This window comes from Sinohyriopsis cumingii, chromosome 8 (genome assembly GCF_028554795.1).
Source record: "Sinohyriopsis cumingii isolate HCF-2022 chromosome 8, ASM2855479v2, whole genome shotgun sequence".
NCBI lineage: Eukaryota > Metazoa > Mollusca > Bivalvia > Unionida > Unionidae > Sinohyriopsis > Sinohyriopsis cumingii.
In genome coordinates this window covers 41,865,821-42,004,561 of record NC_142968.1, presented here as the reverse complement: position 1 = coordinate 42,004,561, position 138,741 = coordinate 41,865,821, and the positions used below count along the sequence as shown (strand labels likewise).

The following is a 138,741-nucleotide window of genomic DNA, read 5'->3' as shown; positions in this document are numbered from 1 at the left end:
CAGACGATTCCTTTGTAAGATGACTTAAAAACCTCGTTTGTATCTCACATTGAACAGGATTAGTTAGATAATTTTAAATTTGTCACGGAGAACAATGTCTTAAGTAAATAGAAAACCCTATTCAGTGATAATACTTTTGATGTTGAGATCATTGTTCAAACACTCAATCCATGAAACAGTGTTTCCTTGATATCAGCAGTGACATTTGTGACGTAAGCAGTTTCTGATAAAAATGACGCCATTCATTATGTGAGGTGATTCATTTCAACGTCTGTTTGTAGTATGGGGACCCTTAGTAAGTCTTCTTATGAACTATTTATCACTGCAAATCAATTGAAAAGTTTGCTTTTCCGATAAAATTTGGAAGTCTACTGAATAATCTGACCGTCTACTAATATTTATACTGCTCTAAATGCAAAAAGTCAAAGTGTTTATATTTGTCTTTCGTATGCAAGAAAGACATCTGAAACTGAGTACGTAACAATACTTATTACGCATGCGTTTTCATTACTCAATGCAACTTTTAAATCTTTTAAAAAAATTTGTCTAGGAATGAGTAATCCTAAATGGTGTTGTCTGCCATGTTAGTATTACCCTAATGGTTCTTTGTATCATACTTTATGTCCTTTATATTAAAGGAATCTGCCTACATGGATCGTAATGAGTCGCAACAATTTTTTTCTTTGAGGTAATCTATACAACGATCAGTCGCAATATTTTGTTGGTAAATAAATTTATAAAATTTCAATCAGCTATTGTAGAAATATGATGATTAATTAAACTCAGTAACAAATTACTTGCCTGCGGTCAGAATGATGGTTATAGGGTCAGATGAAACGTGTTCTAACATGATCTTTCACATTAATATCAATGTATGTAGGGTTGTGTTTTTCACATTGTTGTGACTAACTCTGAGTGAAAGAAACGCTTATAAAACATTTCTTTAGATATGTAGATTTTAAGACGAAACTGCGTTACACGTACGAACTGCATTCGTGGATAATGATTTTAAAGTACTTGAAGACTTCAAAAGACACTTAGTATGAGTTCGCATTTCTTCCCATTGAATGCAGTGGAAGCAGCATCCGGGTAGTGATAACAAGTATTTGCTGCTGACTTCTTCCAGGTCAGTTTCGCAACAAATATTAATATTGTGTGGTCCCGTGTCAAGAAAACTGGTAGCATTCCAATATACAAACGTTAATACATTTAAGGAAGAAAGTAAATTAGTATGTATTCTATTATGTGATTCAGTTTCTTTGCAATGTAAACCCAACCCACTCTCTCGCATTGTGAACTATCACAATTTGTAAAGGACGCCACGTCAAGGTCCTGAAAGTGTACTAAATGTCTAGAGCTTCTAAAATGTTGGCCATCAATGGCGTGAACAATACACCAGTGGTTACTAATGGTTACCTGATAATCTACCGGTTACCAATGACAACCTGAAAAGATTTATCTGTGGATAAATGAAAGAAAATCTACGTGTACACCATGGCCAGTACTGATACACAACGACTTGAAAATCTCTGTGTACACCGGTACAGATATACAACGACTTGAAAATCTCTGTGTACATCAGTACTTAGATACAACGACATTGTTATATTTATAATTTCGTACCTGGGATAGGTTTCTATCATCTTCTATTTTATCTTCATCATTTGTACTTTGAAAGGACCTTTTATAATTTTTAAGAAAAGAGTATACAAATAACTTTTTTTTGGCGCTAAATAGCCTTACAGTGCTGATGCGCCGTTAAAAAATCAATCAATCAATCAATCATTGTACTTTGAAATTTTAATTTTCTAAAAGACGTGAAGCCTATAAAGGATAATATCTATTAATAATATATACTTGTTCTTTATCTCAGAAACAGCAAAGCGGTGCGTAATGAAGGAAGAACAGATGTCAACGAAGATTAATAGAAAAAAATGTCGGTGTTTGTACCACGGCAAGGAACTCCTAGTCTCGGAGTTGCATTATTTGACTTCAACACGTGGCAGAGACTTGTGGAAAGACAAATAATGTAACCCCGCTACTGGGATTTCCATGTCACCGACAGATTATTTATCTCACCCAGTTTTGTACCAATTAAAGTAAAATAACCCTGCATTTCTCAATGTAGTCGGCAGATTCAACACACAGTGTTAATCAGGTACTGTTATAGCCTTCCACTTGTTATAAATGTCATGGGATATTGGAAATTTTATGAAAATCTGCACAATTATCTATGTAGAATCTAGACATATTTGCCGCTCTTAGAAAAGAAGAAAAAAAGGAAAATATTTATGAGTGTTACGTGTTGGAAGTATAGCACCATGAGCGTTTCGAGTAACGTGCTATTGGCTTTTTTAAACACAGTGCATTAATACGAATATAGTGAGGGCAGTGAGTTGAGTAATTGGCCCTAAAAGCATAAGTTCCACGTATGAGAAAATAGAAACATTTTATATGATTACAATATTGGGGGCGCTTACCAGTTATTATGTATTTTTGAGATAGTGACGTATGTAAGGTAAATATTTTTGCATTTGAAACATGCACAGTGGAGAGAATGTTGGCATACCTCTATGCTACTTTGATGTAATGTGGCTGACATTTGTTTGGATATTGTACTTATGGAAATTGTAAATGCTCTAAGCACACTGGTAACTAAAATGACTGCTCCCTTTTAGTAACAAAATCAGCCTGATTTTTTCGAAAGTACACTATCTTTAGCCCCTATTAAAATAAAGAAAATGAAGTTTGCCAAACTAGACAATACCAGCTTCTGAAAGTGCAATGGATTAATTACCATATATATAAAATGTAAAAAGTTATCGGCTCTTTCTTTATTATTTACAATTAACCTCTGAAGTCCTGGAAGTGAAAATGACCAAGTGGAGCTAGCAGTTTTTTGAAAGATGCACATCTGGAGTAAGGCCAAGCTGTATACCCTATAACCCATATTACAACCACCAATCATACACCAAAATAAAGGGAATTAAAGGTTCTTTGAACAATACCTAAGACATACAAGGTCTTTTTTAAATAGCCATTATAGCCAGTGAGGATACATGGAGAAATTCCTTTTCTTTAAAATTCTAACTCATGCACCATTATCACATTTACTCGATTTATGTCATATGAAAAAAAACAATAGTTAATATCTTTAATACAGATAACATTTAACTTTCATCAGTTCTAATTCGGAATTTAAAAAAATATATAGGAAGCAATGGTACGATACAGTACAATACTGGGTGCGCAGCTCTAACGAAATGTTTAATGACCATGAGGAGATTTCTAATTCATGACTTTCTCGGAAATTTATATTTTCTTTCTTGAATATATAGCAAGTGTTGCTATTACTAGTACGATGATGCGCTCGTTACAGGCAACTCTTCTTGTAGAATAACGTGTGGGTTGATGCATGAACTACCCAGACTGGTAAGTAGGTTTCATTTGCAGTTAAAATGTTTGATTCAGCTGGGGCGGATTGGTTGTTTTTTTTTACAAAGCTTGAAGAATGCAGGTCTGACATAACACATTTCTGGTTGTTGACGGCTTTGCGGCAACTCTTGAAAGAGTTTGGACATTTGTAGCCACTGATGTGTATTGCCTGTGTGTCCGAAGCTCGACTTCGTGTCTGCGTGTGTGTGTCCAAATATTGTGTGTTATCAAAGTTGTTTCGACAATAAGTTGCTTTATGAGTGAAGTTGTTCTTTTTTATATTTGTTGTTGTTGTTTGATTTCATAACAACTCTGTCAGCCACAACAGAAGGCAGCAAGGGTTTCTTTTTTAAATTAGTTCCTAGCGCGTGGACACATCGCCAGAGACAACCCGGGCTGAGACAACCATACTGAAATAAGAAAAGTAATGTTTGCAAATCAGGTAGAATAACCTGTCGCATGGGTGAGAAACTTACATCCAACTGAGACTTTTAATGACAAGACAGTTTTACCATGAACTATTTTTTGCTTCTTGTTTACTGTCTGTGAGTCAGATGGGGGAGATGCTCCCAAAGTAAAGAGTAGCAAAGGAATTGCGAGCCAGGATATATGTAAATGTGGAAGAGAGGGTGATGGTCCTTGGATCTTGCTGGATTAAAGTCGAAACGCCTCCTTCTGTTAAAATAGTAAATTTTATCGGAGAAAATATGGAAGTTTTTCACTGTAAGCCATACCACCTCCTTGTTGAAATCGAACCTTTGTATAAATTGTTTTGATCCGCCCATGCTTTATTCCAAGCTAATTGTTAGTTGTAATATGAACCCATACTTGTGATGCGATTTTTCAAATAAGCCGTACCAAGCAATGACTGATAAGAAGTGATGGACAGGTATCCAGTCCGGCTCCCCAGACCAAGACGGTTTTGCACTACCCAGAAATGGAGCTGGGTTTTAAGATGAAAAGAAATGCGATCGCGCTTAGTTCCCCCTTCTTTCTGGATGTCGATTTTAAGAGACAGAATAAAAAGCTTTTAGTTGACAAATGGGAGGTGAGAGTGGGTGGGGAAACGAGACTAAATCTCTCTACCCGTCCATTCCGCCTGATAAGTTAAAAGCTATATTGGTGTTCGTGCCATAACGCTCCTAAGAAAACAAAAGTTTTGCTTTGTGATGCTGGTCTAGGGCCGAGTATCCTCCTGGTTTGTAGCAAGCATCCATTTACACTTCGGACAAACGGCAAGAAAAGAGATTAATGTTACATGCTATTATTCTATAGCTCGTACAGGTCGATGTTGAATTTATATTTTGTTACAGTAATCTTTTGTATTCTATAGCTCGTACAGTCCGATGAAGAATTTATCTTTTGTTACTGTTATCTTACTTTATGCTATAGATTGTACAGTCCGATGAAGAATTTATCTTTTGCTACTGTTATCTTACTTTATGCTATAGATTGTACAGTCCGATGCAGAATTTATCTTTTGTTACTGTTATCTTACTTTATGCTATAGATTGTACAGTCCGATGAAGAATTTATCTTTTGCTACTGTTATTTTACTTTATTCTATAGATTGTAAAGGTCAACGAAGAATATATCTTTTTCTTTTTCGAAATGACTGAATGGATTTAATTTTGAACGATACACGGCGAGGTACAAAGCAGCAGTTCCCAGCGCAAATTTGTACAGAAATATATTTTAAAAAATGAATATTTGTCCCATTGCTCTGAACATAATATATAAAAAAGAAACTTTTTTCTCGTAAGAATCAAGTTGAAGGCAGAAATTATTCCAAGTTGATGCACATACCTGCATGTAGGATATTTTTAAAAGGAAGATAATGCCAATAAATTTAGGACTAGAATTGCGAAACTATTGCCTTCTTATATCAAGTCTATTAGGGTTGAAAAACAATTATGGATAACTTCTAGATCTTTTAGCGACCGACCAAATGTAATGGGGGAGGGGGACCGCAGGGATTTTAAAAAGTCACCAGCTCTCTAGTAGCTTCTTGAAACAAATTCTTTATTAGATTTTTTTACAATTAAAGGATTTCATTATACCAATTATATCAGTCGAGAAAAAAATATTTTTAGGTAAAAAAAGAAAAAATATTATGATTTTTTTTTAAAAATCCCATCCACCCACGCAAAAATATTTATTACAAATGTGTCACATTCCGATATAGTTTGAAAATTGCGGCTAAATCAAGACCTTGAGTGGGCGGAATCAAAATGTATCTCTCCCAGTATGACGTATGATAAATCTTTATGAATCAAAGTTGTTGACATTCAGCGTAGACGTAAAAGGGGAAACGTTCTGAGGCCGGTGTAATTTTTACGGTAAATGGATCAATATGGTTTACCTATCGCCGGGATCTTTGCTTAGTCATTATTTTCACCTATATATCGTGCAGTTTATAGCCAAAAATTACTTGTCATTCGGATTTTCTTTTCCCTAACCGTTATATATCGAAGGCGGGGTAGGTGGTAGGTGTGGCATACTAAATGTCTATGTTGTGCCGCACAATCTATTGCTAAGTACTTGTAACAGATGCATGTAAGGTAATATTTTTCAAACGAGTATGTTGGTGTGGTCAATTGTATCATCTCGCAAAAGGCAGGCATGTTATACTGGACTTTAGTAAGATCTAAGCTTTACTGTAGTAGCTCGATTGTGTACGGATAACTTGAGAATCATACCGGCTGATGTTGGACCCGCTAAATAATCAGGAACGTACCTGTGAGTTCAATGAAAACAAGCCATCATATCGTAGTCAAGCGTTCCTGTAAATTCAATGACACCAAGGCCTCTTATCGTAGTCATACTTTCCTGTAAATTCAATAAAACCATGGCCTTGTCACATAGTCATGCATTCCAGTAAATTCGATGAAATCATGCCCTCATATCGTAGTCATACGTCCCTGTAAATTCAATAAATCAAGGCATCATATCGTAGTCATACGTCCCTGTAAATTCAGTAGACCAAGGCCTAATATCGTAGTCATACGTCCCTGTAAATTCAGTAAACCAAAACCTTATATCGTAGTCATACGTCACTGTAAATTCAATAAATCAAGGCCTCATATCATAGTCATACGACCCTGTAAATTATGTAAACCAAGGCTTCGTATCGTAGTCATACGACCCTGTAAATTCAATAAATAAAGGCCTTTTATCGTAGTCATACGTCCCTGTAAATTTAATAAATCAAGGTCTCATATCATAATCATACGACCCTGTACAGTCAGTAAACCAATGCCTCGTATCGTAGTCATACGTCCCTGTAAATTCAGTAAACCAAAACCTTATATCGTAGTCATACGTCACTGTAAATTCAATAAATCAAGGCCTCATATCATAGTCATACGACCCTGTAAATTATGTAAATCAAGGCCTCATATCATAGTCATACGACCCTATAAATTATGTAAACCAAGGCTTCGTATCGTAGTCATACGTCCCTGTAAATTCAATAAATCAAGGTCTCATATCATAATCATACGATCCTGTACAGTCAGTAAACCAATGCCTCGTATCGTAATCATACGTCACTGTAAATTCAATATAACTTCATATCGTAGTGATACTATGTTGTTTTGTTTGTTTGTTTTTCATTTCAAATAATTCTGACTGAACATTTTAACCGGATTTTAATGATATTACATTTTTGCCTATCTTTTATCATTATCTTTCATCTTGTTTCTTTTTTTAAAAGAATTTGCACATCTTTAGCTTTTTATTGTATTAGTAGATGTGTACTTTTTATTTGGAAGAATCGGTAATCCTAAGAGTTTTAACAAATTGTACCTTCACATGCAGTGAAGGATTGATTTTGTAAAGTTAATATTATTTTAATTTTCATGTTCAAAAAGTTTATAACAATTCCTTTCGGATACCTGTATTGTATTTGTGTTTTTCTCTTTTCATTAAAATAGACTCAGTCAGTGAAAACATTACGAGTTCTGCTGAGAAAAACAAAAAAATAAAATAAAAAGATAACACGAACATTTTAGGAATATTTTTGAATACCCAACTTTATTGATATCCTGTTGACTTCGTTGGATGAAGATCACTTTCCGTAACTACGGATATAAGTTGCAAAATATGCGTGGTTACCGCTTACAATGAGGAAAATCATGATAAAATCAAGAAAAATTCAAATGTGTTGTCACACCTTTAGAGTGCTGATGTGGCTCGTTGGTTAAGGCAATATATTCGTGTCCGGAATGGTGCTGGTTCGATTTCTACCTACCACCATTGGATCAGCTGGATAGGCTCTCATGATGTGATATTGGTTAAGGAACTTTAACATAGGTAGCCTGTACATGATATAACCTTCAAAGTGTTTTTGTGCACCGCTAAAAAGAAACCAATCCACACGACATCATTGTGGTTGTTATATCGAAAGACATGCTGTCGCTTCATTGTCATTTAACAATCATCATCGTCGTCATCGTCGTCAGCGTCGTCGTCATCATCGTCGTCGTCGTCACCACCACCACCACCATCATCATCATCATCATCATCATCATCATCATCAGTCCCGTTGTCTGGTAGACCGTTGGGGCACCGCACAAGACCGAACAATCAACTTCCTCCATTCCTCTCGATTTTCCATCTTTCTCAGTAAATCGCTCAATGTCAAGCCTGTCTACTCTCGAATCTTATCTTCCCGCCTCTTTATTTGCCTTCCTTTCTTTCTTCTCCTTTGTACAGTACAGTGTATGATTTTCTTGGCAAGTCCTGATGATCGTGATACATGCCCATACCGCTGCAGTTTACGTTTTTTCCCACTGTGATGAGGAGGCTATCGTGGGGCCCAATGGCTTGTCTTATCCTTTTCCTTATTTTTTCATTGGTGACATGGTCTTTGTATGTAACGCCGAGGATCTTTTGGAAACATCTCTTTTATGTGCCCAGTATCCTTTTTTCTAAGTCATCTGTTATGGTCCATGATTCTCAGGCGTAGAGAAATATGGGGATCACCACTGAGTGCATCAGCCTGACCTTTGAACTGAGAGCAATGTTTCTGTCATTCCAGATTGGCTTCAGTTTTGTCAGCGTTGCTGTTGTCTGTACAATCCTGGAGAGTACTTCAGGCTTCGATCCTTCATCTGTTACAGTTGCCCCCAAATACTTGAAGCTGTGGACTGTTTCTAGCTTCGTACCTTGGACACTGATGTCAGTACTGAAGCCCTTGGTGTTGTTGGTCATCATTTTGGTCTTTTCTGCACTGATTTCCATGCCGTAGGCTGCAGAGATGTTGTCGAGGATCCATACTAAGCTAGCTAATTCTTGCTCATTTCCTGCAAGTCCATCAATGTCGTCGGCAAAACGTAAGTTGGTAATTGTTCTGCCTCCAATGCTGACCGTCCCTTTATGCTTTGCAAGCGCGTCTGCCATGATTCTCTCCAGAAAGATGTTGAATAGTGTGGTAGAGAGCAGACAGCCTTGTCTGACTCCGACTGTCGTTCTGAACCAGTGCCCTATGCTGCCGTTGAAGTATACTGCACTGGTGACTTTGTCATAGAGGTGCTCTATTATTGTGATGAGGTTGGCATTGATGTTGTACAGTCTCGTGGTCGCCCACAAGGCTGCATGAGTTACCCTGTCAAATGCCTTCTTGAAATCCACAAACACGTGGTAAAGCTCTTGCTGGTGCTGGACGTACTTCTCGCCCAATATCCTGAGGTTGAAAATCTACTCTGGTGTGCTGCGCCCTGCTCTGCTCCTCGGCAATGATCTTTTCAGCCTGTGACTTTAGTCTGTTCAGAAGTATCGTTAACATGATTGTGTTTGGACGGCTTATAAGACTGATTGTACGGTGGTTTTGACACTGCTGCAAGTTGCCTTTCTTGGGGAGGGTGATAATCAGTTATTGGGTCCACGGCGATTGCCATACTTTTGTTTGACAGATCTTGCTGCAGTTATTTGTGAGGGCGCTAATCGTTGCTTCTCCCCCAGCTTTGAATAGTTCTGCTGCTCTCCACTCCTGCTGACTTCCTCTTTTTCAGAGATCTCACTGTGGCTTCTACTTCTTCACGTAGGATAGGGTGGTTGTCGTTGTTAGTTGCTGGAAGGACGTTCAGTACCTCTGAATATATTGTGGCTCGGTGCTTTTAAAGTTCTGCTCAGTACTCTGTCCATCTTTCCAGAATATACTTTTCTTCTGTGAGGCAGATTCCGGCTTTGTCCTCTAAGGAGGTAACCCGCCGTTGTTTTGTGCCTGTTAGAACTTGAACCAGTTGGTATGCTTTCCTACTGTTTCCTTTTCAAATTTCCCTCAATGTCTTTGGACTACTCTTCTATCCACTTCTCTTTTGCTTTTTCATGCTTTCTTGATTTCCCGGTATTGTATTGCTCTGTCCCTTCTGTCTCGTTCTTTTTCTTCTTCAGTCCCCTCCTCTTGTCACACAGGTTCAGGGCCTCAGCTGTGATCCAGGGCTACTTGACTAAACGATGTCTAAAAAGGATCTCGCTGGCTGTTTCTGTCGTTGCTGTATTGAAAGTGGTGATCAACTTGTCCATGTCGGTATTGTCATCATATCGAGAATGGTGAGCGGTGCAAATTTCTCACCAATCATTGCCAGGAAGACTTTTGCTACTTCGGCATCCTTCAATTTCTCAAGATCAAATTTTATTCTTGTGTGTCTCTCTTTTCTTTACCTTCTTTAGATTTAGCCTGAAGGTCATCATCACCAGATTATGGTCACTTCCTATATCCGCTCCGGGAAACTTCTAGTCTTGGCGATGTTTACACTTGACTGTACGCGCCTCTACACCATGATGTAGTCAATCTGAATGTGATGGTCTCCGCTTGGTCTGTGCCATGTACATCTTCCGGATACTTTATGTTGGCCGAAGGTGTTTGACAGCATAAGGTCGTTGTAACTAACAAGTTCCATGAGCCTCGGTCCTCTCTCGTTCGTATTTGCATTGCAGCAGAGCCCACATGTTCCTTTCCAGTTCACACAAGCGTCCTCTCCTAGCTTGGCATTCCAATCGCCTTGCACAACCAGAATGTCTTTCTTCGGTGTTTTATCCACATCTTCTTGTAGCTGGTCGTAGAAGTCTTCCATATCCGCGGCATCATAGTCTGATGTTGGGGCGTATGCTTGTATTATGGTGATGTTGAATGAAATTGCCCTGAGGCGGATGGTGATGAGCCGGTTGGAGACTGGCCGACATCCCATGACAGTGCTCACGCTGTCCTTGTGCACAAGGAACCCAACTCCCTGCTCATGTTTTCTCCCCACAGCCATTGAAGTACGGTTTGCGTCCTTCCAAAGTAACCACTTCGGTGGCCTAGTTATTAGAGAGTCCGCCTCGGATGCGGGAGGTTGTGGGTTCGATCCCGGTCGAGTCATACCAAAGACTTACAAAACTGGTACTAACAGCTGCATCGCTCGGCTAGACCTCACTATAAACTTTCACACTGCAGACATCGTAGCGATATGACTGAAAAATGGTTAAAGCTACGTTAAAAATCTAGATCACACACACACACACACACACACACACACCTCTTCCAAAGTAGTTGTTTCTCCAATGTTCTTCCATCCTATCTCACAGCGTCCTAGGATGTTCCAGCGGAATATGTTCATTTCATATGTAAGCTCCTCAAGCGTTCCTGTTACTCTCAGTGTTCTCACATTCCAGGTGCCAATGTTGTTCCTGACATGAATCTTGCTGTTCTGAGCACCAGTCGTACACTTTCCACCTCCGCCCTGGTGCACGACGGAACGCGCGGCCCTTGTTGAACCGGGCAACGACCGAGTCGGTAAGGGACGGGTAATGGTTGTCATTTTTCGTGTGGTGTGTCTAGGGCAGCTGCCGCCTGGCGGAGCCCAACCCTCTCCAGGCCTGACCACAGCCGATATCCTCCAAGTTGGTGGCTCGGCTTGGTCACGAACAAAGCCGATGAGCTGTTTGACAACCTTTCCGCTTGGCCGTTGACTTTGTCTCGGAAGTTCTTCCGCCCAGTGATGCGGTGTTTACACCACACTATTTATCCATAGCTGACAGACTCGCGGAGGGTGGGAGCGTCTACCTTCCCATGCAAGTCTGAATGACTTGATCATTGCCCATTAACAACAATAACGGGGAACAACTCGTCTAAATCTGTATCATAATTTATTATTGGCATCAGTTATGTCCCTTATATATTGGGGCAGAGCATTCTATCAATTTATCTATACACCCTCTCTCTCTCTCTCTCTCTCTCTCTCTCTCACACACACACACACACACACACACACACACACACACACACACACACACACACATTTATGTATCTGTTGTTCAGATTCGTTAATTTATTCAAAAGTGATTGCACATTAGTAGTCGCCCATCAAACTCAAGTAGGGTTGTGTGTCGCAGATGCGCTCTGCTATTGATTTTAAAATGTGTCCGTACACAAGACAGGTCCTAAGGCGGGCCTTGCCAAACTAAACCAGAAAAAAGCATACTTCTCCAACGCATACCAATCAATTTATTTTTGGAGTTCAGAATTGAATTTAGGCAAATAAACTTCAAGCTCGGCCAAATCTAAATATTGTTGTGCATCTCTGATGCAAGCTAATAAATTACTGATAACTCAGTCTAGTAAAAGAATGTAATGCTAAGAAGTGCCATTTAGTCAAATTCACACCAAGCGAGTGGAGCCCACCCAATGGACGCTACTGCAGTGCGTATTTGATAAAGACCAATATATTATTCATACAGACAGACAGATAGACAGATCGATCGATAGATAGATAGATAGATGTTGTTGTTGTTGTTCTAGGGTTTAACGCCATTTTTCAGCACAAGATAGGCTATACATGGTGGCTAGTATAAATGGTGGAGGAAGAACCCTGGAAAACTCAGGGAAGAACCACCGTCCCACGAGAAGCTACTGGCAGGCTTTCCCACGTACCCACGCTAGCCGAGCCTTGACTCGAACCCTTGCAGACAGAGGTGAGATGGCAGTGATCCGGAACGTTGAGCGCTTTAGACCACTCGGCCACTCGGTGTCCCCGATAGATAGATAGATACGTAACTGAGATGTAACCAAACATTGAGATCAATCACAAAGCAGACAAAACCTGCTACAAGTGATTTTAATCTACCCTTGATTTATCAATTCAATCAAAAACGGCATACCAATAATACGGTACTATACATGTTGTTCATCAGTTTCCTACTCCACTGATGAAACATCTGTATTAACTACTTGGAGTACAGTCTTCTGACGATGCTACAAAATGACTATTTGACGAAACAGTTTAAAATACCAAATTGTTTAATATGAGCAATATCGAAAAATTATCATAATCAAAAGGAATATGAAATATTTCACTCAGAGGATGTTTATTGTTTTAGCTAAAGCGAAACACACACACACACACACACACACACACACACACACACACACACATGCATACATACATACATACATACATACATACATACATACATACATACATACATACATACATACATACTATATAAAGCCAAAAAAGTACATACTAATACTGTGGCTGTAGAGAACATGCATTTTTTATTGTTAAACTGATTACGTTATATTTCATTATGCATAAAAATACTTTTCATATTAAATTCATGTCGACCATGTTCACTGAGATCAATGATATCATTCAGTTTGTCACACATGCATAAACTTACTAACTTATATTTACAATGAAAGATACATTTTTCTTTTAAATCTCTAACGCAGTTGAATATACTAAAACAAAACAACAAAAAAGAAACACCACAACAAGATGAAATGAAATTCATCTTCCATATCTAGAGATATCTAGAGTATCTTTCATCCCGCATATTTCACAGAGCTTATCACTTTCTGTCTATTCGGTCGAAACAACCTGGTTTTATTCTGAACTTCTGTGCAGACACGCGTCAGTTAGTCAAATAAAGTGGTAAAGTGTTTATTTTATAACCATCAGTATAGCTTTAATATAATAACCCGTTTAATTTGCTTATAAAAAATAAAAGTTTTTGATTTCCACAGAAATTATCTCTCGGTTTCTGTACAAAACAATAAAGTATTGCATGCTTGAAAACTATTTTTTTAATTATTTTAAATTCACTAATCTCTGATTCAAACCAAAGTACGGATATACCATTCGTTTAGGATTTAATGTCCAGTATTTCATACTCATATTGAAATAATGAAATATTGGAAGGTTGTTTTTTCGGGGGTGGGTGGGTTGTTTGGTTGGAGGTTTTTTTTTTTGGTGGGTGGTGTGTTTTGTCTTTTTTGGTACTTTTTTAAAATAGAATATACCCATGGGAGGTTAAAATATGATACTGGTCTTGAAAGATCGTAATACATCTACATATGTAGAAAGCTCCGTGGCCTAAGTGGTCACAGCGTCCGCCTAGGATGCAGGAGGTCGCGTGTTAGATCCCCGGTCAAGTTATACTAAAGACATAAAAATGGTACTAGCAGCTGCCTCGCTTGGCGCTCAACGTTAAGAGGTTAGTGGTAGGACTGGTCGGGCTGGTGTCAGGATATTGTTACTGGGTGGGTCATTAGGCTATATATATGCGGCTTGATACCCCAGTCACAGAGGCTCGTATCGTTGCTTACAGTTTAACTGTCAGTCATACATTAGTGTAAAAATAATACAAGGTTAGAGACACTTCTCTCCTTTCTCGCGCGAACAATTTTAATATTAAGAATCTACGCGGATATTTGAAGTTATATGCATAATAAATTTGGTACCGATATTTAGCTCAATTACAACGCGCTGAAGGAAATTCTGCCTTCTCATTGGCCAACTGGAAATAAGTTATGTGTAAACGCAGTATGTCATTTTCTTTTAACTAATGAGAGGACAGTATTCCATTCAGCGGGATTTCACTTGAATATTAAGGAGACGCGATTATGATCATGTCGAGCAGGTGCGTGGGAAAATGGTCTGACGTTCCTTAAAGATATGATAGTAAGGCAAACTTTGGATAGATATGCAAAGTTGAATGCCTGAGCTAAACATCGGTACCAAATTTATTACGCTGTGCGAAATGTATCTTAAAATAGCATAGTAGATTCTTAAATAGGTCGCGCGAGAAAGGAGAGAAGTGTCATCCCTAGTATTATCTGATACGATATGTATGACTGATAGTTAAATTGGAAGTAATGATACGCGCCCCTGTGACCCCAGTGCTAGTAGACATCACTATTAACTCAGACATCTTAGCAATACAATATACACCAGCATATTCGGGCTATACTGAAGTATCATTTGAAGCGTACCTGCAACGTTTCTGTGGATCCTACTAAACCAACATATATGTGATACGTGGTTCATTATAGAACTAGTGTAGACATCAAAAAGATGCAAACTGTTTCGGGTGTAAAATTACAAGTTTTTGTTTTGAAAAGTAAAACTTGCATAACTTAAAGTCTTTTCTTTCGCAAAGTAGCATTCTGCTTCAGTGAATGTAACAATGAAGTGAAAGGTAAGTGCTAAATATATGTAACAAACAACATTAAAGAACTTCTAATTCGGTATTAACACAGTACCATCTTTTATCCGTGAATTGTTTCCTACCTTTTCTAAAGGTACTAGTTTCGTTCTTAAGATATTAACTTAAGGCAATTCACTAAATGTTTCTTCTTTAGATTTCATAACATCCTCGGGATGTCTTTTCTTACGCTCATATGTAATAGTCTAATTAAAAGAATGACGAGAGAGAGAGAGAGAGAGAGAGAGAGAGAGAGAGAGAGAGAGAGAGAGAGAGAGAGAGAGAGAGAGAGAGAGAGAGTTGTTGTTGTTATTGTTGTTGTTGTAGGGTTTAACGCCATTTTTCAGCACACGACTGGCTATACATGGCGGCCAGTATTAATGGTGGAGGAAGAACCCGAGAAAACCCCGGAAAGAACCATCGACCCGTGAGAAGCTACTGGCAAGCTTTCTCACATACCCACATTGGCTGAATCTGAGACTCGAACCCACGCAGACAGAGGTGAGATTTCAGTGATCCGTAACGGAGAGCGCGTTAGATCACTCGGCCACTCGGGGCCCCCGAGAGAGAGAGAGAGAGAGAGAGAGAGAGAGAGAGAGGGAGAGGGTTGGATGGGCGTGCGGGTTGAGGTGGATATTTGCACATAATCTCCAGATAAATTAAAAATTAGGTCCTATTATTTATCCGATCTGGAAATGATGTCAAAATACATTGTAAACCTAATAATGGTTTGGTTGTTGTTACAATAGCAATATACAATTTTATGTTATTATTTTTTTTTTTACAATGTAAATGATCAGGGTCACTCAATCGATCGATCAATAGGTCGATCGGTATTTCAGTGACTGATTGGATTTTCAGGTCATGTAGCATGTGGCACACACAGGTCCAATAATAAAAAAGTAATCAACTTGTACAATTATGCCCGATTATTGAATTCGAATCCTTCCATTAATGGGCTAAAACTTGCGTAAAACAGCATTGACGGCTGGCCATAAAGCAACGGAATTGAATCTTGTTCCCACAGGCCAAGAAGTGTGCTGACTTAAATTTGCACATTATGGTAAATAACACCGCATTAAAACATACCAGTTTAACACATCCAGAGCATTAAAGGGATAGATAATTATCAAATCAATTCATTATATACGTATAGCTGCCGTTATTTCTTTGGTTTCTTTGTCAATTCAAAAATATGGTATAAATTTACCTTGAGGATATAAGGAATTTATTATTTTCCGCGCGGAAGAACATAAATGACGTGCGTAATATAACCAGTCTCGTGTGTGACTTATTAATTCTTGTGCGGGTGTTATTACTTCCTATTCGGGAACTGAACAATTTTTCGTCAAACGCTTCAAGTGAGCTACCTTTGATAAACACTTTTTTTTCTCATCTCTGTTATCATCAGTATTACACAGACATTTAAGTTACATCTGCCATCATATCTTTGGTGAAAACTATTGCTGGAGTTCAGAACTCTATCATGTATCAAATAGTTCGGGTTCTTTCCCATTTTAGTGTAAAATGGACACCGAACGTGGCAGTAGATCTGATGCGTTTGGCTATAATATCTATTTAGTGTACTTGAGACATTCTTGTATTAATTGTGTTCATTAATGTTTACAATAGCTAATTAACCTCATGATACAGGAGAGAACATAGAAAAAACATAAAACAATCAGAACAGAACACAAATATAATAGAACACAAACAGAACAGAACACAATATGTATGAAGCATTAAATTGAAGAAAAAAATTAACATAAATATTTATTTTAATTATTGAGAAAGAAATAATAATTAAATTTACATACAATTTACAGACCAAATTGTATTTGATTATATTAGTCTTATAATGCAATGTTATCATAATTACTTATACACAATTTATTATTTTCATCTTTTTCTGTTGCGCAAAGTATTATGACTTTCACAATGCAATTAAAATTTCCTTTTGAATTTGCAGACATAATGGCTCTATGTTTTTCTATTTTCGGCCCTGAATACTTATATAGTGGTAAGTTTTATTATTAGATTCATGAGAAATCGACAAACAAGTTAAATATGATATTAATTTTTGACAGTTCTTATATTACACACATTACATAGTCCCTTGTTCCTTGGTACTCCCTCAAAACGACACATTTCTGTATTCAAGTCATGTGACATTGATCTAAATCTAATTAGTGCGACTTCAAACCGTGCTTCATTTATCACATCCAAGTAATCTTCGAATGATAAATATTTTTTGTACAAGGAATTATACTCTAGCTTGTTTGATGACGTCACAGAGGATACCCATTATTCCTTCTACTGGTCTAAAACATATATCACTTATTTCACTGACTGAAATCACAATATCAATTTGACTGTTCCATACATAAGTAAATTATGGATCATCTAAGAAAGATTTAACATGAAATGCCGAATTTTTTTCCACTATAAGAATCGCCGTTATCAGCGTTGCTTCTAAATATATTATAAGTTCCAAAAATCAAACTATCTCCATTTATTAATAATTCCTGTCCAAAATTTTAAAGGGCGTATTTGTTACCTCATTTACCACATTTGGTGATCTCTTTATTTCACCACAGAGAATATCCTGATTGGCAGATTTTGTTCACCCTTAATATCTTCAGCAGAAATTTTTATGAATTGTTTCAACTTTTTTTCCTGAATGGAAACCACAATTATTTGTTCCATAATTATGCACAGGTCCAACGACTGCATCAGAAGATTGTATTGTTTCCCTACAGGTAGAACAGTGCAGTATATTCAAACAATTTATGTTAATTAGAAACAGCTAAAATTCCTATAATATGTATTTTTGCCATGAACAATCTTTTAACAAATGTAAACCCGGGCACTAAAATGAGTTATTTTTCCAATAATTCACTTTATTAATAAATTAATGCATTTGTCTATTTCCTACTTTCAAAACCATTTTTTTATTTTTATATTGTTGATTTTAAGGTTCCAAGAACGGGTATATAATTCAAATTATTTTGTATGGTTTGTAACGACTGGCTCAATTTTGCAAACTTTACTGCATTATTTGCATATACATTTAATAATAAAAACAGAGATAAATGACATTTATTGAAAACATAATCTACATTTACATTATGTTATATATGAAAATAGCAACATTTTTAAAAAATAAAATGTAAACAAGATTGGTGAAAGCGGCTCTCATTGTTTCAAGCCATGAGTAAAAACAAAAATGAAGACAACTAGTATTGCATCTTACACATGATTTTACGGAATTATAAATGGCATGTAAAGCCTTTGAGAAAAACGAACGAACCAGTTACTGACCAAATTATGCCGTAACATTTTTGTGGTCTACTTTTTAAATGATGAATGCACGATATATTTTCCCCACCTTGAAAATAATTCATTGCAAGACAAATTTGCAATCTACGGTATACTTTTTCTGGAAAGCATATTGGCTTTCAAATATTTGTTCATGCTTGAGAGCTTATTTTCATAATCCTTTTCACCCATTCTATGTATAATATCCGTTATCCAATCCATACCAACAAATGTCCTTAATATCTTTCGAGACTGGCTCATCATCTCGTAAAGTGTCAATTAGTTATGGAAGCCATAAATGGTTTTATGAGAATGTATTGAATCCAGTCGACAAAAGCACAGATATAGTCCTGGATAAAATTACAACTGGTTCAAGCCCTTGCTATCTCCCTTCTCTTCTATTACTCGCTATGACTTACGTAATGTTAACAATTTCCGATTTGTACATGCTAGAACAAGTCTATATTACAACTCGTTTCTTCCTTCGACTATTTGATAATGGAATACATTACCTATTGAAACTCGTCAAATAGACTCCATCAAAAACTTAAAAAGAACCTTAAATACTCGCGCCACTTATGTTCATAGAAACTTGTATTGGGGTAGATGGAAATTTCTAATTTTTTATGCCCGACTTAGAACGAATTGAAGTTCACTTGATCACACCTAAAACGGTTTCAGACCCTCACTCCATATGGCAGTTTGACTTTAAATACCCTCTTGTGAAGAGATGCAATGCTTCCGTATGAAGAAAACATTCGTATTTTAGATGCCGTTCATAAATGTATTGAAAAGTCAAAAAGATTTACCTAAGCACACGTGTCCCTATCGCGCAAGCAATTCCATGGAACATGAACAGATGCAAACAACAATTCCCCCTTTTTTCCAAATGATTCACCATTGCTTCCACAACGACTCGATCTAGAAGGAAGTACTGTTCACTTTTAAAATTGCTTTCTTGTTTCTTTTCTTATCTTCTTTCTTTCTTACTTTCTTTCTTTCTTACTTTCTTTCTTTCTTTCTTTATTTATTTATTTATTTATTTATTTATTTATTTATTTATTTATTTATTTATTTTGTCCATCCCCTTTGTTTAAACCTTCAACTGTCTACACAGTGTTTGACACATTTTAAAAGACAATTTCTCATTTAACTTCTTTCTTTCTTTATGCTCGTTTTTCACTTACTTCCTCGTTATTCACCCTCCCGCTTTATATACCTTGGCTAAATGATAATGTTTAATCAAGAGACTCTTCACCTTACCTATAATTTTTTTTTTTAAAATTCATCATTAAAACTTAATATCTCCAGCCAAATCTTCATATTCGCATATATTAAAATTTATATATTGCAAAATTATAGGAACATTATAACCCATTGGTTTTCGTTTTAATCATTTACCTTCTGTATTGTACCTCTTATAATATACAATTACAAATGTATGAAATTAAATATGTCCAAATTAAACTAAATGTTTTTTAAGTGCTCAAAAGGTCATTTACGCACAACTCACTAGATGACTTTTCTTTTTTTAGTCTCTTGGATTATATTTAGCCATATTGATTAATTTATCAAACCATGCCTCACTTTTCCTCTTGTTTTCATGAGTGTGTGTGGATACTTTTCCTCTTATTTGCATGAGAGTGTGTGGATACTTTTCCTCTTATTTTCATGAGAGTGTGTGGATACTTTTCCTCTTGTTTTCATGAGAGTGTGTGGATACTTTTCCTCTTGTTTTCATGAGAGTTTGTGGATACTTTTCTCCTTATTTTCACGAGAGTGTGTGGATACTTTCTTTCCAAACTCAAAATAATTAAAAATAATATTAGAAAAACTGTCACCAATTTCGTACTTTCCTGCATGGCTATGCATGAAGTGTGGTGACGCACCACTTCATATCTCTTAGACAAACATTATACAGTTAGGTGGCAGGGGACATTTTCGCAAATTGGCCCCTGTCCATTTTTTAAAGTTAAGGCTATGGTGTGAAATTTTAATCTATTATTGTGTAATCATTAAAGATATGAATATATTTGTGAATTTGGTCTTTCCGGCTTGTGTTGTTGTGTTGTTCTTGGAAATGATGTAGTCACTACACAGTATGTAGCCAGTAAAATACCAGTAGTCGGTTAGGAAGCAGAGCTAGCCACTTATAGTAGTAGACATGTTGGTTAAAGGCAAGTAGAATATCTCAAAAACAGCCTGGATGACAACTATTATGAATCGTATCAAGTTATTAAGTATACAATGTTTTTCAAAATTATCACCCAGAGAAAGGCCTTGTATTTACACTGTGAGCTTCGCGTATTCTTAAAAATGGCCTTCTGACATGAAACATGCATGTATAAATTTGGGGTTGGGGCGAATCAACTTTTAAATTATGAATTCCCATTGACGCATCAGGTGAAGTGAATGATAGTCTTATGTTTAGCTTTATTATACCTATCGAAATTATAAACCTCTTTGACCTCACTCATTTTGATTATTTTATTTTTTGTGTGAATTGTTTTATTAGGCGTGTGCATGCAACATCAGATTTGTGCATTAAAACTGTCCATTGCACCCTTAAGTCCTTTTTATCGTCATCCCAGATTAGTGTGTCCTTGAATTTATTATCTCTGATTATTATACTGATATATTACCGCCCCGTGTTTTTACCGATTTTATATTTAAATAAAGAAGTGCACGATGGGAAACCTTAAGCCTATATGACAAGAGGCTCGTTACTCGTTTGGTTCAGTGATTGGGGCCATTGGTGAAATAATACTCATCCTTCTCAAAACTCATGGGTGTTGAAAAGGCCTGATGTGCCCTCCAGCATTTTGAAAGCGGTGACCTTTTGTCTTAGGATGCGCCCATGATGATGCTCCAATTAAGAAGATCTTGAACTTTGAAAAATCTGCCGTTTATCTCAGATGTTGAACTTTGTACTTTAAGATTGTTACTTTTAACTTTATCTTGAGGGGGTCGTACTTTTTTCCTTGGCGTGGGGATATATTCAAACTTACATGGCACGTTTCAATGTGCTGATGTTGATGCTTGTACGTTAGCACCACTTGGTGACAAAATGCAGGTATAAAATTGGAGTTGGTGTGCACAAACTTCTTTTGCATTTTGTCTCCAAGTGGTGCTAACGTGCAAACACAAGCCCTTTAAACCCGATGTATATATGTTCTTATACATACTTATTTTTGTTGAACAGGTGACGTAGATGTGTATGCACAGGTGTTCAAGACTATTTAAGGTGCCTTATCCTAGTCAAAGTCAATAACTTATCATTTTAAAATTACCGACGTCCTTTAATTTAGAGTACCCCTGCAGATTGGTAAACAAATCGTGCTGCGGTTTACGTAGTACCGCCAGCCTTGAAGTTAAAAAATTTTTAAAGTTATTTCCGTTCTCAAACATTGAAAACAGCTGCTAGGAAGAAGTATACCATCATGCCAATATAGCAGTGCGAACATAACCGTGCATATATAACCGTGCCTAAATAACCATGCCTATATAATCGTGCCTAAAAAACCGTGCCAATATAGCCGTGCGAACATAACCGTGCATATATAACCGTGCCTAAAAAACCGTGCCAATATAGCCGTGCCTAAATAACCGTGCCTATATAGCCGTGCCTAAATAACCGTGCCTATATAGCCGTGCCTAAATAACCGTGCCTATATAGCCGTGTCTAAATAACCGTGCCTATATAGCCGAAAACTAAGTGATTTGAAGATTTTATTTTTCTGATTCTTCATTACTTCATTACAATTTATCTTTCAGCATATTCAAATTATATTATTATTATTATTATTATTAGTAGTAGTAGTAGTAGTAGTAGTAGTAGTATTTGTGTATTTTACAAATTAGAGTAAGAGTATTTTTAAAGCTATCACCCGATCATTTGTGGTACAAGTTTCAGTTTTTAATGCACAAATTTATTGCCGCATCCATCTACCTAATATAAAAGAGAATATAAACAAATACAATAAACAAGTGAGGTTAAAAAGGTCCATATTTTTGACAAGTCATGGACAGTTCGTAGCAATAGGAAGTTTGTGCCCACCAACACCAATTTCATACCAGCATTTTTCCGTCCGAAGGTCATGTTGTCACCGAGTGGTACTAAAGTGCAAACATAAGCCCTTTCCCTATGGAACAATTCTGATAAACATAGTGTACTAAACAGTTTGATACAATTTAAAATAGTTGTCATATTCTAATTGCCTTGAATCCCCATGTATATTGCTATTAGTGGCTAGCTTCTTTTCTTAGCCGACTATTGGTATTTCATGGGCTACACACTTCGAAGTAGTTATGGAAGCCGTACCTGTCTCAGATCAATTTCAAGAACAACACAAGCCCGGAACATATAATTAACAAATATATCCATATTTATAATTATTAAACTGTAATATCTCACAATTCACACCATAGCTTTAACTTAAGAAATATGACAGGGGCCAATCTACGAAACTATTAAATGCCCACTTAAATTGAAGGTTACTTTTTCGTATCATTTGCGCCAGTTCGAAAGCATGTGCTGATCCATTGGGTAGCTATTTTTATATTGACCTTTGCATGACCTTTTCTGTAACTGAATAAAACAGTGCGATCGTACAAATCTGTCAACAGTATCTGACACAAATTTACATGGCTGACTCTGTTGTAGTTATTTCGTATCGTTATTAACAGCTGACCCCGTGATCCCTGTTTTTGGGGGTTTTTTTTTCTCCTTTAAATATCTTTTTACAGGCCAACATATGTAAATTACCTTTATCAATTTAACATTTCAAATGTAATGTAGGATTCAATGTGATTGGATAATCGAATAGTTTGAAAACCTAAGTATTGACTGCTTTCTAAAACAGAAATATCGTGCTATGGCCTTTATGGCAAAGGTTCTTTTGATAGATTAAAAAAGTATCGTGCAAACATTTATGTAATGTGGTTTTACGGCACATCAGCACAGTCCTGGTTATATAATAGCTTCGAGAATGAGTTGTTAGAACCGATCTATGATCAACATTAATCATATGAAGATATTTTTACGTCATTTCGCACACTTTAAAATACTGCTGCGTGTCCCATGGAATTGTCAGTCGCAATTTTATCTTACGAGAACTCCAATAATCGAATTTGTCCTACAATAATAGTACATATCTGAAATGGTCTGTCCGGGATGTAATAAACATGTTGGGTTGCGATGGTTCGAATTCCTTCCTAACAAAATAGTAAAGACAAAAATTTTGGAACACAACTTTTAATTACTTTAATAAATTATTGAAAACATCAAAAAACGAATGATTGGTCGTTAATTGTTTCAGAGCAATCCTCAATTATTGTGTAATCGGGAAACCACGCAATTTACGCTTAATAAATAGAAAAGATTTAAAAAAATGTTATCGCTTAAATCTGTTAGTTCAGAATAATAGTGAGTATGTTATCCAATAAGACACAAGATAACAAGATAACAGTTCTAACATACTACCAACATTCTTTCAAAGATATACGCAATAGAAGATTAAGAGAAAGAGGAAAGTTAAAATAAGTTAAAAAGTTAAACCGCATTCAGTGGCAATAGAGGTCGATACAATCGACATGAACATGCCACACTAAAGTAGGCAAAAGCAAGGTAGGCAGCCTGTACGTACTTCATATTTCAGGTAGTAAGTACCTAATACCATCATACTATCATGTCACCGCATTAATGGGCTTAACGTTGAATGACATCATTCTCCAACACGGGATTTTGATGCCACGACGCTTGTTTTCATTCCTCATAATGTAATACTTCAGGTCGCTATATGGAATTTTAAATTCAGAAACTGGTGACTCTCGGGGTAGCTCTGGCTGCTTCATCTGCTTTATCCTTAATACAAATGTAGTTATGCAACAAACGGTACATTTTCCGGATTTTATGAGAGGAAAAAAAAACATATTTCCGAAGGACTTTTTGATTTGAATGATTGGTCAGATCAAAGATTTTGCAATGTTTTGAATGTGAAAAGAGAATGTGAAAATAGTAACATTTGTTTGTGTAGGGTTCATGATAAAGTTGAAAGATACATATATAATTGTAATATCTGAAGAAACAATGAAGGTTGTATCAGGTCACCGGATCGTGATGGTCACCAGTGTGTTGTGTGGTGTTGCAACGGCAGTCTCCAACCTGTCTCCACCTTTCTGAAAGTCTATATATGTATGTAAATACTTTATTGGCTACATCAATCCGAGGGAATAGGAGCTTAGTACCTTTCCTAAGGATCCCAAAGTTCTCTACCCGACAGATTCAACTGTCCACTACAGGCTAGATAATTCTCTCATTATTCAAACTACAAGCATGGCAAGCTTTAGAGAAACTAGGATATGTCTATATTTCTAATAATCGGATACTTTGCTGAAAGTACCATACGATTATTACATATTTTAGAATGATATCATTTCCTGAGGAGGAGTTTGCAATATTTTAAAAGCTCTGTTATGCTAGACTGTCGGTATGTCTGTTTTCTTCATGCCTTATTTACATGCAAAGAATCTCACAAAACTTAGTAAAACACATTTCTACGTTGTGATGGGTGTGCTGGGGAAAATAATGTTTGACTTCGCACGTAGGCGATTCAAGAAAAGAGTGAAAAGGGTACATGTCCAAATTCATTCACAGTAGTGAGAAGTACCTGTTGATTACAGGTGAACATCATTTGCTTTTTCTTCTAAGACACTTCGTATTGTTTCCGAAATGAACATTTATCATAAATGTCATTTAAAGAATATGTATCCTAAATGGGATTGCATAATTTGATATTTTTATTCTCCAATATATTCACTGCATGCACCCATCTCGAACGCAAGTTGTCATGTTGTCATATAAGAAAGAAAGAAAGAAAGAAAGAAAGAAAGAAAGAAAGAAAGAAAGAAAGAAGAAGGCCGAAGCCTGTTGTGTTGCATATTCGGTGCGTGGTCAAGTAATAATTATAATTTCTTTGCTAAATACATATATACGTATATTCTCCATAACATTCCATTGAACAATATAAACATTAAGGATTATGATCACATATCTATGAATTGTACGTATGAAAATACCTTTATTTAGCATTAATGAATATAAATATAGACTGAGAGAAAAGGCGCTTTCCCCGTGCTTTCGTCAGATAACCAATAGGGTGCGGGTTTGAAGCTTGTCATCGGATCAGCCCGGGTCGGCTGCTCTGGTATGTCCCATTTGGTTTGGAATGATATAACCTACATGTGGCTCTGTGTTCCTAAAACCCGAAAGCCAGAGCAAACTACGAGACCAAATTAATGCATCTATATCGCTGTTCAGAACATTCATTCAAAGGAAAGCTAAATGAATGTTAATAGACAATTCTCGTCGATTTTACATTCCGTATCTATATATTATAGTAAGTAATGTAAACAAGTGCTTCCCAAAGAAATTAGTTAATGCCTACTGACAGAAGAAGACAAAAAGAACAGAAAGGTTGAATTACAAAACTATTATGCTAATTTGCAACTGAATATCATAATCCACGAGTCGTGAAAAGTCGTGAAAAGGGCGCGGTAAAATTCATTATGCAGGCACATTAGTCGGAATTTGAATTAGTATGAATTTTATACTAGCTTCGTTGTAAATGTAATTAGATCGGGTGTAAATCAAACTTGATCCAATATATCAACAAGGAATGTATTATTCCTCTTCAATTCGCATTCAGCTGCCACCAAATATGTCCAAACACGTTAAATTTAAATAAATTAATTACAAAAATCTATGATTGTACAGTTACCAGTATTTCCATATATTTTGCATATTACTTCAACCTAGATCCAGATGAAATTGCTTTCGTACATGTAATTATGTCTATCTATCTGTCTGTCTGTCTGTCTATCTATCTATCTATCTATCTATCGGTCTGGGCCCCGAGTGACCGAGTGATAGATAGCGCTCGCCGTTATGGATCACTGCCGTGTCACCTCTATCTGCATGTGTACGAGGCCCAGACTCGGCCAATTTGGGTATGTGAAAAAGCTTGCCTGTAGCTTCTCGTGGGTCGGTGGTTCTTTCCGGGGTTTTCCCGGGTTCTTCGTCCACCATTTATGGTGTTAAACCGTATCATAACAACAAATATCTATCTATTCACTAACTCATTCACCCAACCAACCATCCATGCAGCCGTCTATTCATACAGTTATGTATCTATGTATCTATAATTTCTTCCATTCTTTCATTTATTCTTTCTTCTTTTCTTCATAAAATTCACATGTCATGCAAGTTATATATTAAAAAAAGAAGAGAAACGTTATTTTATCTCAAAGATTTTAACTAGACTATTTCTTTGTTATGGTGCGACCGGATTTCAAAATGACATTGTTTATTTTGTTAAATATCTATTCATATTTATAACCTGAGTATCGATTACATTGATTACTTCATTATGAATACATTGACTTTTGATATCGACCTGGCATGACATAAAGTAAACTCGCGTTTGTTTTATTTTTGACCAAGAATCAATATCTTTATTATTTACATTTGCTTTAAACATCCAAATTTACTTCAAATGACATGAAAGGCTCTTTAAAAATCAATTTGTCGTACGCTGGTACAGGCTTTTATCCAACTATTGACTGCGTAAATACACAATTATGAATACAAATAACTCGATATGTCTTCCTATACGTATTATACAAGATGCTAAAATTGTATGTATGTATGTATGTATGTATGTATGTATGTATGTATGTATGTATGTATGTATGTAAACAAAAAAATTTAAAAAAAAATAAAAATAAAAACAACTGAATGTTTGATTTGCTGTGTCAAATATCAGTTTGCCAAACAAGTTTTTATACGGGTTTCACATGGACTGTGTTTCAGTTTGCATGCCAGTATAGTTATACTATTGTATGTTATCTATGAAGATGCAGGTTTCATAAAGCGGGATAACGTCTGATGAGTATGCAACGGTTTTCTTTAATAGCGTTCGAAAATGTATTCTTGACTATAGTCTATATGACCCATATTGGTTTTATCTTATGATTACAAGCTTAGTAGTTCAGAAACAAAGGACTAATGTGGTAGGGATCAGGGCTGAGTTGGAGCATTGCCTTCAGGAAGTATACCTTGCAGTTAGATAATTAAAAGTATGTCTTCGAAAAGCTTAAAATGCGGGAGGTTCTGGATGCTTTGTCACCTGCGTCTCCACCTGGGTTCCGTTCCATATACCCCTCTCCTACTTGTCTAGCCGCCCACTTCCATACACACACATTAATTTTTAGATCCACAACAGAGACTGATACAGCAACATATTCACTCCCTTATTGATAAACATATCATATTGCGGGGATAGTATTTTGAGAATAACGATTGGAAACTGAATATTTGTTTATAATTAACAATTGACTATTGAAATGTTATCCTAATATTGCAATGCAAAACCAGTTAAATTATCGTAGTAGTTAAGTGTATGCGCAAACAAATTCAGATACGATCCGATAAAGTTTAGCCAGGATCGCTGCAGAAAAAGCTATTTCTTACAGAATAATACTTAAAAGAATTATTAAATAACAACTTCGCACCTGTCACGTCATGTTTTCGAAGTCACGTTTCGGTTTATCCTGTGTATAACACCTCCCCTTCTCTCCAGCAAAGTTCCGCATCTGCTTTTCACATCTGGGTCATAGTTTGGAAATTAGTGAGATTCAAATGTATATCAGCAGACCTCTGTTCTCCAAGAATTGAATGCTGTCGCTGTAAATAAAATTAAATAAAATGATTCCAGACATCTATGAAATTATTAGTTGACACTAAATTTTAAAACCTCCTAATAAGATTTGTCACTGATCTCTCTCTCTCTCTCTCTCTCTCTCTCTCTCTCTCTCTCTCTCTTTGTATGTAACCAAGTTAAGTTATTTAAAAAATCTGAGATCCAAACAGTAGTAACTTCAGCGACAAAAATTAAATATTAAATCTGTCAAATGAAAAACCTAAATTCAGACTTTTAGAGATGTAACCAACGTCTACGGGTAGCAAGATTTGTATGATAAGGCGCCGTCCATTTAGTAGGTAAGCACGGAGGGGGAAGGGGTTATTAACCCAAATGCATACGCTTGCGTATTGGGGGTCTACTGATAATGTACGTAAGCATAGGAAACGGGGGTGGGGGGACCTGGATAATAATTTGTCTAATACGTAACCTGTTCGGTTCAGTCGGCGTTTGAATTTTAGCGGACACTAGACAAACCTTTTCAAGTAACGTAGCTTATTTCTTTGATGCAGCCAGACATTCAATGTCGGTGGACTATCTGTTTTATTATACATGTTAATATTATTAATCCTTGGTCGTTTCTGCATGGATTAAATTTAGACCGTTCTATAGAATTTGAGGGGTGGGGGGGGGCGTCAAGCGTGCGTACGCAGGTGGGGGGTGTACAAAAGTTCTCATGTGTACAGGGAGGGTGAGGGAGTCAAGCTTTGCCAGATTTGTTGCGCACGTACTAAATGGGTGGTCCCTAACGCATATAAAAGATTTTGTGTTGCCGTGCATTTCAAGCTGTTCCATGAATAATGATGATTATTTAAGAAATGACTTTGCCCATGGCGAGAGAGAGAGAGAGAGAGAGAGAGAGAGAGAGAGAGAGAGAGAGAGAGTTATGGGCTCTCTTGAAAGAGTGTGCCACTCATAACGGTGTAAATACAGCTACATCTTGGGTAATCTTTGGCTTGCGAGAGATACGGGACCGAGCTGTAAAGACAGAATCTGTTTGAGTTTCTGGCGAGCAAACTTTATTGAAATACCCAACATATAAAATTACATTCCAATATCAAACTGCATAAGCTTAAATTGCGGATATAAGAGATACATATATAACTACGATATTCTTTCACTTACCAACATCATACATTGTATAATATCTGCCGTTTAGAATATAATACAGATAATTAAATATCAAAGAAATTCACGATAGCAAAAGAATCTAAAGTCAATATTTCAGACTAATACCGAAATTGAAATATATTTTACTGAATTTATTCTAAAATGTCAACATATTTAACTCTATTATTTAAAGAGTATTTTATTTCTAAATTAACTATTACTGAGTATGAAGTTGGTAGCGAACGTTGCTTTTTACTATAATCAATAATATAATTACAAGTAAATATAAGTTCTTCAAACAATTAAACCCTCCAATACATTATACTAAAGAATAGTAAAGAAATATTAAAATGATCTAATGTTTAAACGTGCTGATGTTAGATTAACATCTTAGCACTAAAAACTTTTATAACACTAAAAATCCTTATACTATATGAAAAATTGTACATAGACCATAATATTACCTGTAAAGACAGAAGCTGTTTGAGTTTCTGGCGAGCAAACTGGCGTGTGCCCGTGGGTGGAGGCTTTATATATTAGTTTCTTAGGACTAAGCCAAATATGGGCATGAACCTAGTTCTTTGCGTTGGCCAGAATCTCAAAGTGAGGCTTCGTAGTCTCTTACAGATTATCGTCTGGGTCTATGTATATTATTACGTAGTTACTTATGCAAGATCAGCGCATTTGCCCTCTTGAAAAATCTTTGGAATCTGTCTAACTCGTCTATTTACGCAACCTAACGAATGTACCTTTTGCTGACCTGAGATACAGGGCAATGTATGTATAAGACGGTTCGTATTTGATCATAAGGGGGCAATCATTGTGAAATAGTATATAATTATAATACCGAAATAAACGGATTTAATTTAAATATATTTTAATAGAAAATTACTTTCAATATAATTTAATCAACACTTACTTTTAATACAATTTAGAGAAAATTTCAATCTTGTTACATGTGCTAAAAAATTATGTCCTAATAATAGTAACAAATATATCGATATGTTTTATCACCTTTAGAGGGAAATATAAATGCGATAAAAGTATTTAGCTGAAAATTTTATAATAGTTTATGAACTATCAGCTAAGCTCTAAAATTCTGAATTAAGTGTATCAGAGAAAATTTAATCACGCTAAAATTATTGTGTTTAACATTTTAATTGGTTCCGGCAGGGCCGGCTTTAAGCCGATTGGACAGATTTAGCCCAATCGGGCCTTGCGCTCAACGGCCCTGCGCGTCAGTCATTTTTTTTTAAAAAAATATATCTATCGAGAGAAAGTAATTTTAAAGCGATGGAAAAATATGTTACGTTCAATATCACATCAAACTTGTTTAGAAGTTTATTTACAAATACCGTGCTCACTAGCGGGAGTGGGGCCGGGCGTAAATCTAGGGAGCTCCGCCAAAATGAACCAAATCAGTCCCCGCGTTTACTAAAGCCGTTCCTAGTCAGTAGATATATAATCTTGCCGAGCATTAAGTTACTGGTAGGTAGATTATACTTAAATTGCCCGACTCAGTCAACAGACATATGCACGTGTGTGGCTGATTTCTTTTCCATTTGTTATTTACGATGTTTGTGAACTCAAACAATGGAAGACATCAGAGTGAAACAGTTATTGTTCAAAACCCATTTTATAAACCCTGTCATATTAAAAATATTAGGACTGACAATGAATTAATAATATTGTTTCCATGACAAATGGAAAAGCAATGACAAAATATATGCTGAATCACGGTAACCAGTAGGAACTAGAAAAGGTGTCATTTTAGCGTAAGCAGTCTTTTCAGATTCTATTTAATAGATTGAAAAATTAAACTGGTTTGACCATGAATTTTCATGCGTTGGAGATTTGTTGAGGCGGACTTTTCAGACGTATTGAATATTGACAGTTCGATCGGGTTTAGATACCATTATCGAAGAATGATTAAATTACTTATCAATATCCAATTCTTTGACAGCTGATAACTCATTGTCAATATAGACCTTCCATTAAAAATTTTCTCACTTCACATTTGATCTCGGATACAACTATTCTGCATAAGAATGAACTTGCATAAACGCATTGACGTTTCCAAACAAAATTAATGTGATACTGCTGTTTACATTAGTGGATACGTCACATTTTTAGATAACGGACCCAGCGCAGGTGAAGAGTCTTTACGATTAAAGAGCTATATGTGACTGCAATTTAATAATGTTTAGATAATGGCCGCAACAAAATGGCGTGATAGAAAATAAAAAAGAGCTCCTTGATTCAATTTTATCAAAGCATCGAACCGAGAAATATAGTTTTGCTATTCATTCATTTGGCATAGTTCTAACCCATTCAGTCTCATCTGAACATAGACAGAAGTGAGAATCGCGGTATGAGAAGGAGAAACGTGCTTTTGTCGTTAAGAAGTTTTCAGATTAAAAAAATTAAGTAAAACCTCCTGTTTATACAAGTACGGATAAATTCGGTGTTTCAAATCAAAAGGACTGGCTTGGTTGACAGCAAAATTTGTTTTAACGAAACATATCTGAATTAAAATTAATTAATATGGAGGATGTTCAAAAGTCACAGGAGTCCGTGCCAGAACAAAGTCCTTTTACAGCAAGGTAAGACATTATTACATGGTATTCTATAAAACCGGATTAAGATGATGTTTTTCATTCTACGTAGGTATTTTACAGTTAGCATCATCGAATATATATATATATATATATATATATATATATATATATATATATATATATATATATATATATATATATATATATATATATATATATATATATATATATATACGTTTACAACAACGTATCTGATTCTATGTCTGCCTTTAAAAAAAAACAAAAATAACTTTCCATGTTTGTTTGTTTGTTGTCATTGTGTTCCCTTTTGCTAATTAAATATAGTTTCTCCTACGGGCTACACTTATAATACTGGAAGTTATTTGACTGCATATTTTAAAAAATATATTGAATTGGTTTGCAATTGGAATCCTTTTGTCTAGTCACTATGACCTCTGCTGAGATGTCCAGAGCCCAGTCCCTTTAAACGAAAAGGAAAGTTGGAGTGTTTGAGCCCATGTTTCTATGACAGTGGTCCACGTTCTCTCTCTCTCTCTCTCTCTCTCTCTCTCTCTCTCTCTCTCTCTCTCTGAATGAAGAAGTGTTACACTGTTTCTTAATTTATTTATTTTTATTTTAAAAATGCAGATCATAACTTGGTACAAGAAATAAAAGTCATGGAATGAATGACATCTGAATCTGCATATGCCACTGTATATATTTTGTTAAGTTTTTATTTCTTTTTATTTTTGCATTCGTATATTTAGTTTATGGCACAATACCTACCTTTATTCTTTTTCGCTCTCCTGTATAAAACTTTGCTTAAAACAACTTAATTGAAATTCCATATCAATGCTCTTTTATATTTCTTTGTAGGATTATTGTACGACAGCATGTGCCAAAGAGGTTGGAAAATGTAAAAAACTAAATTTAGAAATCCATTGATTTTTTCACTATATGCAATCTAATTGACCATGCAAATGAGAATCGTCTGAGTATCAAGTTTCAAAATCTCATTAATTTTAAATGGAAAGTATACAATGTCTTCAAATATTTAGAAATATGTAAAGGAAACTGAAAGATAAAAATAGTATGACTTGAAAGAAGTTACAATTTTATCTCCCGTCGGAAATTGGAGTGATTTTTGTATAAAAATTACTTTCCGAAAACATTTAATAAAGATTGTATTGCAATAGTTTCCTTTCCCTGGCTATTTACATTTACAAAATTATAGCCGATGGTATATTTTCCATTATCTATTGTTGTGCATGCAACACCCATCAATTAACATACGCATACGTCCACACACAAACACACCCACATACTGGTTGTCAGGTGGACACAGAAAAGTATAATGCTCTCAGATAATATCACAAGCAATGTTAGCGTGTCTTCAACTCACATGTCAAAAGTGGATTTTTTTTTTCTTGTCAAGTGTGCATTACATTTAATGTAACGAATTCTTTGTCTTTGAGATATATGCATCAGACATCAATTCAACTGTGTATATGTCATTGCAATACCTGTATTATCTTTCCTCAATAACGCAACCGAATCTATATGTTTACTAAAATGTCATATCCGGTATTTAACCAATCAGAAACCACATTGTACCTTTGCTTCTAATTCGAGTAGAAGATTTACTCCGTATTTACCATTTTAATCCCTCTGTGTATGTGTGTGTATGTGTGTGTGTGTGTTGTTTGTTTGTTGTTTGTTTTGCTAGCTGATAAATTCCTATACAACATTGTTTTCTAGGACTACTCACAAACAGCACATTTACATGTATATCCCAGACATTCCAAGATTAATGACGAAAAAGTATAAGATAGGCTTTTAACTGTAGCGTGAACTGAATCTCAACACCAACTCAAGGAGGGTGATTATATGGTAAGTTCTTGTTAAAAAAAAAGAGTAAATGACAGTGAAGGTTGGATATGTGTGTGTGTGCGTGTATGTGTGTGTTTATCTGTCTTTGGAGTGGAGGAGGGTGTTGAAAAGTAACATTTTCACAGATGATGCATAACCGGCTCCAGTGTCGACGGTAATATGGACTCTTTCTTGTAACCTGAACTTTATCTATACCAGGCATGGGGAACTTTCTCCAGAGCACGGGGCAGATAAGTGATAGATAAGTGATTTTTAAAGCCACACTCTATGATGTAGATTGTAAATTAACGGAATAAAACTTTGTCACGGGCCGATCTGGCCCGGATTTTGCCCATCCCTGATCTATACTGATTATTGGAGTGTGACCATATTAGATTTGTTGGGTCGGGGGGAATGATAAATGGCAATGAAGGCATCTAATGTTGACATCAGCTAGGTAGCCTACGTGTGTTTGGCAGATATGGGTGTGAAAATATATCTCAAGTTTTTTTTTTCTTAATGAAATAATATTCATTACTAGTTTCACTTTTTATCACTATGTCCATGCTATAAAAACACATGAGATCTATCATTCCAGAGTTTTCTTTCACAGCAAAAAGTTTATTTTGATACCGGTGGGATGGTTCTGCACATAACGTAAATCTTATATCGGTGTTATTTTTACTTCAAGACATACATTCAAAAGTTTAAAAAATATATAGCGTAAGTAAAATTGCTTTCTTTTTACTTCAGAAAAACCAAAATGAATTCCAGTTTTACTTAAAGAAAATGTGACTCAATACATTTCCCAGTTTATTCAAAATATAACATATCAAAATTTCACCTTGTTACTGGATTGGATGTTGTATTGAAACAATATCGTCCGATTTCTTTAAGTTCTTTATTCTCACGATGTTCTGTATATGCTTCGTCTTCTAGTCAGTGATAGATCCACTGCCTTCAATATCGTCACTATTGATGTGGAAGGAAGCGGAGATACGACACGGGGTTTGGTGACCTTTGATAAACTCTTTTAAAATTAGTGTCAGTGTTAATTAAGTTCCTGTCGTAATGTCATAATTAAAATTAAGATTCTTGACATTTTGTGACCAAAAGAAAAGTATTGAGTGATTTTAATTCTCTTTTACATAAACTCTGTGTTGTTTATTCTGCTGTCGAAACATATTTCCTTAAAACGAAGAAACCCTGATTTAGCATTGTAACTTCACACAGAAATAATAACTGCACCTATTTCGTCTGCTGCGACAGAAATTGTAAAAAGTTATCTCCCTTTATAGTCAAGAGTATATGTAGCGTTATTATTAAATATTAAGGCAACCATTTGTCCAGTCGATGGCATTGCTCGATGTTTTAAGTATATAATAAAGCGCTTAGTCCCGCTGACCGTTGAATACATGCCGTTCCTGGAGCGTAGGTATATAGCATTCATAAGCTTTATCACAAACCTTTCAAACATGTAGGAACACATAATATTTCAGTATGGTGTTCAGCAATGAGGCACTCCTGGGGCAGTTTGGGTAAGTTCTCTTGAATGTCTAATGCAGGCAACGGAGCATGCGTTACACGAATCATTACAGAAATATATGATAGACGGTATGTGGTATATAATACAGTAAGAATGACATACTATGACTTAAGAAAGATAATGGCATTAAAAGAAAACGGTCTCTCGAGTATTTAAACCTATCAAGGAAAATGTCGTCAGAGTACTTCACTCGGGGACAAGAATTAATTAGTCTAAGACTTTAACAGTGCGTCCACCACAAATTGACATATTAGTATGACCATGCAATTAAAAAAGCGATTTTAAGGGGAAAAGAACATATTTTTATATATAAATAACCCACATGATGTGGATATGGGTAGGGGAGAGGGCATGATATAACGCCAATTGCCAATACCCGAGACAGAACTCCGATGACCTAACGTAATATGCTATAAGAATATAGAATTTATTTTTGTCTTTAGTCTGTGTGCGGTTTAAAGCCATTTTTAAGCAAGTGATAGACTATACATATTTGGTGGAACCCGAGAAGAACCACCAAACCACGGGAAGCTGCTAACAAGTTTTCATTCATACCCACGTTGTTTAAGACAAGACTCGAAACCATATGGACAAAGGTGAGTTGCGGGTGATTTTTAGAGGCGACCACCTTAGACCGCATATGTATGTATGTATGTATGTATGTATGTATGTATGTATGTATGTATGTATATGTGTGTGTGTGTCTGTGTGTCTGTGTGCGCGCGCGTGCAGAGAGAATTAGTGATAAAGGTTTATTTTCTTTAAGCTGCTGAAGGACACGATTTCATACGAGTTAGGGCTAGTGTTACCTTCTTGACTAGGGCCCAGAGTGGCCGAGTGGTCTAAAGCCCTAACCGTTCCGGATCACTGCCATCTCACCTCTGTCTGCGTGGGTTCGAGTCCAAAGCTCGGCTAGCTTGGATACGTGGGAAAGCCTGCCAGTAGCTTCTCGTGGGTCAGTGGTTCTTCCCTGGGTTTTCCAGGGTTCTTCCTCCGCCAGTTATACTGGCCGCCATGTATAGCCTATCTTGTGCTGAAAAATGGCGTTAAACCCCAGAACAACAACAACAACCTTCTTGTCTAGTGTTTACCCTAACTTATAACTATATTGCCAGAAAAATATAAAACCCCCCCCCCCCCAAGAAAGTATTTATGACCATAATTATTCCAATAATATATGACATATGTCCCACTTTTTCGGGAATTTCATGACACTAATTTGAGGAGCACGATGGTAGAAACCACTTTATCCTGACGGGATCGCACCTCCACAACACCCTGCATTTAAGACATTTGTTCATCTGTATAATTGGTTTAATTGCAGTGTATTACGGTGCATCAGCACGTGATGGTTATAACGTGCCTAAAGACTAATTCAAGTTATAGATCGTGCCGAGGCAAGTTGAGCGCCTTGCTCAGGGACACGTCATGGCAGCCGATTCCTGTTGATCAGATGACAGGATTCGTACCCGACTCCAACATGCTAACCATAGACCTCTCTGTGTGTGTATATGTGTGTGCGTGCGTGTGCGTGCGCGTGCGCGTGCGTGTGTGTGTGGAGAGAGAGAGAGAGTTATGTTTGCCACAAGCAAGTGTTTTTCACAACCTTATTCTGCAAAGTGATATACCGAAAATTATGCAGGATATTTACTTTTATCTTGCTCTTATTACAGTAAATGGTTCTGCTTACTTGCATATGTATGGTCATACAAGTGCAATGTCACAGGGACAAAGTATTTTCACCTCAGTCGAATGAATTATCGCCTCCCAATACCTTGATGTTTAAAAATAATATGCATTGTTGATTTGAGGGGCCGATAGTGTATTGACCATATGCAGGGACAAAATATACGTTGATCTCTGTAAAATATTATTGTTGGGAGTAATCAGTGAGAACAAGCTATAACATAGAACAATTAAGTTTCCTCCTGAATATATAGATTAGACAGTATTATACGAAAAAATTTCAGCATTGATCCTTTCGCATCAATATATTTGCTCATAATTTCATTAAACTTAACATTTTCGCGATCAGTGTATGGGAAATACGTCGTAGTGGATTAAATTTCGTCTTTTATACTTGCCTCCCGCTGTGTACCCCAAGTTCCGTAAATAAAGTCAGTTATAATAGCATCAGTGTCAAGGCACTGCCAAGGTTTCGGACCAAGTTGAATGACATATTGCCAACCGTAAAAGAAACAACACTGATTTTTAATATCCTCCTCTATTTTCATTAATCGGTTGAGTGGGAGAGATTCCGCATGACCAACTTTAAAATGCCTTTCGTTATTACCGTTGGGACCGTGCCGATGATTTCATTCACAACAAACTGGTTGTTGGATTGTATACCCCTATCAACTAACACAGTAACAATTGTTTGTTAACATGCCTTTACATTAACCAAACTGTCATCAATGTGACCGAACAGGATACCAGGTCTTTATCGCCAGGTTTTGTGAGTTTCACGTGGACAAATACAGACAATTGTTCAGGTATGTAGATTAATATTACTGAAATTTAGCGGTAATATTTCATACGTTTATCTTGTGTGCTCTCTCTCTCTCTCTCTCTCTCTCTCTCATCAATACATTCATAAAAGACACAGAAAAAAAAAAAAAAACACACACACACTATCGAGATTCTGCAACCCAAAACTATAAGTGGAAGGAGGATACAGAAACGTTTTACAGAAGATACACAGTCATTAATACACAGGGATCACCGATGCCGATTTGACAGTTAGACCTTTATATTCCAGTTCATCTTAGCTTCCTCTTTTATACTAATACTTTTTGTCATTCTTAGGCAAGTATGGTATCTACCCCTACCCCCATTTAATATGATCATTACTCTGCCTCTCCCATCTTATATATATATATATATATATATATATATATATATATATATATATATATATATATATATATATATATATATATATATATATGAACGTGTGTGTGTATGTGTGTGTGTGTGTTCAGTCTGTACATCTAGATTTGTATGCGTTTCACTACTCATTGTGCTATATTTGCTATATTCCACTGTTTCTGCTCATATTGACCATAACTGTTATAGTATCAATTATTAATTTTCATGCCTAATCATTGTATCTATGTACATATCTACCTGTCTCTTTTTTATGTATGCTTCCAGTTTTCCCATCCGAATGTTAATACCACCTGCTCATTAGATAAGATGAATTTGACAAGGGATTAAGTTATCTTTTCATTTAGTATGTCTTAATATACATTCATATCTTTGTGTCGTTGTCAATCGTTTTAACTTCCCTTATCTGCCAAGCAATATCTATCTTTCTATCTGTATATTTATCTATCTACCGGTGGATGTGTAGGTAAATCAATTCCTTTGTAAGACCTTCGGCCCTTCTCTATCTTTTCGACTATTCTTATCTGTTCGTGATATTACGACCGTCTGTGCCATCTTTCGATATTTATATGCTCTCTCTCTCTCTCTCTCTCTCTCTCTCTCGTGGGTTTGCTATATGGTTTTATGTTCAACCATATTTTTAGATGGCTCATGGTACTGTGGATTTTCTATTGGTCTTCATTTACGCTTACCTTTACAGCTCTTCTTTCCATTATTGTATATCTATTAACGGACACCTTTTATTTCCCTTTTTTAACGTTTGTTTCATAGTTTACAATATACGTCTATCTGGTTAGTCCTCTCCAAGTTCCCCTGGTCATTTCATTAGGCTTCTATGACACTCACTGTCTATTTATATTTTTGTCTGTCTTATTTCGTACTCTCTCTCTCTCTCTCTCTCTCTCTCTCTCTCTCTCTCTCTCTCAGAGATCACTAGCCCTTGCACTGTCATTTCTTGTGTTCAGATTGTTTTCGCCTTTCATAACTTGTTTTGTCTTTAATTTTCATTGTAATTTGGGGATCATAATGCACAAATCCAATGAAGCTGACTCGTATCGACCGTCCTTCGCCAGCTTGAGGCCTCCAAACATTCCCGAACCACGATAAACTGTTTTAAATATTTGCATTTTCTGAATGACACTACCGTATATACTGACAATTAAAGATAATAGAGAAAATCTATGTACACAAGTTTTGTTTGAGAAACTTATTTACTTGCCGGCTTGAGGACAGGTTTTAAATTGGATAAACTTGCTATCGTTACCTTATTTATGTGACGGCAAGGAGTAAACACTGAAGGGGGAGGGTCATTAGACAATACAATGCTTTTGAATACAGCCAAAGACGGCTTATACCGCAAAAGCAAATAGACCGCCATTTCGTCGCAGGGTTCATTTTTATTGTTTTTGTTTTTTTCTGGTTGCTTGTTTCGTCTACCATATTGCTGTAACATAGTTTGATTTTGTCTACTCAGATATCAAAATTGGAAATTTATTTCCTTAACTATGCCCCAGATCTGCCCCTCTGATTGAAATAGAACCACCACTGACCGTTCGATTCTGATATATGTCGTTATGTGTTACAGAAGAGACAATCATCAACTGCAGGTTTGAACATTGTTTGAATATATCGACTCCTAGCAGACTGGAATTTCAATACCGTATTTGATTGGTTAGGAACAGACCTGATTCCTAAACATAAGAAATAACAGCATCCTTGATTGGTTGATGAAGTATCTAGTCCATAACGAACATAAGCAACAATACATTTAATTGGCTGAGAAGTGATCTGCTTCTAAACAAAAAATAAGTACTGACGGCTTCTGTTGAATGTGATAATTTTGAGGACTTGAGTGGTAATACAATCGTTGCAGTCAATATTTTACTGAGGATGTTAAAAGAGGCAATAACATGGACACAGTTTAAGTTGGTCTCTTGACTGTCACTTTTTGTCTCTACTACATCAACGAGCACCCATTGTAAAGGAGGCTTTGAACACCACGCGCTCATTCATGTACAAATGATGTGTTATTGCCTTACAAAACAAAAAACAAAAAGAAAAAACTTCAAACTGAGCAACTGCCTTGCTCAAGAGCATACATGTTTAAAAGTACTTAATTATCTGATATGTTAAACACCTCTGAGACCATTCGTAGACCTAATGACCAGTTTGAAGCGAAGCAAAAAACACCCCAAAAAAATATAATGTTACAAAACTCAAGAGAGAGAGAGAGAGAGAGAAAGAGAGAGAGAGAGAGAGAGGCAGACAGAGACAGGGACAGAAAGCACATCAAACTTAAGTTAAAATTTGTCATACATATTTATGAGTCTCATTACAAGTTCTATTACCTATTGAGTAGATAACACTTCAGAGATCCTCGATTTAATTTACCGTCCCCTCTAACCTACCGTACATATCGATTTTCTGACAGACGCAAAAGACATTGGAACAATTATCTATTCTAAGGTGATGAATTTAGCTCACTAATTCGTAAACTTAGCATATTTTCACACATTTTCTGATATTGTCAATTAGAAGTGTTTTAGCATTATTGTTATCGATTAGAGAATCGGTAAATGTGATTGGTTTTTATAAATGTAAGCAATAATATCTCTTGTCCACTAAGACTCCCTGTAATTGTGATAGCCAGGGTAGGATCTGGATGACGAGTCACGTGATTATGTTACATAATACGTGAAATTAGGACACGCGTTGTTTTCCTTATTTATAAAGCTATTTCAATACATGAATGAAGCATAAAATTAAGCTAGAATTCAATATATATGATCAGTATTCTCTCTAAGAATTGTAAATCAATTAAGGACAAACACGAATCCTAATCAAACCTTAGCGTGATTAGAACAACGGTTGCACTTCAAAAAATGATTTAACACTTGTGATATAGTAGGTTTCAAAAATTCTGATTGTTATCGTTTCATAGTTTAGTGATTGTTAGTGTCTAATGATTAATATTCTTGCAAGTTATTATAACAACATGGCAGTATTATTACGAAAATTTTGTATTAATAATAAGTTAAAATATTTAATGAACAGTTGCATGAACAATCTATTTTTATACGCTTTTTGTTAATCTCCAAAGGTTCTCAAACCATGTTGTTAATTGATGTCACAGGTGAATAATTTAAATTGTACATCTATATGTTCATGGGGACAGTTCAAAACAAACGTAAATGTTCTGGATTTAGAACATATTTGGTGAAGTGTTGTAAAGTATTTTTAAAAATTAGCGTGATTAAATATTTTTACTTATTTGTAATTTTGATAACGTGATATAAGTATTAACAATAAAACTAATTACATTATACAATGTATGATGTGCTCATTTTAAGTCATGTTGCTTTTATGTATCACCATGGTTACACGACCTCGTGTTAGTATTGATGTTTCAAGGCACATGCTGATGTTCGTTCGTACCAAGGCGATTTGAGTAAAAGTAGTTTACCCAATGACACACCACGGTAAGATTCGAACCAGCACCCTTCCTGTCGCTAGTTCAGCACGCTAACCTTTGAGCCGCAAATTCTCGTCGACAAACGACCTAATGGAATAAAAACTGAATAAATCAAAATTCTAATCCAAGCCGTGTTTCTGATTGGTTTAATGTATGTAACGGGGTGCTGGTAAATTTATTTCAATTCTGTATATGTATGGTTTTAACAATTTTCCTGACTCGGTCGTTAGGGCTTGCTAAATGTTTCACCCGTATTTCTTTTCCACCATTCTTTCGCTCGCTATCTCTTAAAATCCGGCTGCACTTCCGTTAGTGCATATTGGGTAACCAAGTGAGATTGGAGAAGGCAAAGCAATAAAATATGCTCTTGTATAGATAACGTAAACACACACTTGTCCTCGGTGTTTTTTGTCCATTATTTGAAAGAGACCGTTTAGCGTTTCTTCAGATTGTGGTATTTTATTTCTTAGCTTATAAATTATCCGAAACCATTTTATGAAAGAGATTTTGGACCTCTACTTTACTTCGTGTGGATGTTTATATGAACTGCTTTCATGATGTCACAGCTTGTTCACAGGCAAATCACTGCCGTTAAAGTTAGAGTTAGATGAAATATTGCATTCTTTTGTCGCATGCTTGGTATAAAATCAGACAAATACGATGAAAGTTTTCGGTGGACAGACATAAAGAGGTCTGAGAAGGTTAATAAGAAAGAGGACGAATATGTTTTTTGTTTATATGTTTCCTTTTTGTCTGGGTTTCTTTTTAAAACAGCTTTTTCTATTTAGGATATATGCAAACTGTTCGCTGTCTAATGTTTCCCGCTTTAGAAAAACTATATTAGCTAGCCACTTGCACGTATAATGGTATATAAAGTTTATTATAGCGAGCTTCTAAACTCTTATACTCGTGATCCAAAGGTCACAGGTTCGATACCCGTTCAGGCCAGTCCTGTTGGGCTGCCTAAGTGTCTCCTTAGCTCCCATTTCTTTGGCATCATATAGCCAAATAAAGTGTCAAAAGTGCAACTAAAAATCATCTACCCAACCAACCAACCATCCAGCAACAATACCGTACAAACTTTATTGTCAGTAAACCGCTAGACTATCTCTTTTTGTGACATCGACTTTCCCAACCAATGTGTGTTATATTTTTATTATCGCCCGACTCATGATTTAAATCTGACCATATCTGCATGGAACCTAACCACCTAAATAGGAATTCATAAAGTGTAGGAGACGGTTCAACGGGTGCGTTTATGTAGAGGTAATGTAGTCTGTTGTACGGTTACTGCGTATTTTTACTCTGCCGTTGAAAGAGCATGGATATGGATGTCACTTCCATACAACTGGATTAATATTAAGTGAATATAAATAATTCCTCGCGTTGAGGCAAGGATTTAGCTAGATCCTCAGCACTCTGGGCTCACTTGGGGATCACCAGCAGATAAAATATATGAGAGAATTACACGATCAATACATTTTATAAGGAGGCGAGGTGGCCCGTGTCAGGGTTAATCTAACACCTACCTGGATATAGCGCCAGATGTGAATGTTAGGTGTGCAGAGTGTCATTTGTATGTGAAAGTATTCTGAGAGGGGGAGGGAAGGAGGGAGAAGGAGGTTCGTCATTACAAAGAAAAAGAGTTTATCTTTATAGATCGCTCTGTACTGTAAATTTAAGTGAACCTAAAGGAATGCACTAGGAATCCGTTAATAGTGCTTAAGGAGTACGCTCATTTTACGCCATATAGTACATATTGCACAAGGTAATGTACTACAGTGAACAAAGCAGTGTACTACAGTGAACAAAGGAGTGCACTACAGTAAACAAAGCAGTTCACTACATTGAACAAAGCAGTGCACTACATTGAACAAAGCAGTGTACTATAGTGAACAAAGCAGTGCACTACATTCAACAAAGCAGTTCACTATAGGGAATAATGTAGTGCACTACATTGGACAAAGTAATCCATGTACAACATGTTCTATACTAGAGAACTTGTGATGAGTATGACGATCAGGATAATGCTGCTGGTTACTTTACAGGAAACCGTTCAACTCCTTACTCCATAACAGTCACACACACACACACACACACACACACACACACACATTGCAAAACAAGAGGTCGCGCGTTCACAACTTATGGCGTCATCCCAATTTTAAAAAAATACTTTTTGTACTTTTAGGTTCAAACTTTCTTTTTAAACTTCTTTTTATGTTTGTTTTCTTCAAACTTTCTTGTGTCACTCCCGTTCCAGGACGAACATTCAGGTTACTTTTACTTGAGGTCGCGAGTTCGAAACTCACAACGGCATCCCACATTTTGTTAATTTTTTTTTTTATGTTCAAACTTTCTTTTAAGCTCGCTTATCCCAACTGTTTTTTTTAGTTTCACTTTTTTATTTTTACGTTGCACTTTTCTTTTATCATCCCAGTCTTAGGACGGTCAAATATTTCGTCTTTCTGTGTGTCCCGGCTTTGAGATAAGATGTCACGAGCTCGAAACTCGCGGCGGCATCCCAATATTTTTAATACTTTGTTTTGCATTTTTATTTTCAAACCTTTTTCAGCTGGCTCATCCTAATTGTTTATACTTTTTTTTTTATTCCCGTCCTATAATAAGTTTAGAAGGACGGGAGTTCAATCATCCTTGTGTAATAGTAGCAGTTGTCGTTGTTGTTGTAGTTGTTGTTGTTTGTTCTGCTTTTTGTCTAGCCCGTCTTAGCGGAAAGTCCGTCCACATCCCCAGATTAACCTCATTGTTAAAGTTTTTCTGGTTAAATGAACGCCTTCATCTTCAGCGAGAAGGACATTGCTTGCATGAAGTTGTTGTTGTTACACGTATTATTATTGTTGGTTTATTTCTTTTCTTCTCTTTGTCGGCCGTATGGTGACTATTACCTCGTCCAATAAATAATAAATTCAAGGATGGACAGATAAATGGATGGGTGGAGTTTTGAATGTTTGTTATCTTCCTGCAGAACAGCTCAAGATATTCAATATTCATCCTACAAATAAAGACATCGAGAAGGCATTTTGATCCGCATGTTACTGGTGCCATGTTACACAACCGCAAATCATAATTTAAACCTGGCATGGCCGTAAAAATAAGGAAAAAGATAAAGCGAATCCTATTTGGTTATGTCCAGAGATAATCTTCTTTTCCTTTCATTCCTTTTACAACATGCTACTTCTCATTTCTATCGTCTTCTTAATCCATCATAACACTCCACTCTCGGTTTGTACAGGTATTATTAGTTGCTTGGTGTAAAATCAAATGTCGGATTGGATCCCAATGAAAAGCCTCAAAAGCGCTTCAGTGAGATTAGATGGTCAGTAACAAATCCCCTTGACGTATGATGTTTCAAAAGCTATCCCCATTCTAAGATGCGACATGTTATTTGATATCCCCATTCTAAGATGCGACATGTTATTTGATATCCCCATTCTAAGATGCGACATGTTATTTGTTCATCGCATAGTCAGAAATTCATAAAAATTATCTATTATCTTTCCTTTCTGTTCTTTTACCAACTACGTGTACTATTTGTTAGACATTGTGTATAAATGTCTTTTCCAGAAGTTAACATGTAAAAGAGTATAAAATGTTTGAATGAAATTAGATAAAACTAAAATAAAAAAGATTTAAAAAAAAAACAATGTGTCGAAATTATTATAAAAAGTTCAATGAAATTAATGAAGATTCATGTTAATTTCAGTACTATTTCACAAAAAAACACAAAAATTCTCTTTTTATAGGGCAGCTATTTGCTCTGTTATTGGTGATTCTCTTGGCTGAATTGTGCACATCAAAATAATAAGGATCTGTAAAATAACTATTGATATTGACCCATTGTTAGAATATAAGAATGGTTACAGTAATATATTTCTGTAACGTTATGGGATTATTAACTAGAACATAGAAATGGTTGATATAATATAGTTCTGTAACGCAGAATGGAATTATTAACTAGAATATAGGAAGGGTTACTGTAATATGTTTATGTAATGTCGGACGCAACGTATCATTCAACTACTATACATTTTCTACTTTAATAAAAATTAAGATTTAAAAATGTTCAGTCATAATAGTTTTCAGCAGTTAAAATGAACGTCCTCCATAGACTCCTTTCAAGCAAGTAGAATAACAAGATTATTTTCATTTTCATATATTATCAGACTCACGGATACATAGGTATATACAGTTTCACTTTCTGTTAGACTTATCTTTTCTGGAAACAAAAGTTGTTCGCCATGTTTAGAGCAACCCTTATCTCGTATTATTATTAGCTATAATAATTTGTTAGAATTTATTTGCAGAAAGCTATATTTAGTATAATTAAGCTCGCATATACTCATCTAGAACACGCTCTTCTCTTTTCGATGCAAACCAAACTCTTAGAAGAGTTTGGACAGTGCAGCAATCGTGGTGACATTTTCGTGATTGGAAAGGTAGTGCTCGACAGTTTCGTAATTTTCATAAGGTTAGATTTGTAAAGAAAAAGAATTTCCCTTGTTTTCCTCACTTGTATAATGGCTATTTAATACATATCTTGTATTTTTTTGGTCTCTAGTCTGGAAAAATCAGTTTTCTTTAACTGATAAAGATAGTGTATTTTAGACTAATTCAGGCAAATTTTTCGAGCAAACGGAAGCAGTCCTTTTTAAACTGTATACTCTGGATTACATACAATTTCCACAAGTACAATATCCAAAAAAAATATCATCCACATTACATAAAAGTAACAGAGGTATGCAAACAACTTCACCTAATACCTGTCACTCTCCCGGAAGTTCATAGTATCTGCTGAGCGCCCCCTAAGCTCTTAGCAAACGAACATCCGGCTCCATGTGCGACGAATAGAGAGCTATGAATAGATATTTGTTGAATATAATACTCACAGACGTTTCAGCGTGTTCGATCAATGAAATACCTGCACACTTTTTAAAACGGAACACTGTAAGAAACCATTCGGACACCATAGTCTCATACTGTTGCTGGCGTGGCTGTTAGTGGCAGCACGCCATGGAGACGTTGTAGCGTCTATGATGACGTAATAAGAACCATAGGCATAAGGACAGTTTAGAATGATCACAATTTACATCAGAGATCTTTTATAAGCATGCGAAGGAAAAAAGCCGAGGACTTTCTGATTGTGTATGGTTTAGACTCTATTTATGAACTGCATCTCTTGTTTAATTAACGATGTAGCGCTTTTAAGGTATAGGTCGAGACATGCTTTACTTTTTGTTTCATACCGTGTCCATCTGGTGCACTTAGCATACTAACTGAAAAATCAAAGATAAAGACGTGACTTAGCTCACAATTACAAACGAGGTCGAATGACCTGTATTTTTAATTGTGCCTATAAACCTGTCAACGAAATTTAAAAGGCACGCCTGCCCTTCAGAATTTCATTCGCCCAGTAATTTCTTTGTTTACGAAACTCAGTGTACTTGTATGCAAATCAAGTGTGTATGACATGCATCATAAATTGTAGATTACGAAACGGACAAGTAAGTGCGAAGACTTGTTCTGATGAACTGGAGCTCCTAAGTAGATGCTTGTCAGGAGAGTATGCAGCTTCTGTGACATGTTTAGTTTTTGGATATATATATATATATATATATATATATATATATATATATATATATATATATATATATATATATATATATATATATGTATGTATGTATGTATGTATTATGTTTATCCATCATTTGAGTGTTATGTACTATTATAATACAATCTTAAAGTATTACATAACGCGTAAAAAAATTATGTCAGTATTAGCTGAGTCACTTATGCATGCATACAAAAGAAGTGTTTCGGTGTGTATTTGTCGTTACTCCTTGGACAGTACTATAGACACTGGTTGTCACTTACTGGCCAGTAGAACGGACACTGGTCGTGACTTATTGGACACTGCTATGGACACTAGTCGTGACTTACTGGACAGTAGTATAGACTGGTCGTGACTTATTGGACAGTACTATGGACACTGATCGGGATTTACTGGATACTACTATGGACACTGGTCTTGACTTATTGGACAGTAATATGGACACTGGTCGTGACTTAAAGGACATTACTATGGACACTGGTCGTGATTTACTGGACAGTAATATAGACACTGGACGTAACTTACTGGACAGTCTATTGAAAGTGAATCGAAAAGGTGCTTTAAGTGTGTAAAGGGAAAAAAATACAAATACAAAAAACATCACCAGAGACTCCGGCAACAAAACCAAAATATAGCAATACTCATAACATAATGGTTGGGACGAACCAGAGTGTATGCTTGTGTTATTGTTAATAATGTTGTGATTTTTGTCGACGCTGATAATATATTCATGGTTCTTACAATAAGTATGCATTCTCATCTCACAATTAAGTAATGTGTAGGAATATAGACAGCACAACCGTATTCATGTTATATTTCTCATGACACTCGCAGATGTGATATGAAGAAAACAAAACGCAAATTATGCTGACATGACATATTCATAGTAGGGTAGGTCATGATACCTTAGCGTGATAATCAAACAGTCAATGAGAGAGAGAGAGAGAGAGAGAGAAATCCGTAATGAGGTAGTTTTAAAACTACAGTTCCATAGATATGTGACAATCTTTATTATAATCTTTGACCAAGTATGTGACAATCCAATGGTTATCCTTGACATAATAAATACTTAAATATATTAATAAATTAGTGTATCGGTGTACATTCCTTTCCATTCCGTTGATGAAAGAGTATCTGCGTTTGTTTCACAAAAACATATTACTGATAAGATTATCCCCATATAATCCGCTTAGTCTCCGCTCATCATGATAAATTATAAAACGTTTATTTAAGTTCTTGAATTTATCAGCGAAAGAAGCAAGTTGTTTCAGTATGTTTGTGTTTTCTTTGTTGATAAATCTCTTCAATTTTGTAAAACAAGTTTAGACTACTCGTACACTGGAAGGTCGGACTTGACAATTTCTTTCGTAACTTGAACAACGAAAGGTCGATCTTGACAAGTCCTTCCGTACTCAATATAAATCCAGCATACAGTTGTACATTTACAAAGAATGAGGAGGAGTAAGTATGTTGTTGCAGTATAACAATTTAGTTACTATATAAGTAGTTAAGGGGGGCACTTTACGGTCAATGGGAATTAGCATTACAAGACCCCTTGGGCAAGATTACCGTCAAGGGAAAATTAACATGGAGAAAAATCGTGGGTAAGATTACCGTCAAGGGAAATTAACATGGAGAAAGAAAAAATCGTGGGGCACTTTAGCGTCAAAGGAAATTAAACAGGGTGGGCCTTTATAGCGTCAAGGGCTTTTACTAAAGTGGGCCTTTATAGCGTCAAGGGAAATTGAACATGGGATTTTTTTTTAAAAAAAAGGGTAGGCAATGGAAAGGCTATCTCTTTTCGAGAAATATGACTGGCCCTGAAAAGGGCCTTTGGGTTTTTCTTCTTCTTTTATCTTCTTAACTTTTTCCAACATCTTCTTAATTTGTCCATCATTCCTTTCTTCTTCTTCTTTTCTGTTTCCGGCAGCCAGTCCGGGTGGCCCATGGCCCGGAACTTCTCTTGGATTTTCATCCAGTTTGTGTTCAGTTTTTCGAATTCATCCTTTTTTCTTCTATTTTCTTCGTCTTTTCTTTCATTGGACCACTTTTCTTTTATCTTCTTGACCTCTTTGGTCAGCACATTCCTCATTAGTTCTTCAGCTTTCTTAAGTTTTTCTAACCCCCACTTTGCGAAACACCAATCTGTCCATTCTACAACGTCTTCTAAAAAGCACCTTGCACTTGTCACATGATCTATTGCTTCTTTTAACTTACCCACTTTGACATACGGTGGGTTAATTAAACCTCTGATTCTCTTCTCCTCATCCTCTATCATTTCTTTCACGATGTTTACGGCTAAGTGCAGGCTCTTTACTTGTCTTGTGACGAAGTCTTTTGTCACTTCATACCTCCATTCCTGTTCAACCCTTTCTGCTACACTCAATCCATCTACCATCCAATACCAACTTCCCATAAGATCGTTGTATAAAGCTGAAGCTGCTGGCATCTTCTTGTTTGCTTATTCCGTAGAATGAGCTCCAATGGCCAACACTGTTAGTTTTATACTGAAAGTGCGGACGTGATGGAAAACATCCCCCTAAAAAACATAAAATTGATCTTACCTAGATCATGACCCAACAACGCGCGGACGTGAAGGAAAACATCCCCTACTTTTTCATTTCATATAATATAACCCCAACTATACTCTCCACATGCGCTAAGAAACACTAAAAAAACCTATAATCTACTATTCACAGAAACATACCTGAGCTCTTACAAACACAAACACACAAACACAAACACACAAACACATACGCTAAGAAACAATAAACAAATCCATAATCTACTATCCACACAATTGTACGTGAGCGCTTACAAAACCCAAACTATACTCTCCACATACGCTAAGAAACAATAAACAAATCCGTAATCTACTATCCACACAATCGTACGTGAGCGGGTACAAACACAAACACACAAACACAAACACACAAACACATACGCTAAGAAACAATAAACAAATCCATAATCTACTATCCACACAATTGCACGTGAGCGCTTACAAAACCCAAACTATACTCTCCACATACGCTAAGAAACAATAAAGAAACCCATAATCTACTATTCACACAAACATACCTGAGCTCTTACAAACACAAACACAAACACACAAACTTACTTCAACATTTACTAACACAATCACACAAACACATACACTTCCACTAGTAATAAAGAGTTAGTGTTTATTTTCACACTACTCTACCTATACGCATTGGCAAATCGATCGTTATTTCTTTTCTAGAGTATTGGGTAGCCCTGAAAAGGGCTGTTTTGTTTGGAACTTCATGGGCACCCGGTTAATGGTGGCACCTTCCAGGCCTGGCGCCACATACGCATCTTATCCCCCAGTTACTTTTTACCTTTTTGGGGGAGAGAGCAGAGGCAGGATATGTCGCTTCAGAATCCCAATTTTCACTCTCTGGGATTTTGAAATTTCTTCTCTCCTTTTCCTCCTCTTCTTTGTTTCTTCTTTCCTCTTTATATCTTCTTTCTTCTTCTTCTTAATATATTCTCTCCTCCTCTTCTTTGTTTCTTCTTTCCTCCTCTCTTATCCTTCCCTCCTCGACAATGGCTTCCGCGGCCAGTTCATTTAATATGCGCCTGGCATATTCCAGATGCACATGAAGCTCCAACAGTTTCTCAAGTCTCGTGTTCATTTTTTGGTGTTGATCAATCAACAAGGGTAGCTGGACTGCCGAGCGAGTTTCAATTTATACTGAAAGCGCGGACGTGAAGGAAAACATCCCCCTAATAACATAAAATTCATCTTACCTAGATCATGACCAAAATCAACAACAACGCGCGGACCTAAAAGAAACACTCACTCACTTTTTATGCTACCCATCACTATTGTAAAAATTTTTTATAGATCACTTCAATAGACTATCCACATACTCAAATCAATCCAATCTAACCCCTAATATACACCTCAAACACTAAGAAAAGATATCATTTTAATCTACTATCTCCACCAACTTACTTGAGCTCTTACAAACACAAACACACCAACACATACCCTCACATTTTTTAAAAAGAGTTAGTGTTTATTTTCACACTACTCTACCTACACACACACACACACACACACACACACACACATTGGCAAATTAATAGTTATTTCTTTTCTAGAGTATTGGGTAGCCCTGAAAAGGGCTGTTTTTTTGTTTGCTATGGCATTCTTTTTTTAGTTTCTAAGAATGCGATGTCCTCTGATTATAGACTTTCTGGCAATAGGTCTGCTTCTTCGGAAAGAGAAGAAGAACTCTTTGGTGTCGATACGGCAATTGACAAAGCCTCTGTCAGCTTCAGGTTGCTGCTGCTGTTGTTGTTCTTGTTGCTGTTGTTGCTGCTGTTGCTGCTGTCTCTGAAGTCTGTACTTCTCTGTCCATTCTTCTTTTTCCCTGTTCACTTCTTCTCTGAAGAGCTCTTCTATTAGGTCTTCAGTGATTTTTAACATTCTCACATTCTCTATTTCTTCTGGCTTCGGTATCAGACTGTGTCTGACCCTATGCAAATTCACGTAGGCTTCGTTGAGCTTAGCTAGTTTGGAGCACATCTTCGTAGGAGGATGAGTCGACAATGGATGGTTAGACTGGGAACAAACCGGTTCTTAAAGTGAAAGCGCGGACGTGAAGGAAAACATCCCCCCACACGGTTTTCGAGCCGCAACGTTCATGAGAGGGATAGTAAGAAATGAAAGAGCATCAATCCAACATTCTTATAGCTAAACAAAAGACAAAGGCATTTTTTTCAAAACACAACATTTTTTATTCAAAAATCACTTAACACTAAACAACAACATTTTTAACAAAAATCCAACACTATAACATCAAACAATTTTTTTCAAATCACAAACAATTTTTTCTCAATTGACAATCTACTTTAAACAGGGCTGACAACGTTGTGAATGAAATTGTGATTTCCACTGTTGGAAATCATTAGGCCATTGATGGACACTACGTTTCCTAGCTTGAGACAAAAGATAAGCATAATGGTCACAAAACCATCGATCTACTTTCACATCGTTTCTAGCAGAAGAACGAGGATCGAAATGAGTCACTAAATGTTCTAAGGAATAGCCCAGGCTGCGATGATGCAGAAAATACACACAATATTGTCCACACACCAAGGAATCTGTGCCTTGTAATTTCACATTATTGAATCGGGTGGTTTGAGCATTTCTTCTCATAAAGTCAATGATATCGTCTTCCAAAGGGGGCAATCCGTACGAATCGAAATATTCCACACATCCTTCTTGAGGAAAGTAGACGGCTACCCAGTGGGTTCCTGGGAGATGACTGTCGTCCGTGTTGATCACGTAAGCTTGATGGTCTTTAGGTTTGCGATGAGGGAGTTCATCTTTAGCACAGACGACAGGATTCCAAGAAGCTGTATACGAACTGTGGTTCAAAAGATAATAAAGTTCCCAGGTATCCATTTGTGTTGTTTTTTTCTTCTTCTTCACAGGTAATAATAAGTTGTCAATTCGATCCTGACTTTTTGCTTGAAAATGTCTGACGAATAAACGGTTATTCGTTCTGTTTCCTCACTCTGATTTAGGAGAGCTTCGATACGATGGATCTCTTGAGTGGTTAATGGTGGACAAGAATGTTCACGCAAGTCTTTATACCACTGGTGCAACACGTCTTTGTTCGAGATGAGACTCCAAGCTTCGTCCAGATGCTCGTCCAATTTTTCTTCTTGACTCAACATCAGGCATTTATCGTGTTGAATTTGACTGGGATGATCGTTTTGACATCCATAGCAATTTTTCTTGATCAATTCCGTCATTTTGTCAACCAAGTGTTTGGCAAAACAGGAGACTAAATGGGCTTCTTGTTCTGGCCATCTCGATTTCATCATGATCACTTCTTCTTCCACAGTCTCCTCACATTCCATCTCCAAAGTTTCTCCACTAGGTAAAGAGGGATAACAGTCTTCCATGGCTTTCTAGTAATCTAGAATGACTTCTCTCAAACTATTGATTTCTATGGTATTATCAAATTCGGCATACAGGATGACGTTCACCGTTACATCAGGGTCTCGGTTTGCAAACTGAAGTTCCACACGAATTTGACCAGATTTTATAGGGTGGAAATGTCCCTCGCCGCTGCCTTGGTCTGGAGTGAAATCGAAAGCCCACAAAGCATAACCTCCTGCGTAATCCTCGTACGTAATGCCGTGACTGGTGTTGGTTCCTAACTGGCCGGTGGCTTCGTACAGGGACAAGTACGATCTCAAGTAATTCTTCTTCTCAAAGTCAGGTTCGAAAGGTCGGGTACACAAGGTCTTGCCATCGCGACTGACTTCGATCTTTGACACACCAAAGTGTTGAAAGTAGAAAGGATTTTTTTCGACAGCTCCGTTGAAGGCTGTATTCTCGACGATACCAACGATTAAACGTTTGGGTAGCTGTCCTTGGAACAGATGATCTTCGATCATGGATCGCTGTCCCTTGGGAATGGTGAACGTTTTCACTTCCACGCGTCGTATGGGATACTTGGCGGTCGTTCTGCTCAACGTCTGACTGATGTCGTTACCCACTTTAGGTAACACTTCCACACGGCGTACGTAGAGCCTGGCTTCCTCGATGACAGTTTTGCAAACAGTAGTACCTATCAAATGGAAAGCGGCACTGCTACGATTCAGTCTCAGGCGAACATTCACCCCGTTTAGCAAATATTTCCCTTGCAACCACATGTCCAGATGTAAACGGTCCATCAGTTCTAAACGTTGTCCGTTTTTGATTTTGTCTCTTCGTTCTACAAATCCGTCATTGTTTGGTGTTTTGCTTGCATCAGTTTCGAATCTTTCAAACTGGCCTGCTTCGTCAGCTTCCCATAGCACACAGGCATTGACATGAGTGTTCTTGGCATCTATTCCGTACGTCAAGAGATTTTCCAGGTACGCTCGATAAGGGTAAGTATCCATGCTGCTGCTGACCAGTTTGTTGTTCAAGTACAAGTCCACTCCGCTAAACAAGGAATGCATGAAATTGTTGACGGGAGCTATTACCTCATCGCCATCTAGGGTCGAATTGTCCTCATCGACAACTTTGACTTTCAAGTACAAGTAACTGCTATTCAGATCGATGTAATCTTCGGGCTGTCCTTTGATTTCAAACTCGATGGGAGCTGAGGCTGTCAATGAGGAGACGGGGTGAAATTCCACCCACTGGGATTCTTGCATCGTCATCATGGTGGGGGGCATGGCAAACAGATCCAGTTCCGTCTTGGAACAGGCGCAAGACTCTCGGTGCATCATTTTTTCTATGTTTCAATAATCGAAAACGTCTAAGTCTCGAACGGTTCTTCTTTTCTTGGCCTTTCTCGCTTGAAGTCTGGTGAAAGGGTGTTTTCTGCGTCGTCTCTTTCTGCCTTGTCCTTGCTGAATGCCTGACTCGGTAGCGTGCAGGGCATTTATAGGTGTGTCTCGTCGGCCCAAAATGTCTTTACCCGTTTGCAGCAAGACATTTTTGCCTGCCCTCATGAAGGCTTCTTTAGGGTTTTGTTTGTCGATGATGACATTTTGGAGAAATTCTTTGCCTTGCGTCAGTGCCGCATCTTTCAAAGCGTGCAATCCGCGTGTCACCATCGGTTTCAACACTGGGGCCACCGAACGAAAGGCCGATTTTAACATGTCTCCTAAACCGTGTCCTCGCTGTCGAGCAACCCCTCGGTACACTGGATACATGACTTACTTACGAGTCGTGAGAAAACCGTTTTCGAAAATGGAGTTTCACCGTGACTTTTCCTTTGGTGAATGGAATATTTTGTCCTAAATCTCCTTTTATAGTAATGTTGACCGTGTCCAAATACGACTTGCTGACCGGCAAATAGTGAGGATGGACAAATTCGCGGTGGACGTGGTAAGTGTTTCCACCTTCCTCGTCAGCGAGCGTGGCAGAATCCACTTTGAAAGGAATGACACGCAGTAACGGTACGGAGGTGTGTCCCACCACGTTGTACTCCACCACATCGGAGTACACGAAGATCAAATTCAGTCCTTGGTTCAGTTCTACCGGGGTACGAAAATACTTGGCAAAAGAATCGTTGTCAGAAATGACTGGTAATTCACCTTTTTCTTTTTCTACTTTCTTCCTTAGCTCCATGTCACCGCCCAACATGTCAAACAATTCATGACAAAATAAGAAAGACATCATTTTGGGCCCCTCAGGAAATTTCATCAGGAAGCGACGAGCTGTTTTGTGGTACTCCAGGGTGACACTTTTTTGACACTTTCCAAAGCTTTCAGAAACACACTATTAAACCTGGTGGCTATGGTGTTGACCAAATGTTGACCACTAAAATAATAGCCTGGGGGAATGAACAAGTGATAGGTGGTCCACTTTAGATTTGGTGTACGGGTTTTCTTGTCATATTTGCTATGGGTATCCATCCACTGTTGCATTTGCTCGTCATGAACTTCCACATCAAATTTATTTTCATTGGGAAGGACATTGAGGACTTGGGTCGGGTGAATCATTTCGACTAAAGCCACTTCCCAATGGGCTTCGTGATCTAAGGGGATGGCCTGAGGTAATTTGGCCGTGTAACAGCACAACGTGTTGTGGGGAAACACCTCCATGGAACTGTCACTGGGTAAGGTTAAGTAAAATTGGTTTTGGTGACTCATAATTCTAGAGTTCTGTGGCTGTCCGAGGGGTTAGTGGATGTCAGAGGCGTGTCTCCGCCCAAAATGGGGTTCTGATTGTGGTTGAAGTGGTGACTGGCACTGGCACTGGACACAACGTTCCCGTTCGAGGAGAATTTCAGGGAGGGATTAGGAAGCAGGTAACCGATGCAACTGCTCAATAAAATGGTCCACAATTGTTTGTCTCCTTGTTGCAAACTCAAATTGGCGATGGCTGCCCCGATGACACAATACACCACGAAGATTTGGCAGAAAAAGACGATTTGCGTTTTAGGCACACGTTCTCCACACCACACCCACAAGGGTTGTTTTTGTAAATCTTGCACAGAAGAACTAGGGGAAGAAGGAGTGGTCGACGTAGCTGCGTCTGCTGTGTGAAAGGGCATGATGGTCACTTCTTCTTTTTATAGTCGATGACTTGCGAAGCGTCGATCCAAGAATCGAAACTGGGTGGATATCCTTTCCAACGTACTTTGACTTCTTTGACACGTCGTTTGCCCACTTTACGGGTTCTGCGTTCGAGAATGCTTTCGATGTCGTACACGTCGTCTTCTTTTTTGGTGACACGTTGTAACTCGGGCAAATAAAACGTTCCTTTGAGTACTTCTCCGTTCATGTCTTCCAATTTATAGACGGCAGGATGACGGCCATGCACTCGTCCAGTGACGCGAAACAATTCGGTCGTCCAGTTAGGTAAGTAACCTTTGTCGAAAGTGCGTTTGGTTTTGCCAATGCGCACCCAATCTCCTACGGTCAACTCTCCACTTTTCTCGGGGACAGCCCTCGTCGGGAACGTACCGAACAGGCGCTCGAACACCAGCACTTCGTTGTCGGGAGTCACGTCTTGCGGGGCACGTCCGATGCTTCGATGGTAAGATTGGTTGTACGCTTGCACCATGTGCGGTAAGATGTCGATGTACTTCAGAGTGTGGTGATGCGTAAAATATTTCCACATGCGTTCTTTCAAAGTACGTTGAAAACGTTCCACGATGCTGGCTTTGGTTTCGGGATTCTCGGTGGTAAAAAAATGAATGTCACGTTTCTTTAATTCTTTTTGGAAAGCTTGGTTCAGAAATTCGGTGCCTTTGTCCGTTTGCCATCGAAGAGGGCGACGACCGCTTTGTTTCAACACCCGTTGCAGGGCTCGCACTAACTCGCTGCTCGATTTGGAAGTCAAAGGCACGACCCAGGCAAATTTGGAAAAGACGTCGATGACACAAAACAAATATTTGTAGCCGCGATTGTAGCTGGCCAAATGAGAGACATCGGCTAAATCGGCTTGCCATTGATGATCGATGCCTTCCACTCGGGTGCGACTTCTGGCAAACTTGCGTCGAATGGGTTTGTGTAAAGTGTAGGTAGCTTGTTCTTGTAACCATCGTTGCACTTGAGGTAAACGGAGACTTTTCAGTCGAGTTTTGGCAGCACGATACAATTTTTGAACTCCTGCGTAACCTGCAGGATGGGAGGGATCGTAGTAAATGCTGGCTAAGACTTTTTCCATTTTTTATTTTGTGTTGGCGTGTTAATAAGTCACCCACTCTTCGGTGATGCTACTTTGGGTGGGTCGAAAGGGTGGTTTGGAAACGGATTTACGTGTCCGATGGGCTACGGGAGTAGAAGTCGAAGGTAGTGGTGGTGGTGGTGGTGGCAATGGAATGGCTTTGGTCTTCTTTTCTTTTTTCGCTTCTGGTTTCCCTTCTTTCTTTTTCACTTCTGTCGAAGGAGGCGTGGACATCATCTTTTTAACCCAAGCTTTCATTTCTTCTCGTTGGGGTGTAGGGGACGGGGTCAACAAGGATGCTGCAATCTTACTCGAAATGGGAGCTGCTGACGGTGTTTGAAACACTTCGCGCATCTCTTCTTCCTCAGGTCTTTGTGGGGTAGCATCTCTGGTGACCCTTGGGGATGGTAGTGGTGGTAATGATGATGATGGTGCTGGACTTTTCATCAAGGTCTTAAAATCTTTTAGAGTGGGTAAAGCTGTTTCGTCTAAAGCTTTCTGGTGAAAGAGTTGCAGTCGTTGCAAGAGTTGACCGTACTTTTGCGATTTTTCTGTTTCGGACAAATCTTGGCGATCCATCAAGGACTGCAATTCGTGTTGTAACTGGGACATCTCGCTCAAATTGGGATTGGGAGGTAAATGCGGGGTGCATTGTTCTTGCCACCGATGGTATTCCATCCATCGTTTGTAAGGCACTAAAGCTAGTTTTCGTCCTTCCATGGGGTTGTCAGGGGTCGATTCTGAGATCTTGGGACTTTCGAAGGCCTTTTTATCTTGCTCCCATCAGTCCTCCCAACATGGTTCCCAAGACTCCTTTCAGTATGGGGCCTAACAAGAGAGGCAAAATACCTCCACGTTGAACCAACATCTTCTTTTTTTGACGAATGGGAATTTTCTTTTGAACCATTTGGCGAAGAACGTGACGATGTTTGCCTAAGCATTGTTTCTGGTGTTTGGACAAAGGGATCGTGCCTTTCAAAACGTTCAAACAACATTCGCACACGGTATCGATGACCTCTTTGGAGGCCGTTTGAATGAGTTTTTTTCGTAGGGGTGGAGAAGCTTTGGACAGGACAGATAACAGGTCCCCATGTTTGGCTAAACGTGGTGGCAGTCCTTTCCTTTTCTTTCCTTGGGGTTTTCTGGAGGGTGACATCTTTGAGTCTTTAGGAGCACCAAAAGAACACTGATACCCTACCTGGTCACAGGCCTTTTTTATACTGGAACGCGTCGCCACTGATTGTCTTTACGTTTTATCAGTTTGAGGACAGGCATGACACGTCGTGCAGGTGTACGTAACGGACTAAATCGAGTCAGTTCTTGCTTGGACAAATCCAGTAAACTTTGTAACATGCCCGATCTTTCTTGGACTTTGATTTTGGGAGAAGGTACTTTGTGAGCAGCAGCCACTGCCACTAAATTGGAGGGTCCTGCCACTGGGGAAGTTCTTTTGGGGGTCATCAACGGAGATGTTCTTGGTGTGATCAACGTCTCCAAGTACTCTTCAGTTCTGGGTGACATTAACGGAGAAGTGGATGAACGTGAGGATGCCGGAGACGCAGTCACTGCTGTGGCAGGTCGTGGTTTGCGAGTGTAAGGTTGCGTCCTGGCCGCAGTGCCTCTCTTGCGACTAGTTTTCTTCTGTGGACTTTTCTTTTTCTGGGGACTTTTTCTCTGTTTCTTTATCTGGGGGCTTCTTTTCTTTTTTCGGGGTGGTGTCTGGTAAGAGGAGGGTCCCGCCACTGGAGAAGTTCTTCTCTTTGGGGACCTGGTCTTTTTCTTCTTGGGGCTTCGTTGGACTTTTGTCTTGGGGATAACTTTGGGGGCATTAGGATCCCATCTTAAGAGAGAGCGAATGATGACCCCTCCTAGAGTACCGCTCCCTCCAGGTTTCAAAATGATTTGTTTTTTGGTTTGAGTGTCGATGCGGGGATCGGCCAGTTGGACCAAAGCGACTTTGTTTCGATCGAAAAAGCGTTGGGTTTGATGAGGAATCTGAATGATTCCTTGGAGTAATTGACGTGCCGTCACCGTGAACCATCGTAAGACTTCTTTGAGACTAGCTTCTAAGACACGGGCTCGTGTTTGTGGATCTTTTTCTCGACTGATGCCATACAAGGCACGAATCAATTTGACGGGAAGATGCGACTGAAAGGACGTCATGTTCGCACTGAGTGTGAGACAGACGAAAAAGGGTCTGAGGTTTTTATAGATTTTTTGATGGGGAGTGAAATGAAGTCGAGGACGGAGACGTGTACAGGACAGGCCCTCCGTCTTGGCACCAGTGGTGAAACAAGTGGGTACGAAATCGCAAATCCTCAGGAGTGGTAGGTTTCAAATCGACGAGCAAATAGGCGTGTGGTGTTTGAGTGGCATCGTCGTACGCCTGAGTCAGCCAAGGCGTTCCTAACTGTTTGGCTAAGACTTGCACTTGCGATTTATCTCGAGGGCTTTTAAACAAGACCACGTAATGCGCATTGAGACTGATGGTGCGATGGGCTTTACTTTGTTGAAACAAATTTTGGGTGATGTAAATGACACTGGCATTACGGTGATGCCCTTTGCGCGTGAACCACAATTTAATTTCTTCTTCGTCTTCTCCTAACATGTCGTCGAAAATGACCAAATGGGTTTGACGGGAGTCAGAGACGATGCCGTCGTCTTCTTTAGGAATGCCTTCCACAAACACGATGGAATCGCCTTGACTTTCTCGCAAGAGGCTGTACGCCGATTGCCACTCTTTGTAACACCACACGATCCGTTGAGGGGGCCGATCGATCAAATGATGTTTATGTTCGATCAAACGTTTGACGAATTCGGTTTTGCCAGAACCGCTAGGTCCAGCAATGAGCATGTTAAAGGGATGGCGAAGATACAAAGCCTCCCAACTGGCACGATCTAAGTGTTCGTCGATGACTTTGACAGTAGAGGAAGAGGGAGCAGAGACAGCAGAGGTAGCCATGGTGTGAGAAATGTCACTTGTGACACGAAAAACAAACAAGACAAGAGTTTATATACTTTTTTCAGAACACGTTTATTGAATGTTTCAAATATGAACACGAAAGACAAAAATACATACAACCCAAATAGTGATGTACAGGAATATAAAACACAGCAAAGCGATCAAAGTGGAATATAAACAAGTGTCTGTACAACATGTTTTGGTTAACCAAGATGTCCTAGGGACAGTGTGTAATGTTCTTACAGTCTCTACATGAGGTATTGTCACACAAGTGTCCTCCCGGAATGACCTTTCAGGAATGTCCATGACAGTCCTGTCCTGAAGCGAGTGGTTGTTCTCGGTGATGGGTTCTTCTGGCACCGTCACTAACACAGGTTGAAAAGTAACTTTTTTCCTTGAACAACTCTTGTGCATACTGGGCCACTTCTTGGGTCCAAGCCTCAAAACCCCCCTTTTTCCAGTCACGAACATCTGTCCAATGAGGGTGTAAGTCACAAGCTACACACACATCGTCATACACGTCTTGGGTAGCTAAAAGTTGACGAATCTTTTTTTCCTGTTGAGGTCGAGAAGTATCCAGATGAAACCGCAAGGCTTTGAGCAAAAGGAGTTTTTCGTGACCATTTAAGGCCATGGAGGTGGTAAGTACTGATCGTAAAGAGTCCACAAAGAATCGGCTGGTAAACGAAATCCCAAAAAACAAGTCACTAAGACACACACCACTTGTCGTCCCAAATTGAATGGATACAGTTCTTGTAATAATCGATGGTAATGATCCACGGTTTGAATATGGTCATTGAGTTCCTTCCACGGAATCTGTTGGATGACATGTGACATAAGTCGTGGCATGGCAGCCTGTTTTTATAGTCTCTTTGTTTCGGAAACAATACACGTACTTTCTAGCCAGAGATCTTCGTTCTCCAGTAGGGAATCTAAATCTTGCATACTGTAACCGAAACTTCAGAGTTCGTTTAGAAGTTTCCTCTTCCTCTAAGTAGATTCCACGTAAAATATGTTGATAATCCTTTAACTTGTCTTCCTCAATGTATTGCTGTAGGTGAATCTCGAAGTAACCAAAATCATGAACATTTCGATCATTCACTAACTCAAAGTGTTGAACAAGGTCTGACCACTGAAACAATTTCTGACGAATCAGTTCTCTTATACCATTCAGGTACCAGTGGTTAAAGATCTGGTGACGTAACGGATGCAATTGTTCTTTACGTTTGACTTGTATTTTCACCAGCTCTCGGTAAATGCGTTCTCTCAACTCCACAGGCAAAGCACGAATGTTCTCTTGTAAAGTATCCATGAACAGATTATTATGGTAAGAAGTTACTTCAATGTCTCGGTCCCACTAAGGGTAAGTAATGACAATTCGGTGACCATCGAGCATGTTCTACGTAGGCCGAATCTTGCGGTTCCCAGTGGTGAAGTGTCACATCGCAACTGAAGCACCTGACTTTATCTCCTTCGCCCAAGTAGAAAAATCCGGCTCTGGCTAATTCTTCGGGGGTCGGTCCTCCCAGATACTTAGGCCATTTTCCTTTGAACGATTGAAGACGATTTTCAAAGTCGCAGTATTCCGACAAACGCACAGGAAACGAATATTCGTCTTTCACAGGTTCGTTTCGATGAGGGTTGAGTGACATGGGTAGGAGTTTGCTCAGAGCTGGATGACATCCGTAGGGAGGCAAACGTGAAGGTCGACATTCCCCTTTAAACCCGGTAAAATGTCTAAGAGGACGAGCGGCATCGCTTTCGCATCCCTCAGGTTTGACACGCACAGCATCACTTTCCATGATAGGGGTAGTGAGAACAAAGTTCCCATGATGCTTTACGGCATCGCTCAGGTCACAAGGTACAGCATCGTATCCATCGCAAGGCTCACAATCGCACTCGTCTGCAAACTCCGTTACGCAATTACAATGGTAACCACATGGACAATCGCAGTTTCCTTCCGGACATTTTCCGTCGCAATGCCTGGGTCTTATCCATCCAATATTAGTCACACTAGAGGAAGATACAACTTTTTTACAATCCCCAAACTGGAACGATGCCTCTTTCAAAGTATTCATCTTGTTCGCTCGGTCTTGGTAGTCACGATGAACTATCGATCTTGCCTAGGGTTCCTTTTTATATACAGACCAATACCGACGTGACCGTACGGTAAGGTGAAATGATTGGGAAGTCGAACTCGCTTCTGGTACACGATTTGATAGACTTTTTCCAAGGGTCGACTGACGATGTGGTGAGTGGGTAAACGTACAATCTTGTTAGGTTGGTGAGTGGTCACTTTAAAGTTTCCATCCTCTCCCGATTGCAAGGCTTCTTTCAATACCCCAAAGTTCACCACACGACTGGTACGATGATTCAGAGTCAGTCCTTTCACTTTGCACGTCGTGTGCACTTCTCCTTGTTTGTCCTGGTATTCGTAGCCGTAATTTTTGGGACCGCCACTGACGAAACTTAGAATCTTGTCGTCGGGATGCTCGTCTGTCCAGGCTCCTAAACGGTCTCCTTCGATGTCAGGGTGATGTTGAATCGGGTGATGGATGTAAATGCAACTGTCCGTGTCAAAGTACAGGACGCGTTCTTCTAACAGTTCTAAAGCTTCGTACAATTTTAAGCGAGCATGGGCTGTCACGTAAGCTGCAATGATGACATTTCCAAAAGGGTCGTCTTGTACAAAGTCCAGATCTTCTTCGTAATTGACCAAGATCAAATCCTCTCGAACGACGTCCACGTGTTTCATGTATTTGGTTTTGTCGTGAATCATCTGGAAGTAGCGGGAAGGTTCTGTCAAATATTCCGTCTTGGGTAAACACGGTCGTTGTGCCATTTTACCCCACAAGCAATTTAACATCACTTTGGCAAACGATCGCCTGCCTTCGTTTTTTTCGATGTGGTCTAAAGTGATGCCTTCTTGTTCGTAGTATTTCTCTTTGAATTGTATTTGGACTTCGGGAGTGTGACACCAGGAAGGATAGCCGCTGGCTTCTTGCTTCAGTTTCAAAAAGGCATCCACGTAGTCTGCGAAAATGCCTTTCTGAGTAGGGTCGCCCTTGTGGTATTGTTGTGTCTTGGGAAAGTGGCAAATTTCGTACACTTCTAACAGTTGGTATCCCATGTCCAGAGCTTTGAACAATTCTACGCTGACCCAGGTTCCCGTCAAGGCCCGTTCTTCCTGGCTGTGCTGACAAGGTTGGTCTTGGTTGCACGTTTCGGCACAAGTACGGCACAAGGGAAACATCAGTTTGCCTTGACAATGGTGAGGTAAGACGGGATGGTATAGGTTCGTGTAGGCAAAACTTTACACTTGATCAAGCCTTCGTATTGTCGAATGTTTTTCAGGTCGATGTGTTCCGTGAACAATTGCGGGTACCCTACAGGAAAGCGACAATATTTGCACACGTAGGGATACAGCGAACACACGTCCAAGTATTTGATTTCTTCTCCTTTCTCTTCGTCGGCTTGGTACAGCAAACAGGTGGCATTGGTCCTTCCTCCGTACAAACTATCCCTCGGGTTCAGCGGGTCCATGAACTGGTAACTTTCCACGAGGCATTTAAACTCGGGATCGGTTTTCATACGGTGATCGTACTCGTGTTCCCACATTTCCACCACTTGGTATCCTTCCTGTTCTAACTTTAGGCGTCGCTGACAAGTGTCCTGGTACAAGTCTTCCATGGTTCGTTGCAAAAACTGATTTTTAGTGCCACGGTCAGGGTAACAGACGGGACATCCGTGAAATAAGCAACCGTTAAACTCGTACACGATCTTGGGGTTTTCTAAGTCCCAGCCATCGACCGAATACGTTCCGATGGTCTTTTCACCCCCTCCGTTGCGGGCATGTTGAATCCACTTGTCTTCCTTGTTGCACAAGTAATGTAACCAACGTAGGGCTTTGACCGAGTATTGACGTTTGACAAAGTGGGTCGTTTGAGGGCTGATGACAGCCACGGTGTTTTCAGGCATGAATCGTTGTCGATACACTAAGGAACACGCTTTGGCAATGGTGCAAGCTTCTTTCAAAGGATCGACCCCTCCGTGTTCCATGAACAGTTCTCGAAATTTTCCACAGCAACGCCGTAAAATGTCCACGTCGGAACGACAATACTTTAGCATTTCTTCCTGAAAGTCGAAAGGGTCCGAGGCGTGAGCCTGGTACCAAGCGTAGAAAGCTTCTCGTTGTTCGGTACGCATGTTGTCGGGGTCGTAATAGTGAGCCTCGGGCAAATGGGGTAGAACGGCGTGTTGATTGGCTTCCGTATTGAAAAAGTGTGGAAAGTACCCTTTAGCCATTTCTGTCATTCCAAACGTTTTAGGCATTCGACTCAAAGGCATGGCCAAATAACTCATCGAATCTTTAAACTGCACTTGTCCCACTTGCATGAAAATGATTTTGGCTCCGTTCAAAGTCACTTTAGGACGCTCGGTGCCTTGTTCCGTATAGTATCTGAGAAGAAACTGTCCATCGTATCCGGAAAAATTGTGAGCCATCACCGTGGCATAACGATGACAATCTCCGTAACGTTCGATGTCCTCTTGGCTCCACGTCTTGTCGACGGGGTCTAAGACCCATTGGGCAAAATCGGCTAACGTGTTTGGTCCCCGAAAGATTTTTTCACGCCCTCCGGGAATCTTGCTGCAGTGAGGGCAATGACTGAAGATAAGTTCTTGAATGCACTTCTCGCACGCTCGATGAGCCACGCAGAAATTAGGAATGTGAATGCCAGTCTCTTGCATGCATTCGAAATCGAAAAAGATGAAATTGCCTTTCTTCTTGTGACCGTCCTCTTTCTCTGGTGGGGGTTGGTATTTTTGCACGTAACATTGGTGTTCCAAGTCCACGATGTGGTGACAAATGTGACATTTTTTCTTTCCTGAACATACGTGTGCCTTGGTATTATTGGTACGTATGACTTGTTCACACGTAGAGCACAATCTCAGGAGTTGACAAGCGCATTTTTTCTGTGAACCTTGCGTCTTCAAATGTTGTTGGTAACAGGTAGGGCTGACAAACGTGCGCAGACAAGTGGAACAAGGCACTGGTTTTTCGCTCAGACAGGGTGAAGAGGCCAAACATCCTGTGCATTTCGATCCACAATGCTTGTGTTGCTCTCGATTGTTATAACCATGGTCACATTTCTCACAGTAATAACTGTATCCCAGGAATCCAGTGATAGTGGTAATCGTATCGAAATGGTCATCGTGATAATAGACGTGAATGTATTTTCCGTCCTTAAAGTCTTGCCCTCGAAACAATAGAGGTCCGCGCACTTCTTGAGGGTGCACTTTCAAGGTGTATCGTGGAGCTAGGACATCTTGCAATTTTTGCATCTCAGGAATGCCACAGGGTGTGTCTTTGGACAGGCCAGCTTGTTGCAACAGGAGTTCTGCTTCGTTTCGTTGTTTGGCTCGGTCCGATTGTTGAATAGTGTTCCAGGTTCTTTTCCATTCTACCGTGTCGTTCTTGTTGGCATAGGTTCGTCCCACCACGATGGCACGGGCTAAACACATCTGGTCATGAGGGTTGCGAATTCGGACGAGACTCTTTTTGGTGTTGCGAAGGTCGTCCACCAATAACATCTTTTTGCGTCCAGTCCCTTGAGGAGGAGAGACGTGGGTCATATCCAGTGTGGCTTTACCATCGGTGATGTCAAACTGGTCATTAGATTGTTGCACGTGTTGAATCTTGTCCATGACTTTGGAACCAGTCAATTCTGCCGGGGTGCTAAACTCGATCCAAACAGGGGATTTCAAACCGTCGTGTTGTATGGAAAGTCTCAAGCGATCGTCTTCTTTGGGTTGACATTGTTGCTTGAGTGAAGTGAGCAAAGAATCCCACACCCCAGTGATGAACACTTCTGCTTTCTCCAACGGTACGTCGGACTTGAAATCTTTAAACTTCACCGTGTATTTGTAAGCCGTGGTTCTAAATTTTCTAGAGGAGCGCTTTTCCGTCTCTCGAATGGAATAGTATTTTTCAGGATTGACTAAGGGTGGTGAACTTAGTTTAGAGGTTTCAAATTCTGGTTCACTCATGTCCTCTTCAAAATCACTGGCATGAATTTGTGCCAAGATTTCAGCCCTGGTACGAGGCGATAGATCACGTTTCTGCCTCTTACTTTCTTTTTCTTCTTTCTTCTCGAATGAATTAGATCGTTTCATCTTGAAAGCAAAAAGTCAAATGACTCAAGTTCAAACACCATGAGCTTCTTTATAGTCATAGCAGACCAGCGTATATAAAAGGGTGCGTGTCTTGTCCTTTCACTATTCATTTCACTCTCAAGCCGAGTACAACGATGGAAGAGACTAACCAGATGGAACGTTTCGTCAGAGCTTTGCGAGGGGTCATTAGAAAATTCTCTTCAGACCAGCCTACGGACTACTCTCCTTCCTTTAGAGATAAAAGTCAAGATACTTGCTATATCTGTCAGAAGAAAGGGCATTGGTCTTCAGAGTGTCCAGACCGTCAAACAAGAACAAAAACAGGGACTAAAAGAGACAAAAGTCAAGATACCTGTTATTATTGTAAAGAAAAAGGACATTGGTCTCCAGATTGCCCCAAAAAGAAACAAGAGGAGTCAGAAGAAAAGAGGGATTCTTCAGAAGAAGAGAGGGATTCTTCAGAGGAAGAGAGGGATTCTTGTGAGGAAGAAAGAAGACAGGTGAAGAAAAAGAAACAGGAGAAAAAAAGAAGAAGGGAAGAAAGAGAGGAGGAAGAAGAGGAAAAGAGTGCGACGGTGAAGAAATTCAAAAAACAGAGAGACTAAAAAAGGAGAAAGAAGAAGTCAATGAACTTTTTATTAAAGTGTTGTGTTGTGAATTGTGAATTGGATTGTAAAAAATGGAGGAAAGAATAAATGAATGATATAAGGTAAGTGTCTTTGAGTTTTGATTTTAAAATAAGAAGCTACACTCACGCACTCATACACAGACACGTACTATAAGGTAAAATGGGTGGGGTTTTTTGAGCTATTGGCAAATTGAAATTGTATTTCTTTTCGAGAAATGTGGGTGGCCCTGAAAAGGGCCTTTTTTGGTGTAGGGGTGAGTTTAAGCAATCAACTTTAACTGCCTTATGCCTTTGCCACGGCCAAGGCCTACTTCTGGACTGCGTAATGTTGATGATGATGATAATGATTGGGTTGAAATCACTAAGGGTGGTACGGTAGGTTTAGTCACAGGGTTGACGTGTTTAGCTCGGGAAGGTCGTATTCTCTTCGGTCGTGATAAAGAAGTCTGATACATTTGTTTCAGACTTCTTAACTCCGCTAAAATGTCCAACAGTACCGTGGCCGTTTGATTTTCACCCTCTTGTTTCTTTGCTGCTACTTCTTCTTGCTGTTGCTGCTGTTGTTTTTTTCTTACCTCTTCTTCTTGTTGCTGTTGCTGTAGGAGAAAAGCTTGTTCCGCTTCCTTTTGTCGTTGCATAAATTTCTCCAATTCTTCTTTCTGTCTCTGTCTAAAATTCTCCACTTGCGGTAATGAAGAAGGTAACGAAGGTTCCGGAACAAATTCTTGCGAGGAGAGAAAATCCACAAAATCCCAATTCACTTCTTCTGAAAGTAAGTCCGAGTTCCCTTGGGCAGTCTCCCCTGCTGGTGCACCCCAATGGATCGTTTTCTGAGTTTCCGTCATGTTGAATCACTGTCGCATAGATTGACTGCACACAAGCGCTAGCGAATCTATATTGACTACGTGACGTCACAGACTGCTCTCTTCGGATTGGATGCGGGCTGACTGAATTCTGTAACGCGTGTTCGGATTGGTGAATGAACTCAATCCGTTTCAATCCTTCCTGTCCCTATAAATAAGCGCCGTTCACTGCATTGATTCACCTATTCTCGTCGCTTCAAGATGTGGACTACAGTTGAGTCATCCACCCTTGTGTCTTCCATGATGTTTCGGACAGACTTGCTCATGTATGTCCGATCGAAGTGGACCGTTGTCCACAGGACAAACACCAGCCTGTGGATACGTAGGATCTACGTCGAAAGACAAGGATGCCTGAAAAGAGTGCTGATGTACGGACCAACAGTAAGACGCAGCCTAAGGACAAGAAGAAGACCAATGCGGTGCCATTTATGTTTATGAATACATTAACATAAACCCAAAGGCCCTTTTCAGGGCCAGCCATATTTCTCGAAAAGAGATAGTCTTTGAATTGCCTACCCCCTTTTTTTTTTTTTTTTTTTTTTTTTTTAAAAATCCCATGTTCAATTTCCCTTGACGCTATAAAGGCCCACTTTAGTAAAAGCCCTTGACGCTATAAAGGCCCACCCTGTTTAATTTCCTTTGACGCTAAAGTGCCCCACGATTTTTTCTTTCTCCATGTTAATTTCCCTTGACGGTAATCTTACCCACGATTTTTCTCCATGTTAATTTTCCCTTGACGGTAATCTTGCCCAAGGGGTCTTGTAATGCTAATTCCCATTGACCGTAAAGTGCCCCCCTTAACTACTTATATATAAACAGAAAGGCCCATTTCTTTCCACTCATGGCAATTGGAATCATAAACCAAGACTACTCATTGAAAACTCAAGTATGTCAGTACGTCCTCAAGGACAAGAATATCTTTACACAAAAAAGGGTAAAAATGCAAATCGTTTGTACTCTCTTAGAAGTCGAGGCCATCTGCAAACAACAAAGATCCTGATTTGCCGTAGCATAATGAGCCTGTATATTAGAGTATGTGTTTTTTGTTTAACTGACTACTCCTAATAAACTGCACAGACCCAGATCTGCCGGCGCATTATGCGACGGTAGACCTAGTTCTGTACAGTTTCCAGTTGGACACGAGTATATTCGGTTCTATTAAGTATAATACTAAGATTACACATGTCAATGTCAAAACCATACACGCCGGTAGTTATAAATATGACGTCAACATGAATACTATATCCTTCTGTAAAGAAAATAAGTTTGTAATTATCTAATAAATGAAGATTTATGCAAGCCTAAAAATGTATGCCATTTAACTGCTATTGGTAATGCACAATTCAGTACAGGTGGGAGGATGGTACTCTGTTAGAAAATGGCTAAAAAAAATTGGTAATAGTGATGTCCCATTTCTTCCAGTAAAGTATCCCGCAATATTTAGCATTAAGTTTGTGGAAGAATAAGTTATACAGGTAATACAAGTTTAATACCGTTTTGTCTGCAGGTATTGGTGTCGTCAATATATTGAGTATGTATATAGTGAAAGAGAAATGTCAATAACACTTATGAATAATCCATTTAGTAGAAAGAGAAGCATATTTTGTATAAAACTTGTAGTGAAAGACAAATGTCAATAACGCTTATGAATAATCTATTTAGTAGGAAAGAGACGCATATTTTGTATAAAACTTGTAGTGAAAGACAAATGTCAATAACATTTATGAATAATCCATTTAGTAGGAAAGAGAAGCATATTTTGTATAAAACTTGTAGAAATTTAAAATATGCTGTTTTTCTGCACACAGTATTTGCAAACAAAACGGATTTTGTTAGTCCTGAACAACTTTGATAGTAGCTACTAAAATAAGGTAGGGAGGCCTGTACTGGCCATATGCAACATTGTATGATGAAGATAATCACACGATCTACCTGCATTTTGGTAATAATAATAATAATAATAATGACACCAGTTTTTGTCCCAGACATTATGATGATCCAGAAAATTAAGAGTTTGGAACATTTTGATATTCTCTTTTCACATGTGTTTCTGTTCATGTACATCTTATTGTACGACAGGCAAGATCATTTTACACCAGGGCGCAAACTGAATAAGTGATTTTTAAGGTTACACTGTATGATGTACATTTACAGATAAAACCAGGAAGACCGCGGTCCGTATTTTGGCTACCCTTGCTGTACATATAAGTATGTATTCTACCACAATTGGTATTTCAGTTTTCTATTCTTTATTAATTAACAAGTCTTGAGTTTAAATCTCTAACCTCTTTGTTTTTCTCCATCTTTGCGATGGGTTCAAAGCAAAATGTACAAAATGACAGAATTTGATTCAATATTTCCTTACGTAGACCAAAAGTTACATTATGTTGACTGCTTGTATCACGCTTTCTATAACACCCATTGTTCTTGCACATTACTATACTGTACAACGGATACAGAAATTACTTACCCAGTGTTCAGATATCATACATATGTTCTTAAGTTAAGTAACAGAAAAAAGAGAAAACCAATTTGTTTTGTACAATTCAACAAAATATTTTATTTCCCACGAATACAAAGTGAAAATTTACAAAGAACATACAGTACTGTAAAATTCTACCACAAGTCTACATGAATATAGTTCAAATTAAATTCCAGAACTGTTCCAAATAAATTATAATATTGAATGTGTCGATGTGCCTGTAACCTCGAATGTATTATTGTGCCAATGTCCTGGAATGTGGCGGTGTGTTAACAATCATGGGATCCCGCATAATTATTTTCGGGGGAGGGGGGCAAACATGTAATGGTCAGCTATTAAGTTTTACGAATGTAGGCCAAAACATGTTTGGCCCTTGCCCCTATATGTGGGAGACCTTGTTAACAGTCTTTTGATGTATCATAATAATACAGTCCAAATGTCCCGGACTGAATTCACTATAAGAACATAAAATCGATAAAGCCCAAGAAATATTATTGAGCACTTTGTAATTCCAGTGAATAAATTAAAATAGATCAATTCGTAATTAAAACTGAACTCTACAATAGCAATGGTTCTACTTAGCATATTGAGGTAGGAATTGGTGATGTTTCAAGTAAACACCATTGGTATAAGAAAGCTAAGACAAAATAATAGAACATTGATGTAGGTCAGTCTCCTCTCTAAAACATTAAAGTTTTCGACAAGTTTAGGAATTTACAAGAGAAAACTAACATCATACATTCAAGTAAAAGACAAATATGTTCACCTCAATTAATAATGATCTGAATATTCAATGTTTAATCATAGAAATGTATTATGTTGTTTACAGAATAAATATCACTGCTTAGGTAGACATTAAGTTAACCTTTTACAAGATACAGATACATATAATATATAATCACTGGGAAAAGCCAACAAACAATACAAATTAAATATACATAATAATATAGACAACTATTTTACACAATACATAAAAATCTCACTAAAACACCACAACATTTACGTTCGTGGTGTTTTAGTGAGATTTTTATGTATCGACTCCTTCCCTATATGCGGCCTGTTCGACACATCATTGAAACCACTGCAGAAATGCACATGTATAAGTTCATATACACATATCATTGTCTACCACTATGCGTGTTATTTAACATACACAATAAGTGACAATCGTAAAATTTAACAGAACTGAGCGAGGTAACTTATTAAAACGCATGCAACTTCTCATATATCTTTCCTGATCAGTTTGTAATTTTCTTTATTTTAAAAAGTGTCCTTATCTGAACTACATCCGTTCCTTACATACCTTCTCACACACTAACGGATAAACATATCACAACTACAATAGTTATCATACTTACAAACAAATTGAATATAGTTCGCATACTGACAAGTAAATTGAATATATATCACGTTTATGCATAATATAAGGTTTTTTCTTCTGATACGTAGCTAATTAAATTGTACTTTTATTTATCTATAGATGGGTATTAAGAACGAAGGACTGGTGATATCCGAAGATATAAACTTAGGCGGATTAATATTTACAGAACTACATGCGGTGAAATAAGAGAAGAAAAGAAATAAATGTAAACAAGCAAATTAGTCACTTTATAATATGTATTTCATGCATGCTTCGGAGTTTTCTTCATATTAAGAGTACCGATACACTTTCAATATGGAAAGTTTGATATCCATCGGGTTACAGGTATGTAGGTAACATGACTCGTATGATTGGATCCATAGCTGTGGGAAATCGAACCCTAGCTGATGACATTTCACTTTTGGCTATATATCCTAGCAATCTACAAAAGCTGTTAGATATAGCATACATCTACAGTGATAAGTGGCTATTCGAGCTTAGTGTCACAAAGTCATACATTATCATTTTAGTTCCCCAATATAAGAATTATGTCAATATGAAATGTTATCTTGTGCCGTCATGTTTGCCGGTTACTGATTCGGCAACACACCTGGGACACCGGATTAACGCAAAGCTAACTTCGCATGACGCAACAATCGATGCATGCAAGAAAGGAAAAAAATCTTTTCACGTTCTGTTTGGTATTGTCATTAAACCGAATAGTTTTAATCCTTTGGTTGTTGCAAATGTTATCAAAAAAGTAATTTTTCCTTCAATGTTTTATGGAAGTGAATTATGCTGTTGCATTTCAAAAAGTGACCTCTCTTCATTGGAGGTATTTTACCAAATATTTACAAGGTTTCCCAACACATACAAGATCAGCTATCGTCCTAGGAATTCTAGGATGGACATCAGCGCATTCCGAAATTGATTGAAGAAAATTGATTGGTTTGTTTTACACAGATTGTGTTTGACGCCTAATAACGTATAAACTAAACGTGTGCTTAACGTTGCGTTATTTCGCTTCATTTTGAGCGGATGCATGTCAAGTTACGGGTTAATTTCAAATTTATATTATACGTTAAAGAAGTTTGACTTGCTGGAGTATCTAACTGATTATTTGCAGCATTCCGAAATTCCAGATTAAAAAAAGTTGGAGAGAAATTGTAAGGTCAAAAATAGCTGGTCTTGAAATAGTCTCTCGCTCTGGAGAGTTCTTTTGTCTAATCAAGCACATTTTGATAGATTCTCTTTGATACACGAATACTTACGACCTGCCTCAGTGTGGCAGTCGGCTAGAACCAGACAGCACACGAAAGTATTTACATATAGCTAAACTATGGGCTGCTGCTCCTCAAACACAGCTTGTTATGTGTATTAGATGTGGGAATGTGTATACAGACTTGATACTTCATTTTTGTGTTGCTTGTCCTTACATGTCGAATTTCAGAAACTCTTTCTGGGATTTCCTTACTGATAAATTTCCACTGAGCCTGCACATTACGTTATTTAATGCAGAAGATGAGCTGCAACGACAATATTTTCTAGGTAAAAGGTTACCAACAGGTGTAATCGACAAAGAAAACTGCAAGCTATTCGCCCTGTATGCAGCATACTTTGGCATGCAGTGTGCAGCTATCTTCTGCAAATAAGGTACTGAAACTTGCAACTTATACAGTTGAGGAACACTTTATTGATTGATATACTGTAAGAATTTGTATTCTAATGATCATTTTTTGTATTTATTTATTGATTGTATTCAGATGATTTATTGTTATATCATGCAATCTTCTATGAAAGGAAATAATGATGATGATGATGATGATGATGATGACGTTTGCCATGTGAACCATACCCACCAATCCTGTTAAACATATTCGCAGTTCCAATAGACCTTACCTTAATATAAAACTTATCTCACCATCATATGACCTGACCTTTATATTCATATTCATATTTAGATGAGTATAACTTTTAAATTAAAGAAACAATTAACGTGTTAGATTTTTTCTGCAAGTCTACAGGCCATGACAGTTAATGAGATTACTCTTGCCTTCATATGACCTAACCTTTATATGACTTTCATCTCATATGACTTCACCGTCATATGACTTTCACCTCCTATGACTTCACCTTCATATGACCCCATCTTCATATGACTTTCACCTCATATGACTTCACCTTCATATGACCCCATCTTCATATGACTTTCACCTCATATGACTTCATCTTCATACGACCCCATCTTCATTTGACTTTCACCTTCTATGACCCCACCTTCATATGACTTTCACCTCATATGACTTCATCTACATATGACCCCATCTTCATATGAATTTCACCTCATATGACCCCGCCTCATAAGACCTCACCTTCATATGACTTTCACCTCATATGATCTCCCCTTCATATGACTTTCACCTCATATGACCCCATCTTCATAGTTAAGTAATTTTGGTTTGCTGCTTGTTATAATTCAGAGTGGTCACATTACAACCTTGCACACGCGACGTCAGGTCGGGGGGGGGGGGGCAATTTAAAGGCTATAACTTTCAACGGATAATTACGCTTTCTGCTAAAATCATATCTCCATTTGGTTAATATTCATCTGAAACACCCCCACCCCCCATCCATAGATACACAAGCAAGCTCTCTCTCTCTCTCTCTCTCTCTCTCTCTCTCTCTTTCTCTCTCTCTCTCTCTCTCTCTGTGTCTCTGTCTCTGTTTCTCTCTCTCTCTCTCTCTCTCAACAATAACCGCTATCCTCAACGTTCATTCTTTGTATCGGAAAAATAAAAATTCCGTGTTAATTATTCATGCTTTTGAGTTTATTCAGTACATAGTCATCATGAGTGATGAATTACTCGTTTACAAAGGTAGTCAACGTCCCAGAAAGGTAACATTAAGTTTTATTTATTCTCACGAGTGTGAAAGTTCTTATGTAAACTGCAATGACAAACTAACGTATGGTTTCCTCGTCATATTTTAATTGTATTGTTCCGTGTCAATAATAGATGTTCGTGGGGTCCCGAAATTCTCTGTTCCGATTTTATTTGATTTGTTTGGTACCCACTCTAAAAATAATTGTTCAAGGGGCTACAGTTTGCTTTATATCTGCAAGAATAGTCAGAATTTGTTTCGATCAAACAAAACAGCGCAGCGTGTAGAGATAAAACATGGCGACTCCTGAGAGACGAGTGAAGAGATGTGAGCTAACAGCATGCCTTATTATGCATATCTATGATTTTATTATTCTGAAGAATTTGTAACATGAGCAAGTGTGACAATATTCCGTAATATTATATTTTAGACATAATATCTGATGCATTATTTAATCTGTTGCCATAGTTTATCGTTACATTTGTGTTTTGTGGGGGTTTTCCCCTTTATTTTAAAATTTAAAAATGATTAAGTGTTAATCAAAGTAGGTCAAGTGTTATTTCGGTAAAAAAATGGACAATACATTTTTAACCTTTTTATTGCTTCTTCATAAATTTTACACCCATAAGAATTTCTCCGTAAACATTTTTCAGTGCTATTAAAAACGATAAATTTACTAAAATAACGGCACCAAAAGAGAATTTCAGCTCAATAAGCAAATCAGGTCGATACGTTTTATGACTATATCTGTCCACATTTAACATCGTTTTGCCTACATGTGGTATAGAGTTCTGAACGGTCAAAGGGATCACCACACTAATAACGTTTCTTCTATATTTCCGTCATTTTTACTAAATGCATCAGTTAAGTTACATGACTATTATACTTGTATATGGCACTAACTTGGGCGCCCATTATGGGTTCCATACTATATACCCTTTGCCACGTATTCCACCTAACCGTTATATCTGGATGTCCGTCCACATAATATACATCTGTTTAATTCAACACGAAATAAGTAACATATTCATACATATTCCTTCTAGGGTTCTCGTATCATCGTTACAGATGCTCCTCTGGATGGTAAGTGGACTCAGATCACAGTTATTTTCCCTATGCAAAACCAACATTTGTTTGTAAGTACTGAACTTTCCACAGCACAATAAGTAATATATTAATCTAAAGCACCTGCGAAGATGAACTTACGGTGAAGTTTTCTGTGATAAGGTTTCCGGCAGTTTTTTTTAAAAGAATCAACGTGCAATGGGTCACAGATCTGACTTCCGGATGGCGCACATCGGTGCCTCATTAGTCGTCAACACACACACACACACACACACACAGACACACACACACACACACACACACACACACAGAACCACACCACAATGAGCATATCCTAAAGAATACACAATTGCCCTTATAGTAATACCAAGAATGTCCAAATCTAACTTAATTATCCCCACTAAAAGAGATAGGAAAAATGCTCTAAAACTAGGTTGGGACTACATACGTTGGTACTGACCCAGTAGTAATAATTGTTATCACGCAAGGCGGACGACGCATAGTAGCAAGTACAGGCTTGTTCCTTTTGTCCATTCTTTTTGTACGATTTTGTAAATATCGAGAACCATACATCTTATAGCATTTGTCCAATCATTAAGTCTTGATGTCTTGTTTTTGTCTTGTTTGTGTAAATCGTCCTAATTGCTCTGGTAGATTCCGAAAGCGCTGAGGCTGACTTCACACCAGTGTGTATGTATGTATGTATGTATGTATGTATGTATGTATGTATTATTATTATTATTATTATTATTATATATTGATCACATTATTCTGTTCACGAAGAGATTAATTTTCTGAACTTTTTTTTCACTTTCATGAAACCATAACATTTGGACCTAAATGTAAACTTGGCTCAACTATTACTACATTTGGTGGTTCGTATTGATGAAATCGAATTGGATTGTTATGTTATAGACAAATAGCAACGGTAGAAACAACAGACCCGGTCGCAATGAATGACACTAGTACGAATCAGACCGTCAGAGGTATTGATGTTAGTCTTACCCCATTCAGATCGTCTGGTATATTCATCAACGTGGATAGATGGCACTACAAACAAATGAAAGTAACCCTTTTATCATATAACTACCTGGTGTCGATTGGATCATAGAGAGATTTGATCTAGAGTGTGGATCTCGCAAATAGTGAGAATAGGGTGTGTCCTTGTAATTTCGTTGATACTGGATTAAAAAGAACATAAATCTTTATATTCAGGTGAGTTACTTTTCCATTGATATCTGTCTTGTGTTAATTACATCAAAACGTATCAGGCCAGTTAATTGCTGTTCACCTTAATTGAATCTCACGTCCAGGTACTCAGACAATATATTGAAAGGTAATTTATTTTCTTGAGAAGCTGGTTGTCGAGGAAGGTACTTTGAAGAACGAGTCTAATGCATGAAGTGTAATTGGTATTCAAGACAAATTTTAAGATCAATGTCACGCTTCGTGCATGTTGTTTTTGTTTTTTTTTTGTTGTTGTTTTTTCATCTGCCAAGAATTTTATAACTGTGTTTACACGTTTGACGGTATATTGACATATCGATGCGGATAAAGGCATTTTGACAATAAATATGCTAATATTTACGAATATCCTAGTTTGGGCGCATTTTATATTCGACTTTCAGATGCGTCAAGGCCAGCGAATAACAAGAAACTAGCCTACATAGAACAGTCGTCACGTGATAAAATGTTTTACTTGGTAAATGATTATTAGGCCGCACAATTTGTCCTCTTTGCATATTTAATTACCCATTTTCATCTGTTTATCAGACCTGAAATTGAACCATATTCTTTGATCTGCTTCACTAGCGTTCGTAGTCATAAAAATATCGAAATTTAGAGGACGCGATGGTGCTCTGGTCACTAGATTTGGTTTGGCCGATGCGGTTATGGGAGGGGAGGGGTCTTAAAGATAAGGAAGATTTCGTTTTTTAATCCTCTATCTCAGCTCATGCACAAACAGTGTGCCCGACAAAGCTGGCCATTTATTTGCTGATATAATGCGATATAATGCAAGAAAACATTGATTTTAACAGGAGAATAGTGTATTGTTTCCTACATTGTATTGTGTCCTACAATGTAGGAGAACAGAGTACCCAAATATAATCTTTTCTCCCCCTATGATGCCATGACCTGTGTGCTTTCTCTTCGTGCGTAGTGATTGGGTCAGATTGATCGAATCTTGCTAACTAGTAGTTTTAAAACAAAAGGCGTTATAAGTAATTTGCTTTGTATAATATCTCTGCTCATTAGACATACGTATCTGCTCCTTAGACATACGTATCTGCTCCTTAGACATACGTATCTGCTCAAGTTAAACATGGAGTTTGAGAAATAAGCTTCTGATGTAATGTGTCTTCTTTGTGAACTTTATTCTGAACAATAACCGACCAATAAGGCGGCGGAAAGAGGCAAAATCAAAATCGCAATAGTATCGGTGTCGTAATATATGTGGTGCAATTCCCCAGAGGCGAATCATTAAAGCGCATCAAACTGATGTGTGTCTATGTGTGTATGTGTGTGTGTGTAGCTTTGATAATTTTTCAGTCATATCGTTACGATGTCTGCAGCTTGGCAGTTTAAAGTGATGTCTAGCACTGGGGCATCATGCTGCAGACATGTAGCATGATGTCTCACCCAGTCACATTATCTTGACACCAGGCCGACCAGTTCTAACACTAACCTCTTAATGCTGAGCGCCAAGCGAGGCAGCTTAAGTACCATTTTTATAGGTCTTTGTATTACTCGGCCGGGGTTAAATTGTAATTTTGACTGTTACCACCCAAAATTAGAGGCGACATATTATATCCATCGATCAAAATTACTTTTGAAAAGTACGCCAGGCATTCTTAGGTTCCTAGATGGACAATACTGCATTATATACCGAATGCGAAATTCCAAGTGACCGATGACCGATGACCAGTCCTAACGAGTTATCGCTCAGTAGTATGTCACAGGAAATACTAAATATTGGCAAAATATTAATCATCCACCCTTTCGTACACTCATGAAATTGTATGGGTATGCTCACACACGTAAAGATTTTTTTTTCTGCCAGTAATTGGATAATATGAAACCACATATGATGACATTTATTCTACTACTTTAAATCAATCCTAGACATTCCAAGACATATAGCGAAAGGTTTTTGAAAAGCATTTATTTATCAAAGCCAGACCGTTTGCTGTACTTTGGTCTATTTCTTCCATAGCAAACTGGAATATCGCACTGAAAGTTGACCTTTGCCATTATACCGTGTCAATTTGGAGTATACAATTATTGTTTCTATATATTATCTAAAATGTTTACATAAATAATTTATACCCCGCCGGATCCTATCATGCTCATGTAAGAACGTCATTAAAAGTTTTCACGAATCGTGTGTTATGATTGTTAGGGAATTGAGAACTACCAGGTTATCAAAAGGTTAACGTTGAAAAGTATCATAATAACAGGAGTTATGTTTCAAGTGACAACCTATCCATCTTCTGAGCAAAATCCTCTTGATGTAACAGTTAGAGACTGCGTCTGAAATCAAGTACCAGGTTTGTCTGCTTTTAGGATCAGGTAAAACACTCTCTGTTTTAAGTGACAACCGATCCATTCTTTGAGCAGAATCCTCTTTGTACAAGGGTTAGAGATTGCATCTAAAATGAAATACCATGTTTGTCTATTTTGGGATCAGCTCAAAACAATGTTTTCACTGACAGCCGATCCATTCTCCGAACAAAATTCTCTTGCTGTCAGGGTGTGGGCAATTGACTGTATCTAGGATCAAGAACCAGGTTCGTTTGTTATAATGATCAACTCAGACACTCATCACTGTCACCGCTGCAGACAAAGACGATAACCCGTAATTACAAAATTGTTGGACAATACCACAGAAACATGGGTCATACGATTTACTCGACAGTTACTGAAGCGGACGCAATTTATCATCTGAAGTGTTGAGTCTCTCTAACAAAGCATGCGGGTTATTCTACACGTCATTTGTACTCGTGTATGTTAAACAGGCTGAAATTCGACATATGTACCAACACGTTGTACATGTACTGGGCACCATATGTATGAAACATACCTTTAGATTTGCGAATGAAAATTGTACCCAATATCTTCAATGAGGAAAACTGGACATGCTAAGCATCCTTTCTGTTCTGAATCATAAATAAACAAAGCATTACTTTACTAGTGATCTCTCCATTATTCAGTTGTAAATCTGCTTTACTGTTTAGAACCCCACAATTCTGAGCCAGTTGTTAAAGGATGCATATCCACGTGCAGTTCTGCAGCCTGATGCATGCGGTGTCGTACTCGCTTCAACAAAAGGGTGATATTAATAAATCATTATGAAACTGCAAAGACAAATCAGGCTGCATGTTACTGTATGAATTACATGCATTTAACACATGCATTTTACATATGTGACTAATATGTTTTACATGTCTGGCATATAACGTATTTTTTACCTATGTACTTCTACATATACAACTAATGTTTTACCTGCCTTTTACGGAATGTACGCTTAATGTTTTACCTACCTGGTACGGAATGTATGTTTTAAATATGCGCTAATGGACATTTGTTCAGTCTCATGTCTAACGTAAAGTGCTGTTTGTTTATGTGAGTTCTCGAGTTCTCTTATCTCTTTGTTATACCCACTATGCATGTAACAAAGGAGAATGTTCTCTTTTTTCACGTCACAGTCGTTGTCTCATACTGACAAGAATTCCCATGTTATTGCTAGTTAATCGAAGTTTCGACAGAATGTAATGTTTGCATAGCGAATTCTGAAACAAGGGGGACCACCGCTTTTGCTCACATACACCCTCAAAGGAAAAAAAAATAATTTAAAAAAACAAAAAAACATTCTGAATTGTCATTTTTAGTTTCATTGAGAACGATATAGCGGCAAAACTTCAACTAAGTGTCTGATATGAATCCGGATCCGTACATATCGAGATGATGACTGATGGTATTTCAACTCGAGCTGTAATTTAATTTTTTTTTAAGTATCTGTTTTTGCTTAATAGTCTTCATCTGCTATATCGTTGATGCTTTTGTTACCGGCTCTTTCATCTTGAGCTCCTATCTCTATTCTCTCTTTAACTGTTGTGATTATTATTATTATTATTATTATTATCACTGGTAATGATGTTGTTGCTGCTGCTGTTGATGTTAATGCTAGAGATTCTACTTTTGCTGCTGTTATTCTTGTAACATTTTTAAAAAATTAACCCAATGGACAGGTGAATTTTCTTAATTGAAAAAGGGCCCCCAGTGGCCGAGTGGTCTAAAGCGCTCTTCGTTACGGATCACTGCCATCTCACCTCTGTCTGCGTGGGTTCGAGTCTAGGATTCGGCTAACGCGGGTATGTGAGAAAGCTCGCCAGTAGCTTCTCGTGGGTTGGTGGTTCTTCCCGGGGTTTTCCCGGGTTCTTCCTCCACCATTAATACTGGCCGCCATGCATAGCCTATCGTGTGCTGAAAAATGGCGTTAAACCCCACAACAAAAACAACAACTAGAGGAGTTGCTTCCCTTTTGTCAGTTGATATATCATCTCATTCCTGAGATACCATACCACTTGACTCGAACGGATTTAATTAAACATTACCTGTCTCAGACAAACATCAAAGTGCCATTTAGGTGAGTGCAGATATTTTCTGAAGTGAAAGGTGTGTAATAAAGTCCGACCTTGTCTGGTAATATTTCAAATTATTGATAACATTTTGACTCTTAGAGGTCAAGAATTGTTGAACTTTTATAACCAGCATTCCAGACTGATTTTCCCTCAAGGGTAGATGACGATACAATATGTGTTTTGTACATTAAGTTATTATGGCCATAGAAAACGCCCAAATTTTACACCTATACACTGGAAAGCAATTCAAGTACACGATTATATAACACTCCCCTGTTTTTCCTAGACCGGCATTTCAGTAACATTTGTATTCACAGACTTGGGCTTTGTAAATAATTGTATGTTCTTAACTTTGGTTATATTGCACAAAATGTGACTCTGACATGTAACGGTATGAGTGTAACTTAAATGTATGTACATTTGAACTGTATCGTTTATACAAAGGGAAAACATCTTTCCACATAACTAAATAAAAAAACAGATTAGTAGTGGACATAAAGTTATCTTTAAAATATGAAAGAGATGTAAACTGTAACTGGCATTAATGTTACCTGGGGACAAAATAAACTGTAACTGGCATTAATGTTACCTGGGGACAAAATAAACTGTAACTGGCATTAATGTTACCTGGGGACAAAATAAACTGTAACTGGCATTAATGTTACATGGGGACAAAATAAACTGTAACTGGCATTAATGTTACCTGGGGACAAAATAAACTGTAACTGCGGTGTATGTTAATTCATGAAAAAATAAACTGTAACTGGTATTGACGTTACTTGATGATAAAATAAACTGTAACTGGCATTGACGTTACATGGTGACGAAATAATCCGTAACTGATATTCATGACAAAATAAAATAAACTGTAACTGGTATTTATGTTATTTGATGACATTCCAAGATACATTGAAACAACAAGTGTAATTAATGTGATTAATATTGGCAGACACCATTTTAATGATTAACTGAAATCATCAAGATGTATACAAGCGTTCCTTTCCTCCCGATTGTGTGCGTATATGCCTTTCCGTTCTTCTGACAGCCTGTGAATACAATGGACGATAACTATCGAACAACGAGAAAACTAATTGGGCGGAACATCCCTATATCACTAATTTTGTTTGAGTGTCATTTCAGATATGGAGTTAAAGAAAAATCAATTGAGATAAAACACGTGTTGCAGTGATTTAGGGCCAATACATCACATTGTTCTCCAAAATAGGCAAGACAATACAACAACAAAAACGAGCTCGGATGCTAGATACAAATGCTAATATCGTAAAAAAAAAAAGTCACAGCTATGTCAAACGAAGGACACGTGTTAATTTATATTTATTTTTTGAGAATTACGTATGTTGCTAATTTGTAGCCGTTAAGTTGTGCCAGTTCTGTTTATAACAAATCCTGTTAAGTGTTTTTGACTCAGCTAAGGTCTCACACTCTCATTATTATAATTATTGCACAAAGCACAGGACGAGGTCTACAATTAGCAACTTAAATTTCAAAAGAGCTGGCGACAAACTTTTCTCTCGAATAACCACCTGCATTGTGCTAATGGATTTACTTTTTTCTTTGTTTCATGTCCCCCACAACGAAACAGTGCCAGTGTTGGTGACCTTTGGTTCATCATGCACGGCTGTAGCAAGCATACATGTTGTATGAAACACTTACATATAAATATATACACTTATTCAAAACATTCATATTACATTAGAATTATTCCAAATATTCCAAATATTTATTTGCAATATGAGTAGGAGTAATGTAAGAATAATTTATGATTTAAATCATGTTAGATATGATATGAAAAATATTGGAAAGAAAGATTAACGTAACTAAGAAAGAAAAAAAAGAAGAAAAAGACAGCCTTAGCAATTTCAGTTAAATACTTGTGTGTGTGTGTGTGTGTGTGTGTGTGTGTGTGTCTTGTTTCCTCTGTTTCCTCACAAAATATATGCAGCAAGGAAAAATAAAAAGCGATAACAATTACATTAAACATCTAGTTGCGTCCACTCATATATGGTGTGTGTGATTTGGATTTTTTAACGTAGCTTTGACACTTTTTCAGATATATCGCTATGATGTCTGCAGTGTGGCAGCTTATAGTGATGTCTAGCACTGGGGCATCATGCCGCAGACATATAGCATGATACCCAAATCTGACACCAGGCGAACCAGTCCTAACACTAACCTCTTAATGCCGAGCGCTAAGCGAGGCAGCTGTTAGTACCTTTTATGTAAGTCTTTGGTACGACTCGGCGGGGGATCAAACTCAAACCCACGACCTCCCGCATCCGAGGTGGACGCTCTAACCATTAAGCCACCTTGATTACTGGAAGAACATATCCGCCTTGGTCGTACTGGGATTCGAACTCAATGGGACAGAGATGAGATGTGTGAGTGATCTGTAAAGGTGAGCGCCTTTGACCACTCGGCCTCCTTTGGCCAGAGAGAGAGAGAGAGAGAGAGAGAGATTAACGTTTTCATTATTACATTTTTCCTTTGTGATTTTGAAATAATGAATGTGAATTTAAATTGACTTTGGCATGTGGAAGCTACATGAATCAAGTGACATACAATGGATTATATATGAAAAGGAGAAACAAAAGACCAACCTGCAAAATATGTATTGAAGTAAAAAAGTACAAAAATGAAATGACGAGAGCGAGAGAAGAAAATCAAATTAATTGGAGCCAGGCGGAGGCTGACTACCTAAATGGCACACACAATCCAACATGACAGTATCTAAAAATCTAGTTTAATTTACTTCTCACAGTACACTAACTTTAAGCGCTATTACTAAACTATAGTTACAAATGAATATAACATATACAGAGTAAAACTTTCATTTAAACTGAGCCTCTATGATAGATTTTCATGTTTGACAGTATTTGCTTTGTATAGTCAAGCACACTAGGAGAACAGTGAAGGAGAAATGAAAACGAAAACAAGAATGACGTGTTAATTAATATTGGTAAACATGAAGGTGACACTATATCACAAAGGTATTGCCATCTATGGGACTAATTTAACCTGTTCTGCCATTGGTGCGTAAAGCAAACTCAATTTTGATCACGTCGATTGGTGAAAAAAAAATCTGAACCAAGCTAGTGTAATGCGAGAACAGCAGAAATGTGTAAAATACCGTATATTACGGTATATGGTAATATTCTCACGTGTAACCTATTTGCTGGGAGGGCATATATGCGTACTAGACACGCAAAGACAAGACGCATGTTGTGTATCACACACACTATATATAAATATATATCCACGTGCAGTTCTATCACAGACAAAGAGATTCATAAGACGGCTTATTCCTTAGATTTTACTTGATGGCGGATTGACAGCGGACAGACATAAATTTAGGTACCAGGATATTGTGTTACCTACTTGTATGATAATTAGGAACCCAAAATGATACTTTTTTATAAACGATTATCAATTCTGGTCATTCTTACAGGGATATATTTAAAAAATACAAAAATAGGATATTATATTACTATATTGTTGGCCTAGTGGTTAGAGCGTCCGCCTCGGAAGCGGGAGGTCGTGGGATCCATCCCCGGCCGAGTCATACCAAAGACTTACTAAAATGATACTAACAGCTGTCTCGCTAGGCGCTCAGCATTAAGAGGTTTGTGTTAGGACTGGTGGGCCTGGTGTCAGGATAAGGTGACTGGGTGGGACATCATGCTACATGTCTGCGACATGATGCCCCAGTGCTAGACATTATTATAAACTGTCACACTGCAGATATGCGATATGACTGAAAAATTGTTAAAGCTACGTTAAAAATCCTAAACACACACACACACACACACTATTGTTGCATGATCTTCGTCTTCACGCCCATTCATCTACCCCGTATACTCTTAGGTTCCTACTTAGGCGCACAGACATAGGGGCAAAAGGGGCACCTGCCCCCCCCCCCCAAAAAAAAACTTCACCTCAATTAACTAATGTAAGTGAGTAATTAATTATAAAAAAAATAATAATAGTATAAGTGATGATGATAATGATGATAACAAAAAGCTTCAAGGCAGACCCGAGTCCCCCTAAATCAAATACCTCTAAATTATTGAGGATGATAATTTATGCAATATCTGAAAATATCGACCCGATGCGATCAAAGATCGTCGATATATTTTGTTTAAAATTACATACCATGAGTTTCTCTCTCCGCCCTTTTTCCTAATCCTGTACAACATTTCCTTAAATTGATTCCGTGTGACGTTTTATAGAGAACCTTGTAAAACTATGATACGACTGCTTAATAGCTATAAATCCATATTCATATATTCGCAATGCATACATTTTTGTTTCTGAACAAAATATTAATAATACCGAATATTGTATTAGGAAGTTTCGTAAGCAGACGCTAATAAGAAATGCACGATCAAATTCTCTTAGCAAAACATGATTTATAAGCATTATGTGGTAAAACAATTCTCTTGACATTTACGTCTTTCTCAGGCAAAACTGTCAATATAAAGTCCCATTGTTGGCGAATATATTCTTAGCAACATGTAAATTAATATATTTACACGGACATTTAAAAAAAAAACTACAGTAGTTTCAAGTCACAAGGGGGTGGGGGTATTAGTCTAGTTTTGGCATTTTTCCTACATCATTCATTTCAGCTATAAGCTTAATTCTTTACAGACACTTATCAATCAATTATCAATCAATTATCAAATTTCCGCTGCTAATTGTTGGGCTACGATTGGGACTGTTAGTTATGGCCCTTTAAGTCATACGGTTTTGTGTATAATCAGTGGCACTTTTCCCAAGACGTGATCCAAAACTATTAATTATCCGTTGTCCAATTATCAAACTTCCGCTGTTCATTAATTGATGGGATACAAATGGGTCCATTAAATACGACACTCAACGTCAGATGACTTCGTGTAATATAAATGACACCTAATACACAGGTACTGGAATATTAATGACACCTAATACACAGGTACTGGAATATAAATGACACCTAATACACAGGTAATGTAATATAAATGACACCTAATACACAAGTAATGTAATATAAATGACACCTAATACACAAGTAATGTAATATAAATGACACATAATACACAGGTACTGAGCATATCAGGCTCATTTGAAATGATGGTAGCATATTTGGTGGTAATTAAGTAGCGATATCACCTGATCCAGTGAGTGAATATGCGTCACGTATCGGCAGTACTCGTAAAATAATTACAAATTAAGATTCGTGATTGTCATCATTCAGGCCTGCCTTTAAGTATGCATTTGGAAAGTATCGTATTACTTCTTGCTATAAACAAATATGCTTGCAAATTTAGGACAGATACTGCGCAAGTCGCGATTTGAATTGACTAGTGAAGAATGTATTTTTATGTGTTCCTTCCAAATTAATTTCAGTTTTTTTCTTCCTCTGCCCACCTGTAACAATTTCAGAATCAATTTTAGATGAAAAGTGTTCTTAGCTATAACATGTGCGTGTGAGGTATATGTCTTCAGGCCCGTAGAGAGCGATCACGGGCCCTGGGGTAAGAAACACCCGGGGCCTCTCCTAGTTCTTGTTCAAACTTTCTCTTTCATAAAATTAAAAAATGTTTTACGGGACCGTGCCTAGGGGATATAACCCCAGTTGCCCCACCCCCTCTTGTTGGCCCTTTATGTCTTTGTGATACTTTTGTTGGAATTGAATGTTCTGTTAGAAATGGGGTATCGTATTCCTACTTACGTGAGTTTCTGGTTGATCGTTGTATACAGAAAATCGAAATAGATATTAACATTTGTTATGAAAACTAGCTAGAAAGTAAAGAAACAAATGAACATAAGACCCGCGAGTATTAATATTTGTAATGAAAGAGATGGGTGATTTGCACAGTTGTTACGGTACTTTCCTCTATGATTCAGCCATGTTGATGATGTGGCTTGATAATGCAGCCAACGACGATGTTTCCTCTGACGTCAGATCCTGTTACGTTCCCGACCTTGAGTAAGTCCTTCTAGACATGGTCATGGACAGCTTAGTCACGTTTCTGGTTTGGCGAATATCAGTAATATTAACATCATTCTTTTGTTCTTAGTGGTGTGGTTATCCATTTTTTTTTTCAATAAATAAAGAGGGGTTTTCATATTTTTTCTATAGTGAAGTTTTATAGTTTCTTTTCTAATGACCCAGTAGACGGTGGATTTGGCGGCTTAGTTATACTCGTGGGTTCCATGGCACGTGCACGATATGTGCATTTGTTATTTTATAATAGAAATAGTTCAGATACCTTTTTAATGGCGATATTTTGTTATACTTTTGAGAACAGGGTATTCTTTGTTTTTCTCTCTAATGGCAACGTTAACTGTTTTTTCTTACGTTCGCAAGATTTTTCTTCTTTTGTGTCCATGAAGCGGTTGTCTTTCTTCTTTTATTATGTCAAAATATTTTTCTTTTCTTTCAATGTACAAATATTTTACCGCTGCTCCTTTCAGTTATATGGACGTCTTTACCTTTTCTTATTTCTTTTTGGCATTAAAATGGTTTTCTATATTTTGCATTATGCAGAAAGAACTTATCATCTTTTCTATTTCATGGCATGATTTCCTTTTTCGTGCAGATGGTTTCTATTTTAGCTTTTATTTGCAAGGTTTTCTAACCGCTGTCTTATATATATCTTTTAATTGTTTGTAAAATTAAACATGAAAGTGCTTGTTGCTTGCAAGGATGCACAATAGCTGCATAATAACCTTTGAAGTTTTATTACATAAAAACAGATTAATAATATTTTTTGCGTTTGGTTTTAAGTAACCGGGATGATGGCAAAGTAATAATGTGCAATTTCATCATACATCTATTTAAAGCTAGTTATTTGAGTTTCCATTAATTGGTATAATCTAGTGTATAAAACGGTGCACACGTCTTGGTATGTCTTTCCTGGATCCCGGAGTGGTGATATTAGCTCAAAATAAATTCAGAAATACTTAGTGTGCATTGCTCTGATAAAGTTTGTCTAGATTGTTCCACTTTAACACCAATGTCTATCTATCTATATATCTATCTATCTATCTGTATGTCCATCCGTCTATCTAGCTATCTATCTATCGATCTATCTATCTATCTATCTGTCTGTCTGCCTGTCTGCCTGTCTGTCTGTCTACCAATCTATCTATCTATATATCTTTCTTTCTTTCTATCTATCTATCTATCTATCTATCTATCTATCTATCTATCTATCTATCTATCTATATATTTATCTATCTATCTATCTAGTTCGCTAGCTAGCTAGCTATCCTCTTGATTGAAGTGTTGTGTTTAGGTCTTTATACAATAAGTAAATATTGAGAGCATTAAGGTAAAATTAAGCAAACAATTTGTTTATATATCTTACCTTAAGAGTATGGCTTGGATTAGAGTGTCACAGTCAGCTTGACTTTGTAATTCATGGACAATGTGACCTAAATAGTTTGCGTTTCCGACAAGTGTATTTCAGTTACCCAGTCTAACAAAGTACTGCACTTGGTCTTTCATAATCTAACTTTCTGTCTTAAACTGGAACTTCGTTTTCGCATCCGAATTTATCTATTAATAATTATATCCAACGGTTCTATCCGTAATACATGTTTTTATCTAAATCAAATCTCTGAAGATTAACAGACAGTTATCTACTAAGTTTTGATCGATTTGATTTTGATTACAGTTTGATTTTCAATCTTACGTCAGGATGTTCAGGCATATTTGCCACATCTTCTTGTTTCAACGATTTTGAGCTAATCATGTACGGTAAATGGAGTTTCGTTAGACACCATCAAATTTGTAATGCAGTGTGAAGTTAGCTGTATGTTTATTCTTCGTAATATTTTCACTGATTTCATCAACCCATTTTTCTATGAGAAAAAAAAATCCTTGCATCATCCATTATTTTGTTTCTCCGACTTTCTTCAGGTATGTTGAACTTATTTTTCATGAAATTTTGTACCGATAGATTGAATTTACTTGTTAAATTTAGGTGGCAGCGATTTGGAAGTAACCATTAGAACTATTTGTTATCTTTTAAGGCAACTTGTACCTTGACATAATTCAAATCTGATTTCTCTTGATATTGTGACTCCCGAACAAAATACGGACGAGAAAATGGCGGAGGAAAATTGTATAGCTGACAGGAATTTTCCAATTCTTGCTCGCAATTTTGCAGTGATTTATTAAAGCTTCTGTTGTGGAACATCGATAGTTTGATGTGCATTTAACAAAACATTGGGACGGCGAAAGGCTAGGTAATGGTGCTTATTAATTCTGGGCCATTTTGTGTGATTAAAACGTGCTTCCGTGTTCAACTGAGATCAACGAGGCCGTTCATTCAAGGCTGTCAAATGAAATCGATCCGGTACATTTAAAACTGATGAAAAGCTCGTAGTGAATCTTTAATCAAGATTTCTAAATAGCATTGACAATAATTATTTTCAGATCTTGCAATGTTTGACAGTCTCTGCGATTGTGTATGATCCGTAACTGTCAGGTCGGAACTTGCATTTCTCTTTTTTTATTTTAGTGCTGTAGACGAAATGTGTCGTATAAATATATTCTAACCGATTTTTTATTTGTGTTCAAAAACTACAAATGGGTTTCGCTTCAGTATCCCTGCCCCTCCGTCCAGATAAACCTGTCATTGGTTTTATAGGCATAAAACTGTCTATATAATTTTTGGTTCATCTGTTTGTATTTACGTACATAACGTCAAAAAACGTCCATGTATAAAGAAAAAGAAATAAGGAACAAAACTACTACAGGTTAAAGAAAAATCTTGAATAGGTGTTTATGGACATGACATATTGAACTGTGATCGATGCGGAACTGGAACCGCACGAATTTTTGTCTTCAGATTGACCCGAGATATGAGGTACGAAATTAACTGAGAAAATTAAACATGAGCCCCATGCGATGAGTCTATAAACCCTAAACTAGCAATACAAACGTACATGTCCTTTGTCATTGTCGAATATTTATCTGAAGACTGTACTTGGCATTTGGGTATTAACAATCGCTCTGGTTGGTTCATTTGTTACAAATATTTAATCGTCCGCTCATCTTTTATGGTGATTGAAGGGCACAGAAAGAAACTATTAACTGCTCCTGTAATCGACACTCAGACACGTCACGTGGATTCAGTTAACACATTTCAATGCCATTAAAAAAAGTTAAAGAAGCAAGCACAATGCAGTGGGTTGTTGCTATGGCGGTTCGTAGAGACAACACGGATTAGGTTATGTACATTACACAGAATTTGATTAGAGCTTCATGAAAGATGGTAAAGAGATATAGGACGGACTGTTAGATATTAGCACTTAATCGTATCAGATTTGGAATTAGGAGGCAATGGAAATACACTACAGGTATTGAATCGACCCAACCGAGTCAGCACTATGCCGACTGCGGTAAAGCCTCGGTCCCGCGTCCCGGCAAAGAAGTAAGTATACTACAATATCTTTGACCATCATACAACCACATGGCTTTGAATTTTGCAACATTTAAGATATAATCCTATTTTTATTAAATAGTCATTAATCTCTTGTAAAAATTGTCGGTTCGTTTCGTTTTTGGAGAAGGCCTTCTTTATCTATTGAAAGAGTTGGACATTTTGTAATTCTCTACGAAAATAAAGATTGGTTACCGAAGGTATCAGTTTGATTTTAAAAGAATTATGTTAGGATTTGTTAACTTGTACTTGTTTGTTCAACCAACTTTCTAATCCATTTGATATAAATATCCATGTAGACCAGATTTATTTTATGTAATGAATTTATACATATCCGGAATTTAAATATTTAAGTTCAGGTGTGTGTGTGTGTGTATATATATATATATATATATATATATATATATATATATATATATATATATATATATATATATATATATATATATATATATATAATTATTGCTATGTTATTGTATTTTATCTAGTATCACTATTTATTCTAGCAGTTCGACTCGTAAACAAACATATATATGTCCTTGCTATAAAACTTTCTTATACTCGCGTTTAACTTTTTATACACTTGATTAATGTTCTTATACTCCCTCTGAACTTGTGTGTGTGTGTGTGTGTGTGTGTGATTAGGATTTTTAACGTAGCTTTTAAAAAAATTCAGTCATATTGCTACGATGTCTGCAGTGTGGCAGTTTATAGTGATGTCTAGCACTGGAATATCATGCCGCAGACATGTAGCATGATGTCCCACCCAGTCACATTATCCTGACACAAGGCCGACCAGCCCTAACACTAACCTCGTAAAGCCGAGCGCATAGCGAGGCAGCTGTTAGTACCATTTTTGTAAGTCTTTGATATGACTCGGCCGGGGTTCAAACCCACGACCTACGGCTTCCGAGGCGGACGCTCTAACGAACTTTAGTTTGTCTTTCATTAAATTAAAAGAATCGTGCATGCTAGTCTTCTTCTTTATGAACAACATGATCATTATATCATTTCATGTTTTGTTCATTCATTCATTCTTCTTCTTTGTCTCAATCAAGTCCTGACCTCATTCTATGCATGTGAATAAATTACACGTTAAGAAACAGTTGTCTTCGACAGAAAATGACGATTGATTTAGTTTCACTCTTTGATAATGCATTTAAAGACCTACTTTTAGCTTTCTCATGCCCGCAAGTTAATTTTTTTTGTCTTTCGTAAGACTGAAACGCGTGTTTAATCTCGTTCGTTGTCGTCTTTTTTCTTCTTCTGATTTTCCTGTAATGCCATCATCATCGACATCTACCGCCTCAAATGTTGCTTCTCTCTTTTTTCTTTATGCCTTTTATTTTTCAGTATTTTCTTCTTCCAATGTAGACATTGACTTATGATAACAAAGGTCACATAAGTTAAATATTTACATAGGAATTAAAAGTTGTTTAAAGTTTAATTTTGTACAAGATCACTTTTCCTGGTAAAACTTCTTAAACTAACTTCCATCTGATCTGACGTCAATATCCTTATTTATTTTTGAACTATCGATTCTAGAATTATGCTGGCAAAGCAAGCTCGTTAGCAACATTGTCTAATGGCTTGTATGAATGATAATAAAATATGTTCGTTCAGTTCACGTCAAAATTACTGTGACATGCCCTATAACATTTTAGTGCTGAATGCGATTATTGTAAGGGTAAGTATCTTTTTCAAATAAGATACCACACTGAATGCACAGTCATTATACTATCTGACTTTTTGGGGGGGGGGGGTTGGGGGGACCAGACAGATTCCCCCACCCCCACCCACCTAGCCAAAGATAGTAAAGTGTTTATGTGTTTATGTATCCCCCGAATGTGTGTTGTATGTGTTATTTTATAAAAAGATTTTTTTATAGAATTTTGTTTAGAAATATTTGGTTGGGGTATTTCTAAGAAGTCCTAGTGTTTCTATAGGGTTGTTCATCCGAGAACGGTCATTTGTTTTTCAGGCATATAGAGATGTCATTTTACATTGCAATAAGTCAAGTGCCTGGTCTTCCATTAAGTGTAGCTATTTATATGACAATGAACTAAAATCTAATTTGTTATAATGTGTTCATTATGCAGAACTTTGCCATTGAATTTTACAACTTCATATTTACACTTTTATTTATTAAACGGTAATTATTCACTTTTCAACAGATCTCAAAGAAGAAAAAACCAATGAGAAATATTAATGATTTTTTGGGGACAATAAAATACAATAATAGCAGATTGACTCTGTTGGCCAAGAGACAATAAGTAACCAGTTATTGGAGCATTCACATAATTTGTTAAAATCGCACTATATGTTATTTCTATACCCGCTATCAATACTATATCAAATGTATGTGTGTCATCTGCAAAAAGCGTTACGTAATTATTTACTTCTGCTCAGCGGTTATTAATGAAGATAATATTTATTCACAGAGACTGTGAACTAATTAAAGGAAAATATTGGTAAATTGCCACAATATGCAAATGAAAGACAAATTAGAAAATATTTAGCGAGTCAACCAGTTATAATAATATTGATAAATAATTGCAAATGTTTACCAAGCCTTTGTAGCAATCATTATGACTGATTAAAATCACATCTTGTAAATGCCACTTGTCTTCTCCCTCTGTGTTATAAATTAACCAGAGTACTGTGCCGGATAGCCCCAAGTTTAGCAACAACGTAAGCTTTATATTTCTCTTGTTTCAGACCTGACACCGAAGACGCAAAGAACATGAAGAAGGACAATACTTGGAACGTTTCGGTCAATACGGAAAGACCTAATATGGATGATGATGATGCACAGTAAATTATTTCAATTTACATCTTATCCACCAAACCACACACGCACGCACGCACGCACGCACGCACACACACACACACACACACGCGCGCGCACACACACACATACACACGCACACACACACACACAAAAACACACACACACACACTGATCAGTCAGCGGGTATGAAACTCTTAGCTTGAGCTTTGAAATTAAGTTTCCACCATCAACCAATCCGAACCGACCCTTTAAAAGTAAAGTCTGTTGTGATTTGTCGACATAAAATATCAAGCTTTAACTCATTTGCAAGAAACAGTTAAACAATTTTTAGGACAAGACTTTCCCAATATATGGCTATGCATACAGATTGTTTTTATGGACTTATTTATTAATCTTGATCCAGTTAGGTAAAACACAAATATCACGTTTTGCAGAAAAACTCCTTATGATAAGCACATATTTCGAAATATCAGAAAAATTTCCATCCTCTGCTAAGTTTGATAATAAAATTTATTAAGTGGGGAAAAAGATTTGTGTAGTAATTGATACACTAATTCAAACATGGATTAAAACTAGCCGAAAAATCAAGCTTCTAATTTACAATAGTACTTTTCTTTTCCTTACTGCATCTTTTTTTCTCTCATTAGGAATGGTATCCTCAATTACATTTTTGTAGTCTTTAACGAACACGTCCTTCTATCAGACCTGATTAAAAAGGATAAAATGGCGTTATACCAATTGCATATTGCACCCAAAATGTTCTCACACAAATAAATAAATAAATAAATAAATAAATAAATAAATAAATAAATAAATCTGTATGCTTAATAAAGGCAGAAATATAACAACAATACCGACTTATTCCCCACAGCTTAAAAGTGAGCTATACCCCTGGAAAGAAAGGAGGCAACTTCGGGCTTCCTCTCGGTGCTAAGATGATTGTACCTGACGGTGTGTTTAGCAAGAAGGACAGCATTACGTGCCAGGTGGCAGCACCCACACAAAGATGGCGTTACACACCAGTGCTGCCTTCTAGTGAGCATTTGACGAGCGAGATCTTTATATTTTCTTCCACTCTTCATCCTCTAAAAAAGTCCATTGTGATCCAGCTTCCTTATTACCAAGTGGATTCTGAGCACGCCGAGATAAACGTCAAGGGTAAATGGAAAGACGAAAATGAGTGGGTCGATGTTGGCTTCTTGAAAAAGGTGAGTTTTTCGACCATTTTGGTTCAAAATAACTGACAGAAAAGTTGCTAAAATGTTTTTTAAATTCTTTTATCTATTATAAAATTTTTCTTGGTTGGCCCGGTACTATCCGAATAACGACGGAATCAGAAACAAGAATTTCAGCGGTTTCAGCTTCAAGTATCACGACTTCCTTACATAAATGAACATGTACAACGATTTAAACCTCCTTTTCTGCTTATTCGATATTGATAATATTTCATGTGAAGAGACAAACTGACATTTGAGGGTTTCAGAACAATCATTATTGTTTTACTCTGGTCTTAATTTCAAGCAATAAGACTGTATAGCTGCAGTCATATTCTTGCATTTGACTACCTCGTTACAGTCGTGTTCCTCTGTTTGACTTAAAACATAATGACACATCTACAAAGGTTTCGCGAGCACACTGTAAAGTTTAAATTGAAAACTATGCAATCACTGGAGAAAATCTGTCAAAGTTCTTTTCATAGTTAGCATAGTATTAGCATTGACTTTTGCATAATATATTATCATAGATTCTAAAGTTTCCTCACAGCTGTGACTCTTCTGACTGACTGTCTGAACGTATTATCATCACCTAACATTTTTATGACAAATTAACATAAGGTGATCCATTCAGTTTTTACACTATCCCATTCAAATATTTACCTAGCCCGTTTTTAATTATCTATTACGCTGCCTCAGAAGTGAACTTTTGCACTTCTTCATTAACCAATATGTTTCCGCTAGTTTTCAAGCTTCAACACTAAGATGAACTTGTTTTGAAAGCTGAAAAAGAGTGGACCTGAAAACGGAAAATACATTCCCCGTTGTGTAGTGATATGTAGCTAAATGAAGATACATGCAGTAATACCCACTTGGGACATGACCTTTAATATCTTGTATGCAAACTTTAATACCGTTTCTAGCCCTGAGCTAATTATTCCTTGTTTAAGAGTATCAAACTCACCCTTACACACAGCTTTAGCTTCTATTTATATCAAGCTCAAAAGTAACAGTAGAACACGAATGACATAGATATTAAACAAGTCTCATGATATATTGTGTTTTTTGTGGATAAGGAGGTTATTGAAATTCGTCTACTAAAGCACGAAAGATTACTCATATAATAATAACCAATCTGTATAAGATCATGGATGTACGCAAAACGACGGTATCCTTTTGCTTCTTCCTTTTTTCCTTTCTATCATAGGAGTCTTAACGTATATATATGATTTTGTTGTCTATCCATACTTTGATCAATGACATTCAGACAGTCAGACAACAATTATTGAATTCGCTTTTCTCATGTAAAATATTTTTCACACATCCTTTGATTCTGACGATGGAGAAAACCCTTCTAAAATCTCACTTTTGCTTAGAGAACTTTCATTTTTCTAAGCCTGTGGCACGATGTCTACTCTCTGTTTCTAAGAATAGCTTGTGTTTCTAATAAAAGGGCACTTCTATATTTTGCTCTTCTGACCGTTCGACCTTGAAAATTCAGTCAACATATATACAGGAATATAAAAAATTATATTCATGAGACGAAATGACTAGTCACAAAGGTCACCTCTATTGGCAGCTTCGATGTAGCGTTTCAAACGATGCACACTCGTTTCAGTAAAAATGATCACCATTAGTAATTGCTTAAACATAATATATTATAAATTTGTTCATCAATTTTGTTTTAGGAGATGAGGATAGAAAAAACAGGAATTTTATAAATAAAAATATACATGTTGAAAAAGATATTGGAGTATTCTTATGAACACAAAAAAACGAAAATTGTAGTCAATATCACACAAGTAATGCTCATTCCTTGACCCAGTTTAAAGAAGTATTATCTTTAAATTCTCCTCGCCGTATATATTTTCCATACTTTTTCCATACATTTTCCATACCTTTGTCATGCTTTCCTTGTTTTAGAACTAAATATTTATCTCAAAAACCAGGTTAAATATTTATTCCCAAGGTTTTTCAAAAGTTAATTTTGAGAAATTCTATGATCATAGCTTTTGAGAATTTTGGACAGAATGAAGATGAGACTCTAGAAAGCCAAACATTTTCACCTACTGGGAAGATGCCCCTAAAATATATGATAAAATGATGGCCAGATGTCAACTATTTTAACTAAGTATCAGCCATAACCAAATGGTGTGTTTTGCTTTCATGTTCTGAATGCACTCGTTCACTTCGTAAATTAACTGGATGACTTAAGACATATGCACGGCAGATCTATTTTAATTGATGACGTCTGACTTACTGTAATGCTCATGTTCCCATACAATTCAGGCATTTTCATACAATAAGTAAAAATTAAAAAAAAAAATAACCTGATCAGATAAACTCTGACATTGTTATTGCCCTAACAGGCGTAGTTCATTCAGGGCCAACTTTGCTTGTCCTTTTAAGAATATATGTTTGTTTGGCAAACAATAGAGATAGAACCCTATTTAATAACCTTTACAAATTTTGTCATATGTCTAAAGACACGATTAAGGAGATGAAACTCAAAGCTAAACGTGTCGGAACATAAATACTTAATAGAAATTGATGTTCAAAGATTTTGGCATATACAAATTTGGAAGATTTATTAAGTATTAATCTAGCGTGTCATAAACGACCCATTTAACAAAGTTTGAAATCTGAGAACTTTTTTCTGCTATCACGTTGAAAGGGCATATTTTGCATTAGGCGACAGAGGGTTTACATTCATGTACAAAGTTCCCCATATATCTCATATCAGTCTAGATGAATTACCTATATATGCGTCGACCCTTTTACTTCCCCTCCTTATAACGGTACATGGTGTTAAACACTGTCAGAATACTTTTCAGGCTCGTTTCTAATAATTTATTTCTTGTAGTCTGTCCGAGAAAGTGAATCGAGTCGAATTCCGTAAACCTTTTAGAAACAAAATTCTCAGTTTTGAAAGAGTTTGAAATAGCTTAGCTTCTTTTCGCAATTTCAAATAATGTGGAGTCCATAGTCACACAAGTATATATTGCATTCAGTTGAGTCTCAACCCTCTGGTTGAAACCTACACCTTAAGATGAATCCCTGAGATGTTACATAGAAAAGAAACGTCTAAGCGTCCTAATATGAATGTTCGTCCACTATTTCATTTATTTCATGTATAAGAGCGAAGACGAGAAAATGCTTTTTGGGACGATTCTGGCACTTAAAAGATCTACCGGCTCATGTCAACAAGCAATTTAAGTAAGAGAATATGTACCTTCAAAGATGCCCTACATTTTTCAAGTTCAATAAACGAACTTTTACACTAAATGCTCATTAGTTAGACAAAAGATTATTGTTGTTACCGTACCTAATTTTAGTCATAGATAGACCTATTTATGTAACACAGTGTATATCAAACAAGGAGTAATTGTTTGTGGTCTGAGTTACCTAGCAAACCGTAATGTTAGCACCGGATAATTGACATTAAAAGCTTCACCTGGGAAATATATAATTAATTTGGTCGAGGTTTTAACTACTTTGCAATCCATGCGTTATAATTTAAAATAGAAATGAGTCTTTCTATGTATTTCAAAAGATAACTGAAGTTTAAATAAACAACATAAGAGCTCCACTTTGAATGTTTGCCGAAACTTTAAAAATTAACATTGAGCTAGGCTTAATATAACAACCTTATGATTTGTTGAAATAGCTGGATGAAAGAATAACGACGAATAGACTTCTTTCATGTGCTGGCAGAATAAATATACTCCGTTCATTTGACAACAATAGTCTCTCTTTTTTGTAAATGCAAACAATCTTTTATTCCCTTGTAATGTGTTTATATATATATATATATATATATATATATATATATATATATATATATATATATATATATATATATATATATATATATATATATATATATAATGTACGAACCACATAATTCAGTTTCTACTGCTTGTCGTATAGAACAGTTTGGGTTATGCGTGTGTGTGTGTGGAGAGAGAGAGAGAGAGAGAGAGAGAGAGAGAGAGAGAGAACATTAGTCTTCTAACCTTGCTACGTTTCTTATTTCTTCATAATCTTTCAAACGAAAAGAGAAAATTACGAATACACTTTTTGGTCCCTAATAATTACATCAGCAAAAAAATACCAGGAATATTTCAGTAATTTTCCCTCACATAGTACATCTGAGCAACAAAAGAGTAATATTAAAATAGTCCACCATTATAGATCCTATTCAAGTTGGGCTGAGCATTCAATGGGCATGAGAGGGGCATGTAATAAACAAGGAAGGGCAGCGTGAGAAAGGGAGGGGTAAACTCTTATCTGTTTCAGTACAGGAGTCTATTCCTGTCCCAAAGGTATTTTGTTTACGTTCAAACGTTTAGGAAGGAGCTTGACTCAAGTTTACCTAGAGATCATAAAGTCTAAACGTAAATTGTAAATTTCAAGACAGACTTTGTTTTTAAATATTTTTATTGTTATTGGCGTAGAAGGCGGATGGGTTGGACATAAAGTACTAACATATTTAATTAGTCATTTTCCAACATACACACAACCCACGTGATTTAACATGCATCGTAATGAAATTAATGTAACATCCTAACTCATATCAAGATTATGAATTTAATATAATTATTTTAACCAGTATCATAAATCAATAACCATCTCTAATTTTAAGGATGGTACTAAGACGCCGTGTGTGGAACTTCAAATCGACCGACTGGGGATATTTGCTGTGACCTTTGCTCCGAAGAAAGAAGTGTTTGAAGTCACTACCCAGGGATGTTTGTATAATGCCCGACTAAGCAAATATATCAGTGTCCGTTTTCCTAAGAAAGCCGCGGACAGAAATTTCCAGTGTTCAATACAGGTATTGTATCTCTTTAGGGCTTAAAACAGCCGCATAAAATGTCTTGTGTTTCGAAATATTGCAAGGCATGCGGTAGTTTCTAAATTTTATAGAATTTCGTTCTGTATTCGCACAGGTTCTTAGGAGTAAACGTACTTAAGTTTTCACGTTGTGAGCATTTGACTACTTCATTAATTTCCCGTTACGTCTGAAAATTATTTCTCACGAAATTCACGTTTCCTATCCCGACTAAATTTGCATTGTCTTTTTGGTTCGAAAATTTCGGGAAATGACTCTGCTTGTATCTGATTGCTTTTAGTTAAAAGTTGGCAAATGTTTGACAGGCATTTAAACTGAGGAAGCAAAATTGCATCACACTCGGTCTACTTTTGTCATGGATTTTTTTTTTATCTAAGCATTTAATACTTTTGTTGTGACGACCACTTTGTCATTGTTTCTACGAGCTGTTCTGAAATCACAATTCTGCTTCATTACAAGTGGAGCATGTATTCAGAACTTCTCGTAAATTAAGTGGCCTGCACTAGTTCTCTACGTGTTGTGTGTGTTCTTCCGAATTAGAATACTGGTCCCAAATCTTTGTATTAATTTCATATTTGATCTTTGCGTTTTCTTTGGCGCGTAATCAAGTCACTGTCGAATTTCAGATCAACCCAATAGGACCTGAAAAGCTGCAGCTTGCCAGGGAGCTCTACCCTGCAGATACGAACGATCTACTGCTTGTTTCCGAAATCATAGATCTTACTCCAGACACAAACATCACTTTCAAGCGCGCAGTTTCAGTCAAGCTTCCACTTCCGGCTGGGTTGGAAGTAGAGGATGATAACAGCACCAATGATATAGCTGTCTTACAGAAAACAAACAACGGGTGGCAAGTTCTTGATGTCAACTACAAATTTACACGGACAACCGTAACCTTTGACGTGAAGGAACTATCCAGGTAGAATTCTACTAATTATGTCTAGCCTACCAGCCTACTTACCTATCTACTTATTACCAACCTACCTATCTATATATTGCTTACAAAACTATATATATGTTGGTAGAGGTACTTGTTTCCATAAAATTAAAAACATTATAAATTTCCTAATTCAACCGAAAAAGTTAAATGTAGTTGCCTACAAACGTTTTATCTTTTTTCACAAGCAGTGATAGTTTTAATTTCTCTCTTTATTTGATACTAAACTGTGTGACTATTATTTGTAGAATTTCCAAAGAAAAGTTTCTTGACCAAGCCGAAATCCCATGAAAATTTTATTTATATGTTAAAATTTTCGAATTGGTTAAAAAAGCAAACAAAGTTTGAAACTTTAAAAGATTTAACTTTGGCTGACATTTAAACAGCATGGACCGTACTCATTTTAGAGACCAAACATTACAATGGCTGACACGTCTTGGATTTCTTCTTGGAATGGATTTATACTTATAATGGATTCTTGCCACGGAGATGGATGGATGGATGGGTGGATGGATGGATGGGATGCATGGATGGACGGATGGATTTGTACCCGCGTTTACCTGAAAAATCTATTTCCCGTGATTTTTTTCTCTCACCTTTTTCTTACAGATTCTGTGTCGCGCAGGCGAAACCAGATAGGAAAAAAGTTCTATTTAGAGCTATGGGCGTCTTGGAAGGCATAATGGATAAAGAGAAAGGAGAACTATTGATATTTATAAACCTTCAAGAAAAGTTCTGGGTCATGATTCTAGAGTGTTTTTCTCTATCGAGAAAGGAAGAAAGGATAGCGATGAGACAAGCAAAAGGATATAAATATGTAGAAAAAGCACAAATAGGGAAAGAGGAACAAGAAAAGAAAATGTTTAAGAAGTTAGGACAAAATAATACCACAAAATCCCCAAAAGACGCTTGCTTTGAAATTTATGATTGTATGAAATGGGGAATAGAAGTTACTGATGACATAAAGGTAAGTTTTGAAAGTGATTTCTTGGACAACAATGAGTTGCAATTTTTGAAGTTCCTTCCAGAGAGTTACAGAAGATTCGTCATCGAACCAAAAACAAACGAGGAAAAGGCACTTGTCGGTTGTGTCAACTTTGTCCCTGTGAACGAGAAAGACACTTTGGCTAAAATGGCTTCCACACTAAAATTCAAAGTGGAAATTAGTGAAGAGGCAGTGAAGGCCTACTTCAAACCCGAAATCGTTCCGGAAGAGCCTGAGCCAGAAAAGCACCGTCCCACAATCGATCTGAGCATGTTCAATGTCAAAGACCAAAAGAAAGAAGAAACGTTGGTACCCAAATTCAAACCTATTCCACCTGCAGTGATGGAAAGATTGATGAAAACAAGCAGAAAGCCTATTGTTTGTGAGTATATTATTGGGGGTGGGGGTGGGATGGGGGTCTTGTTGTTTCAGATCTGTCGTTGATTTATTGTCCTTCAAAATGCCAACTTTGGATCTATCATGATCTGACAATAGTTGATCCTTGGAAACTGATTCTCATTTGTATTATGATTCATCAAAAACAAGTCATACCGAGTTGAGGAAAATGACACACGGGCTTTCATGCTGATATGTCAGAGATTCTTGAACAACACAAATGAACCGTAATGCCAGGCAATATATTTATATAAAAAAATAGTTATAGTCATTCCAAGAGTATCAGTTATCTTCTCCATCTAACATCATAACTTCAGTTCAAACATCGACCACAGAAACGTTGATAACAGTTGAATTTGACCCCCTGCCGAGTCATACCAAAGACTTACAAAAATGGTACTAACAGTTACCTCGCTTGGCGCTCAGCATTAAGACGTTAGTGTTAGGACCTGTCGGCCTGGTGTCAGGTTAATGTGACTGGGTGGGACATCATGCTACATGTCTGCGGCATGATGCCCAAGTGCTAGACGTCGCTATAAACTGCCACACTGCAGACATCGTAGCGATATGACTGAAAAATTGTTAAAGCTACGTTACAATTCCAAATCACACACACACACACACACACACACATATATATATATATATATATATATATATATATATATATATATATATATATATATATATATATATATATATATATATATATATATATATATATATATATATATATATATATGGTATCTTTTGATGAACTTCCCTTTTGTATTACTCGACCACTGTCATCTGTTGTCTTGGTTTTTGAATATAATACTTATTGATGCTTAGTCAGCCATGAAAATAGTCAATGTGGGTTATGCGCAGTGCGTATGCATTGAATGGACGGGATAGATCCTCAACACAAAGCTTTTTAGATACATGTGCCTAGTAGCGATGATTTTAAAGTGGATACGACCCGGAGGAATTTAGATTATTTTTTTGGTTTGGTTGTTTGTAACTCAAGAACGATTCCAAGTACAGGATATATATAGTAGCACCTGCCTTAATAGTTAGCTTATTTTAACAATCACCTGTCTTAAACGGCCTTAATTTATAGATCCCTACAACTACAGTTTAGTGGAGATAAACCCGTATTAAACAGCAGATTAGTCCACTGGGGTTGTTGTTCAACATAGTTTAGTGTATAATTCAAAATAATGTTTATTTCACATTACATAATGGTCATAGGTAATTAATTTCAAGATTTGTTTCGTATCATTTCAACTATTCCAAGAATATCAAGGAGTTTTAGATAATGGCAGCGGGTCTAGTATTTATTTTAGTTCGAATTTGTACCATTTACTGAGAATGCTATAGCTGCCATTGTTTGCTCATTGGCCGTCCAGTGTCTAACTTTGCTGCGTTTACGACCTAAGGTGGTGTCTCTTAAAGGATATATGGGTTGAATCAAAGTCGTTCGTCAAATACAAGAAAAAGGATATGCCGTGATTATACTACAGTAATTATAGAGGTACGCTGTACTACTGGAATACCGGGTTACCTAGGTGTTTTTTTCTCTTCCGGTGTTACTTTTCCGTCAGTAGGAAATGAATTGAAATTTCCGAGCAGTCTTGTTACGAATTTAATATAAAAACAGCATGTTTTCATTTTTCGTGACAAAACATGCCATTTTTTTTTACAGAACAGTTGGATTTGTTACAAATTAGTTCTGAATGTTACAAATATAGTTATATTTATGATCCTTTATTCACGTGCTTCATGTATGCCGGAGGGGTGGCCAAATGGGATGTCGTAAAAGATACTTGTGTTAAATCCAACTTTTAGAAAAGTTTCCGATGAAAGAAAAATGTAGTTTTTATTTATATATTAGCGTATGTTAATGTGTTAAATACATATATTTCTTTTTAAGATTGAATCGTCCTTAAATTTTCAAGAGAATTGTTATTTTCTTTTCTGAATTTGACCTATTTTCCTAAATCAACTAGATATTTTCTCGTTTGTTGAATACGTGTGTTTTATGTTTACAGGATGTTTACTGGCCATCTCTGCTAAATATCTTGTCCGCGTGTTGGCATCCCACTCAAAGTTTCCCTGCCTGTTATATCAATTTTGTAGCCAGTAAATTATAGGCTAAGTTATCAACAACCTCTATAATGTCATCATAATGTCTTTCACGTGGTATCAGCTACAGTGTAACCTTAATCATCCCACTTTAGTTACAGTTTTGAGATTACAACTTATTCAACAATTACTATACACGTAAATTACTGATCATTGAGTTTGGGAGTGGGCTGCGATACTCGTTCGAGGTGAGATTTTATCTTTGTTCAAATAATATAATGGATATAATACGATGGTATTTAGCTATAATTCAGTACAAGAAATTTGTGCGGTTTTTGACTGATGGAACATTGAATTATTGGTCCCTAATATAATTGCGGTATATCGTGGTACGTATCACGGTGTGTTCAGAAATACCGGTATACCCCGGTACAAAAGTGTTCGTGTGAACCAACTCTAATATTTAAGCTATCAAATTAAGTGATTCAGAAACAATAAGAAAGCATGTTTATTTTTGCAATTTATCGTATCTTCCAGTGGATAAAGAATCCAAGTGCCTGTCTGGAAAGAGTTTGATGGCGCTGTCGAAACTGGTCCCCGAAGGTCTGACCCTCGCAGTTCACCTAGATCTTCCAGACAGCACGATCACCGGTTTAGGTTTTGACGCCATCTCTAACGGTCTTGGAATGGTCGATGTAACCTATAAAATCCTTCTGTACTGGAAAAGGCAGATGAAAGATAAGAAGGATGGAGCTATTGAGGTTCTCTCCATGGCACTGAAAGATATGGGAAGGGAGGACATTGCAAAAGTTTTGACCGAAAGACATAAGAGCAATAAAGAACTGACGACTGAGTGCTTGTCGGCTTCGTCTTGATGTACTTTTGCATGTTTATGCTCAGAATGTCGGTTATGGATTAGTACACCCGCTTTTATTCGTCATCACGATCGCAAAATTTGCAATAACATTACGTACGAAGAAGAAATATGCATTTAAGATTGCTATGATTTTAGCCAATGTACTGAAGAGTTAGGGTTAGGTCTATAAACTAAACTCTCTCACAGCGTTGATTAAGATATACGTGCCAACGTTTGAAACTATAGCCTGCATTTACTCAAGCTTTTTATACATAACATCTCTTTTTAATTTAAACATTTCCATCATTGCACTGGTTAAGACTTAATTTCAGTAATTCTGGAAATAAAAACATTGACATATCTTAGTACCGAATGAAAGAACCATGTTTTTAATTTTAATCTTTCAGTAGCATTTACTTTTGCACCGTATTTGCTTTTTTTTCCAGGGTGTTACCACCAACATCCTTACGTTATGCATTTTTGTTTCTTCATTGTACGCGGTTGCTTCTTTTTAACCGATGCTTGATCAGTTTTAAACAGTAACTTAATCATTTAAAGTATCACCGTTGAAAATATTTAGCTATATCGAATGAGCTAAATTAAAGCATGCAAACATTATGATAGTTTTTGTGTATGTCTGTGATAGCTTTTGTGTATGTCTGCTGATCTTTGATCATAGATTAAAGTAATTTCAGTCTACTGTGAAGCTGACCAATGTAGCTTGCACGGACGTTAATGCCATATTAGCTGTGATAGAGAAGTTAAGCCTGATTGATAACTGTGATTTTTATTGCTTTTTTACTATTGATTTCTGTGAGAAGATTTGATCTGTGGTCAAAGATTATGTATGTCAGTGTTATACTTTATCGAAATATGTGTCTGATAGGATTCGAATATGTATGTGTAATGATCAATTTTCTTGGCTTTTCAATTTAGAAATGAGGGTATATGTCTGTTTAGCTGTGTCAATTTACCTTAATTTATCGTTATACAGTTTTGACTCTATATATTCCTTTGTAAGTTGAACTAAATACATCACAAATAGTCGCAAGTCTTTCAGCCACCTGTGAGTAAGCTATAAATTAAATTATATATCTGTCATTATTTGTAATATGCTATACCTATATTCTATATTTATGTTCTGAATATGCTTTCATCAACGATCTGTAGAAATATTGTTGAAAACGGATAAATATTAAAATCCTAGGAAATATTTTTAGCTGCGCGCAAGCTGTGTATGATATCAAGTTGTTTTAAAGTGAAAGGAGAAAGAAAATGAAAATTCGGGTATTTTGCTTCTTCTCTGCATCACTGATGCAGCTGGAGAAAATATTGGATAGGAAAAGTAATGTCGTTTTTGTAAAATGACAAGGTAAACAATAGTCAGAGTCTTGAATTGTTTTGTACGATTATGTTTGGTTCAGACACTCGATATGATGTTGTATCAATTTTTAATGTTCTCATGATCTTTATGTGTGAATTCTTACATAACACATAAATCTCTGAACTGATCATGCCACAATGCTACCATGATATTTGCATCATCTTATTTTTGTACTGTATTCATTAAGATTTATCAAATGAGATTTTACAGGCCTTCACTGACCAGTTTCAGAATGTAGAAATACATCACCTTCATAATTGAGAATTCAAAGTTTGAATGGAAGGAGTTACTGTGAATTTACTATTTTCTCAGGGCGCCATTTCCCCCTAAATTTCACGCTTGCAAATAACGAGAACTTAAGAACCCAATAAATAGAACGGTTATCCTGATGTACGAACCATAAGACTCCGGACTTAATCTGTAAATTCAAGTCCGAATAAAAATGTCATTTTTTCCAAAACTCAAAAACCTGATCCCTACAAAAATGAATGAATTCAAAGTAATGCCTTTAGGTTATAAGGATATGTGTGTTTGTGTTCCCCGCTCTTGGATTATACCCAGAAGAAAATGTGAAATGCAATATTATCATTCATAAGTTAAACATTTACAAATATCTGTCTTTGCATCTTTAGTCAGTATCCAGAATATTATTGCATTTAATTCATGTTTTTGTAACTGTTCGGAATTGTGTGCGATATATTTAGAGAGGCTTAAAAACTTGTCTTGTTTGTTTATTTTTTGTCCTGGTGGTTATTGAGAAAGAAACTGCAAAAAAAATTAGCCACTGCATTTTATAGGTTACATCCATTAATAGTTACGTCCCTTGAAATCAATATCCGTCATTTTCATGGTTATCAACTTACTAATTACATTGTTTGTTAGTGATTCGGTAAGAAATTATACCGAGTCAGTAGACAGTTTAAAAGATTGCTGACACGTATTTCGGGAGGTGGGTGGGTAAATCTCACTCCAGCTGAAAAATATATGTTTAAATATAGAAGATAAAAGACTTGAATACTAAACAGCTAACCAAGCAATGTGCACGAAGAAAGCACCCTCTAATTCGTGTCATTCAACCAAATGAGTGCATTTCGAAAGCTATAAGATTGTAAGTGGTCAACAATCGGTGCTCATATAAGCATGACTGCATCGTATCTACTGTCACTGAAACAAGTATCAGTAAGATATGCCGTCAGGTTTTGTTTTCGGTTTTAGTGCCCTAACTACTTTCAAATTTCTATCTTAAAATTTTTAAACATATCCAATAATTAGATTCTAACAGTATTTATTTCAAACTTCTAATTTTTAAACATATCCAATAATTAGAATCTAACGGCAATAATTTATATTTTCAAATTTTTAAATCCAATAATTAGATTCTAACAATATTCGAACGTGAGAAAATGTTTATTACATAGCAACCATGCTTCTCTCGTTTCCATAATCCTATGAATGCAGTTTTCGAAGCAATTTTCTTATAGATTAGCCGAAGCGGTCATCGAATTGAAATTTGTTTCACAAATAAGTACAATTTACAATATAGCTTGCACTATATTGTTTTGTTATAGTACATGTGTGACGAATCAAATAATATATTCTGTTTGTCTTTATTTTCTCCATAGATGCTTTGTAATGATAAACAACAGACGACGAGGAATTGTTGAAATTTCCATTCTTCCTCTCTTACCAATGTGCATTTCGTAGTGAGCGTTAAGCACGTTCATGTACACAGTATTTGCTTGCTGTGATCTTTCTCACCATTGCAGTTGATTGTCAAAATGATTTATAATTTTATGACAAACGCTTTAATTTATTTTGTCACAATAAAATGTATGTATACTTGAAATGGGGTTTTCTTGTTCCTTTGAAAGGTGTTATGGCTCCTAAATATATTTTTATTTGAAAAAGTTTATACTGATATTCAGACTACTGTGCATCTCACGATTCTGACTTTTTAATGACTAATTTCAAATCACTAACCAATTAGACATTAAAAGCTGGAACTAACCTGACGTCCCATTGGCAAACCTCAAACCTCTGAGCAGTTAGACGTTATAAGTTGTTTTTTTTTTTAACCTGAGGCTGAAACCCAATTGGTTAATTTCGAATCAATTAGCAGTTAGACCTTATAAGGCTCAGCAGAGACTTACAATCACGCTGCAGTTAGACGTTATAAGTTTGAGCTGAGACTGAAAATCACTAGACAATCAGATGTTATAAGGTTGAGGTGGGGCTCATGCCCATTTGGCTAACTTAGATCACTTAGCAATTGCACATTATATCTTTGAGCTGACACTTAAAATCACTCGGCAGTTAGACCTTATATGGTTGAACTAAGGCTGATGACAAATTGGCTAACTTAAATCACTCAGCAATTAGACATTATGTATTTAAGCTGAGACTTTAAATCAATCGGCAGTTAAACCGTATAAGGTTGAGCTGAGACTTACAATCACTCGGCAGTTAGACGTAAACTTGAGCTTAGGCTTAAAATCACTCGACAGTTAGTCGTTTTAAGTTGGAGCTAAGGCTGATGTCCAATGGGCTAACTTCAAATCACTCAGCAATTAGACATTATATGTTTGAGCTGAGACTGAAAATTAATCTGCACTTAGACGTTTTAAGTCTGAGCCGATGCTGAAAATCAGTCGGCGGTTAAACATTCAAAGCTTTATCTGAGACTTAAAATCACTCGGCAGTTAGACATAAATTTGAGCTGGGTTTAAAATCACTCGGCAGTTAGACATAAATTTGACCTGGGTTTGAAAACACTCGGCAGTTAGACACAAATTTGAGCTGGGTTTAAAATCACTCGGCAGTTAGACACAAATTTGAGCTGAGTTTAAAATCATTCGGCAGTTAGACACAAATCTGAACTGGGTTTAAAAACGAGCATGCTCTTATAATCATCCCACAGATGTTTGTGTATCGCGAAGGCATCATTATTAATCACGAAATGTTCTTTGAAGGCAGACACTGCATTTTGTAATTGGAGGATTTTACTTAGGGCCAATCTCAGTGTAGCTGCCATCAGGAAACCCTTTCCAAGGTTGTTCCTTATTGGAATCTGATTGCTAGGCCTAGGGTGCTGCACCACATACTGATACAATGGTTGAAAGCTTAGGCTGGGCACCTGCGGGCTCACCAATTTATGCTTATGGGTTGTGCGTGTGTGTTTGGGGGGAGGAGGCAACCAATTAGTCACTGCGAGCTTAATCAATAGGTAGCATGTATTTTTATACCTTGTTTCATAAAACCAGCATATAGCACTTAATTTTTTTATTAAAAAAAAGTATAGTTCGGGTTTTCTTTGGCCTTTTCCACCCCTTACGAGATATTTGGACAGTTGTGTTAGAATGAAATATCAGAGTGTATTCCTTATCGAAAACATGGAATTTGCAGGAACCTCGAGGGAGTGGAATACGGCACCAGCTTAGTTACCGGACCTTGCACACAAAAAAAGACCTTACATCGAGTCCTAACTGCATGAAAGCAATATGTATATAACTTATCGGATATAACAATTAAAATATGATATCATCTCTACAAATACGCATACACTCGAGCCAAAATTTACAGTGTATTCAAACAGGTCATTTATCACATTGGTTGCTCACGAAATCTAAAATCTCGCTGCCAACATTTTTCTTCATTTCAAAGGTCAAACAACTACATGACAAACAACCTTTGAAAAGAAAAGGCTGACGACAATTCGATTCCCTTCGAATAAGTAGGCCACAAGATCTGGCGATCATGTGACTGCAGTACTCAGTGGCTTAGTAAAATATATTTTTGTATATACTGGATAATCTGATCATATGCCAGCTTATTAAAGCGGCAAATTATGTTTTAATTGGCATGCCGGAGAAGACAAATCACAATTATATCGTTTTCACGCATGAAGTGCTCGATATAAGGTCGCTTTACCTTATTAGGTCAAGTACTTAAAGTTTAGCTGCTAGACATGCCACTACCTGGATTTGGCAAATTACATGTTACCGCGCATCTTCGCTAGCGAAGATGTGTTACCGCGTGATTTTCACTAGTTCCATATTACCGCGTGGTTTGGGGAAATTACGTGTAACCGTAAAATTCAATATTACCGATAAGTGTACTGACTAACCATCCCTCAAATAGATGACTCAATAGTTAACACATCGTGGGAAAGGTCAGACGACTCTTTGTTTCAAGTCCTGCATGTTGGTTTTAAATTTCGGACTTTATATTTAACGTCTAACCTATTGGGGAATAAAGAACAGATGGAATTGATAAATATCGAATAGTTCTCAGCCTTTCTTAAGACTTTATTTTATTTCAAATCATGATTAGTTCAGTAAAAAACTGTCGATGTTGAATTTATTTTTCAAAATAGGAAAATAAAGGGCTTTTAGTCTTTTTGTTTTCCTTCTTTGTTAATATGACAGTGTCGTGTTGCAGTTTCTTAGTACCATTAGTATCTCTTTTTGTTAGTATGACGGTGTCGTGCCACTAGTAGCAAACTGCTACATCACCGCCACCCCACTCCCCCCCCCCCCAACAACAACCCGCTAATTCTCTTCCGCATCAAAACGAGTGAGAGGGATCCAGACATCGGTCAGTACTATCGCCTGGGCACAAATTATTTAAAACAGACGTCTAAGTTCGAATCAGACAACCACTAGTCCATGCGCGATTCGTATTGTTAAAACACGGAAAACTCATCGTCTATAATTTGCCGTGTGGACATATCTATATTTTGTAATTAAATAGTCCAAAAATAAATCGATTTTGTTAAAATTTATGGTTTCTGTACATGCTTAACAGTAACATGTTCGAGGTGAAATTAATGGGCATAATGTGGAAATGACATGCACAAAAATGCTTGATTGTCTTGTGTGAGTGAAAGAATTTAGATGCCAGGGAAAGCCACCAAATGACATTAAATTGCAGGACAATCGTTGGCGGCAAGGTCTCTCCCCCGGGCTCCGCTGGGAGGTCACAGCACTCCTCTAACCCCCTACTTTGTGGGAGGGGCCCCCTCCCAACAACCCTCCCCTGGCTTCGGCCCTTTGGCTCTCATATTCTAGTCCTTTGGGCCATTTTTTCGCCCTGAGCGCCATTTACTCCACTGCCCCCGGGCGCCACATACCCTTAACGCGCCACTGAATACCACTGAAAGATCCTCCACATAACCTCCCTTAAAGAAAGTTATCTTTACCTACTTCTCGAGGGTCGGTGGTTCTTTCCGGGGATTTCCCGGGTTCTTCCTCCAACATTAATACTGGCCGCCATGTATAGCCTATCTTGTGCTGAAAAATGGCGTTAAACCCTACAACAACAACAACCTACTTCTGTCACTAGCTATTAAAGCCCAAATGTCGCTGTTACGTGCAAAAAGTCGTATATGCCAAATTATCTGAATTAAACTGAATCTTGAAAGATATTGGTCTTAACTTCGTTTGATTTCATGAAAACAAAATAATATCGACGTTTGATAAAATTATGAGCCATGTAATTTCTCTCTCGAACCGAGATACTCTGCCATTTTTTACATGTGTACGACATAATCCGATGTTGATCGGCGATAACCATGGGTCAACCGATTTCAGAGGAAAGCTGGAACACAAGATTTGAAGACTTCACCGTCGTAAAGATAAGACTCGAACACCACGTTGTGTTGGATACGGTAAGTGATTCTTATCTGATACGCAATTCTCATTTTGTAGTACTCGGCCTAGCATTTACGAGTATTTTTTTTATTTCAATGCAAAACTGACGCACATTATTTTTTACAAGTCCCTGTCGCATGATCTTATGTTACGTGTTTAGGCTCGAATAAACATAAACACAAGAAAGAGTGAAAACAACAAACTTTGAAAAATTTAACAAATAATTTAATTCCCTGGAAAAATACTGTAAAAATGAAACAAATATGAACTTATGGTTTTAAGAATCAAATCCACAAAATAATCCAAGAATAATCCACGAATACAATTTTAGAAGTCCTAATAATAAAATGTTCTAATGATTTCATGTTCGAGTCCCGACGAAGAATCCAAGATGGAACGCGATGACGTATGCTGTAACCTGTAGTGTGTTGAAGTCTACAGTTCCTTGTAGAAACAAGAAATATCACTCCGGTTTTGGAAATCCGAATAAATTTTTATAAGAACTGTCTTTTTTCAAGGATTTCGTATGAGCACACGTATTTTTTCAGGAAAAAGAATCAATCCTTTTGAATCCAAATAACTTGAAATAACTCCAAACGACACAACATACACTTCCAGAGTAAAAGCCCAACTCAAATTATTTTTCTAAAACAAAGGTTATATCGTATTCTAAAACGCAGTTTTGAAACTCCCCAAGTTGCGAAATCGAAAGTGGGGTCACGTGATCGTGTTTATATCACCTACGCCTAACATGACCCTGACGAAAACCAATCATTTTACTCTAAGAAATAATTTTTTTAATAAAAAATTACATTTTTTAATCACCTAGTCCCATCATGACCTTGACAACAACCAATCATTTTAAAATAAAAATAGAACTTATTTACGTGGCTGCTACTAATTTTGAATTAAGTTTAGGATCTAGGTCAACATTAGGTGTTTACGAAAGAATGATTCAGGTCAACTGATTATCTGGAAAAATATCGTCTCCAGTGAATACATTTACATTTCAATAGCATGCAATGAAAAAATAAAAAAGTGACAAACAAACAAGCAATTAAATTAAAATAAATATATATTAAATCAGATATAATTAAATCAGATATACGTAACAATGGAAATCCACAACAGCTGGGTTATTCTTCAGCCCAAGTTCGCCGTTCAAATTACTTCAGCGCACCAGTTGATCACCAATATTCACAAGAGTGTTATTTTTATTTAATCACGCTTTTTCTTCTAAGATCCGCTTAAAAAAGCAGGCCTGCTTCTCCTCATTCCCTCTCGAATCAGTTTGTAAGCCATGTGCGGATGTTGTTGCTGTTAGGTTAGTCACTTACAGAATTTGTCGAATATATCACATCACTACTTTTGGAGCACTCCCGAAAACGAACAGGATTACGATCGATTGAAGTGATGAATTAAGGAGTGGCACCTCTTAATTTCCAAATCGAATATTTTAACATTGTTTAAACATAACATCTTGATTATTTCAAAGAACAGTTTATGCAAAATAAGCTCTTTTAACAACTCATTTTCCTCCTTCTAAACTTTAGTTAGATTGAAAGAATGTTGAAATTTATGAACAACGGAGGCATTGGGGGCGTTAAGATAAAGGCTGTTCTTCCAATTCTCCGTCAAAGTCGGCATAGGTTGGGGGTGGGGATAATTTAATTCAGATGAGTAAAGATAGTGGTAGGCTATAGAAGTCATGTTTGTTTTGCATTCATTTAAAGGGAAAAGAGGAATATTTATTTTTAAATTATAATTAATATTACGTATCAGTTTAGCATATATTTTCTTACCTTACTTTAACGCATAAACCCCAATAAATATTGAGTTTCGTTTTTATATGGAGAATAAATTTCTTGTTCAATAGTGTGTACAATAACAATGAAATAAAAAAAACTTGAAAAATTCCAGTTGATGGTAGAACTCAGAAATGCCTTTCCGTAGGGGTTTAGCGTGCTCGACTCCTATACAAGAGTACAGGGTTTAATTACAAGACCAGATCGGGTCAAGTGTCGTGTTTTGCCCTTAGGCAAGACACTTTAACTTAATGTCCCCAGGAAAAAATGTAAAAAGCGGGCTTAGTCCAAACAAAAACAGAAACGTTGTTCATCTCTGATGCCCACTCTTTCGGCAAAATGACTTAAAGTGGGCTTGGCGAACAAAACCAAAATATTGTTTATATTCTCTGGTACACACCGATAAAATGAGATGTGATACATGCTAGAATCATACCCATGAGTATAGGGTTCCATTCCCAGGCCAAGCTCAATCGTTGCCTTGTCTTTTCCGGCAACATACTTTACTATCAGTGCCCAACAAAAACTCTAGCAACTAGGCAAAATGTTGATGTGTCCCTCTGGTGCACACCCATAAATCTGTGTTTTGAATGCTGGACTCATACTCAGGAGTATGGGGTACCATTCCCAGGCCAAGACAGGTATATTGTCGAGTTGTGTTTTTAGGCAAGACAAGTTACTCTCATTGCGAACAAAAACCAAAGTCACTTGTTAAGGTTGAAAAAATGAATTGTCTTCTTACTTCGTCTTTTTTTTCTTTTTTTTTAAAAGCCAACGTGCCAGGTCGGTGCCTTCACTATAGAAAATATAAATTGTATGTGAAAATTTTAAAAGTTTCCTTTAAGTTTCTTGCAAGAATAGCAATCACCCATTATTTCCTCTGTTCGCCGAATCCTTAGGTGTGCTGAACCCCTTGCCCATCGGGTTCGGGCTTCAAGGATTCGGCGAACCAGAGAAAGCATGCATGATCTCTATATTAGTATCCACAACATGTTAGATTAAAGTTAAATATGATAAATACGTGTCACATAGTTTACAGTGATGTCCAGCACTTGGGCATCATGCTTCAGACATGTAGCATTATGTCCCACACAGTCACATTATCCTGACACCAGACCGACCAAACCTCTTAATGCTGAGCGACAAGCGAGGCAGCAGCTAATACCATTTTTATAATTCCTTGGTATGACTCGGCCAGGGTTTGAACCGCGACGTCCCACATCCGAGGCTGACGCTCTAACCACTTAGGCCACCGGAGTGGTATTATATGAGTTAAAAGCCAATTATACTTTGAGAAATAAATCTTTCGTTCAATACCCATACACATCATCTTCCTAACTTGCTATTATTACTACTCTATGGTCTTACACTAAGTAACAGAAACAAGTACACATATCAAGCTTTGGAACACTTAACAAACAATTTCTTTATATAAGAATACAAAAGAAAATATAAGAGGAACTCACAATGCAAGTCGAAAACATAGACACCTCCAAATGAGTTTCTGTGGTATTCAGAATGAATTATATGTCTTGAAAGTATTGATGTACCAATAGTCTGGAAAGTACCGATTTAATAACAGTCTTGATGATTCACAATGATACCATCCATTTATATCTTGCTTATAAATGATGATTACAATCTATAATCATGGACAAAAATAACAAACACATAACAGATATACGTAACAATTCTTTCAGCTTGGTTTAATCGATAATAATAACTTATCTTTCAAAGTAACACAGTGATAAAAGATAATTGTATTTAACAAAATTTCTTTTTTTATTACATAAAAATATAATAAAATTATTGTTTAAGACAATATGCATATTTGTCAATGGCGCATGGAAACGGTGTGGATTCATTCTGCAATGTGTCAAGTGATCAGATACTATGGTCAGCTTATTACTGAAGGTCACTACGACCTCTGCCCTCCGAAGATGTGTACATTTAGCTGTTATCAAATGCATATATGAATATCGTAACTGAACTTATCAATAAACTATCCAGGCATCATGAAATTGACAGTGCATTGTACTTTAATGGCTCTGTGTATGGTAAAACCAATTCAGGAAAAATGATAAAATTTGACATCTATGATGAAATTGATGAGAAAATTAGAATATAAGTGTGATATGCAACTCTATGAACTCATGAAATTGGATACTCCTTTTTCTACTCTAATTTGTTTTAATATTTTTCTATAAGTTACTTATTTCCCTCACCAGATTTGTCATTAATTAATTGATTTGCTTATTTGCTCATCCGTTGTGTTATATCTCTCTATAATCAATTCACTCACTAGTTCATAAATCATCTTTCACTCATATACACATTCATTTACTCAGTCGTTTATTCACCTTATTCGACATTACTCTTCCACGTTAATTTTTTCAGTCTCCCATTCTTGCTCATTCATGCAATCACCCACCACAACCATGTATGCTCTCATTCTTACTTTCTTTTCCTTCCCTTTCCTCCTTTTTTCATTCGTTAATTTGTAATTTATACTCTTATTAATCTGTGCCTATTGGTTTACAAAACTGTCTTAGCTCCGGAAAGGTCTGTCAGAGGTGCAAAAAGAGTTATGGCAAATTGAGTTGCTTCAATTGATGTCTATCGTACACACTGTATCAATGTTAAATGCAGCCAAATCTATAGCATGTACCGTAACACCATGGGTGATTTTATTACGGATGGTTGTATTCTGTGTGGTGAGCGTGAGTGTGAAAACCAGGCATATGATAAACTCAACGTGATACTTACTTCATACACATATGTAAAATTTCTGATGTTTACATGGATAATAACATAAAAATTAAATCTACACATGTTAGAAGGTTCATTCTTTAAACGATGGGACATTTTTCACTGTGTAAAACAAAAGAATGTATCTGTAGTATGCTTGCAAGAAACTCATAGTACAAAGAACGATGAAATATATTAGGCAGCTGAATGGGGATACACATTGCATATTTAGCCACTGTTCTAGTAATAGTGCAGGGACTGCAATATTTTTTCCACAATACTTTTGAATTCGTAATGGCAACAGAATAACTCTCGTGAATTTGCATGGTTATAATGATGATAATCCTAGCTTTTTTAGAAAGTTAAAGGAGATTTTTTTATTTTTGAGAGCTCATCAATTATAATGTGCGGAGACTGGAATACTGTTCAAGACTTATATTTGGATACTTATAATATTTCACATGACAAACACCAACAGTCCAGGGCAACGATTCAAGACCTGAAAAGCGAATTGGATTTAACTGATCCCTGGAGAAATTCCAATCAAGACTTAATGCTGTATACCTGGAGGCAAAAATCTCCCTTGAAACAAAGTAGATTAGATTACTTTCTTGTATCGGATGACATTCATATTGTTATACGCACACGGGTATTTACTTGACCGAGCGGTTGTCAAACCCTGGCGCGATTCTCGCTAGAAGTCATAAGTTTACCCCGACTTTCCAAAGACTTCCATACAACCTCAGTTGTAAATTAGAAAGCCCGACGTGTCCATTCTATACCTAAATTTTCCTCTAATTAATGCAAGACCACAGATAAACTAAACTGCCAACTATCTATCAACCGTACATCTGCGTGTTTTGGCTTCATTATGTTTCCGTACCACCAACCGTTCACGCCTTAGAACATATGGACATAGGATACAATTAATTTTACTATATGTTATCTACATTGGTTTCTCAGTACTGACCTTTCCACTGTGTGACAATCAACACAAATCATATGCTAATCTAAAATACCTTCAAAGATGACTTCACGGTGAAGTTCTCGTCAAAGGTTGACCTGCTCTTTTTTTAGATGCTGAACTGTCAACACATCACCATGTAAACAGAACACAGTTTTCACTTCCGGATCATCACCTAGGCCTTATTACTCACTGTGCACTGTCGCCGAAATACACACAGACAACAACACCCTGAGCTCATATTATCAAGAATAAACAGTTACCTTTAAATCCCTACCAAAAATGCATAAATAAAACTTTTCTATCACCACCAAAATGAGAGAGGAAAAAATATTCTAAAAATAGACTAGAACTACATTCGTGGGTACTGAACTGGAAGTATTTTTAATTGTGAACCGATTCCATATATGAGTACTCCCTAACAATGGGAACTATTTTAACACCGCCACCTTAGGCCAGTCAATGTATGCTTTCCAGGCACATTTCGCTGATATAACTCCACCATATTCGCCCACATGGCGACATAAACGGTGTCTGCCAAGTCCCATTTTATTTATTCCCTTGTGTAATTTACCGGTTTAATACCGTAAGTACTGTCCTTGCAGTCACGCTACCAATGTATACCACTAGATTTTAATATGGACTATTTTACGACAGGGACATTCATTCGGTTTTGGACGGAATTCACTACTAGTGAACCATGACATCATGAAAACACACTAACACTTCACTCCGTGACGTTTGCTCCTAATAATTAGCTCATTAGTTCGGGCCAGGAATATTTCCATGGTGCCGAATTCCAATAATCACACAAGTAATCACACAAATCTAAGAATTGCTTAAAACGGGGCGCTATAACCAAGTGCACATACTCTAAATTTACTACAATATGAATACAGCTGATGCGTGTATCTTACCAGGGTATAAAACTGATCATTCAGCTATTGTTCTGAATGTGGGTTTATTCAACGTTTCCAAGGGGGAAAGGATATAGGAAATGTAATGCCCAATTGTTGAGGACATTGAGTATACTGATTTGGTCAAAAAGTGTATAACTGACACTGTAAATGAATATTATGTAGGGGGGAATAAAGATGACTTTCTCTATTTTTCTCTTTCCTATAATGTTCAAATTTTCTTTGAAATTTTTTAAATGAAAATAATATCTGAAACAATTTTATTCTACTAGGAAAACAAAAGAGAAACTGGAAAAATTAAAGAAAATTGAGCAGGAAATAATAGAAATTCAGAGGGGACTGTCGAATAACATAGATGGGTATACTCTGGAAAATTTAGAGAAAAAAAAATTAGAATTAGAGGCATCTAGGAAAAAATACATAGAAGATGTTATATTAAGATCTAAAGTTAGATGGTACGAATTAGGGGAAGAAAAGCATACAGTACTTTTTAAATCTTACAAAAAGAAACTACGTCAATAAGACAATAAAGGAAATTATTTTAGATGATGGGACAACTTTATCTGACCAAATAGATATTTTCAAAAACAGTTTTATATGGAATTGTACAAAAGTAGAATTGCTCAGCTTGATAATGAGGCTGCTCAAGAAACTCGAAATAGATTTTTTAATCACAATATTAAACTTAGTCAAGAGGAAAGAGAATGATGCGAGGGTCTGCTTACAATCAATGAATTCGGTATGTCTCTAAAACTGATGGAAAATGGGAAAAGTCCTGGCTCAGATGGATTCACTGTAGAGTTCAACAAATTCTTTTGGAAGTCTTATGGGAGATTTATATGCAGAACAATAAATTACGGATACCCGGTAGAAAACTTTCAGATTTTCAGATTCAGTGAGTCATCACATGTCTATAAAAGAAAGAAAAAGACAGAAGATATTTTAAAAACTGGAAACCTATATCACTTTTAAATATTGACTATAAGATTGCTTCGGGAATCGTTGCAGCTAGGATTAAAAGGGTTTTCCATCAATAAACAGTGATATTCAGCTAGGATATATGAAGGGTAGATTCATTGGAGAAAATACCAGGCTATTATACGATATCATGAACCAACTTGAGATTGAAAATAGATATGGGTTATTGCTGTTTAACAGACTCTGAAAAAGTCTTTGACTCCATTAATTGGACCTGTGTGGAAGAAGCTTTACAATCTTTTAACTTTGGTGATTCCGTGTGTAAGTGGTTAAAACTGTTTTGTAATGACTCTAAAAACTGTGTTATAAATAATGGGCATATGTCACTTTATTTGTTTATCATTGAGGTCGAAATTGTAGCTATAACTTTAAAGAAAAATATGGATGTACGGGGACTAATCTTTGACGTCAGTGAATATAAATTGGGTCAGTATGCCGATGACGCTTTTATTCCTTTTGATGGATCTCAACTTTCTCTTAAATTAACTATGAATATCTTGCATGTTTTTTCCCCCTTCTATTTTATGGACTTAAATGTAACATAACAAAAACAAACGCTATTTGGACTGGAAACAGGAAATTTTCTAATGAAAGAATATGTCTCGAAATGGGCCTAATTTGGTCCTCTTCTAACTTTATACTCCTTGGCATAGAATTTTCTCCAGATTTGCAACAAATGGTGGAAATTAATTATATGAAGAAACTAACAAAAGCAAAACGAATACTGGCAAGCTGGAGTCAAAGACATGGTAAGGTAATTGTTGTAAAAACTCTTCTTCTGCCCATATTCAACCATCTTTTCTCAGCACTTCGAAATCCACCAGCAAAAGTTGAAGCAGAACTAAATCGCACATTATTTAAATTTGTATGGGGTGGAAAAGTAGAGAGAATAACACGTGATATACTAGTATCCCCAGAAAAGAAATGAGGACTAAATATGATACACATCTTTTCGTTAATCAGGTATATTAAGACAAAACGGGTAAAAAGATTGCCGGGAAAGGAAAATGGAACGTGGCAGAACTTTGTCAATACAAGTACATGTATACTCAAAAATAAAAAGGATATTTTGAATTTAGGGAGAAGGAAATGAGGAGAATTTAGTCAGCTCATTAAAAACAGTTTTTGGAGAGGTGTAATTTTAGCAGCATCTAATTGGAAAGATGAAGCGCAAAGTCCAAACGGGTATCTATCCATAAGTATTTTAAAGTTTGCCCCCCTCCTCCAAAAAAAAACCCCAAACAAACAATGTTATATCAATACAAATCATAAACAGCAGCCGGTTTTGAAATCTGAATGATCTATTAGATGATCACGGTAATTTAATACCTTTTGAAATAATAAAAGAAAAAAAACTAGAAGCGATGATTTCTTGATTTCCTTAATATCCAAAATTCCAAAAAGCCTGGAAAGACGCCAAAAACACATTTAGTACATTATTTTGATAAGCAGGAGGGTAAAACAATGAACTTGCAAAAATAAAATTCACACAAGTTTGTTTACAAAGATCTTGTTTTTAAAGCTAAAAGGCAACACACTGCTAAGCAAGAAAGTTGGATGCAAGTATTTAATACAAATATAAGTAGTGATGAATGGTCTGAGATATATAGCCGGGCGAAACGCTGTACCAAGGATACCAAGATGGTCTCTTTTAACTTTAAATTAATCCATAGAATAATCGCTACTAATGATTTTCTTAAAAGAATTAACATATTAAATGACAACAAATGTACTTTCTGTAAGAGTGAAAATGAAAGTATTGAGCATCTCTTCTATGATTGCAATATTGCTTCACAGTTTTGGTACCATTTTATTGAACTTTTTGCACCTTTTGCCCCAAATATTACACATTTGTCCAAAAGAAATATTTTTAGAAAGTGAACAAGTGGACAGTTTGTGTTAAATTCTTGATTATTTTGGCAAAATATAATATTTATAATTGCAGATTCAAAACGAAAAATCCTTCTATTTATGCTTTCAAGCAAATAGTTGCAATACATACAATTGAAAAATACACTGCTAAGGTAAATAAAAAAGAGGACCAATTTCTTCAAAAATGGACCTCAGTAATGAATATGTAACTTGTCTCTGACTTGATGGTAAAAAGGAACAAAATACTGTAATATCACAAAGTCCATGTCACCTAGATTGTGTGCCATGTGTGTGCATGCGTGTGTTTTTTTCTTCTGTAGATTATATTTATTATCCCTAGATTATCTGATAACCAGAAATGTTTGATTGTAAGGTGACCTTGGGATGGTTCCCCGACCCAGTAGTCAACCTATTACATCGAGGGCGTGAAATGTATAAAGGGAAATAACTCTTATTAAACAGGATTTTTAAGTAAGACAATATTTATGAAAAGAATTTGCGCTTTAGATACTCTTTCGATTTTTTAAGTGCTATTATTATGATTATTATTATTATTATTATTATTATTATTATTATTATTATTATTAAGCGATCAGATATTTGTTTTTCAGTCCTTCCGTACGGACATTAGTACATATCCTAGATAAGAAAACTCATTCAGTCCCAATCCCGCCTGTAGGCGTGATGAGGCTGTATCCTACTTCCGAGCTATGCAGCGTCAAGGTCATTTATGATACACCAAAGTGGGTGGTATTATAAAAAAGCAGACAGATATAGCTCTACAATAATACCAAATAATCTGGAACTTTCTAGTTGCACTACAAAACACAGAGGGAAAAATCAAATTTTTTGGACACGTTTTTTTTTCTCACCCAAAATTCGCTCGTGATCGGAATCCGATTGTGTGTCTGGATTTTAGACCTTTTGGATATTTAAGGCAGACCGGTCTGAACTGCACATAGGTGAACCTTTGCAAAAACATAGATTAGGTGTGCATTTGGAATAAAGAGTGGTCTTCATACGAAAATGATGGGCCCATTAAGCAAAAAAAAAAAAAAAAGGCTCCAACTTTAACCATTCTGCTCATGTGCAAGCAAAATAACCAATGGAAAACGATGTTCTAATACAACCAGGCATTAGGCTGATGGAAAATCTACTGAAAATCGATGTATTAAGATGTATTCAGAAATAGCACCCAAAATGTCTTTCCTACCCGCATTTAAGGCGAAAACGACAAAAACCTCCAGGGCCGAAGGAGTTAAACGAAATACACGTACATACTTATTACCATATATGTAATTTCCTAATCTTTTTAACATGTCGTTTTGTATAGATGAAATGTCAAACTTTTCTCTCGGCACCAAGTTCGGTATGATCATTAGAGCATGACGCTTTATTCAGTTGCAGGGTAGAATCGTTAACAATCAACTGTTTCTTCTTAATACAGAAAGGATTTGGTTGGTTATTTCTGACAAGAATGAATGATTCTCCGAATTACATTGAGATGTTGTTTTCCGAGAGTTATGTGTATGTTCGTTATTGTCTGCTGTGGACGAAGCTTGAAACTCGTGTGATGGTAGTACTGACCGACTGCCAGCTATCGTCATTTTTTAACGATAAATCAGGAATCGCTCTCATCATCACTCTGAGACAATAAATTTGGCTTACACTCTGTTTTTGAGTCTTGTCTTGGTTTATTTCCTTCACAAACGTCCGCGAGGTTGACTTACTTTCTGTACCGTAAACGAAGTCACTTCAAAATACTCATGACTTGCGACTTTTGTAATGTTTTGAAGTATGAAAGGTATGGCATAATACACATAATATATAATTGCTACGTACCAGACATGAACATAAATCAACTGTTTGCTGATTGTGACACCGCATATTATTTGAAACCTTTCAGTCCCTTATATGATCATACCTCGATTGTATTCCGATAGCTGCCACTCCAGATTATTCCAACAAAACACTGAACTTGTTTGCATTCCAGTCACCTTGTCATTAGATTCACCGAGACATTCCAATGCATGTATTGATCATATGAAGAAAAAAATGGTTGCGGTTCCTTTTTCTGCGAAGAAATTTCCTGCGAACCAAATTAATTGTTCTGCAAATCACTACCCAGGTAAATACATCCGAGGTGTATTTTTGTCTCGCATTAATAGCCGAGGTGATCCGAATTACCGCAGATAACTATCACTCAGCACGATCGCTACTAATTAAATGCATCGGCTATCTTGTGATATACTATCCAATTCGGGATATTATCCCTACGTCCACCAACTCTGAGGACACGTATGTATCTGGAATCGGGTCACAATTAATACTTCCAGTTCAGTACCCACGTATGTAGTTCTAGTCTATTTTTAGAACATTTTTCCCTCTCTCATTTTAGTGGTGATAGAATAGTTTTTTATGCTTGTTTTGGTAGGGCTTTAAAGGTAATTGTTATTTCTTGAGAATATGAGCTCAGGGTGTTGTTGTCTGTATGTATTTCGGCGACAGTGCACAGTGAGTAATAAGACCTTGGTGATGATCCGGAAGTGAAATATGTGTTCTGTTCACATGCTGCTATGTTGACAGTCCAGCATCGCAAAAAAGAGCAGGTCAACCTTTGACTAGAACTTCACCGTGAAGTCATCATTGAAGTTATTTTAGATTAACATATGATTTGTATTGATTGTCACACAGTGGAAAGGTCAGTACTGAGAAATAAATGTAGAGAACATGTAGTAAAATTAATTGTGTTCTATGTCCATCTGAAGAGTAACAAAAGAGTTCCCAACACTTAGCCCAGTTACTTTGTTTGTTTACTTGGATTGTTACGGTCAATCCACTATATGTCTGGACTGTAAATTATTAAACAGCTTTCGTTTTTATTAAAGAAATGTGTTAACATGTGACTTTGCAAAACATAAAATAACCCTTGCTTTACTGGATCCTTTTATTTCTTAAATCTTCGCTTCGAAAGTGCGTACTTTTGCGCTTTGTCAAACTCTTAATTTCGGAGCTAAGTAAATATTGGATGTAGTCCATAACCCCATAATAATAATAATAATAATGAGGACTTTGTATAGCGCCTAATCTTTAGAAGCTCTAAGCGCTTTACAACATTAGACAACACCTACAAGATAAGAAACATAATAATATTATTACAAAAACAAACAACATGAAATTATAAAAACATTAAAAAATAAAAAAACATGCTGAGAATATTTCAGGTAGGAAACATTATTAGGTCTTTAAGTTTGTTCTTGCAGTCGAAATAAGTGAGTTTTGAGAGCACTCTTCAATGTGATCACTGTGTCTTTATGTCTAAGTTCAGTGGGCAATTCATTCCACGTTGCTGGGCCCTGGTATACATCGGAACGCTGTCCATATGACTTTGTTTTCATAGTGGGAATAATGAGTATACAATTGTCAGAAGCGGAGCGTAATTATCTTGCTGGTGTGTACACATGGGTGAGGTCAGATAGGTATTTTGGACTAGAGTTCGACAGTGAAATGTAGCACTGAGAACAAATTTTGTGTTTGATTCTGGATCGAATGGATAGCCAGTGTAGGGTACTGAGCAGCGGGGAGGTCTGCTCTGATCGTGGTACTCTAATTATGATCTGAGCAGCAGTGTTTGGAACTTTTTGAAGTTTCTGGAGTAGATATTGACATGAACCAGACAGAATTGAGTTACAATAGTCCAGTCTTGAAAGTACTAATGAACACACAAGTGTTTTAGTGGCATCAACTGAAAGATATTTGCGAATTGAGCTGATGCGTCTCAGCTCAAGATGTGCAGCCTTGCATATGTTCATGACATGTTGGTGCAATGTGAGAGTACTGTCCAGAGTAACACCTAGGTTTCGTACTGATTGTACGAATTTAATGCCGGCGTTGCTGATATTTATTGTTTGAGGTAAAGGATGTGAATGAAAAAGTCTTTGTGTTGTGATGAGAATGGCCTCAGTTTTATCATCATTCATCTGCAGCTTGCCACAAGTCATCCATGATTTCACATCAGAAATGCACCTCTCTACACCTTGGATGGTAGCATCAACTTCAGTTGGGTGGCTAGATTTGTACATTTGGGTGTCATCAGCGTACAATTGGTGAGACACTGGATGATGATTTATGACACTTGAGAGCGACTGAGTGTACAGAATGAAGAGAACAGGTCCAAGAACAGACTCTTGTGGAACACCACAACATAGATCAACTGGGTTGGAGTGTATTCCATTTGCAGATACAATCTGTGTCCTGTTGACCAAGTAGGACTTGAACCACAGTAAGGCTGTATCATGAATGCCAAATACATGCTGGAGACGGTGAAGTAATATATCATGGTCTATTGTGTCAAATGCTGCAGACAAATCAAGGAGGGTGAGGACTGTAATCTTTCCGCTATCCAACGCAGAGAGAATGTCATTAACTACTTTTAGAAGAGTAGTTTCAGTACTGTGGCAAGGGCGATATGCAGATTGTACATTGCTAAAAAGACTATTTGAATTTAGATGAGATACAAGCTGGGATAGAATAACCTTTTCTAAGATTTTTTAAATGAATGGGAGATTAGAAACTGGGCGGTAGTTCTTTAAGTCGTTATGGTCTAGTGTTGGTTTCTTCAGCAGAGGCTTTACAATGGCAGTTTTGAAAAATGATGGGAATTCGCTGAATGAGAGAGAGGTATTAATAACATCAGTTAGTGAAGGCAATACTGGATCTAAGCACTCAAGCAGCAGTGATGTTGGAACTGGATCAAGTTCACATGACTTTGGTGCACTCTTCATCACGATTGTACATACGAAATCCATACAGACCGGTTCAAATGCTGCTAATGGTTGCCGCTCAAATTCTGTATCCCAACTGTATGGTGACGACGAGTCAATTGAAATTGTGGTGTCAAGCTTATCTCTCTAATCGTTTGTACTTTGTCACGAAAGAAATTTGCAAAAGAAGAATTAAAGGGACTTTTGAAGCTTGAAATAACAGCAATCCACCGCCCTTGAAGAAATTACCTTTAACAAGCATGCACACCACTAGATGTTACACTATCAAATAAGTCATTATAATTCAGAGGAGGACGTCCAAACTTTATTCAAATTATCTGTTAGGAGAATGAGTCATTTGTATGTGAATAGCGTCATTGTTATGAGACTAACGTAAGTGTTGTGAAAATAACATCATTGTTGTCAAAATAACGTCAGTGTTGTGCGAATGACGTTACTGACAACCCAACTGGGAGACCGAGATTTTACTGGTTCATGACAATTGCTTTCTTATTTAGTCCGGATAACCAGCAACACATATCTGAAAGTTCCAACTGACCTTTCTGGAAACTTTGATTGACATCTGATATTAGCCAGTCAAATTTGGAATCCCACACATTGTTACGCCGTCCGCCATTACCTTAGACAAGTTCAGACCTTTAAGTTTTCTAAGTAAACAAATTTATCGACAGTTTTCTTTTGTATTGTGTTACTCATCAATGTAATTTTTTGTATGTGACAGTGTGATTGTATGATGGTAAATAGGTGTATGATGGCCGATATCCTGAGCAATTAGAAAATTGTGTGAAGTTTGTACCTTTTCCGAAGCCGAAAACAAACTTACAGAAGTGTCTGAGATAGATTAAAATTATGAAAGACCTCATGAACTGTTAAACCCGTGAAGAATCAACTCAAATAAATGCGTTTGTACAAAAGTAAATACTAACTATATTTACAGGCAGTTTATAATTATTCCTTTAAAGAAATATCCTTTTGTCAAGCACGACACATTTGCCTAGTAACCGTCCAGAACACTTATGAATAAACTATGGTTCCAGCTACTCGAACATTTAACAGCTGCACTTGCATTGAGTAATAATGCTATCCAAACATGTTCCAGCCTACTCGCCAACTCATATCATTGTGACATGAAATGGAAGACAAATATATCAAAAACAAATTCGATTTGCAGCATTTTGGAAAGAATATCTGGCTAACAAAGTAATTTAGAGATCCTTTGCCGTTGATCCCTTTGTTATATTTGAAAAAAATGAAATCAGATAAATAGTTAGATAAAACTGTTTTGACTGGTCTATTCATGTGCCAACAAAGAAAATATCGTTACAAATATCATTTTGTTTCAATAATGACGCCTTTCCATATGTGTATGTATGTATGTATGTATGTATGTATGTATGTATGTATGTATGTATGTATAAACACATTTTACACTTATTGATTCATTTATATCATTGATCATTGTCTGGTGGCTCTAGAAACCTGTACAGGATCTCCACAAATCACTGATATTTGAGTTTCCAGATATATATATATATATATATATATATATATATATATATATATATATATATATATATATATATATATATATATATATATATATATATATATATATATATATATATATATATATTTATTTATTTATTTCAAAGTACCCAACTATTTTTAGTTACTTAACATTATGTTACATAATCCGCGGAAGTCAAGAAGCTGAACGATTAGTTAATCTGATATTGTACTCGCTCCAAAATATGTTTACATCGTGAATGTATCTTTCATTGAAATACTTGAATCATTATTTTCTGGTTTTTGAAGATAAATTGATATCTCTCAAAAACTCGGGAGAAAAATGCGGATGAAGATTCGTTAATTGTGCACCACGTTCTAGCGACGGAGACGTATTTTTTTACGCTTGTTCGCTTATGGTAGAAGAAAAAAGGGTTATCTCCCCCCATACGGGGCGGAGAGGTCAATTGGAGCTTCGTAGTTCTAAATGGACAGTGTTTGGTGCAGGGGAGACAAACCATTATGGATTTGTAGTAAATCGGTTGTTTTTGCTTGATAGGAGTTAACATTGAATTACCTATTACATTATATTCGTCGTCAAATAAACCTGTTTTTAAATGCAATAGATAGTGAGTTTAAAGATGAAAATTGAGCATTTTCCCAAGTGTAGTCCAACTCACACCCCTTCACACGGGTGGCTTAGATAGTAATTGTTAAGTCGAGTCTGAGTTTTCATGTTACAGTTAAATGATACGCACTGCAATGTAATAACCAATTACCATTTTCTTGTAGCACACGTTCACACTAAAAACTCGAATGCAAATTGGATATGTTTAAATAATCACAATAAACGTTTCATCATGAAAATGATAACCATCCAGTACTGATGGTAGTCAAGCAATATCCGGGTACGCATTTTTCCATTCCAAGGAATCACATCTTAGTCATGTATTAGCCTCATCACTAAAAATAGTTAATAATAATAAAAACTAATACGTACAAATGCAAAATATATCCCGCCATGCACTGTAGTGCTCAAACTGAATTGCAGATCCATAACGTGCAGCCAACACCCAACAGCGTAGACCCATATCTGCCGTGGTATAGTACACTAACAGAACAGGTTTGTACTGCTTATTATGCTCGTTATTTTAACCGAGCAAAATAGACCTTCATTTGTCAGCGCATTACCGGACGATACAGTCGTGGGTATGCCTTAGGAACTTTGGGCGAATGTAATACACTGCTGAACACTGTAGACACCGCTTTTCTCGTGCATAGAGTGCTACGTTTCATACTGAAATTGTAATATAGCACGCGCAGCATGGCACGAATAATGTATGTTTACAGCATGAGTGCATGTGATTTGGATCAGCATCATATCCCGACCAGTTACATTATCCTGATACACGCAAACTACCGCATCCGAGACGGACGCTCTTATTATTTAAGCCACCGAAGCGGTCTGTTTACAATATGAAACTATTTTCAGCATGCTGCTAAACAAAATGAAAATATGAAGCACAGCAAGATAAAACATACAAATGTCACAATTCTGTGCAATGTTTATTAATTAATAGATAAACGTTACACAGATAAAATCCTTAAACATACAGATCGGTTTACAATTTGCATGCTAATTATTTGTAGACTATGATGGAAAATTATACCACAACCGATACTGCGAAAAAAGCTGGTAATTCGTTGAATTATCATGAAGAAGGGATGAGGAAGAAAACCTACCGACCAACCAAAAGTAATCAGAGACAATCAGATAATAAAGCATCGAATTTTAATAAAGAAATTCAGGTTGCAGAACCACACATATTAGTTAACAATCTTGCTTTTACTTTTGCAGAAGCATAAACTTCAGTGAAGACATTGAACTTACTGCAGCAGATGCAGAGAATGCAGTGCAGAAACTGTCTTTTACTGTTGTAGTAGCACCTAATGTAGTGAAGAAACTGGTTTTAACTATCACAGTAGTATACGCTAGGAATGCAAATCGGTTAAGAAACTAACTTTTACTGTTACAATAGCCTCCATGTTAGCGAGGGAAAAAAAAACTGACTTTTACAGTTGCCGTAGCACACAATTTAGTGAAATGATAGGCTTTAATTCTTGAGAAGCAGACAATTTTGTGAAGAAAAAATTACTTTTATTGTTGCAGTAGCACACTATTTTGAGGGAAATTTTAATTTTAACTGTTGTAGTTAGATACAATTTGATTTTTAAAAAATATCGTCTTTTACTGAAGCAGTTGCACACAGTATAGCGGAAATAAACCATTTTTACTGCTGCAGAAGAAACCAGTTTAGTACAAAACTTACTGTTACTCTTACAGTATGACCTATCTTACTGAGGACACTATTTTACTACCACGGAAGCGTACATATTTAGTGAATAAACTGACTATTACAGTTGATGCAGCACACAGTCTAGTGGGGAAAAAACTGATCTTTACTGTTGCAGTAGCACACAGTTTAGTGAAAAAAACTTAAAGTTCTTACACCTCTTGTGATAGTATAGAAGTATATTTGTGGATATAGTGTGTGTAAGTACTACCCTTCGCCGGAACTCCCTACTTCGATATAAAAGTAAGCTTTCTACCTACAAAATTTAAGTATCTCCTTTTCTTAATTTGCTTTTTTCATGGGTAGGTTATTCAAACACATACATGTCCTCAATTGTATGATGGAAGGATTTGTCGTTTGTTTAATTTGAAAATTATTTGTGTAGTATCTCTTTTCAAAAACATCTAGAAAGGGTGTGAAAAGATCCATTCGGGTTTTCAAAAGCTATGAATTTAATCTTTCCCACTGGTCAGTAATTTAGAGCATTATAAGAACGGTCATCTTTTTAAGGTCACTCATTTTCACTGAAAACAGAGATGCTACTCAATCATATTCACTGTGTTTTATGTTCATTATGTCATAAGGAATTAAATAAGTAATATACCGTAGCCTAGATGTACCGTAGCCAAAACGTCTGTGCGAAAAACAAATGCTGAACTGTTGTTTTTCTCAGTAGGATATACTTCATTTATCATATTAAAAGTAGAGTTCAGTTTCGCCGTTTTCAAAACCTGGAATCTAAAATACTGCAAATTTAACTTGAAAAATCAAGCTAAAGAAAGAACAGAAAAGCAAACAAGGCTTGTCGCAAAAACACTTCATAGGTAATATTTTAATTCCTTGCTTTGAGTCTAGGATAAAAAAAATATAATGTCGACCAAGGTCGGGTCTTTGTAGGCTGGTAAAATTGTGACAGATTTAAAAATCAAATCTGACTTTCACCAAATTCTATCTTTATTCAACAATGTAGCAAAATAATACTGGACTTAGAAAACTAACCATCACTCGATACTCAATATTTTTGAAACATAACCTTTCTACCAGCAATATCGGTATAGGGTTTATGTGAGGCTTTCACATTTTCTACTACAACCCACCACTCTTTCTCTCTCTCTCTCTCTCTCTCTCTCTCTCTCTCTCTCTCTCTCTCTCTCCAACCAAAATGCAGGCACTCAAAGCTCAAAGCTATAATTGGACAATTTGTAATATTTTGTATTTAAAACCGAGATAATTTGCCTGACTTGGTGCTCAACATGTTTGAAATACAACTTGCTACCTTTAACACAAGTAGAGGGTTTTAGTGCGAGTCTTTAATTTGGGATGGCCGAAATTATAAAACCCCTTTGCCCCTCGGCTAGCGCTACACTGATGTTACTTTATAAAGAATAAACCGATGGATATTTGTCTCCAGAATCCCAGAAAACTGGTGACTTAATGTTAATTTCCCTTTGTTTCTAGGATCCGCGGACCCATTTCAACATAGGATTTACATGCCAAAGTCTTGCTTTTTCACTCTATCACTTCATTTCTTTATCTGATGCAAGGATTCTTTAAAGCATACAATAAAAATGGCTACAGGTACATACAAATCGGGTCGTGAATTTCATAAGTCTCTGAGGGTTTTTAATGATACAACACTGACCGGGAATTCCAACGAAATGATATTTTACCTCATTTACAAAAGGGTCTTCACATTACATATATAATTTCCATATCTGGTAAAGTATATATTGTTCAGGTGAAATGTAATTTAAGTAATTTCTCAGACAAAAGGTAAATCTAAGTAATTTACCAATGTTATAAATTTCACCAAAGTGCGACGTCGGGACAGGTAACGATAGGATAGGCCTCTTAGATACGTGATGGCAGGTGCGAGAATTTACTCGACTGTGCTGTAGATAAAGATATCAGACTTTCGCGTCTACATCTTAAAACCGGATAAGGCATTGAATGCATCTATGACTTTTACAGACATTAACATTTAGCATTAGAGGAGTTCATACGTACCCATGAAAAATATTGACTTTTAAAATCACGTCAAAAACTGTTACCTGCATTTTCGATACAATACCTTTGTATAATTGAAGTAGAGGGAATGATAGATAAAAGGTTGATTATCAGGCTTGAATTTTAGAATATGAAGGGGGCATTATGTTTTTATCAACCAGACATTTATACCACAAGGTAACAAAAACTAATAATCGCGTGTGTTTGCCAAACTAAAGAAAGAAATTGAAAGCAAACATTATTGAAGCCGAATAATACAAAAAAAAATAGTGTTTGAGGAGTTCGTAAGTTGTCTCAACATAAATCTGAGACAGTTTGATTTTAAAGAAAATAAAACAAACAGGTAGCAGAAAATTGAAGACAAGATTTTTTTTACTGACAGGATTTTATAAAATAATATGTCTCCACCTGAATTAGGACTTTATACAAACAATGCCCACACAAATTCCGGAATTTCAGTTTCTGTTACCTATTTCGGATATGCATTTATTTAAAACTGTATTTTTTTCCATTCATATGAAGTTCAAGTATTCCACTGATTATCATTGTAACGGTTTGATATATTGCCGGTTTTTGCGTATATTTTATTCCACTGATTATCATTGTAACGGTTTGATATATTGCCGGTTTTTGCGTATATTTTATTCCACTGATTATCATCGTAACGGTTTGATATATTGCCGGTTTTTGCTTATATTTTATTCCACTGATTATCATCGTAACGGTTTGATATATTGCCGGTTTTTGCTTATATTTTATTCCACTGATTATCATCGTAACGGTTTGATATATTGCCGGTTTTTGCTTATATTTTATTCCACTGATTATCATCGTAACGGTTTGATATATTGCCGGTTTTTGCTTATATTTTATTCCACTGATTATCATCGTAACGGTTTGATATATTGCCGGTTTTTGCTTATATTTTATTCCACTGATTATCATCGTAACGGTTTGATATATTGCCGGTTTTTGCTTATATTTTATTTCCACGTATCTCTATCGTATTACTACAATAATATGCCATTCGTATATGCGCATGATGTACTGATATTATACTTTTTAAGGTAGAGCCGCGGTGGTTAAGGAGTTAAACTTGTGACCAGAGGTGTGAGGGTTGGATTCCCACTATCGGGTCTGCACAGATCAGTTATCGGTGTCTGTCTTTTGGCAAGGAATATTTTCTCCACTTTCCTCTACACAAAATACCCTTGATGTGTTGCAGCGCCGTAAACATCAAAACCAAGACCAAACATACTTTTTATTTTGTGATTTAACACTTATATATCCATCGAAAGATCTTAAGCATAGGAAACTACTGATACTGACTTTGTCACGTTTCCATTTTCGGTCGGCAGGTAGATAGTAACAGGGAAGCAAAAATTACATGAAGCCCTTGTATACGTTCCATGCTAAAATTAGGCACTACAGATAAAGCAAGCCTTAGGTCAAAAACGTGAAACAGGTGCGCTACGAAGTCAGAATTCTGCTATCCATTGTCTGGCTGAAAGGATCTTTCCACGTTAAGATGGACCTGAAATATCTAATAGCGGCCATTGTTCTTGGAGGTATGTTTCAGTCGCTTCTCCATTTGAATGTAGTTTAAAGGGACCATTACAGTCATCTGATGTACCTCTAGAGTACGTGGGCAAAGCTTTCTTAATCCTTAAAAAAACCAATAACTTACCAGTGTACTTCCTTTACTGGACTGGAATAAAATGTTTCCATCCACTTTCTTGTTCGAAAAATAATAGTAAATTTTGGAATCAATCTAGTGACTCAGCGCAATTGTAAGAGCTATGATATAACTAACGTGACTATGAACAATGCATGGCACAACCTAACCTTTAGCAGATCATAAAACAGACGGAAGTTATAATTTTAAAATTATTTCCGATACGCCCATCTTATTTTTACTAAAGTCGACCTTAACCCAAGCGTCATGCACCATAACAAGAAGCATTCCGAAGCAATACAAGTGACAGAACTAATTTCCTTTATGTGAGACTTGTGTAAAAGACCGTTTAGAACAGAGGTGGGCAAACTTTCCTGTGTAAGTGCCACATACACAAATTTACACCTTGTCGCGGGCCGCATAGTTCATTAAATAAAATAATTAATATTTGAAATAGCAAAAACAAAAGGCTTTTCTAAATAACATCTAATTAATTTTCAGTTGTTAATATGTTGTTAATATTTGAAAACTTAAACTTAAACTTCAAAAGAAGCACATTTATTTGATAAACAGAGTAACATAAACAGAGTCAGTGTGAATGATGACTTGTTTCTAGGCCGCATGAAAACCCTTGGCGGGCCGCATGAAAGCCCTTGGCGGGCCGCATGCGGCCCGCGGGCCGTAGTTTGCCCAGCCCTGATTTAGAAGGTTGTGAAACATGCAAAAGATAGAACCTGTTAATTCTGTAACTTCTTTTATACAGACATAATATATTTTCATATGCTGTTGTGAAACATTTACTGTGAAACATTTGCGTGTTAACTATATATTTATGAATTTGTCTCGGCATATCGATTTAGACACTTACACAAATTTGTAATCTAACAGTATTGAAAACAGAACGTTATTATATCTGGCTATGATATTCAGCTCCTTCTTGCATATGAACTGATTGTAAATACGTTTTGCATTTTGGGCCGATGACATGCATTACTGAAATAACATGTTTGTTTTGTTGTGTTTTTTTTTGTAATTCAGAAACAATCTACAAATACTATTTTGGTTAGATGTAGTAGGAATTATCTTTTTTTTCCATTTAATTGTAATATAATTCAGTTTGACTGCTGAATAGATTTCTCCATATCTTTGGACAAATGAGATGTGAAAATTTTTTTCGTTTCATGGCGGTAAATTGTAACTTGAAGAAACAAAATGTTATATACACTAAATAAATTATACAATATAAGTTTACAGGTAATTATTTGTCAAATGTAATACGAATCCTCATGTTTAGACAAGAACATGTTTGGATCATATTTTTGTGATTCATCAAAAGTCTGTTAGTACATCATCACACCCCAGGCTATTGGCACATTACCACATTCCAGATTACAGGCACATCAACACATTCAATATTGGAACTTATTTGGAATAACACTGGAATTCAGTTAAAATTTATACATTTGGACTTTAATAAAGCTTGCGGGATTATTTGGGATCTATTTCACATTACTTTAAGTTCATTTTAAATTCTCGCTCTGTATTCTTGGGAAATAAAAGTTTTATTGAATTGTACAGGACATGTTGGTTCTCGCTCTTTTCTGTTACTTAGTTTTAAACTATAGATTCGTAACAGTACATGCGTACGTACGTACGTACATACGTACGTACGTACCTGCGTTCATGCATACATACATACATACATATAATTTTCTTTACTGTAACGAACTGTACAAAAATTTACTCAAGATTTACAGAAAACCTTCATTTTAAATGCATTGTTCGTCTGTAAACAATCTTTCCGATAGAATCCTACCGTATGTACTCGCTTGTAAGTCGCTGTGCATTATGCTACTCTAGATCTGGGTCTATGCCAATTGCAGTTGGACGCGACTTATTAAATTCTCGAAGTTGTTAGTTTATTGTTTTTGTTCTTGTTGTTATGAGTTTAGCGCCATTGTTAGCACATGATACGTGGTGGCTTCTATATTTGGTGGATGAAGAACCCGGTGATGACCCCGGGGAGAACCACAGACCAGGGGAAGCTACTGACACGCTTTCTCACATACCCACGTTTGCCGAGCCCGATACTCGAACCCACGCGGAAAAAGGTAGATGTCAGAGAATTTGCAAAGGCAAGCACCTTAGACAGCTCTGCCATCCGGGGACACATGGTGCTTATAAATGGAACCTTTGAAAGTTCTCAGTCTTAAAAAGAGACACAATTTTGGACTTATTTTATATAACAGATATTTGCCGTCTTAAAAAAGGTACCAAAATTATGTTATGTTACCGAAGATCATGCAAAGCATTTTTCAGAAATTAAAATAAACTTAATAACTTTACCTAATGAATGAAGGGTCTGATTAACAGTATACCTTCGAAATATTTCCATGTAATTTTCATTACGAAAGTGAGTCATTCCGACAAACAGTTGTTGTTGTTGTTGTTATTGTTATCATTATTATTATTATTATTATTATTATTATTAATGTTGTTGTCATTGCAGATTTTGTTAAATGTACACAGTTTACATATTTTACTCGAATTGCTTTTAGTTTTTATTTTGACAACTTGTAAAATTATTCAGTTAAATCCATTTGTATATACATATTTGAATTAATATACAATATCGTGTCTCTGGACGTGCTATGGTACTAAGAAACCAACAAGACGTGAATATTAGCATTGAAACTCTGCAAAGTATTTTTCTGTTTCAGGTTGCTCAGCGGGTTCCACCAAAGACAAACGTATTTTCTTTTTCGATGGTGGTTCGGGAGTGCAGAGTCCATTTCACCTGCAACCAGGACAGTTTGGAACGTTTGGAGGTTCAGGTAGGTATATATATATATATATATATATATATATATATATATATATATATATATATATATATATATATATATATATATATATATATATATATATAGTCTTCTGTTGAGCTCACACTCCTGTTTTACCGTAGGCTCTGTATCTGGAACCATAACATGACACTGTTTCACACCTATAGAATACACTGAAGTAGGTTAGGTATGCGGATGACATCTCGTGCGTCTGGCTTAATTTCAGAGAAATTGCAAATTCGCAACAAAAATGTGTAATTTCGGTATTTAAAGAATGAGCTTTAATTTCAACTATATTAAAAACAAAAGATTATGAAAAAACTAACTCTTCAAGAAAAAAAGACGGACAATCTTATGTATACACATTATAAAATAGATCACTACAAAAAAGTCAAAGAATCAGTCTCTACGGATTTGAGATACCGGTCAACAGAATCCAGAAAATACCAAAACTACAGAAAGAAAACAAAACGTATAAACATCCCACCCCCACCCAAAAAACCGAGGATAATAAGACATAAAGCAGTCGAAGAAATCTCATGAACCGGACCGAAACTGTTTGCTACGAAACCGTAAGAGAACGTAAAACAAGTTCAGTCTACCGTTAATCTTAACTTAGTTTACTGGCAGAAATGGGACAAATTTGTGTGAGCTTCCACGAAATTTCAAACAGATCAGAAGAACTGTAAAACGTGTTCCCAACGCTACTGCTCTAAAAAAGAATCTACAGGACCCGCAGGTCCGCATTATGACCAAAAAGCCTTAGTTAGGTATCTGACCAAAGAGCCTTAGTTAGGTGTCTGACCAAAAAGCCTTAGTTAGGTATCTGACTAATAAAACAAAGGAACATTTTAATGGCTGTGGTAGAAATTGCTAAATATATGATCGATTGATTGATTCATTGATTCATTGATTCATTGATTCATTCATTCATTCATTCATTCATATGTGTGTGTGTGTGTTGTTGTTATTATCATTCATATCAACCCCTGCCGATTTAAATAACGAAAACGTTTAATGTGATAAAAAGTGCATAATAACTAAGTCAACTGAATCATTGGTTTATAATTTCTAACTTGACTTTGACCAGAATGGCACAAATACTGGCATCCCCTGCACCTTTCATGCTTCACGGACATTCCATAATAACACGGTGCCATAGGAGTAGTGATATCGCTTTGACAACCAGATTTCCCTTGCTGTATCCACTCTTACCTTCTTTTGACCATAAATTTGGACAGATCCTTTTGTTCATGATTCCGGAATGACTTTGCATTGGGTTTGAATTTGAAATAGGAAGAATTTTTTGCTTGCAGTAGATATAGGTAGATATAGCTTTACTCCTTTTGCAATGTGGTAGGTCCATATGCTCCCCATTATTCGGATTAAAGTACCTAATGTGTTCTAACTTACTATCTACTGCCCCCACATGTTGTTGTTGTTGTAGGGTTTAACGCCATTTTTCAGCACACGATAGGCTATACATGGCGGCCAGTATTAATGGTGGAGGAAGAACCCGGGAAAACCCCGGAATGAACCACCGACCCACGAGAAGCTACTGGCAAGCTTTCTCACATACCAACATTAGCCGAATCCGAGACTCGAACCCACGCAGAAAGAGGTGCGATGGCAGTGATCCATAACGGAGAGCAATTTAGACCACTCGGCCACTAGGGGCCCCAACTGTTCTTGTTGTATTCGAGAGTCAACCTTTCCCCAGTTGAACTGTTGACAACTGAGGGTCGATCCACTCGTCGTAAAATGTTGAAATTCTACAGATCCCCCCAAAAAGGGTTTATGATGCGAAAAATTCAATGCATTATCATCAATGATCATAGCTTCTTTGACAATATCCACTTTATACTTATCAATTACAACAGGATCTATTAAAGACATAAACCAGAAAAAGAAACATTTGAATAGCAGAGACATCGACAGAGATCAACATTGCTCATATAAATTAGATTCTTACGTACAAAAAAAGGAACGGAGCAAATTATTTATTGTGTCAGGTAAAAAATACTGGGATTAGAGTAAAAGTCGGCCATTAGGATGACGATACCATACTCTGCATACATAATGTAAATTCCATGTAGTTTTTCAATGTACTTAGAGTATAATTCAGTAGAGTGCACGTGACATGGTAAATATTAGTGTATATAATTCTTTGTGATATATATATATATATATATATATATATATATATATATATATATATATATATATATATATATATATATATATATCACCCATGCGACAGAGAAATCTGCTTGTTTTGCTAACCTTACTTTTCCTGTCTCAGTCTAGTCATCTCAGACCAATCGTCTCAGTCAAGGTGTCCACGCGCCACGGACTACTTTATAAAGGGACGTGTGTGTGTGTGTGTGTGTGTGTGTGTGTGTGTGTGTGTGTTGTTGTTGTTGTTGTTGTTGTTG

General features: G+C 36.8%; 3 protein-coding genes across 5 annotated transcripts in view; 2 read left to right on the top strand and 1 right to left on the bottom strand.

Moving 5' to 3' along the window:
• Positions 1-10,211: 10,211 nt before the first annotated feature.
• Positions 10,212-10,697, bottom strand: LOC149793357 (protein CFDP2-like). The gene has a single exon (XM_089968989.1). The coding sequence runs from the start codon at positions 10,695-10,697 to the stop codon at positions 10,212-10,214; it is 486 nt and encodes a 161-aa protein (XP_089825115.1).
• Positions 10,698-37,306: 26,609 nt separating this feature from the next.
• Positions 37,307-108,051, top strand: LOC149793356 (uncharacterized). 3 transcript variants are annotated; one of them, XM_089967341.1, is made up of 7 exons: positions 37,307-37,558; positions 93,442-93,537; positions 94,386-94,722; positions 99,374-99,565; positions 100,210-100,502; positions 101,130-101,887; positions 104,503-108,051. In XM_089967341.1, exons 2-7 carry the CDS (start codon positions 93,467-93,469, stop codon positions 104,838-104,840), a joined length of 1,989 nt encoding a protein of 662 aa, XP_089823467.1. In that variant the 5' UTR covers positions 37,307-37,558; positions 93,442-93,466; the 3' UTR covers positions 104,841-108,051. The 3 variants fall into 3 exon arrangements, with proteins under 3 accessions (XP_089823467.1, XP_089823468.1, XP_089823466.1); XM_089967342.1 differs by lacking the exon at positions 37,307-37,558 and adding an exon at positions 76,726-76,841; XM_089967340.1 differs by lacking the exon at positions 37,307-37,558 and adding an exon at positions 90,468-90,714.
• A 25,168-nt stretch (positions 108,052-133,219) lies between these two features.
• The window catches only part of LOC149793355 (uncharacterized), a 13,943-nt gene continuing 8,421 nt past the window's right edge, over positions 133,220-138,741 (top strand). Inside the window, exons 1-2 of the mRNA XM_089966359.1 lie at positions 133,220-133,356; positions 136,184-136,297. Of these exons, the coding sequence (XP_089822485.1) occupies positions 133,317-133,356; positions 136,184-136,297 (154 nt within the window). The 5' untranslated portion in view covers positions 133,220-133,316. The remainder of the gene's footprint in view (positions 133,357-136,183; positions 136,298-138,741) is intronic.

Excerpts from the sequence above, each read along its gene's own strand:
- LOC149793357 (XM_089968989.1), bottom strand. The coding sequence starts at position 10,697 with ATGGCTGTGGGGAGAAAACATGAGCAGGGAGTTGGGTTCCTTGTGCAC.
- LOC149793356 (XM_089967340.1), top strand. The coding sequence starts at position 90,671 with ATGCCGACTGCGGTAAAGCCTCGGTCCCGCGTCCCGGCAAAGAA. Across the intron at positions 93,538-94,385 it reads ATGGATGATGATGATGCACA|CTTAAAAGTGAGCTATACCC; the intron begins GTAAATTATTTC and ends TATTCCCCACAG. Across the intron at positions 99,566-100,209 it reads ATTTCCAGTGTTCAATACAG|ATCAACCCAATAGGACCTGA; the intron begins GTATTGTATCTC and ends GTCGAATTTCAG.